This window comes from Brachycentrus maculatus, unplaced genomic scaffold, assembly GCF_059751285.1.
Source record: "Brachycentrus maculatus isolate JH-2025_06_01 unplaced genomic scaffold, ASM5975128v1 h1tg000040l, whole genome shotgun sequence".
In the NCBI taxonomy this organism is placed as follows: Eukaryota; Metazoa; Arthropoda; class Insecta; order Trichoptera; family Brachycentridae; genus Brachycentrus; species Brachycentrus maculatus.
Window position 1 is genome coordinate 372,045 of NW_028280794.1, and position 144,179 is coordinate 516,223.

Consider the following 144,179-nt stretch of genomic DNA (forward strand, 5'->3'; position numbering starts at 1 on the left):
TACTTCTTCTTAGCTCCATCCCAACTTATCGTCTTTGTAGACTTAAATACGCGGTCAATCGAAAGTCATTACCAAGTTTCATAATGACGTTGTACTTCATATTCATTAAAAAAATACATAACCAAATTGCCAAGCGGTTTTGATTTGAAACAGTGTAACGGCTTTAAAAAAATAACATATAATTTTGCAACATTTTGAGTGTATCCAAATACTTGTTCACAAATCTGGATTATCTTCAATTATACGAGTTATTTTTCACATCATATATGACATCTCATCAAAGAAGAAGAAGAATATGGAAGTCTTAGTATTTACGGGGCTGACGACCGTCATAGGCTGGTTTAAGTAATCATTTTAAACACGTGTAACATTCACCTTTTACCCATTATTGACAACCATACCACTCAAATTCTTGGAAGCTCTATATATCTGAACCAATTTTGAAACATTGTTCTAGTGATTCAAGAACTAACGATATAGAACTTCCAAGAACTTGAGTGGTGTGGTTGTCAATAATGGGTAGAATTGGTGAATGTTACACGTGTGTAAAGTGATCACTTTAACCACAGGTCGTAAATCGTGTAATGTGTAATGCCCAGACTGTCATATCCAGCCTATGACGGTCGTCAGCCCCGTGAATCCCCAGACTTCCATATTCTTCTTCATCTTTGATGAGATTTCACAAAATAATATGAATATTAATGACGTGTACTTTATCGGTGCGTATTTATACAAATCAATATCGTTTACAATAACGTCATATTTTAATGAAATAAATGTGTCTTAGTTTGTTAGACCTAGTGGCTGGTAAACAGAAAACTCATCAAAGTTATTATACGAACTGGGAAAGCTATTACCCCCCTATTTTTGTCCTTCACTCAAAGCCTTTCAAGGGCAAAACAGTTCGAAAAGGAAAGTTTCCTAATCTGATAAATGTTTTTCACTTACGAAAAATTAACTTTTTTTGCATTTTCATCAGCAAATTAATATTGAAAAGACGTAGATTTCGACATTCACTAGTAAGAATATGGTAAATTATAAAAATGAAGTTTTATAATTTTTGTCTCTTAGTTCTAGAGGTAAGTAATCAATATTGCAAAGCGTAAAGTCCGAGTTCGATCGTTATTTGATCGAATAGTTTGTATTTTTCTAGAAAATATTTATTACCATAAATCCACAACATTATTGGGTGTTTCCAAATCCTTGTTCACAAATCTGTTTTTCTCCACTTTAAATTATATGGTGAATGTTACACATGTGTAAAGTGATCACTTAACCAGCCTATTAAAGATCGTAAGCCCTGTAAATACCCAGACTTCATTATTATTCTTCATCTATGTTGAGATGTCAAAACATCATATTTTTCAAACCCTTATCCGCACCCCAATGGCGCATAGGGCACTGCATCATATAAACGCAGTGTTATCTTGATCGTTAACACATGAAAAAAAGGTACCAGTCCAGGGTAATATTGAATAAATATTAGAGGCAAAAAATAACTTATATTTATTTGACCCTCCCCCCTGGGAATCAAACACGGGACCTCCAAAACGGTAGCCGAGCGTGCTGACCATTACACTACGGAGGTGGTCAAAACCTCCATTAAATTATTGTGTGAAATGATTGCCAATGAGGTAGTTAGGCACTGCCTTAAATTATATATGGTAACGTCAAATAATGACATTGAATCTTAGAGAAACGGCGTAAAATCTACCAAACGAAGGTCTTCTATTGTTGACAAATGTTACATATACGGTTGATAACATAATACAGTGTGTACATTTGTGCACACATGTATAATTACTAAATCTGGGTGTGGTATCTCCACACCCCCCTGACAGAGCTGAATTTATAACAATTGTCAAAATTGGGGTAAGTAAATCGTAAGAGACCGGCCAATTTTCAGTCGAACGTTTTATCAGAGTGAACTAATTTAGTCAAAAGAATTACCTAATATAAATAACGTAGATTTAGTTAACCTTTCCCTTCCGGTGCTAATATAAAAACGCACGTCCCGGTGTTGGGTAGTCACTACATAATAAAAAATTAGCGATTTTAAATCGGAAAAATACGGACATTTATAGCTAATCCCCTTAATTAATTATAAATGTTATAATAATATAGATTTATTTGCTGAAAACATTTAAAAAAAACATCTGGCAACGCTCACGGAACAAGCATAGGTCCACTTTAGTTTGAAGCCCAAGAGCTACTGCCGCTAGCCGCTACCCGGAAGAAGACTGAGAACATTGAACTTTGAGCTCCTCCCACTTGTACGGTGCAAGTATGCAAGAGTGAGATGATATCGCGGTTCCCGCACACTCTTCACGCGCTGTTTATACGCGAATTTGTTTCCGATATTTACAAAATACCTCCGATATACCCGATAAATTCTTATAATTATTAATATTATTTTAATAATTATAAGAATTTATGGAATTATTCAGAGGAAGACCGAGAAAAACATGGCACGATCAAGTATGCCAAATACTTGAAAGTAGTCAGGTTAGGAGTCGTAACAATCGGCGGGTATGTATGAGGAGATGCATGAACGTGGAAGAGGCGAAGAATGTTTGCAAGGACAGAGTGGTGTGGCGCTCTATTCTCTCTGCCTACCCCTGCGGGGAAGCGGCGTGATGGTTAGTTAGTTAGTTAGTTTAATATTATTTTTGAAATCAATGCGTTAATATGTTATGGAGGAATATCTAAAATGTTAGGCTTGTATTTATTATATTTATAGAGATATTGATGGTTATTAGAAGCAATGTGTACTAGGTACAAAACACCGGGAAGGGGGGGTAAAAACCAATATTCCTTGGTCGTGAACTTATACTGCATGGATTTAACATTGGTATGTTATCAATTGTCCAGTATCTTATGAAGACATGTATTTACCTGCACAAAAGCAAAGAATTATTATAAATGAAGCAATTTGAGGGGCTATCGAATTACCGTGATTTTTGTGAAAATATTGAGGAAAAATATACGTATGCAATTTATCATAAATAAACATTTACTCGTATTTATTTTGATCATTTCACGTGGCGACAATTGACAATATGTTATTTGTACATTGACAACCACACTACTCAAACTTTTGGAACTCATACACAGATAATATCATATAAATCTCACGTCGATTCATATGTGAGTTAACTGCAATATCTTTACAACAAAAAGTTGTACCTGGTTTAGTCAAAACAACATGTCGTAAATTGGTTTGGTTAAACCAGCCTATGACAAGATTTAAACTCTATAAATACACAAACATTCACATTTTTCTCCATCTTTGTCAAGATGTTAAAAGTGTACTTTATTTACAATAATTTAAGTGGAAATAGGCCCAGTATTTTTTTAAATATTCCCGCCCAATTCACCACTGCTCAAAGCAGGGCCGGGCCAGTGGTCCTGCTGATGTGTGAGCCAATATTAGTATAACTTCAGTTATTCTCTCCTCCGTGGCGTAGACAAACACACCTTTGTTTCAACTGAAACTACAAGCGACATTGTTATACGTACAGTACAGTATTCTATACGTATCCGCACGGTATACGTCTATCACGAAGGCAAGCTGAAAAGTTACAAGGCAAACAACTGAAACGAGGCAAAAACAAACTGCCTTTGTAGATTTTAATTATTTCGGACGTTTTAACGAGCAGCATCAATTGTAAACGGTTGTGCATTCGGAGAAATGAACAATAAAAATATTAGCCCCGAGCAATTTACATAAATCATTTTGATTTCTGAAATCGTTCCTAAAAAGGTTGAATTTGTAATTAAAGCGCTTTTTATTTGAATGTCTACGTCCAAATTTTATACCATACAGATAAATGAAAACAATCCTAACTACTTTTTTTTCATTTTATGATTTTCTATTGGATTCCTAATAGAATGAGCGATTAAAGTAGCAACACAAAATAAAGACGATTTATAACAAAACGTAGAAAGGTTAGTGGAAATTTTAGTAAGTCTGTTAAAATACCAACAAATATTAAAAACTTAAAATGTATACAAAATCGAATGTAAACAATATAATTATATTATTCACCTTACATTTTGTATATTAAAAGCATTGATAATTTCGTGGTATCGTAATAAAAGTATTATTTTTTTCAAATGTCAAATCGTAATAATTTTATTTTTATGACCTGATGATGGAGTGATTTTCCAAAACCGGTAGTCACGAATAAGTGTTTATTAAAGTGGTTCTACACAAAGTAAACAATGGATGATAAGGAGAGTGTTTTAATATCCACCTTTTTGTGAGCGCTTTTTAATGTAAGGGGAGCTTTTTCAAGGTGCACGCTGCACAATATTGTGCTTTTGTTAAAATTTGTGTTTTTTTTTTAAATAACATAATTATTTATCATTTATTATTTAACAACTTGTAAAGATAATTTCTATTCATAGAAGTAAAATAAATAAAATATTTAGGTGTGATAACATTCTGAAAACTAAAAAAATATTTCTATTTTGTAATATTATATAAAAATTCTATTAATTTTAGGTAGAATTAGTAAAAAACATTTTATTTAAAATACATAGAAAATTTTTGTTTTTATTTATATTTAAAAAAATATTACAATATTCTTCTTTTATATTATATTATTATTTTGATTTTTATAGAGAAGATAATTTTTTTAACATTATCCATGCTGAATATTTATATATCGACATTATAGCTCCGATAAAGTTTCCTGTTATCTTCAAGATTAAGATAAATATTTTATATCTTTTGGAACATGCTAAGGAGAACTTTATTCCTTTTGAAAAATATTTATGAAGATTAAATTTCGGGATACAATCTCTGTAAGTAATATTTCACGTTCCTAGTCTCTGTTGAGTTTCCGAGTGAAACGAAAATTTCCGGTGCAGTCAGTTTTACCTCTCGTCTAAACCACAACACCATCCTGTACAATTATGTGTGTAAAAATTTAATTCCACATAAAACGAGCTTTAGAGAAAGCAAAGAAGATACAGGTTTTGTGGATAAGAGCACAAAAATCTGAATTCAGAGAGTGAAATGAAAATTCAGAGAGTGGCAAGATCATCACTCCTGAAAATGACGCAATGAGAAATTTTTGGACTATTTTTAGAACAAAAACCATGTAAATCTTGAGCAGTTTTTTTATTCACTCATCTCAAACATAAATGGTGCCAAAAAGTCGTATTTGAATGAAGATATCAATTAAAGGATAAATACAAATTTGAATGGTGTCGTTGTCAATCATGGGTAGAATGGTGAATGTTGCACGTGTTTAAGTAAAATGATCACCAAAATCAGCCTATGACGAGTCGTAAGCCCTGTAAATCTCCAGACACCCCAATTCTTCTTCAGCGTTGCTGAGATACAATAAAATAAATAAAATAAAATAAATATTTCAGCTGTCATCGCTCATGACATAGACTTAGTCTATCATGGTTGTCGTCTTTCGTTGATCATTTTAGTTACGTATATACGTAATATGACGTTTATATTTTAAGTAATATCTTTAGATATATATACATACATATTATGATAAGTATCCTACGTTTGCTCGTTGATATAAATATTTTTATTATTCATATTATTATTTTTTATTTTTTTTTACCAATAGATGTCTCTAGTGAAGTTCATGTGATTCAATAATAATGCTTAAAAATTGGTTCATATATATAGAACTTCCAAAAATTTGAGTATTTTTAGGTTGTCAATAATGGGTAGAATTGGTGAATGTAACACTTGTGTAAAGTTCTCACTTAAACCAGCCTATGACGGTCGTCAGCCCCGTAAATGCCCAGACTTCCTTATTCTTCTTCATCTTTGATGAGATGTCACAAAATAATATGAAAATAACTCCTGTAATTGTAAATAATCCAGATTTTGTTAACAAGTATTTGGATACTCTCAAAAAGTTGTATTATCATTATTTAAACAAATTCAGCACGGATTTCCACAAAACAAATGCTACTCGTCATAAGCACAAAAAGCAAAAATTCAGAATTTTAATATAATAGACAAACAAATAAGGGATGTGTTTGACAAAATACAGCACAAAATTTTAAATATTGATCGCTCTTTAGGTGTATAAAGTGATCATTTAAACCAGTCTATGATAGGCCGTAAGCCCTGTAAATACCCACACATATTTTTCTTCATCTATGTTGAGATATCAATATTAAAGCTTTAATATAAATAAGTGTATTTCTTAGAGTATCAGAGAAATTACATTTTTATTTAGTGTAAACAATTTTATGCGAAAGGAAAAAATCTGATTTCAAAAGCTCATCAAATGCTAAATTTATAAATAGGTTTCACTTTACGATACGACGAGAGCAATTTTCATTCGATCGTTAAACCTTTTTTACTTTCAGATTCATTTCTGAAAAAAAGGAACGGCATTTCATTTCACATAGCATTATAATTTCCGAGCAATATTGAAAATTTTATGTAACATATTATGTGTTCGCATTTAGACCGCCTGCTCTAATATTGAGTGAAGAAATATGAATATCAAACATATTCCCATATTATGATCGATATGTGATATATTTTTTCTTCTCGCCTCCATTCAATTTCATTAAATAAAAAAAATATATAAAAATAATGAATATGTATCTTATTTTTGACATCTCATCAAAGATGACGGTCGCCAGCCCCGTAAATGCCCAGACTTCCATATTCTTCTTCATCTTTGATGATATGTCAAAAATAATATGAAAATAAACTCCTATAGTTGGAGATAAACCAGATTTGTGAACAAGTATTTGGACACACTTAAAATGTTGTACTATGTATCTTTTTTCTCTGGGTCATCCGAATTAAATAAAAAATTTAAAATAAATTGAGTTGTGATAAATAATCTAGATACGAAGTTAGAGTTGCTAATTGCAGTTTCCAGTAGCCAGTTTCCAGTTACCAGTCGCCAATTGCCAATCGCCAATTAGCGGTTACCAGTTGCCAGTTGCCAGTTACCAGTTGCCAGTTGCCAGGTGCCAGTTACCAGTTACCAGTTGCCAGTTTGCTAGATGCCAGATTCCAGTTGCCAGATGCCAGTCGCCAGTTGCCAGTTAATAGTTGCTAGTCACCAGATGCCAGATGACAGTCGCCAGTTGCCAGTTAACATTTGCCATTTGTTTAATAGTGGTATGTATTCTGACGACACAGAAAATCACTGGGAATATGGTTGTCAGTTGTCAGGTGACAGTTGGTAGTTGAAAATCGCTAGTTGTCAATTGTCAGTTTCCAGTTGACAGATGCCAGTTGCCAGTTTGCAGTTGCTAGTTACCAGTTGGCAGTTGCCAGTCGCTAATTAACAGTTTTCAGTTGCCAGTCCAGATGGCAGATGACAGTCGCCAGTTGCCATTTGCTAGTTAACATTAGCCATTTGTTTTTAAAACGGTGGTATTCCGACGACCTAGAAAATGTCTCGAAATATGGTATACTGAATTTTCACATAAGCGCTCTTGAGGCAATATTTTACGAAAATGGAGCTACATAAAGTATGTAAAATAATAATTATTATTACATGAGAAAAGACTAAATTGAAAAACATGTTTAAAAAGCTCTTGAAAATCAAAAGACACGCCGGCGTGGTTTCCCACATTCCCCATCCTCTTGCTGCTGAAAAAATAGGCCCAGAAAATTCTTTAAATATTCTGAAAAACAGAACATTATGTGAAATGAAATTTTCAGCGGATTTTTTAGTTAAAATGTCCCTACGGCGTCTTGGAAAATATGGCGAATCTACAAAAAAACAATTTTGAAATATTTGGAGTTTGTTTTTCCAAACAGCTTGGATCTAACACAGCCAGATGGTAGGCTTATACGGGCAATCAGAGGCTACAAATATTGCATACATTCCAAAATCAGAAAAATGGTGTAAATACAGATTGTGAGGGCCTAAAATAACCAAGGCGTCGAAAAAAACATTTGAAACTGTAAATTTTTTAATATTTTTTATTATATTTATATTTAAAAAGAGTTTGTAATTCAAAAAGCACAGTCAAGAGGCTGAGAGTTGGTAAATACCATTGTAAGGTGTATAATTTACAGAAGTGTTCAATATATATTATCACAACATTTTTGGATATTGTACACAAATCTGGGTTTCTCCATTTTAGAGTAATTTTTTTTTGACATCTCAACATAGATGAAGATGAGTATAAAGAAGAATAAGAATTTGCTAATTAATTGGCAGTGCACAACGGAGTCCTGGTTCCAACTCTAATGTATGGAAGTGAAACATGGAGTTGGCAAAAGAAGGATGAAAGTAGACTGAATGCAGTCGAAATGCGATCTCTCAGAAGAACGTGCGACAAAACGATGTTTTATAGATGTTCGAATAGTGAGATAAGGAAGGAATGCAAAGCTGAGATAAGCATTATCGATAAAACTAAGAAACGTGTGTTGAGATGGTTAGGACATGTAGAACGAATGAGTGAGGAAATAACGGTAAAACAAATTTATGAGGTGAATGTATAATATTTCCATAGACTTACATAATAGAATTATAAGAATTAAAAGAAGAAATATTGCATAGGTTGGTAAAATTATTTCATCAATAGAGTATGCAAACACCAGAAAATTTAATACAATCATCTTACAAATAATCAACTCCAGACATCATTGTCTCCACGTTCGATAGTACTATCTAATTACACGTGAAAATGTTAGAATCACACGTGTTTATATAAATTGTTATGCAGACAGGGTATATCGCAAGGAAAAGATGAATTCAAGCCTTAGAATAACAAAAGATCGAACATTTCAAATAATATTAAATGAATCTCAACATAGATAAAGAAGAATAAAGAAGTCTGGTAATTTACCGAGCTTACAACCGTCATACGCTGGTTTAAGTGATCACTTTACACACGTGTAACATTCACCAATTTTACCCATGATTGACAACCACACTACTCAAATTCTCGGAAGGAAAATAAATACTTTGAGCGGAAACACTTTTCTAAGAATCCTGGATTATAATCACATACATGAGAAACGCCAGAAATATATAAAAAATAACTTCTATACGTAGAGATATTCAAGATTTGTGTACAAGTATTTGGACACACTTAAAATATTGTATTTTGAATCTATCATCATTTATCTTTTTTTGATCACGCAATTATTCACCAAAATTCGAATTAACATTTTCTCAACGAATAAATTGTACGGCTCAAAGAACATAACGTATTAAAAGCTGTTTTGAAGTAGAGAGGAAAAATCCTCTGTATATAATTTAAAATGCGAGGTCGACGACGATCCTTTGTGAGTTTTTTTTTTAATTTTCGGGTTTGTACTTGGCTTGTAACCTTCTTACAATACATAAAAAAATATTTAATAAAAGAAGGACATGAAAATATCAAAGAACGAATTAAATGAAAATTAAACTATCTAACTATCTACTATTACAAAATATTCAAACAAAATTAATGTGTTGAATGAAAATTGATGAGGTAGATATTATAATGAATCGTGTGTATGTTTTTCGTATGAAGTATTTTTATGACATATCGTCAGTCAAAATCTTTGTTTTCAGATATTCAACATTTCTCGAAAAATTATTTTGCTTATTATCTTCTTTTTCGACTCCATTTTGCATCTAAATGGTGTATAGGGTACTAATCGATTGTTGCGCGGTATGATCGATAATCCTGAAACTATCCGGAACATTGGTCTGTATGTTCTCGATAGTTACCTAAGACAGCGTCGGCATAGTTTGTTTACATTCCTATACACAGGACCGACCTGCCGATGGTTATGCCTGTAGGAAGAGCTACCGCTATGTTGAACAATATCTCATTGGATATTGATCTGTTCCATGTGTCTGAAGGAGTTTTCCAAAGCGGGATTCTTCTACACCTTTAGCAATAGTTCTTGCATATATTTTATTTTAATGTATACGATTTAAATGTTTTGTATTTTGTAATGTATGTAGTAATTGAAATAAATAAATTGAATTGAATTGAATTTAATGCTGTAATAAGTTGATCATCATCTGCATGTAAGCAAAGTCCTACGCCCAGACACTTAGATAATACATTTGATAGAATATATTACATGAAAATTAAAGAAAGTGGACATTATTCCCCTGTATGGGAGAAGAAAATGAAGAGAAAAGTAGGAACATTTATTTTAAAAAAAATCATGCATTATTTAATATTTTCACTAATGCTTTAATTTACTTTATCTTGAGATGAATTAAAAGTTTCCAAATTAGTGAGTTCTTCTAGATAGTAAGAGCACGTTAAGTATTACATCTGCTTCCGTAGTGTAGTTGTTAGTGTCATTGGTAGGACGTCCAGGGTTCGGTTGGAATGAAAGATCAAAATAAATAATTAAATATTCTTTTTTACAAAAATTTTAATAATACTAGTATATAACCACTCACCGAGATTTTTTAAGTCTTCCGGTTTCGAGACGTACCCGCCTCTTCGTCAGTACAATCACTACCACAGCATACAAACAATACCACCCTTCACCACCATAGCACCATTTACACACTTAAAACTACACAAAATGTTTAACACATGCGATTTTTGGTCGACCCGAAGACCAACATGCACTTAAGGTGCGTTACATGCACAAACATGCCTTACGAGCAGAGGTTAAACATGCATTCAAAGTAAAAAAGACTAATCACAAAGTAAATGCTTCAAATATTAATAATATTGAGAATTTAAATAAATATTAATTTATTATCAACCAGCAGGCCAAAACAGATCAACTTGTCTTCATGTTATTAACCATCAAGATAAAATCGCGTAGATGCATAGCAGTGTCCCGTTTACCGCTGTGATATTGACATTCTCAAGTCTATATTCCAACTAACGTTATAATATCAAAAGGACGAAAGTAAGAGATGTTGAATAGAAGTTCAGTCCACTTTTCTAGATTCTCTTGTTTATTTCATCAATCTTCCTTTATTATTGAATTCAGAACAAGAATAACGAAACAGCTTTTATGCTTGGATTTCTTGAGTGAACTTAAAGTGGCCGGCGGAGCTTTCCCTTTATAAATGGAGATCTCAATACCCTAGCCGTCTAGCGCTCGCGACTTGTATGGAGAGTGGGTGGATAGATAAGGCTTACACGCTAAGTGGAAATAATCCACAGTCATGATTTTCTATTAAGAAAAGGCTGAGTATAAAAGAAATTGCGTTATATACGAGAAATAACAACAGCAACGAATGGAGAAAAATCTACATAGATTACAGTTGCCATATTTTTCTTCGATTCCGTCGGGACATTTACAAGAAATTTAAAAAAAAATCGGCTCCCAAATCCACATTGATTTCAGGTTTTTAGAGTTTTTCAAGTATATTTTTTCTTCTTCTTCTTCTCCTTCATGATGTAGGCCTTATGTCCTGTTTTAAGAGGGATAAACCTCATGCAATATTGATTACATCTTCTCGATCCAACTTTCCGGTGGTCTGCCCGGGAATCGTCTCCCTTGGAGTTTTGTTAAATCTATGAGAATCTCAGATTTTTCCACATATCAGTATCTAAGTCGTCGAAACATCAAGATACTACTGCCAATAACGGTAAAATGTCCCACTGTACTGAGATGAATGGAAACCCTAAGAAAGATGCTTTATAACTACAAGAAAGTAGACGATCTTTTCTCGAGACGTGTTGAAAATATTAGGTACTTTTGCAAAAATAAACAAAAATATAAAACTGTGTTTTGCATCTCCATATTTTGCATAATTGTAAGTATTTGGTTACCATGCTGAGATCCTGAGTTTTCCCAGTAGAGTTCACATATTGGTTACGGTGAAGTATGTTAAAGAAATGTAATTTGACGCGGGCGATATTTGATCGCACACCAAAAGAAGGATGACAGAAAAGAATCGATAATATTTTTGTATCATAGCGACATCTATCCGCTATACCGCAAAGCAAATATGGCAGATAATTAGACGTCAAGTGTTTTGTTGTTGTTTGTAAATGAAGTTAAAAGGTAACCGAAATGCACAAAAATGTGCACATCGCTGCAATATAAAGTTTCTGAAACGCATAAATATGTGCACGCCGTAAACAATGTGTAATATGAAGAACATTACAATACGCTAAGTTTTCATTTTTTTCTTAAATATTACAGCAAAACTCGTTTTTTAACCTATGAAAGTTCCTCAAGTTATTTCGCTTTTGTAAACTTGATCTTAATTTGTTCATTTAAAAAAGTAGTTTTAAATAATTAATGATTTTTAAGGCTTTGAAATTGAAGTAAAATAAAACTTATATAAAGTAAATTAAAAAGAAATTAAAGTTTGAAAAAAATCGTTTTTATTTAAGAAACAAAAGTTTCTGTACCGTTTTTGGTAGGATAATAAGCCCGCCAACGAGTCATACCATAAATTCTGAAAATAAATTTCTGAAATATAAGTTGAATTCTGTACCTTATAATGCATAGTTTAATTTCACTTTTAATTTTTACTTCCATTTTTTTATGTGATTACTTTTAATTGTTATTACCCTTGTTTTACAACCAAATTTCTATTCTTTATATATCGCTCACTCCTTTCAAGTACGTCATAAATAAAAAAAAACTTAATTTTCCAGGAGAACGTTTTTAAAGTTTAAAAATATAATACAATGTATTAAAAATAAATATCCAGCCACTTATTGAACTTTTTACTGTGCAACAGATCTTTTAGGTAAAACTTGAAGGTTATTTTCTACATTTGAAAAATATTCAATATATTTAAAAATAATAATTAAACAATACATTTTCTTCAAAATGCAAAAATAACACTTTCTGCCCTGTAGCGGGTAAATATTAAGATAAAAATATGCCTCTTTTGCTGGGATATAGTACATTTTCTGGGCATTCCGAAAACATGCACAACTGAAAATTATCGATTTTTGATTTATGACGTTCTTGAAAGGAGTGAGCGATATGTATTTAACTTGCACCTTTATCGTCTCTGTAAGATTGTCGTATTCTCATCTAATTGATAAAAAACAAACAATTTGTATTGCATTGTATTTCATTTATTGAAATATGTTTTTCATTGTTTGTGAACCGTAAACAAATAAAATAAATTATAAAATAACAAAATATGTCGGACTGTTTTAGAAACATACAAAATGCTAAGTAATATACAACGTATGAGTATATTATTTACCTACATATTTCAGATTTTTTGTAAATTCCCATATATCGGATTTATCAAATAATCACCTAAATAAAATCTTTTTCGGTAATCTGAGCTTAATTAATATTTCATTTACTCTCCTGAATGAATGATCAATGCAATAACCGAGTATCGTTGTAAAGTATGTATAAGAATTAATCTTTAATCATTCGAGCTTCGGTGAATTCTCCGAACACCTCAAATTATTCGGATTACGGCCGAATCCGAAGCTTTTGCCTCGAGTTCAGCATTAACAAGTTGGCTTTGAAGAGCAGAGACTGAATCCATTGATCAATATTAAATTACCTTATGCCAGAATTCTGTTACTGATGTTGCATGTTTAGAATTTCACACCTGACCACGTCCGTGTCTACTTTTAATCCTTTGTTTTAATACTTTTCAACGTACATAAATTAATTAACTTTTGTAATTTAAAAGTTTGTAAAAGCGTGTTCTAACCCAAAATCAAGTTACAATATTTATTATTTCAGGCACTGGATATATATTTCATACATCGGGTGCTATTCTTCAAACCCTTAAAACTGCGTCAATAAGATACAGTGCTCTATGCACCATTGGGCGCGGTTTGAAGAAGAATTTAATCGGTTATAGCTACCATTTTTGTATTACTTATTATTTTCAATACACGCTACACCTCAGTTGAGATATATAAAATAAATAACTTGATTTATCATCCGCTTGGTGAAAAATTTTGTGTATGAAAGAATGACCCATAAAAAATTTATTCAAAATGTTTTATTTTCCAAATGAGGATATGTTTGTAACACCTACCAAGGTCTTGAACCCGCCCTATCCCAACGTCGATTGGCTAAAATAGGGTATAAACTCGCCAAACTGTCTTCCGTCTTGGAGCCTAATCTAAAGTTTATGGTTCTCTAAAGTAGGGAGACACTTATATCACTTTGAGGAAGCCGTTTTATTGCTTTCAATAACCGAAAACCCTTGCAAAGTGAATCCAGAAATACCAAATTGACAGATTGAAGAAATGAAATATCACAAACCGACGAAATTGAAAAACAAAATAGGATTCATTTATCTTAATTTATATATTTCTACAAATAAATAACACATGTATTTTTGTTCTATTATTCCAACGTCAAATACCCTTTCTTTTTAAGGATTCATGAATAGTGGTTAAAACATTGTAATTTATTAATTTTTTTATGATTCAGAAATGTACCGCAAAGTATTAGCAAAAAAACATAAAATATTAAAAAAAATCATTTTAAACCTTGAGGTAAAGTATGCAAGCTTTTAAGGGTCAGTTAAGGTAAACAATATTCAAAATACCATGAAAAAAAAACGACAAATGGCACAAAATATGATGCACAAAAGTAAACTTAACCAAGAAGAAAAAGAAGAAGATATTTATTTATTTTTATGTATGTAAAATAATTATGATAAGATTCAATACCACAAAAGAATAAAAAAAAACGTATTTCGATGGTGAAGTGACGTAAAAATATATAACGCAAAAAGATATTTAACTGCCCGTTAACAGGTTGTCTACCCTGTAAAACCTATTTCTTCAAATTTTGATAATTCATATTTTATCAAAATATTAAACAGGAAGTGGTGTTACTGAGAATAAATGAATCAGTGAATATGTTTTACTTATTATCTGGTACATGCTTTTTGAAGTTTTTTTCAAAACAGTTCAAAAAAGAGTATTGGTGCCTAACGCCCCGAGTGATTTCTTTGATGTCAAATATTATCAGCGTTTTTTTATAAAAATTCTTTGTAGATAAAGCGAAAATAAAATTTCCTCTTAAATAACGCCCACATTGTATATATTACTCTTTGATCAAAATTCTAAACAATTCAGAATAGGGTCGAACGTATTACAATCTTCCTGATTTGTTATTATTTTACTTTAGAGGGGATGTTTTAATATACAGTTATTTTTATTCTGCGAAAAATATTCACAAATTTGTTGATAAATTTCTTAACCACATATATAAATGTTAAAAGTGGTATTTAAATACGTATAAAAATTATCAAAAATTCCAAACATTTAAACTTAAGTTTTTCTTGGAAAATACCATTATTTCTTTGAATTAATATGACACGGGTTTCGATGCTTTTTGCATCATTTTTAAATGCCGTTTGCATAGAAATGGAGATCACGTCTATGCGGAATGCATTGAAACACGTGTTACATTAGATTTTAAGAAATAATGGTATTTACTAAGTAAAAAATAAATTAAAAATGGATGGATATTAGCACAAGTTGACCGCCGAACCAATAAATGAAAAAATTCCAACCCCTAACGAGATTTTCTTAGTATTTTCTCTGCAAATATATTTTGGTGAGTAACTTATCTCACATATGGTATTATCGTATACATAAATGTAAATAAAAGTAGAATTCAATCTAATAACCATGTTTAATTTTAGACATATTACCGAACAATTCAAAATGGAATTCTACCAACTGTCTGCAGTTACAATAAATAATGTAATTTTTACTGAACTTTGACAATTTTTTTACCATTTTCGCTTGCAACTTGCAAAAAAACATTTTTTGTTTAACTCGTATTTGAAAACTTCAGGATTGGTAAAGTAAGTATATATAAGTAAACTTATTTTTAATTACACATATTTTTACGGTGATATCACAACATAAGATACAAGGGTGTAAAAAAAATGTACATATTTTTAGTTCGAGTCGATATGTTATGAAAAATTATCTCAATACCTTGAAACGAAAAACACTACAAAAAATTAGTTCAATTATTCTTATATTTTGGACACCGAACCTTTTAATTATTCTTTAGATAGGTTTATCAATCTAATCGAATTATTTTTTAACATTATTTATAAGTTTTGAGCCGTTTTTTAACTTTTGTGCAGGATTACTAAAAATTCAGATGTATTTATTTAGTTATTCTGGTATAATGCTAAAAAAAAGTTTTTTAGTTAGGCAATGGAGCTAAATATATACTGTATGTACAAAAAATGGAATTATATGGAAGAAATTTATAATATTAATTTTACCATTTAACATTTTAAATTAATGACTAAAATGCGTATCATAAGAAAGATCTGTGAAAGATTCTGTGTTATGTAATACAGAAAATCGCACAGCTGTCAATAATTATACAAACTATACAAAATAATATTATATGGAAAAAATTTAAAGGGTTTTTTGTTTAACTGCTTGACATTTTAAATAAATGATTAAAATGCGTACCAAAAGAAAGACTGTAATACAAAATATGTGACAATTGTGAATAATTATGTGAAATAAAATTTAATATTGCAATGATAAAAGAAAGATTAAATTGATCATTTTATACTTTTGCTAAATTGATAATTATTTCATTGATTACTATTGTAACTATACTCTTTTCACTCGAATTGATCGAAATCTCCAATCGGCTGTATCATTTGTTCGCTACATCTGTTTTGAAATTGCTTGTAACCAGAGGTTTGCAGGCTTGATGACGTCAATGCGATAAAGTTTATATATAGTATGTCATACATACTCTAAAATATAATCAATTTAATCTAAAATTGATATTAAACATACAACTTATTCTCGAAGAGTAATTGTTACGACCCCAAAAGGAAAATTTTGGCTGATTTGCATAAGAGCCAAAAATATCAATTTGTCATTGAAAATAGGACATACGAAAACTTTAACTAAACTTTTTTTGCCAATAATTGTCCGTTCTATACAACATCTCAACTCAAGAGAAAACATCGTGCCGAGTAAAAAAAAATAAAACATGGAACATTGAGTCATTTGTCAATATTTTCCGTATCTGTCTCAATTATTTTCCAGCAACTCCATTAAAATGATTGATGAAAATTCTTGGTGCACGTGATGCAGAAAATATTGTAGACATTTTCCACAAATATACAAAATGGCGGTCTATAGAGAGGAGACATTATTCTTCTTTAATGTGTTGCCATGATGATAAATCGCTATGTCGGCTGCTTTTAAGGCCGTTCGAAAAATCGAACACTTCATGAAGGTAGGTACGCGATTGACACAAATAATTTGTCTATGTTTTCTGTGAAGATTGATGAATTATATATATGGAAAGAAAGAGATGTTTTTTAGAGGGTCAGAAATAATGATTTTTCTTTCGTTTTTCTGTATTTTGAATGAATTCCGTATTTTTAAGCTCACTATGAGGAACTGTTTTTGTCAAAGAATATTTTTTTTAAATGAGTAGAGCCCTTTATAAAATGTATATTAGATTCTTCTTAAATTATTTTACATACCAAAAGACATATCGCTCACCACTTTCAAGAACGTCATAAATCAAAAACTTGATTTTTTAGGAGAACGTTTTCAAAGTTGGAAAATAAAATAGAATGTATTAAAAATTAATATCAAGCCACTTACTGAACTTTTTACTGTGCAACAGATGTTTTTAGCTAAAACCTGAAGGTTTTTTCTTCATTTGAAAAATATTTAGTATATTTGAAAAAAATAATTAAATGATACATTTTCTTCAAAATACAAAAACAACACTTTCTGCCCTGTAGCGGGTAAATATTTAGTTAAAAATATACCGTTTTTGCTGGGATATAGTACATTTTCTGGGCATTCCAAAAACATGCACAACTGAAAATTTACGATTTTTGATATATGACGTTCTTGAAAGGAGTGAGCGATATATGACTGGACGTATGGATAGGAAGGAAGCGAGGAGTGTATGTCAGGACAGAAGAGTGTGGCGTTCCATCCTCTCTGCCTACCCCTGCTGGGAAACCGCGTGGTGGTAGTAATAGTAGGACTTTTAACTGGAGAATTCATTCCAATATTAGTTTTGTATTATATTTTTAGTAGCAGTAGTAGTAGTAGTAGACTTATGCTGTGTTGTCCTAAAATTTGTAACGATGGTTTCGACCAAGGTTGGCGGTGACCAAGAAATTTTATAAGTAGGTATGTTTTCAACTTTTCATCACCGCGTACTTCCGAGAACGCGGTGTTGAACGGATGGTGTGAATTACCTCTTATTATGGATAGCGGTCTCATGGGTGAAGTTCATTATGACAAGTTTAATTATGCAAGAAGCACTTTGCAAGCAACACGAGGCTCAGGTGAGGAGGCATGGAGTCATTGTATTTCACATCTCGTATAGTACTAATTACCTACGCTATAAATATATCCGGTTCATTAAACAAACGGTACAATATTCACATCATGATCTTTGGCTCTGTTGTGCTGTAAAATATACTGTTTTTGAAGTGAAATTCCAAGGATGCGTCACGTAAATTAGGCATATTTTGTTACACGAGAGAGAAGAACGATATAACCTAGAGAAAGGAGAAAGAAAACTATACATTCTGACGCTACATGAGTAAAAGAGAGCGACGTATGCAATATGATACAAAGCGATAGAATACGACAGTGTCGCTCATGTGCGCGTTGTCGATGTACGCGTACGACGAAATCATGGACATATTATGGTATATCTTATATTTTAGTTGTTATAAGCCTATCAGTGTTATCAATTGAAGTACCAATCAATGACAGTATTTTTTTAAATTATTCTTAAAGCCTCTTATTTAATAGACTTGTCTGCATGTAGGATAGTAAGGATAGGGAAGGTAAATGTAAAGAACACATCAAAACACCCATATCAATTGAAAATAAATCTGTCTTAAATTTATTTTACGATCGGTGGGAATCGTACCCGCTACGCCAGTGTCCCTGTCGAGTGTCTACCCAATTACACCACGGGGCCTGTTTAAATTTTTGTTGACTGTAAATGCTGCATTGAAGAAGTCTATAATTTAAGCTCTAAAACCCTTTAAAATTTTTCAGTATGTGGAAAATTTTAAACTGAAATACATTGTTTTTATCTAAAAACTTGAGGAAATAAAAGAAAAAAAACACTATCGATAATTATTCTTTTTTCGTTATTATAAAACATAAGTAACCGAAAATGCCTATATATTATAATGTTTTCAGAAAAGCTAACGTGAGATATTGCAAGGTTTCTTGAAAATACAATACTTTTGACATTACTCGTTATCTCACACAGATGACCTCAGCACGTGGCTTTTATCCTCCTGACGCCTGTGACAGAAATACTCTATTTTTTATGAGGCCATGTGATTTTTCTTTATTAACGACGTGTTTGTGTTTGCAATTTATTTTTGTTTCCTAGACAAAAACTCGAAGAATGAACCTTCCAACAGCGGAAATGAAATATGTCAAATATGAACGTCCAGCTTTTGAGTAATAAAAAGTATGATTTTCATAATGATGTTGCCAGAATCCTATAAATATTTTTCAGTTTAACTACCAACACTTATCTTACCCTTCTTAGTCCTCTGGTTAACTTTTCTTTCCTCACAGTGAAAGATTAGAACATTTTGAGTGTGTCCAAATACTTGTTCAAAAATCTGGATTATCTCCAATTATATGACTATTTTAAATATTATTTTTTGATATCTCATCAAAGATGAAGAAGAATATGGAAGTCTGAGCATATTCTTCTTTATTTTTGATGAGATGTCAAAAAATAATATGAAAAATACTCCTATAATTGGAGGAAATTCAGATTTGTGAACAAGTATTTGGATACACTCAAAATGTTGTAAGTAAATTATCTGGTCAAATTATAAGCTAAAATGATTAAAATGAAAATGATATTTTCTGGCGTTTCTGATGTGTGTGATTATAATCCAGGATTTGGACCTCACATACTAATAAAAGAGTTTCTGCTCAATAAAAGCTTATTTTCACCAATAGATGTTTCTAATAAAGCTCTAGTGATCCAAGAACAATGTTTCAAAATTGGTTCATATATATAGAACTTTCAAGAATTTGAGTAGTGTGGTTGTCAATAATGGATAGAATTGGTGAATGTTACATGTGTGTAAAGTGATCACTTAGACCAGGCTATGACGGTCGTCAGCCCCGTAAATGCCTTGACTTCCATATTCTTCTTCATCTTTGATGAAATGTCAAAAAAAATGTGAAAGATTAGTATTGGATTTGCCAAATGAATATCTAACGATGTTGAATAACTAGAAAAACCCTTGTGGATAAATATAATACGGTGTTGGTAGCTTTTTGTAAATCAATACACTACGTTGAGTGAATTCTGTGCTTTGATTTCTGATTTCCATATCTCTAAGAAGGCAGTATTTCCATGTCTGATTCAGGTCAGTTCTGATGGTGATATGAATATTTGTGCATCAAATATCTATCTTTGTAAATAAAAATGCAAATGTTCGAACGATAAATTTTCCAAAGTTATTCTGCGATTGTTTTGAAATTGCGAGACACCATTGCATTCGCATACGCGCTCTTATGACATGTGTATTTTTTATACCTGCGACGGGTAAAAATATATCTTATTTAAATGGCTTTTAAACTGGAATGGCAGCGCTTTCTGTTGAACTTAACAGAAATATACACAATTCTGAACACTGCTCATGGCAGACAACTTCTTGAGAGCTGCTATCAGAAATTTTGATATTTTCAATTGCATTATTTCATACATTTTAATCATTTTATCACTCCACAAGTATTGTCAAAATAAACATATTATATTAAAAATACATGATTCCAATTTTCTTTCTTTTAAATAGCCTGAGCTACTGTAACACTAGGTCGGATAGTGCTAGTATTAAATAAATTGGCGTGCGCTTGGCCACTACGTATATCCAAACATCTTTATTTAAGTATATTTTAAAATATTCAGAAAAAATATTGGAGTAGAAATTTTTGATCGGGAGTGCTTGAACGCTTTATTTAATATCCGATTTTGTTGGCTTCTTTGCGAAACATTGTTTACTTTGTAAAAACAATTTTTTTTATTAATTTAGCTTGTGATCCATCCCATCTTTATCCTATATTAAATTACGTGTTCTGAAAATATAGCATAATATTTACTGACGAGCTTTCCATGGCTTGTGGCTAAAATTTTGAGTAGATTTTTGAAGGATATAATGCCTTATCGTGTTCAAGTAATTCTTTAAACCATTGTGATAACATTACGTAAATTTAGTTTATTAGCCTTGAGTAGCAAATAATAATAAACGAATCCCTTAGAATCCAGTAAAAGTAGATAGTAAGGTAGCTAGATACTACTTACTATGGTAGACAGTAGAGGTAGATAGTAAGGTAAGCTACTATTTAGTAACTGGTTGTGTTTTTATATCACGCGGGTAAGTTAGGATAGGCACTGCTTTTCTGCCTATGTGGAGGCACGCCCCTGTATATATTTATAATATAACCACAAAGTGCTGTATTCGGCAGTCACTTATTGGTTATAAACATCCATTTTTTATTTAATTTTACCTGGAAAATACCACTTATTCTTAAAATCTATTGTGTCACATGGTTCGATACGTTTGACATCATTAGACAGTGTTTAATAATGATGCTGAATGCATCAAAATACATGGTATAATAGATTTTGAGAAATGGCGGTATTTGCCAAGTAAAATACAAATTTGAAATGGCTATTGAATTTCGCAGTTTTACTAAAAACAGACAAGTAAAGCTATCGTCACCCTTAAATTCCCCACCCTAATATAAGGCTTGTGCTCATAAATCTGTAAGCCGTTGAACAGGCAAGGGTTTACTAAATGAATGGGTATGAAACCAATAAAGCCTTTATTTGCTGGCACGATTCAGGTATTTTTCTAAAGATATGAAGATTAATGACCTTCACCTCAATCAGGAGTTCATTTTCACCGAAAAACATCTCGTTTTGGCGGCTGAAGTAATCACATAATGAAGTCCTCTATCAGTTAATGTATTGCACTATTGTTAGGTATGTTAAGTTAATGTAAAGAAATGGTTTTTGTTGTTCCTGTGAATGATTTATCTAATGAATTATAATTAATTATTATTATTTTACGATGTCATGGGCTACAGAGCTAAAAGTTGAAATATATATGGCAATATGTATAGAAAGTGACCAAGTGCATTTTTTACAAAAACGTGATCACTGACTATTTGATATCTTACTAGCTTAATATTGCCCTGAAAAAAATCCCAAAGGATTTTAAACTTGGAAGTATAATATATTGACTTGTTAAAAATGACAAACTGCATTGATATTTATTTTCTCGCCAAGCAAAAGTGACTTATATGGCTCTCTTGGACATTTTATGTTTTGGTAGTTAGTAGTCACTTTCTCCTGTACGACTACGATATGCTTATATTGTGATTAGTGGAAGAATATTAGTTAAAAATTGCTAGTTCTTTGACTGTAGTTAATTTTATATTTAAGCTACTGGAAGCTCTAAGTGAGTGACTGACATTATGCATAGACTAATCTAGAATGACCGCTTGCCAGCCTACTTAAGTATTCACGCAATTGCAGGATGATGTTGTCACAACTGTCAGCAACATACCCATATTCCCACAGTATAAAAAGTAAAAACAATAACCTTGTGTTTACATAATTAATAAGAAATATAATACCACATCCATTAATTTAATTGCCTGTATTGGGAATAATAATAATAATAATAAGGGAGTAGATGGATCTCACTATCTCGGTAAAATAAGGGTTCATATTTGCCTAAATTAATGTCTACGCATCTATCCGAACCCTTCATTCTGAGGTCATGCTCCAGATACCCGAGGCATGCCGTTGGGAATCGAACCGAGGGCAACAGAGCAGTAACCGATCGTCTTTTAATGACGCCAAGGTGATAACGCAATTGAGAAATTTGTTGGAATTAAAATAATAAATGTAATTAAAATAATTAATACAGTAAATTAATTAAAGTTAACAAAATATATCTTACATGATATTTTATAATTTCTAAAATCTTACGCATTCACACTTAACGAAAAACATTGCGGTACAAAATGTTTATTTATGTAAAACATATGAACATGTTTTACTGTTTGTCTCTATCATGTTCATTTTTATTGTACATATTTATCCCTGAAGATGACAATGTTCTTGTCGAAACCGGTTGGAGATGAGTACAAATAAAAAAGTGGTTAAAAACAAATTTCTAGTTTGATTTTATAAAAAAAAGGTTTTACTTTATTTTACAAAGTTGTATTAAATGTGCAACAAAATATCTGCAAAAAATAAAATAATGATTTTATCAATGATGCATACCAGCGCAATAAACATAACTTAATTTATATCGTCTATTCACACTATCTGCGGATGGATTTGCGCTCATAATAGAGAGAAACATCTCTGAAAAGAAGTGGTAATATTTAACCATACTGTATACATCGATATGAGATCAAAAGATGCCGCAAAAGTCATGCGTAAAAATAACTTACACGCAATTTACGAAAACACCACCAGTCGAGTGAATCGGTAAAATTACCTTTCCCGTAGATAGTGTGAAGATGGATATTTGGGCTGTACTCAGGTTTGAGGGGGTTCAAAGCTAGCCATTAGTTGGGAATTTATTGAAGGAGATTCTCCTTCCGTGAGATTTATGGAAATTCTGACATGAATAATGTAAAATGGACGTGCATTGTTTTCACAGGTATGCACATAATGTTAGTGTCTACTTCCACTGTTCCCGATGCACAGCGTTTACCCGTACATCACCACCCCATGACTAGCGTCCTTATTGTTTGAAGAAATTTACGTTACGTAGTAGTTTAAGGGTATACTCTCAAATATACAATTCCACACGCGACTGGCGTACTAAATTATATATTTTTAGGTTTTTAAGGTATGCGCATTTTTAGATATATATTAGAGTAAGAAAATATTTTTAGAATACGGATTGAAAAATAATTTTATATTTTTTTAACTCTTTACATAATAATAACGATAACTCGTTTCTTTTTAAAGCCGTATATTTATTTCGAATAAAAACATATTTTTTTCGGACGATGCAATACCCTATGCACCATTGGGTGCGAAAAAAGGTTAGAAAAAGAAGATTTTCTTTCAATGAAAAGTTGCTTATTGTATACAAAGTGGATTCATTAGTTATGAATAAATATTTGAAAAGATATAAAAAGGGAAAATAAAAAATAATTCACTAATTCTAAAATTGTTTTAAAGAACGGTTAATCAGTATTTATTTCAAGATGTCATTATAACAATCTCTTTTTTTTTACATCAAATTATAGATAGTAAACATTTGAGAAAAAATCACAACGAAATTAGAATGAAGTAAATACAATATTCAAATATATTTCACTAATTCTAAAATTATTTTAAAGAACCTTAAACAGGATATTTTTAAATCTGCATTTTAAAAAAATCTATAGAATTAAATGACAGGTGATGACCATTAAAAAATCACAATGAAATTAGAGTGTAGTATAAAAAAGTTTCACAAATACAATAATTCTGAAATTATTTTAAAGAACTTTCAATCAGGATATTTTTATAAATGAAATATAAAGTATTATTTTTTTGACATCTCATCAATGTGAAGAAAAATATGGAAGTCTGGGCATTTACGGGGCTTACGACCGTCATAGGCTGGTTTAAGTGATCACTTTACACACGTGTAACATTCACCAATTCTACCCATTATTGACAACCACACTACTCAAATTCTTGGAAGTTCTATATATATGAACCAATTTAGAAACCTTGTTCATGAATGACTAAAACTTCACTAGAGACATCTATTGGTGAGATGTAAAGAAGCTTTTTACTAAGCAGAAACTCTTATATTAGTATGTGAGATCCGAATCCCGGATTATAATCACACACATGAGAAACGCCAGAAAATACCATTTTCATTTTTATTATTAAGCTTATAATTTGACCAGATAATTTATTTACAACATTTTGAGTGTGTCCAAATAATAATAGTGTGTTATTTAGACACACTCAAAATGTTGGAAATATAAAGTGTTGTGTATTTTCAAAAGTGCACAATGAAATTACTTAATACAATTCACAAATATTTCACAAAATCTGAATCTATTTTCAAGAACCTTAAATCACGATATTTTAAAACGTGCAAATTTATCAAGTTCTTTTTAAAAATGAAATAACAGGTGATGTGTATTTGCAAAAGTCCACAACAAAATTAGAGAATTAAGTAAATACAAGACTTACAAATATTCCACTAATTTAAAATTATTTTCAAGAAAGTTCAATCAGGATATTTTAAAAATTAAATAAAAAGTCATGTTTTTTTGCAAAAGTCCACAAGGAAATACCCAAAACGTGCGCAAAGTAAAAAGAACGAGCAGACATTAAAATGCTAAAAAGATAAAACTAAAAGGTGAAATTGGATAATAAAGAAGCTTACCTTTCTTTTGAAGTTATGCCCAAATTAGATAAAAGCATTTAAAGAACCGTTACTGAATTATAATTTATAACCATTGAATGGATTATGCGGGAAGGTACACTGGCGGTAAGATATTCTTTCATTCTCATTATAAATAGAATCCTAAAAATGATAATTGCCACACCATAAAAAGATGAAATATGACCAAATATTTATGCGGGTACAAATAACTATAAATGTATTTATATATACATATATATATATATATATATATATATATATATATATATATATATATATATATATATATATATATATATATATATATATATATATATATATATATATATATATATATATATATATATATATATATATATATATATATATATATATATATATATATATATATATATATATATATAACGTGGTAATATTTTTCTTTTGTAAATTGGGTGTAAATAATATGTAAAGTGGGTGTATAATAATAAAATAAACAATGTGTTGCTTTATAATTAAAGAAACGACAATAAAAGTTTATTCTTAATTAATCTTTACAATAATTTTTATATCTATCTGATTCTGACAGTTAATAATATTATATTTTTTCTATCGGATCTCTTTTGTTTAATTCTGTGCGACGCATGCGACATCTGGTGGTAGAACTGTTTTATGTAGGTACTATTTGTAAGTACTTAATAAAATGTATAGGTAGGTACCTAGTTATTTTATTACACATATATATATATATATATATATATATATATATATATATATATATATATATATATATACATATGTATATATATATATATATATATATATATATATATATATATATATATTATATATATATATATATATATATATATATATATATGTATATGTATATACATATGTATATATATATATATATATACATATGTATATATATATATATATATATATATATATATATATATATATATATATATATATATATATATATATATATATATATATATACATATGTATATATATATATATATATATATATATATATATATATATATATATATATATATATATATATATATATATATATATATATATATATAAATTAGAGTGTCAGAAATGGAGACTCTAAGAAGCATATCAGGCATATCTCGAAGACAAGAGTCTTCAAGATAGAATAAGAAACGCCAGGATCAGGGAAATATGCGAGATCGAAGATGTCATCAGATGGAGAAGGCAACAATGGAGATAATGGTATGCGCATGTGAGGAGAATGCAAGTAACAAAAAAACGCTAATCATTACACTACAGGGGCTGAAAAAATAAATAATTATTAATAATTTAAAAACTAAAAAAAATAATTGTTAAATAAATGTTTCATATAAATGTTTCAAAAAATGTTACCAGTAGCTATTAGAATTTTGAGCTTTATATAATGAATAATTTAATAAGTCCAAAGTAGTAAGAATATTTGGAGAGATGCCATATATAACGAGTGACCGGAAAGGGGAAAATTATATACATATCTTTGGGGAAAAATGTTCTAAGTAAATAAAATATAGATCACAAGTCCTGTAAATACCCAGACATCCATATTATTCTTCACATATGTTGAGATATCAAAAAATATATACATATAGTTATCGTAGGTGTCCGAGCATCGCAGGACTTATAACTTGGTAATAAGACCCAGTATTCGATAAGTCGGAACTTAATTTCCTTTTAAACTCAGGTAACATTTTATAAAATAGATTTTTCTTTCGAAAAAATCATATGGATTTGAAAAAAAGAGTTATTAAAAGGTAAGGAGTTAAAAATAATAAAAATATAAAAAAAATTAATTATTCAAAAAAACAACAAAAATATCCAATACACATTCTCATTGAGAAAAACGGGCGTAGAAAGACATGTCACCCCTTCGACGGTTGACCTGCGAATGAGTTCTGTCTTTGCGAATATCCCCTTAAGACCTGGGATGCTCAGATTTCAATATTCCTTTGTATGTTTTATCTCAAGTCGAGACACCCATAATATTGATAAATTGTGAATAAATAGTATTTACTAATAAATAAAGAGTATATTAATTTATTAGCAGTGCCACCCAATTTTTATTTAGGTTTATAATTTAGTCATACATATGTATAAGTAAGACTAACTTACACAAATTGAGACAAATTTAATTGCACTATGAGCAAATGAAGTTATTTACGGGACCAAGAGTCCCTTCGTGGCAATTCTATCTCAATTCAAGCCACTTTAGAAATGTCTTGATCCGCAAAATGTGGTTTAGATCTACATAGGGGAAATACCAAGTTATAAGGGAGGAAAACTATTCTACAAATTCTAAAAACAGAAGGATATTTTAACTTACTTTGTTTCATAGTTATGCAAATGGTTATACAGTAAAATCTCTATTAGCGGTAACCTTTAAAGTTAAGAGTCTTCACAGTGACCCTATAAGGATTGAAATTTATTTTCCAGAATATAAGAAAATATACAAATGGAAATACCGGTCACGGTCATTAAAAGCTTTCACCACAAATCATTATTCTAGGCTCCAACTCTTTTTCTAACCCTTATCGACACCCAGTGGTGCATAGGTCACTGAATTGTATTGACTACCATCGTATTCCTAGTCAATTTATATATAGGTTATTTGAGCCATGTAATTTTTCCGCCTCCGTGGTGTTATAGTGAAGCTTCAGGGACCAGTTCAGAGAATATTCAATTAATATTAGAGTGTAAAATCACTTAAATGTATTTATCTAATTTAAAAAAAAACATTAATAATATATAATTCTTGACAATTATTTCGCCTTGTTAGGGCATTATCAAACTACTGTAAATATTCACGGTAGTTCGATAATGGCCTAACAGGTAAATTATTTTTAGGTCTCTTAACTAAGTAGACTATCAGTGTTTGATTTTAATATATAAAATATTAATTTTGGAATTCTACATATTAAACTCCTAATAGTAAATAAACAAAATTACTTTTGTAAATGTATTTATTTGGCGTTTTTTATTATAGTGTATAATAATTTATAGTCTCAAATCCATTGGATTCATTTTCCTTATAAACTCGCGTATCCGATTGAATGAAACGATAAATAGCAATAAAATGTTCTAGAAGACTGGCGCACCTATCCGTAACATTGTTGTATTATGCGCTACACGAACTGTTTCCGTGATGAGAGGCTCTTTCATTTCTGAAGTCTTCAGTAGCGTCGCGACGCTCACGTGCAACCGACGCCTGGCGTCTAGCGTCTGAATTAAATCCGCACTTGTTATGAATTCAATCTCTCCGTGAAATCTTTATAGAGTGATGAAGTTTGTGTAGTTGAATTGCGAAAATAATACGTGAATAAAATCGTACAATCTAATGGTAAAAAAAAAAATTAAAAAAAGTGAAAAAAACAAATTTAAGACAAGTTGATAATTTTTAAATTATGGGTATGAAGTACGTTGATGTAATGAGAAAAATCTTGGCATTTTATTTTTAAAAATGTTAGTCATTTTTTTATTTAATACCAATTACTTCTGAATCGTACATAATACTGAATTCAATTATTGTTTTCTAAATTAATTAAATTATTTTATAATTTCGAGATTTTTAAAATTACTATTACAAAAACATAAACGTTATATCTGTAATCTAGCCTAAATTTGATTTTTTCAATATTTTTTTACCATTTTTTTTGTGATACATAACGATTTAAGCACAAAAAAATCAAATCGTTTTACATCTAATTAAGAGTGAAAAATTTCTAAATCTTTGAACTAATTTTGCAAGGATTTCATATTTAATAACTGCATACTTATGTACCTAACATGATTTAACTTATTTTCTATTCTACGTAAATAACATTTTATTACTGAAATAAAAAAAAAAACAGACTTATTGGGTTCGAAACCACCTTTTAACAATTATTATACCTATTTTTAAATAATATTAATAAAATTTTCAGAAGCAATAGAATGAAATTTGAACATATTTTTTTAGAATAAAAAAAAACAAATATAAAAATATTTAAATTAATGTACAAAACAGTATTTATTTATTTATCAATATTTAAGATATCGAATATCTTTAGTTACAAAATTATTTTGTGGTTTTTAAATTGTAAGGTAATAGGAATTTTATTTTTATTTTTATAAATTATGTGTGTTTGGAAATACATAAAAATAAAATTAAAAATATGATTTTACAATACTAAGTCACGTAAGTCGAAAATTTGAATAGTTCAATAGTCAATTTAATTTCATATCGAAACGGACACCGCTCGTACTTTTTATTTTAATTGCAAAAAACAAAGAAATATAAAAAAAAAATCGTAAAAAAAATCGTAAATAACATTTATTTCAGTAAGACAATAACAAAAAAAGATATTGAACTCAAAATTGAATATTTTTCTCTTTAAAATTAATATATTCTTCGCTCTTTCGTTTTTTACTTTTCTTCAATACTTTTCAAAATGTTGGTAGAAAAGACTCTGTGTCAAAATAAAATTTCAAGGACTGAACAACATCAAATTCAATACAAGTTACATGAAAAGGAGATTTTGTAAAAATACGGATGAAAGAAAATTGTTCCGAATGCCTTCAAAGAACTCTCGTCATAAAACCGTTCTCTGGATTTCGATATCATTTTGGATTTAAAATTAATTGTTTGATATTACGATAAAGATTAAATTGCACGTCAGTATTGAAAATTCAAGATTTTAGTCTGAAAAAATATATGCATTAATGGATTCTTTTTTAAATAACGCAAATTAAGAAATGTTTCAAAAATTCGGGTTGATTAATACCGATAGCAAAATAACTTATTTATTTCGATATTTAACATTTTTTCCATATAAATACTTCACAGGGTTCAATTTATTTTTGCCATAAAGCTTAGGAAAAAAGAGTTTATATTTATCACCACGATAACGTTTATTAATTAAAACTATCAATTGAACAAACAATTTTTATTAAGCATCAAAAAGTTGTATTTATTCTGTTTCCACCAAATACTGGAATAAAGCCTTTTCTTCAACTATTATGAAATATAAAATATCAAATTGATTTAAAATTATAACATATTTTTGAAGATTAAATAAACATTATTATACATACCCTGAGAAATAATAAATACGCCTTAATTTGCTTATGGCAAATTCAGGTTAATCCTTTTATTCAAACCGTTAACTAGAATTGTTCTCCAAACCATTTACTGTGCTACATAAGGCATTTCCTTTAGAAGTCCTGAGAAAAAGTAAATGAAAAATACTTTGTGTTATGAATATTAGAAATTAAGGCTATTGGAATGATTTACGCAGTCGTTAGAAATTTGGTACAGTCAAATAAAATATTCAATGATTGGAGATTCTAGTTTTGTGGTAGAAAATTACTATATTGTTTTGAAACCTTTACATTACACCAGAGCGATTTACTAAAAAATTGCATTATTTTTCAGTGCCTTGTTTGCGATATGAACAGGTTTATTGAAAAATAATATTTTATGAACATTTTTCGTTGTTATTTTTTGACATCTCAACATAGATGCAGATGAATATGGACGTCAGGCTTAAAATCTGTCATAGGATGGTAAAATGATCACTTTACACATGTGTATTATACACAACATTTTGATTGTGTCCAAATACTTGTTCACAAAATCTGGATTATCTCCAATTACAGGAGTTACTTTCATATTATTTTTTGACATCTCATCAAAGATGAAGAAGAATATGGAAGTCTGTAAAGTGTGTAAAGTGGCCACTTAAACCAGCCGATGACAGTCGTCAGCCCCGTAAATACCCAGACTTCCATATTCTTCTTCATCTTTGATGAGATGTCAAAAAATAATATGTATTATACACCATTATACCCATGTTGACGCCATACTACACAAATTTTGGTTGTCATAAATATATGATCAATACCAAGACGTTCCATTAATGAGTTCACAACAGCCATCTATGATTATATTTAGAAAGCTATTATTTAACAGAGACCCTTTTAATAGCATGCAATACCCAAACCCGGATTAGTTAACATGCTGAAAAACGCCTGAAAACCTGATTTTCAATTTTGATGCAGTTTATGATTTGACAAGTTTTGAGACACTCAAAATGTTGTGAAAAATTTAATAATGTAATCAAATTTATGTTATTTTAATACATGCTTAAGGATAGAAAAATATAATAAAAAACGCACACAAATATTGCAAGTGCTTAGATTCACGTGAATTGGGTGTTATATACGATAAAAATATAATTGTATTTAAAATATGTTCACCTACGTAGTGAAGTAATGGGAAAAACCTGAAGCGGAGGGCTGATCACCTTTCTTTCCTATATTAGAGATCAAGATAACACTGCGTTTGTATGTTCAGTGCCCTATGCACCATTGGGGTGGAAAAAAGGGTTTAAAGAAGAAAATACGTTAATACTACTTTGAAACCTTAATATTTTTTGACAGCACAGATAATCGAAAAACACCGCTGTTCATATTAAAACATGATAGTAAAAATTGCTTTTATTCATAATTACGCATCGTCCTTAGGTCGAAAACTTTTGGAAAACACCTGGGACATTTAATAACCTTTAATGCAAAGTAATAAGTCCACTAATTTATTATTAAGGACACCACGTTTAAAACAAAATGATACATTTACATGCTGTAATAATTGTTGTTTTATTACCCACAAGTATTCTACACACATGTCATAACTCGTAACAGTTAATTTATTATTAAATAACTGTAAACACAGAATAAGTTATATTCAGCGTACCTGAGGGAAGAATGAAAATAAACCTTATATATTATATAGACACTATTAATTAACAAAATATTCAATAATTTTATTGATTGATTTGGCAGTCACTTTGTGGTAAAATCTTTACATTTTTATTTTAGTTTTGCTATATTTATACCAATATTTCTTAAAATCTATTGTGACCCCTGTTTTGATGCATTTCACATAATTTTCAAAAAATTGTGTGCCTGTGTATTTGTGTGTGTACATTTTATGTATATATCCTGTTATAACACATTTCTAGTTTATTTTATTTTTTATGTGTTTTAGACAATATATATTATATGAACGTTACAAGCTTGATTTAAATCAAAGTTTGGAACAGATAAAAAGTCTTACTTCAAAATATAGATAACATCGCAGCAATTCGATGCTGTGCTGTATGCACCATCTTAGTGAAAAGGGATCAAAGAAAATAAAATTCGTTAAAGGTAATTTTCTCTCCCCTGCATATTAAAAATTAAGTAATTGTAATAACACATTTACGTTCTTCATATCGCTCACTCCTTTCAACAACGTCATATATAAAAAATCGACAATTTTCGGTTGTGCATGTTTTCGGAATGCCCAGAAAATGTACTATATCCCAGATTAAGTTAATATTTTTAACTTAATTTTTACCTGCTACAGGGCAGAAAGTGTTGTTTTTGATTTTGAAGAAAAGTTATTGTTTAATTCTTTTTTTAAATATCCTAAATATTTTTCAAATGGAGAAAAAACCTTCAGGTTTTACCTAAAAATATTTGTTGCAAAGTAAAAAGTTCAATAAGTTGCATGATATTTACTTTTAATACATTCATTTTATTCTTAAACTTTAAAATCGATCCACTGAAAAATCAAGTTTTTTGATATATGACGTTGTTAAAAGGAGTGAGCGATATGTTATTAAAATTCAAAAATAATTTATTTTAGCTTCCTAAGTAATTATCACTAAAATACCATCGATCATCACTATTTTACTCAAATAATCTTATACGTAGTCCAAGAAAGTAAAAATAAATACTAGTTTTGAGAGTTTGGAGTTTATTTCAACGAGCAAACATTAATTTATGAGTAAATACAACTTTGAAGAAACTTTTCGACTCAAGCAAGTACAACTTGACTGTAGTACTAACATTATACATATCTTTCATAAATATACTTCTTTGACGGTCAAAAGATTTTCAAAATTTATTTATTCGAAAATAAGTAAATAACAATTTTCGATATTTATTAATTTGGCGTTTAATTTATAGAACTGAATTTTAATTTACGTATTGATGAGTATAAAATATGATTCTAAGTTATATTTTATTAAAAAAAACACATAAAATTTTTTATTTTGACAATTGTTTCGCTTAGTTATGACATTTTCAAACGAATGTGAAGACCAAATAGACTGACAGTCCTTATGTAGCTCTACAATTCTAGGTACTTAAGTGATAGTTTTAACATGTGCAGTAATAATTTATAAGACACAACAATAGTTAATGGGGGATGTAGGTACGTTAATTTATATTTATTTTCTGGGAAAGGAAGAATCTATTGACATGGCAATTTGTGAGAGAATTAATGTTTTTGAACTAAGTACAATTGTTTGTAATATTATTTTTATAAATATATTTGTAGACATAATTGTATTAAAAATTTAAACTTTATCAATACCGCATCATGCAAGCGTTTGCATTGAGAGAGATGATGTAAAACAACAGTATATTTAAATATGTTTAGCAGTGGTGAAGATATTTGGTTGGTTTGTTCATTAATAATTAAAAAATTGGAATTGTTTAAATACTTACTAATTTTTAATTGTTCAAATATTTTCATTTTTCGACCTTTGTTTTCAATATATAATGGATTAGGTTTACTTGAGAGACGAATTTTTTGGTTATTTTCATTCAAGTGATTGGTAAATTGTCATAATATTATTTTACGTGTTTTTTTAATAAAAAACAACTTAGTAGACTCAAAAATCTTTGTTTCATTTAAAAATTAATACATAAACATAAAAACGACGATATAAGAAAGGAATGTAAGGCTGAACGAGGAATAATTGAAAAGATTAGGAAGAGTTCTTTGCGGTGGTATGGACATGTGGAGCGAATGAATAACGAGAGAATGACTAAGAAAATATATGTGGCGAATGTGAGAGGGAAAACACGACGAGGACGGCTGAAAAAGACTTGGCACGATCAGACCTATCAGAACCTAAAATCTGGTGGTGTCAAAAGTCTGCGTAATCGGAGGGGAGTAATGTATGAATAGATGTATGGTTGTGAAGGAGGCGAGGAGTGTATATCATGACAGAAGAGTGCGGCGTTCCATCCTTTCTGCCTACCCCTGCTGGGAAAGGCAGCGTGATAGTAGGAGTAGTAATGCATAAACATATTTTCTTTTTATCGATATAAATTTCTCTCTTTGAACCCACACACTTCATATTACATACATATTGCATTCCATCGATCGAGTGATCCTTTGACTCCCTGTCAGGCTTTGATGTAAAATAATATAAATGTTAAGTACGTTACGTACAGTCATTTTAAGGGAAATATTTTCATTTATTATTTGCCTTAATTTTTCTGATTACGCTCTAATCATTTACGAGTATACAATAAGTTCCTTAAAAATTTTCATTTTCAATTATTTTCGTGAATCGAATTTCAAAAGAGTTCTACTTTTAGAAACCTATCATTTTTCTTTACCAAGTTATTGATATTTAGAATTCAAAGAAATTGTGAAGTAGGACGATATTTCTTTTTTTAATGTAATTCTTTTTGTTCATGAAATCTGATCCAGGATAAAAAAATACTGTACATTTTTTATGTAAATTTTAAAAATAAACCTTTGAACATAAAAGTATTAATTTTTTTTATTTATATATGTAAATACTAAGTTAAAAATAAAACATGGCTTAGAATGAACACTTAATGAATAAATAAAAATGCACTTTTGTCGGTTTACAATACATAAATCATAAATGATTTGATATTAATAAATTATTATATATTTAAAAAAATACATATTAAAATAATTTTCTTTACCTCTATTTTTTGGTCAAATTTATAATGTTCACAAAATCGTTACGATAAAGATACATTAAAATTGATTCTTAAACCTTTAACATCGTTTTAAAAAATGTCAAATCAATTGTTGGCAATCAGAGAATCAGTGTTAGCATACTAGAGCAAATCAGTATTTTTTCAGGAATATGATAATTTTTCTTAAATGTTAGTATGCAAGTCATTGTTTTATTATTTGATATTCAAACTGCAAGCAAGATTCTAAAATAAGGCCTCTACAGGTTATTACTTTAAAAAAATAGCTATGTGATTTTGTTTTCATATGGTTGACGGTATTGGTTGTATAGGAAACGTTAATATATTGGTTCTATTATTTTTTGACATCTCATCAAAGATGAAGAAGAATATGGAAGTCTGGGCATTTACGAGGCTGACGACCATCATAGGCTGGTTTAAGTGATCACTTTACACACGTGTAACATTCACCGATTCTACCCATTATTGACAACCACATTACTCAAATCCTTGGAAGTTCTATAAATATGAACCAATTTAGAAACCTTGTTCTTGAATAACTAGAACTTCACTAGAGAAATCTATTGGTGAGATGGAAAGAAGCTTTTTACTAAGCAGAAACTCTTATATTAGTATGTGAGGTCTGAATCCTGGATTATAATCACACACATGAGAAACGCCAGAAAATGCCATTTTCATTTTTATTATTTAAGCTTATAATTTGACCAGATAATTTATTTACAACATTTTGAGTGTGTCCAAATACTTGTTCACAAAATCTGGATTATCTCCAATTACAGGAGTTATTTTCATATTATTTTTGATGAGAAGTAAAAAAAAAAACTCATGTTATTGGTTCTCTTAAGTTTTTATTTAGCCTAAAAGACCAAAGCATCTGATCATCAACGAAGATACCCAATTCGGCATTTTTTTCTTAAATTACATTTTTTTTTACCACAGAGGTGTTTGGAGTTTACCAACTGACAAGTATAATTAAAATTAAGGCGTGTTTCTGTCAAAGCCGATTCTCGCTTACTCTTTGAAAAGAAACTTACAATACAATTATTCTCAATACATATTGTATCACGATATTTTGTCTTTCTTTGAGATAAAGTCAGGGGGTGAAGCTTATACAATTTGGATTAGTAAAATACTTACCTCCTTCGTTCTATTACTTCTTAATGGAGTACTAACTCGCTTAGGTACAAAACCCTTCCTAAAGTGAAATGCTAACGACCTCGGAGTTACGGGTACTTGTATAGAAAACCGCCCACGACATGTATTTTGAATTGTGATCAGGAATACTAGATAATTTAATTATTATGCCTTAGTGAGAAATAATTGGATCTCAATTTAAATTAATACATGAATATGTATATATATATATATATATATATATATATATATATATATATATATATATATATATATATATATATGTATATATATATATATATATATATATATATATATATATATATATATATATATATATATATATATATATATATACACACATGTGTGAATGTGTTTGTGTGGGATAGTATTATTCCAGGTTAAAAATAAATAAAAAACATTGCTTCTTGCTCCGATTTTTTAAAAATACAATTACAAAGGCCCAAGAAAATTACTTCAATTTTTGTATGAAAAGTTTGGTCAAGTGTATTTAGTTTTAAAACGTTAAAAAAAATATTCCTTAGGTGCTTAAAGCTTGTAAATGTTTATCGATGATTTTTGAAAGGTTAAAGTAACGTTTTAAAAATTAATTTGAGTTTTGTTTATTTATTATATAAAAAAGTATTAACAAAGAACCAAGGAAGTTTTTGTTGATCGAAAAACTGGCACAGAAACGTGCTTTTAAAAATGGGTTCACAGATTTTTTTAATGCTTTTAACTGAATGTCTTTTTTATTACTTTTAAATAAAATAATAAATTATAAAGTGGGCTTTTATGAAATGGAAGCACCAAATAATATATTTGATCAAAGTTGTATCCATTATAAAGAAAAAGTATGGTTATTTTGAAACGAAATGAATACGTGGTTAAAAATATATATTTTCATTAAAGTAAATCAACGGATATTGTTTATGAATTACAAACTGTTAATCGTATTTTTAGAGGAATTTAAAAACCATTTTTAAAGTGTTGTAAAAAAGGTTTATTAAAATAAAAATGAAAAATTATATCTTTATTGTTTCAATAAAATACATTTATATTTCTATGACTAACAATGGCGTTGTTTTAAAGCAATTTTCTGATAATATTAAAATTTATATCTTTCTACCGGAAAACACAAAGCAGATTTAAAAAAAATCTGAAATCCGTTGTATTATTTCGAGATTTGTGTATTTTTAAATTAAATAAACCTCTAATCGTTTTATGAAAAGAAGACAAATAATTTGCTAAGTCAAACAACTAATTATTAAAAGTAATTTTTAGTTGTTATTTTATTTGAATCGTCATTTTATGTTTATAGCTATCCACTCATATTACTAATTATCAAAATTTTACGACATTGCAAATTTTTTAATGTTATGAAAACCAAGTATGACATAACGGGTTTATAAGGTGGGTACTTTTAGAATGACAGACAGGTAGCGTTAATGCGTACATCATTCAAAAAAGAAGTTTAAAATGTTTCACAAGGAAAAAAATCTTTAAAATTTTTCTCATTTTAAGAAATAGGATACTTTAAATAACAATAATAAAAACTGTCCATTTTTCCCGAGGCTTTTAAAATTTAATATTTGAATTCTATGAAAAAGAGAAAATATACCAATAGAGACATTAAGAACGAAATGATTTTTTTCTCAATGTTGTACAAATAATAATTTCATTAATTGATTCGGCAGTGACTTTGTGGTATTAAAATGTTTTTTATTAACGCATTATTTATAAAAAAAACTGTTGTGACACGTGTTTTGACGCATTCAAAATCATTATTAAACACCATTTGAAGGAACTATAGTATTTCTTACTCACTGTTCCGACTGTTAAAAAAAATGGAACAGCTCCAACCTCCTCGTCATCCTTCAACGTCCTAAGGGCCCAACTCTCAAATGTAGATCTCTATAATGGTTTTAAATAGTAATGTTGAATACATTGAAACACTTGTCACAACAAAGTCATAATTTTAAATAATAAGTCATTTTGATTGGTGTAGTGGGGCCGTGACTGTATGTCATATTTTCAAGTCGGATTATGTTATTTTCAAGCGCCATTTTTATTCAATGCCAGTGCATAGCTCTGTTCGTCTATATATTTATATATACACACACACATATTTAAATAGTTAAAGGTTTTACATTTCCTTTGTTGAAAAATGTTCAAACGTGAATATATTAGGAATGGAAAGGTATTAACATCATGCAAAGTGACCAGCACCCAGTCCCATTGGGAACATCCCTTAGAATACATGAAAGGTAATTAGCAAACTTAGGCTGTTAAATATTCCTTTAAAGTTGTTTAGATAGTTACAGGAGAAATTTTAGAAGGGCTACATGAGCCAACTATTGATTTTAAATGTAACCTATTCAAATTTACTCATTTTATACTAGCTTGGATCAAGTTTCTCAGTAAGGTTTTCTATAAGCAGTTAAATACGTGTTGTGTGTTTATATATCCATTAATTTAGAAAATATCAAAATTATTACAATATATGTAATTCCGATACAATGTTTTTTCAAACATAGCATTTGGTGTCTACTATATACATAAATAGCTGACATAATTATGTATGAAGATTATTAATTATTAAATCGTTATAATGCAAAGTTGTTCTATAAAATCTCAATCACTATACCTGTGAATATAAATAGCTACATATAATTCACGTATTCACACAAGATTTTTTTTATTAATTCGAACAAATCATTGCCTGGTAAGAAATAACCCGGGTAGCAACATTAAAAATTTAAATTATTACGATTTTGTTTTTCAAATTATGCCTTAAATTTAAATGATTAAGTACCTTTTTATATTCTTTTTTCAGAACTGATTTTGACTCTCTAGAAGTTTTTTATCATCCGGTTTTATATTACCATTTCAATCTTGTTTATTTTTACTAAGTGACAAGTGATCGGAAATGAAAATTGAGTTCGAATATTGAAACTGAAGTGATAATGTGAAAAAAGTAATTTGAGTATATTGTGCGAAAAATTTACTTTTCCTAAAAAATATCACAAGATGGAAGAACTCAGTGTGGTAAGTAAAATATATTTATTGTTATAAAAAATATTAATCTAAATATTTAATTAGAATTCTGATTTTCTGCAGAATGTTATTAAATAATTTATTTTAAATACTTACTTATTTATGCAAAAATATGTTTAATTATGTGGCATGTTTATTTTTATTATTTCTCTCTAGTAATTTAAATAAGTATTTTATTTATATAACTAGCTTTTCCCGACCACGCATTGACTTGGCTCAGTCTGGTTAAATAGAAATGAAAGGAAATAGAAATCAGATATTCCTAATTTGTTTATATTTACAATGGTTGTGAGGCAATGAAAAAAATTAAATTCTAAGAAACAAAATGTAATCGAAAACATTGAAAATTTTGAGAGACAAAACCTGAGAAGCATGTTGTTCGTCATGGGCAATGTTTAGTACTGCGTGTATCGTTTAAACGTTCAACAGATGGCCGTTGCTACAAAAAAATGTAATTTTATTTGTCCATGGTAAAAACACATATCACATAAAAACCCGGGCGTATTTAAATGCAAAGTTGTATCTAAATTTCATAGCAATCAAAGAGTGTTTGAGGAGATTTGAGATTTCGAACAAACGAATATATACATTTTTATTTATAAACATTAAGTGGTAGAGAGTCTATGAGATATGACGAACACCAGGATAAGAGAAATATGTAAAATCAAAGATGCCATTAGGTGGACAATGGTATGCGCATGTGAGGAGAATGGAACCATCCAGACTCCCAAAACCAGGCAGACTACCAAAGAGAAAGATTGACAGTTGGAGAGAATTGACATCGCAGAAGGCTAATCCCTTTTATAAACAGGCCAAAAGGCCTACACTCAGAAGAAAAAGAAGAAGAATTGATACCTAGTCAAGGGATATTTTGAATTCTCTTATATGTACATAAAATTTTAAAAGGTTCTGCAACCATCTAGAACACAGTTTCCCAGATATTTTCGCCTCACAGATAACTTGTCTATTTTTACGTACACCTGCCTTCCAAATATTTACAGAATGGAGTGTCTTACTTAAAGTGATATAATGATATGTTAATATGTAATTTCTCTTGTTGAGTAACCAGCCAGGTATATTAAATAGCTATTGGGAACTAAATGCCTATGAAGGCGGGATAATGACGTATATATTTTTTAAGTATTTTTCATGAATAGTTGTAGTAGGTTGATTTAAGATTATAAGCATATTTTTGTTGTTTTAAATATTGCCAAAATGTGCGAAGGGTTAAAAAAAAACACATAAACATGTTATCACACATTTGCAGTACGTTTTTCATCCATTTTGTAATAGTTGTATGTTGTGAAATATGACAGTTATTAGTCGTAAATTTTAGACTACCTAAAGGTTAAAAGACGAATAATCAATTTGTATTTTAACATCTTAACGTCAGGGGTGTGAATAGAAATTTAAAAAAAAATTGAAATTGGTCACGTATTGGGTAAATAAGAGATAAAAAAAATATTGTATTTAATATACACGAGTTGTGCTTTAGTATTTTGTGATTAATCAAAATATTATATTCTTTCACAAGTTTTCTCTCAAAAAAGTTTTTGTTATAAAAAATTAAATATTGTTTCGCCAATATTTTAATGACAGCATTATGCAAAAACTGTTCAGTTTGTATTTTTACTCGTTGATGACAACATCTGTCATTCACGAAACTAGTCGTGTTTTTACTAAAAAATTAAAAAGTGCCGTGTACAGGTTTTTTTGTTTTTGTATTTAAATCATTAATATTGATTGCTGTTAAAAAATATACGATTCGGATTTTTGGAGATTTTGGTAAACGACATCGAATGAAAGGCTGATGTCCTGGCTAAGATATCGCTCACTCCTTTCAACAACGTTTTTAAAGTTTAAAAATATAATGAAATGTATTAAAAACAAATATCAAGCCACTTATTGAACTTTTTACTGTGCAACAGATATTTTTAGGTAAAACCTGAATGTTTTTTCTCCATTGAAAAAATAATCGGAATATTTAAAAAAAATAATTAAACCATACCTTTTCTTCAAAATGCAAAAACAACACTTTCTGCCCTGTAGCGGGTGGATATCAAGTTAAAATTTGCCGCTTTTGATGGGATATAGTACATTTTTTGGGCCTTCCGAAAACATGCACAACTGAAAATTGACGGTTTTTGATATATGACGTTGTTGAAAGGAGTGAGCGATATATATAAGAGATAGTTTCAGAATAAGAAGAGTTAGGGGATATGAAATCATCAGGAGAGGATGGAGAAGCTTTCTTCAGAATAATTATCAACGTTGGGGGGACCTGATACTGGAAGAAGAATAATAATGAAAAAAAAACATTTCACAATATTTAATAAATATTTATTCAAACGATTAGTACGGTTATCATTATCAATTTAAGCAGACACAAGTTTAAAATGAAAAATTATACTATTTTTTTTTTAAATTTAAAAGTTTAAAGAAAAAAACAAAGAGTAAACAAACCATTCGTAACCCGCAGCATCCCCATAAGAGTAAGCAGAGAGAATAGAATGCCACACCGATCTGTCTTCGCCTCTTCTACATTCATACATTTTCTCATAAATAAAAGCCAATTATTCTGAGTACTAAAAACAAGAAATTAACATATTGAAAATAAGTGATATAAAGAATTTTGAAATACTAAATGTTTAGGTTTGGAATTTGATCGTACTTTGTTAATATGGTAACTGAGCTTTTAAGTGGAGAACACATTAACACGTTAGTTATTGTAATATGTTCATTCGGTAGAATTCTGTGTGGATCAATGATGGGCTTAAAGGCTTAAGTTTTAGTGAAATTTTGTGTTTACATATTAAATGTTAAAATCAAACACTGATTTTTCAAGTCTACTAAATTATATTTTGTTGATAAAAAAACACTCAAAAACACAATTAATGACAATTGTTTCGCATTGTTATGGCATTTTCAAACTAATTAAATGGACTGATGTTTCTTCAACGGCTATGCAATTCAAAGTACTTAAGTAATAGTTTTCACATGTGCAGTAACAGTTCACGGGAGACAACATTAGTTAATGGGGTATGAAGGTACGTGTACCAGTACTTGTTTCAATTTTTTGGAAAATGAAGAATCTGTTGACATGAAATTGAGGGACAATTAATGATCAAAAAGCTTTAGACAAATGTTGATAATATTATAATAGGTTAAGTGTTATTTGACTCCAATTTTTATTGGAGTCAATAATATAAATAAAATGTGGCTAATGAGTTAATGTTACTTTTTTTATTGATTGATTTGGCGTTTAATTTGTAGAACTCCATTTTAATTCATGTTACTTATAACCCTTATCCGCACCAAATGGTGCATAGGGCACTGCATCGAATTGACACAGTGTTATATTGATCATTACTTACATGAAGGCAAGGTGATCACTCTTGCGCTTCATGAACCAGTCCAGGGTAATATTAAATAAATATTACAGTGTAAAATCACAAATATTTATTTTCACCCCCCCCTGAGAATCGAACCCGGGACCTCCAGCACGGTAGCTAAACACGCTGACTATTACACCACAGAGGCGGACAATTTAATTTATGTATTAATTTTAAATCAAATACAGATTTTTCGAGTCTTCTATGATGTATTTTATTAACAAAAACACATAAAAATTTATATTGTGACAATTGTTTCGCCTTGTTAAGGCATTATCAAACAAATGTGAAGATCAAATGGACTACGGTCTTTATGTAGCTATACAATTCTAAGTAACAGTTTTAATGAAAGACATTTTTATGAGTTTTTGTTAGTAAAATACAACATAGTTGACTCAAAAAAATCTGTGTTTGATTTAAAATTAATACAAAATTGACTTTTTCTGTTACATTGAGTGGTGTTGCTTGTTCTCAGTTTGTATCTGTTCATATTATTTTTTGACATCTCATCAAAGATGAAGAAGAATATGGAAGTCTGGACATTTACGGGGCTGACGACCGTCATAGGCTGGTTTAAGTGATCACTTTACACACGTGTAACATTCACCAATTCTACCCATTATTGACAACCACACTACTCAAATTCTTGGAAGTTCTATATATATGAACCGATTTAGAAACCTTGTTCTTGAATCACTAGAACTTCACTAGAGACATCTATTGGTGGGATGTAAAGAAGCTTTTTACTAAGCAGAAACTCTTATATTAGTAGTTGAGGTCCGAATCCTGGATTATAATCACACACATGAGAAACGCCAGAAAAAGCCATTTTCATTTTTATTATTTATTTGTGAACAAGTATTTGGACACACTCAAAATGTTGTATCTCTTCAATAGAAGGAAGAAGAACAAGAAGAATACTTCTACGAATTACCATTGAAATTGGATTTGATGTCGGTATCATATAGTTTAATGGAACTCCAACTTACAGTAGCTTCTGACTCTAGATGTAACTCGCATCCCTGCTGAATATACGAACGTAAGTTGAAATACATGGTTGCTTAAAGCGGTGAAATGGGCCACGTAAAGCTCCCGCACAAAATATGTATTGTACCCATCTTACGAATGAAAAACGTAATAATGACATTATAAATCACGTTCTCTTGAATGCCTTATGAAACGATAAACGAGGGTAAATAATTTCCCGAAAAGAAAAATAACTTGGGTTTTTTAAACATTAATTTCGTTTTTAATGGGTACAATATTTTCGTTATTAATTGACACCGCTTTAAAAATACTATTTAGGGGATTATTATAATTAATAAAGTAATTTTTCATGATTTATATGATCGGGTGTATCTTACGACTTGGTATTAATTGGCGTTTTTTAAAAAACAAGGCATAAAGTGTAAAAATACACAAGGGTGTATAAAGACTGGGCCAGATATTAGATTGTGCTGAAAAACGATGTATGTTTTCCATTTTATATCATACCCTTACCCTTTTACTCCCACCCTTACACACACACCCACCCACTTACACACATATACACTCACACACCCACCCTTTCTTCTCTTTTTGTCTCTTAATGTACCACAGCATTCATAACATATATATGTGGAATTATTCAATTGGCTTTATCATTATCAATCTAACTTTTTTTATAAATATTTTTGTGTACAAGCTGTATAATTTCCAAATATATAAAATAAAATCGATAATAAAGTGGATTTAAGATGTATCAAGTCAATTGAGATTCCCATAATATTTATCTTAGGTCCTAACCTAATGTATGGAAGCATGGAGTTAGCAAAAGAAAGATGAAAGAGACTGAATGCAGTCGGAATGCTTCTCTCGGATAAATGTGCAGCAAAACTTTGTACGACAGATGTTCGTATGGTGATATAAGGAAACAATGCAAGTTTAAAAGGCGTGTTGAGATGGTTAGGGCATGTGAATCGAATGAGCGAAGAAAGAACAATAAAACATAATTTTGAGGCGAATGTGTTTGGCAACAGAAGCAGAGAACTACCGAGGAAAAGTTGGTATGATCAAGTATTTCAAATACTTAGAAAGTGATCAGGTCAGGAGTTGAGATTTATGGAGGCGAAGATTGTTTGCAAATACAGATTGGTGTGGCATTCTCTCTGCCTACCTCTGTGGCGAAGCGACCTGATGGTTACTTAGTTGGTGAGATAGATATTATATCATTTAATTAATTTAAGCAAAAAATATGGTACAATATATATTTTTACAAACGTAAAAAATTTGACTTCTTCTTCTCATCCTGTCGCTCATTAAAAACATTATTAAAAAGGAAGCCTTTTTTACAAAAGAAAATAAAAACCCAGATTTTCTTCAATTCAAGTCAAAATACGAAATTTCATCAAATCTTTTCTTTTCAAAATAATTTATGGAGACTTTGTTAAAATTATTTATTCACAGAAATTAAAAATCTCCTTTCGAATATTTGAAAACAATTCGTTCTATCACTACCTCAAATATTTCGGAACGAAGCTGTCAAATAATTTCAAAAAATAAAAATAAATCTTTGTATAAAGTTGATTGCTTATTTTCTGACAGCAGATAATAAATAACCATATTTCTTTTTATCAATTTACGGTATGAACGCCAAAATTTAGATAACATTTTTCCTTCAAATATTTTCAGCGGATTTTTTCTACTTCAATATTCAAAATAAACGATTTTTTAAGTTTTGAATATTGAAAGCATTAACTTTGTGGATCATCTTGATATATTATTTCGAGAAATAAAAATACTTTGTGTTCTGATCCACTCACATTTTTATTTAACCAACTAGTTTCGGCAACAACCTGTTGCCCTCTTCAGGGTTACATTTATTACTTATTATTACATTTATCACTTATTATTAGGGCCGTTGTCAATTTGTACATAATATATTGCATGTATACTTTATGAAAAAAATGTTTTTTCTTTTAAAGTATATTATTGTGTCGAGAAGTACTTACCTAAACAAGGATGAACATATGAAAAACAAGGAATTATGCATTAGCCTGAAATATTTTAATTATTATTGCTTTATAGTTAAGAAGTGATAAATTCCAGATATCAATAAGGTCCGCGAAATAATTGTCAAGGTTTTACATTCGGTGTTTAGGAGTATTGGATCCAGATACTGTCCGGCTGTTGAACATATTCAGAGGGAAACAGACTAGTTCCTACTAAGTGTTTTTTATATTTAATTATTGCTCGTTTTACGTTGATAAATACTTTGAATGGAGCTTAAAACTTGCCGTAACACATAAATTCTGTAAACCTAATAAATTTTTAACTTTGACCTCATTTACAGTTAAATTATCGCGTGTACAACATAAGACTCTATGGCGTACTGCATATTCACTCGAATGCGAGACTGGTGTCGTGGGTTCAATTCCCGCCGGTGGCAAAATAATATTAAAAATGACAAATCTGAAATTTGTCTAGGTTCTAGGTGTTCGTGATATTTTTCTCTCGTGTTTCTTCTCTTCCGTTTCAATTCAGTTGAGGGTTTGTAATTTAATTGTAACAATCTATTTACGTTCAGTGTTTCCTTAAAACATGTTTAGGTAATCTGATCTCTTAAATGGGGCAGAGCAATTTATTAAGCTATACCTAGCCCTTATAACTGTAGAAAAGTAAAGTAAGAATATTTGAACGAAGTGCTGATTTAATTAAACCAGTTAATATATTGAATGTGACAGATGTCTTGCCTTGTAAGGAAATTTTCAAATTAGCATAGCATCGCATAGTACATTCATATACAGGGTGGCGCAATGGATATTGAATGTTTTTAGAGTATTTTTATGGATATACGAATGAAACGACCAAGGTCAAAGCATATTGACATCTCAACAAAGGTTTAGAAGAATATGGATGTAGTTACAGGGATCTGTCATAGGTTGGTTTAAGCGATCACTTTATACACATGTAATATTCGCCATTCTATCTTTGATTGATAATCATACTACTGATTATTATATCGTTAGATTAACATGTCCTATTGTTTTCTCACGTAAATTATTACTACAAATGTTAAAACTATTACTTAAGTACCTAGAATTGGATAGCTATATAAAGACCGTCACTCCATTTCATCTTCACATTCGTTTCAAAAAGTCATAACTAGGCAAAAAATTGTTCCAATATAAATTTTTACACGTTTTTTAACAATAAAAAACAATTAAGCAATCTCAAAAAATCTGTTAGATTTAACGATTAATACAAAACATATATTTAGTTGATAAAGCATTTTATTTAGCAGAGACCCTAATGAAGTATATGTAAGAATCTTCCCGAATTATTTTACATACTTGGAGACGACTCCAAACATGATGATAAATTTTTAATAAGCTTATAATTTGACCAGTTATACTATTTACATGTTATTGAAAAAAAAAATCATTACACATGTAATGCAGGTATTTAATGCAACATTTGCAGTCGAACATAACGGCTCATAGTTCCAGCAACATAATGATGGCTTAAACTTATTATTATAGCTTATGGTTCTAGCACTACAACGTAACTTTAGGTAACTGATTAAAAAAACACATTTTCTGGATGACTCTGACAACGCAAATTTTAATTGACCGGTATGATCATTAGATTTCGCCAGCCCTGATTTTTTCTAATGAAAATATTTTAGGGCTAGGGTTTTCGTTAATGTGCCGCAAATGCTACGAGCTTTAAAAGCCAAAATTACTCAAGAAGCAAATAAATAAACCTGGAGATGATGCCACGACTTACAGAGTATTTTCAATCAAGACTTCAACAATGTAGTAGTCATTGAAAAATATAGTAATTAAAAAAAAAAAAATTAATTAAATTTATGTTTTTTAACTTGATCGCTTAAAAGTAAATTCGTTATTATAATTCAATCTAATAATCTTCAATACCCATTACGCCATCCTATATACGTTTCTTTGTACTTTCATATGATTAAATCAACCTTTACTTTTTCGTTTAGGCTCAAATAAATATGAGATTTGAGTTATGTAATGTTTTTTTAGTGGAACTGCATTTTATATAATAAAACAACTACTTTATAATTTTTTAGACTTTTATTTTATTTCACCTGTGACCAAGTTTTGTTGTTATTTTATTATATCTTGGAAATATCACCTGTTCTATTTTAAAAATGTATACACGTGCAATCAGACCCGTTGTGACTGTAAAAGTATTTGCCAAAGAAACTTTGACGGTATAAATCCAATGCATCTCTCGAGACAATTTTTAAGTCAGAACTACGTGAATAAATCAGTCACGAACTTGTCTCAACAAAACCGTGAATCTGAAAGTTTGTTTGAAGACATCAATTTAAGAAGACAAAAAATCCAAAAACTTCGTTTTAAAACTTAAGAATTTGGATATTGACTTTTCGTATGGTATTTAGTTTATTAAGAAAAATCTTGTTGTGAGTTACTTAATTAAAAGAAAAACTCTTATTTAGAGTCGAAATTGTATGATAAACTATTTTGTTGTAAATGTTTTATGACTTAACTCAATAATTTTATTATTTTTAATAAACCTTGTACGAATACACGATAAAATAATTTTAATTAAAAGAAAAACTCTTATATAGAGTCTAAATTGTATGATAAACTATTTTGTTGCAACTGTTTTATGACTAAACTCAATAATTATAATATTTTTAATAAACCTTGTACGAATACACGATAAAATAATTTCATTAACGGAGTTCAAATGAATATCACAAAATGACGAAAATTAACAATATTATACTTATAAATAAAGTGCGCGTAAGGGTTAAAGAAAATATTTTCTATATTTTTTCTTTTAATGTTTTCTCTTCATATTTTGAGATTCAAAATAACTATTTCATAATAGATAGTGAACTCTCATTTGGATAATTTAATTTTTATTAATTAAAATTCTTAAATATTCAGGTAATAAATATTTTGTATTAGACAGACAGAATATTCTGTATAGAAATATAGAAGCCAAGGAAATAAATAATACAAGGTTTATATTGATTGGTTTTCTAAAGGGTGCAAATGTCCAGACTCTTGCATTAACTCAAAAACAGTTTCTTGTGGGTAAAATACAGTATTGATTCATGGAAAAATTTTGACCTTCAGAAAGTATTTTAGCTATTCTTTAGAAAATTAAAATAGAATTTGTTCCAAATTTGGTCACTGATATATGATCTCCTACTAGATGTTTATTTGTTGCGAAATGTGAGATATTAGCAATGAAGGCATCGTATAACATCTAAACAAACTTTGTTTTGAACGAATTCATACGTGTTAAATAGCGACAGTTTTTTTGGTAAAATTTAGTACGAGATATTTACTAAGATTATTCTTTAAGTTAACAATAATTGTTACTTGATATTGAAAGTAAATTCACTTATCTGTTTAAAAAATATGAAAAATAGCAAATTGTAATTTTCATTCGGAAACGAAATACTATTTCAACTTATGAATTATGCTTTCTTTCTGCAACATCCAAAATTGTATTATTTTGTTTGTCTTTTTAAAGAAAACTAAAGGTTTTCACCCAGAACTTTATTTAAAAAACAGTTGGTTATTCACCTATTCATGAGAATTTCTGAAGTTCTCAAAACTAGTCGTGTTACCATTAATATACTCAAAAAGCGGTTTTCAAAAATGATTTGACTTTTATATTTAATCATCATTTTATTTAACAAAGTTAATACCAAATCAATAAATAATATAATGATTTGACATTAGAATTTAAATAAGAAACAATTGTTCGTGAATTAAATTATCTTACAATACATTTCACGAGACAAAGTCCAACAGTTTGAGGTTCAGTGCATTTTCAGGTCATCTGACTGGGTGATCTTATTACAATCCAGTCCCAAAGCAGGTTGTCGCAGAAGTATGCGAAGTTTCTCAACTTCGCGAGAGATATGCAAAGTAAATTTAAGTGCATCGCAGGGCTTATTGTGTTCGGCGAAAGGCAGGAAATTCTACGGGAAGGTGCCGTATTTTTAATGAATCTTGGCAAATAATAAAGCAATCTTCACCTTAAAGCAAAGCATAAAGGAACATAATTTAAAACGTATAAAAAAGTACAAACAGTTTTTGATTTAGTTCCATTTATATTATTTCCATCAAAAAATTCAATTTTATGTCTATCTATCTGATTGAATTTACTTTGACAATTTAAAATTAAAGTGAAAAATAAAAATAAAAATGTTATACTTACTGTACCGTAAAAAATCCAGGAGTGATCAGGTCTTTAAGAACAGTGTCCGTCGATGGTTGCTTAGCATTGGAAGGGACAAGGTAGAAAGTGAATTAATTAAAATCCAGGTGTAATTACCTTATTGAAAAACCTTTAAACTGTAAATTATTTTTGTATCTCCTGTATGTTATGTTTATAATCTAATAATAAAAAAATATTATTAAAAAAAATAAAATAAAATAAAAATTGTATGTTAGTATTCGACACAGGCCATGCCTAAAAAGCCGTAATACGTATAATAAATGTATATATGAAATTAATATGTATATTTGAATGTATCTATGTATCATGAAAAATAAATAAATAAATAAAATGTTTTTATGGCTTAGTCAGGTGACATGGAAAAGAAAGAAAATAAAAAAACCCATGTCGCTCATTCCTTTCAACAACGTCATATATCAAAAATCGTAAATTTTCAGCTGTCCATGTTTTTGGAATGCTCAGAAAATATACTATATCCCAGTAAAAGCGGCATATTTTTAACTTAATACTTACCCATTTTTACCCACTTAATATTTTGTAGAAAAGGTATTGTTTGATTATTTTTTTAATAAACTTATTTATTTTCAAATCTAGAAAAAACAAAAAGACCTGTTGCACAGTAAAAAGTTCAAAAAGTGGCTTGCTATTTATTTTTAATACATTTTAAAATATTTTTAAACTTTAAAAACGATCTGAAAAATCAAGTTATTTGATATATGACGTCGTTGAAAGCAGTGAGCGATATTTCTTAAATGTTTCATTTCACAATGCACGTTAAAATTGCGGGTGTTGGTTTTACGTTATACAGATGGAGCTGCCATTGTGATAAAAAACTATTTAAAAAAATACATACCACCTGTTACATTTTTATTTACATATGCAAAAAAACCCTCACTTTAGGAAATTTAAGATTTTGAACAAACGAGTATCTATTCATATTTTTAGTAGAACATATTATTTCTTGACATCTCATCAAAGATGAAGAAGAATATGGAAGTCTGGGCATTTACGGGGCTGACGACCGTCATAGGCTGGTTTAAGTGATCACTTTACACACGTATAACATTCACCAATTCTACCCATTATTGACAACCACACTACTCAAATTCTTGGAAGTTCTATTTATATGAACCAATTTAGAAACCTTGTTCTTGAATCACTAGAACTTCACTAGAGACATCTATTGGTGAGATGTAAAGAAGCTTTTTATTAAGCAGAAACTCTTATTAGAACAGATTCTTAGCTAAGAATATAATATTGATCCCGTTTTTGGTTCGTTTATTGTTCTCAGCTGTCATAAATATCATATTTTAGAATTAATTATAAGTTATAAAAGCATTTTAATGTTCCATTTTCTATTTTTGTCAGTAACCATCAAGTTTATTATTTTAAAAGTATTCAAAATTTACAGTCCATTTCTTTCATCCTCCAATTCTGCCAAAAAATCTTTCAATATATCACGTGTCAGGATTTTCACGAAAAGCAGAGAGAACTCCAAAAGACCTCGAAGATATTAACGGTTATTCCAGAATTCCTCCTTAATTCATAAGTAATCCTTGATGAATATTTGAAGACATTCCTGGGTATATTATTAATGAAATATAAGAGCGTACTAGCGTGATTAAAATCGCTGAGGCGGCTATAAAAATGTAATAATTTATATACATAAAACGTAGCGTGAAAATTGTTTATAAACTATAAAAATAAAAACATTACTTATTGTGGCAGACAGTTGGTAGAATTCCATATTGAATTGTTGGGTTATATTTCTAAAAAAAAACACGGTTTTTGTTGGATTGAATTCTTCATTTATTTATGTTTATTTTAATACTCATTATCACACTGTCTTTGATGATGTCCTAAGAAGACGAAACGCGTCACGTATTAATATATATACGTAAATAAATGTAGAATTCAATCCAACAATCAAAGTATTTAGAAATATTTTTCAACATTTTGAGTGTGTCCAAATAATGGTTCACAAACCTGGATTTATAGCTAAAATAGTTATGAACATATTAAAGATAAATAGCTCCTATAATCGGAGATTATAAGAGCTATTTTTCATATTATTTTTTGACATCTCACCAATGTCTCTGGTGAAATTTTAGTGATTCAAGCACAATGATTTAGAATTGGATAATATGTATGGAATTTCAAGAATTTGAGTAGTGTGGTTGTCACTCATGGGTAAAATTAGTGAATGTTATGCGTATGTAAAGTTATCACTTAAAACAGCCTTTGATGGTCGTAAGCCCCGTAAATGCCCAGACTTCCATATTCTTTTTCATTTAAGTTGAGATGTCAAAAATAATATAAATAATAACTCCTATAATTGGAGATAATCAAGATTTGTGAACAAGTATTTGGACCCACTCAAAATGTTGTTAGTATAATAAAAATATTAATATAAATAATTTCTTAGTGGAAAAATTCAAATTCGTCAACAAAGATTTGGACACATTCAAAATATTAACAAATATTTAAAAAAAAAAAAATCGTATTATTTATTTTATTTCTACAGTTGATAGTATTCCTTATTTTGTGAAATCGTTTGATGAGAAATGGGTTTCGTAAAAGGTACAACCTCATATAACATGTATATTATACGAGGATTAAACCCTAGTCAAGCTCCATTAAAACGCAAATGGATATACAATAGTAAACCTCATGTTCTATTGGAAATAACAGCCATAAATTTCAATTTGGTAACATGTTAATATATGTATGTATTTGTGTTGTTACTGGGTTTACGGGATGAAATGCGATTACAGCAATAAATGTGTTATATTGTCGGCAATGTGAATACTCGAGGTAAATCTCAGGGGAGTATAAAATACTCTAAGGGTAAAATAATGTTAACACGTTGGCCGGAGGATACTGCTGAATAGATGATTGTCCGAAAGACACTAAGCCTAAAGAAAATTAGAAAAGCTTTTTTTTTAAATGAATTTTTAACTTTAATATAATTGAAAATATTACAAACATCTATTTAAAACAAAAAATAAATTATTCATTACCTCCAAGACGCAAATATTTTATGCATCCATGGAATATGCATCGATTTGATGCAGTTCATGCGCATCATGCATAGGTTTAAGAGAATGACATACGATCGAGAAGTAATTTAATATGTAGGTACCTACATATAGCAATGTACCATAATAGTAGCATACGATATGAAAGTATTTTATATTGCAGAATCATTTAATAAAATAAATAAATAATTTAGTTTACTTAATTTAGTATGTAAGCTATTTCAAGAACTAGCTTACATACTGTGACCAAATGATTCGAGTACAGGTATGTTATGTTACCCCGCGTGCCCTAGCCAATACTTCCAATTCGATTCTTCTTTAATATGTAATTTTTTTCCTCCATTTTATTTTTTAATGGAATAACTCGCAAAGCCTCTATTCTATAGGTTTGTGCAGTTAAGATAGTTAGAAAAGGGAAGTTAGATATGAAAAATACCCACACCATTATGAAATATTAATTTCTTTAAGAAATTATGAATTATGTATTGAAATATTTAAAATAATAATATAATCTTGTTGCTTCAGACGTTTTCGTTTTATATTATCGAAAATATCTTACCGAAAAATTCCTAGTGATTTTGGATTCATTATTGTTGACTTTCCTCTAATAGTTTAGCATAATGTTGATTGTGTTACCACATATAATGTTCTAGATTATATTTATGACGAAGTAAAATTAAATGATTATAAGTAAGAAGCTTTTTGTGTACTCTAATTTCATTTCTTACCTTATACTTCGTTTCTTAAATCATTAATTTTATATTTCCAAAAGGTTATAAATGTGATTGTATTTTTAATGTAAAGCGCCCTTGTGGTAGTTTTATACAAAAATAGCAGTATATAAATTAACCGAAAGAATTGATATATTTTTTATTACTATAAGCTTAGTGTTTTTATTGTCATTTTTAAAACAAATGTTAATAAAAGTATGACAGCGGTTTTCATACGGAATATTTAAATGCGGTATAATTTTTAAATCTTTTAAAATACCTATTTTTATTGTTATTTTTAAATCCATTATGACAAAAGATTTACTAATGTGGTCGTCAATCATGAGTAGAATAGTAAGTGTTGCACGTGTGTGTAAAGTGATAACTTAACCAACCTACGGTAGGTCATAATCACTGTGAAACCAAGACTTCTTTATTCTTCTTCATATTTATCGAGATGTTAAAATATGTATGTAATGTAAAAAATAATATTTTTCCGAAAAAATAAACTTGTAAACGTACTAGAAATTTATTTTTTCTCTTAAAAATGTTTTATTTCACTGTCAGTTGCAAATGTTTACTTGGAATTGGATCATTTTACAAAGGCATGTTTACGAGTTGTATTTTGTATCCAACACATAAAAAGATCTTAAAAGGTTGTCACGATAAGGTTTTGTCTTTACGATTGGTCAAAGGATTAAAATACAAGTTTGAAAAATGGGTCAAGGAAAACGCCCCTGTTACGTTTTATTAAGATGACCACAACAAACCACAAAAGGGTGTTCTGATTTGTTTTTATCTGTCAAAAGTGGAGTTACTTATTTTTATTTTGTTTGTAAACTGTTATCCGTGCAGTCGTTTTATATTATGGTTTGATTATTATTTTTTGACATCTCATCAAAGATGAAGAAGAATATGGAAGTCTGGGCATTTAAATGCTCAGACTTCCATATTCTTCTTCATCTTTGATGAGATGTCAAAAAATAATATGAAAATAACTCCTGTAATTGGAGATGATCCAGATTTTGTGAACAAGTATTTGGACACACTCAAAATGTTGTAAATGGTTTGATTATGTTAAAACATAATAAAAAATAAATAAACGAAACTGAACATACTCACATACCTCTTTTTGATCAAAATAACTTTTTGATTAACTTTTTGAAGTTGTAAAACCTATTTTTAATATCCATAAAATAATTTAAAAAAGGGTCTAAACTGAACTAAAAAAAGAGTTATTTTAAAATGGATAATGGAGGTGTGCAGATCTGAAATAATTCGCATCATTTGGTTTTATAGTGTTTGATTGCACGTCATAAATAATTTTCTTTCATATAGTTTTACAAATAAGTATTTTAAATGTGCTCTCGGTATAGAGAAATTCATTGAGGGAACATTATTGTTCATTTGAAATATCAAACATTTTATAAAGATTAAATATGTAACATTTTATACAGTTACATATTTAATCTTTATAAAATATTTAGTCCGGCTCCGTAGTGTAATGGTCAGCACGCTCGGCTACCGTTCTGGAGGTCCCGGGTTCGATTCCCAGGGGGGTCAAATAAATATTAGTGATTTTTTCACTGTAATATTTATTCAATATTACCCTGGACTGGTACCTGAAGCGGAGGGCTGATCACCTTTCCTTCATGTGTAAACGATCAAGATAACACTGCGTTTATATGACGCAGTGCCCTATGCACCATTGGGGTGCGGATAAGGGTTTTATTATTTATTATTATTAAATATATAACACACACCTAAATTTATTTTTTAATCGGCGGGAATCGAACCCACGAAGCCTGTTTCGCAGTCAAGCGTCTGTCCAACTACGCCACAGTGCTTGCCTTTACATAATAAATGGGTTGTATGAGTAAGGACATATTTTTTTTTATAATCTGAATATGAACTACGGTACGAAACGTGAATTACGACTTGACCTGTACTAAATTTTTCATCATAAAAAATCTAGTTAGATTTTTTAAGGGTTGCAGACCCTAAAAATTCTATGCCAATTTAGGATAACAAATGCTTTTCTGTAGGAATGAGCTTTATCATTTCGAAAAGTATTTTTTCGTTAGGATAAAAGATTTTTTCGTTTTTTTTCTTCTTCTACGTAATGCTTATGTTGCTTAGTTTGCTTATGTTTATGTTTATCCACTCTGATGTTTAATCACTAAATGGTACAAAGGGCACTATAACTCATAGAATTATATTTTTGTTATAACCTCAGTTTCCACGTATTCGGAGTAATAAAATAAAGATATATTTTTATTTAAAATCTAAATTTCAGTTTTGGACATGTTTTGCATGACTAAGCCCTAGATTTATTGTTTTCGTTCACCTGAAACCCCCTCGGCTGACGTCTGAAAGATCCATAAATGAAATAACACCAATTACGAAATAAAGTAAATATTTATTCATTATTACTGAAAGACGTAGACGTTTATAATATAAGATACAGTAAGGCTTAAGCTAATTGAAAATGAAAAGTAAATTTTCGCAATAATTAACAGAAGCTCCCTGCTATTGTTTTGAACTCAAACTGTTTACCCTGGATTATGATTTATCTCTTACCAAAGATGTGATTAAGATATTATATATTATATTTTGACGTCGATTCAGTATTGTGTTTGACAGGAGCCGTGGCGTAGTTGGGTAGACGCTGGACTGCGAAATTTGCGTCGTAGGTTTGATTCTTGCCGATAAATTCAAGAATATTTGTGTAATACTTTATTTATTCTTTATATTCAAAGCATTTACTTTGTGGTCAAACATTTTAATTGATATTAGTAATGTTAGTAAATAACCACTCACCGACTACTTCTGTCTACCGGTTTCGAGACGTACCCGTCTCTTCGTCAGGACATACACTACAATTTAACAATCATGCGAACAACACTACACCACACCCACTTAGTACTATTCACATACAATATCACTACACATGCAAAACATGCAGAGCGAGTTGTTAGTCCCACCATGCTTTTGGGATATTTAGTCTCCCAAAAGCATGGTGGGACTAACAACTCGCTCTGCATGTTTTGCATGTGTAGTGATATTGTATGTGAATAGTACTAAGTGGGTGTGGTGTAGTGTTGTTCGCATGATTGTTAAATTGTAGTGTATGTCCTGACGAAGAGACGGGTACGTCTCGAAACCGGTAGACAGAAGTAGTCGGTGAGTGGTTATTTACTAACATTACTAATATCAATTACTTTATTTATTCAATTAATCTAGATATTTGTAGGGTGTTTTTTAAAAAATTATATCTACCTTACCTATTTTTGCTATCCTACTTATAGAAGCTTTTAAAATAAAGGCTTTGTGGGTCATTCATTAAAAATATTTATAAATTTATTTAATTAATATGTTATGTATTGATTTGGAAATAACTTTTTGGAATAAAATGACGATTTAAATGTAGTAATAAAACACTTGTTTAAGACCACTTTTAGAGGTAATTTGTAACCACGGCTTGTTTATTTGTGAATACAATAAAAACACAAATTCTCATAAAAATATCGTTTTGAAAAATAAGTGGTTTGTTTCGAAACTGGTTGACATAATAATTAAGTTGCAAAATGTTATACAGAGATATTGAATAAAACGAAATCATTTCAAATTTATTTCAAACGCGTTCAATTTACTTTAAAATCTATCTACGGCTTATGCAATACCACTTTTTATATTCCTACTTAGGCTCTATCTTTATAAGCCTATTCCTAGTTGTGAGTAAGTTTACTCTATATGTTTAATGTTACTACAATCAAATGTAATTCTTGAATTATGATTCAAGAAAAAAACACTCGCTTAAAGCACCGAAACATTCTCTTAAAATTTTAAACTAGTATATATTCTACATGATAAGAAAATCTTAGCACATCAGTTTGAAGCGCCATCTGCTGAAATTATATGAAGAAAATAGAGTGGAAATATTTATTAAAAAAGTTTTTCTGTTGAGTTAAACCATTTGTGGGAGGAGAGGGGTTAAATTTAGAATTTGTGTACAAAGATTTCGAAATATTTCATTTTTCAAATTTTTTTAACTATTTTTGGTTTTGCTGTTTTATGACCACGTGTGTGCGGATTCTTATAAAAAAATGTAACAGACGATATACTACTTTATGATAATTATTTTCATGTCAAAAATGTCAATAGTCTTTTATAAAACACTTTAATCATTATTTTTTTTTTCTATGAGCTTATTCAATCTTCATGATTTATAGAAAGTGATATTATTTTAATTATTATTTGAAATAGAGTAGAAAGAATTACCAAAGCAATGTTTGTTAAAAACAATAAAAGGTTAAGAATAAAATTTATTATAATTTAGAGAAAACAGAAAGTAATAAATAAGATTAAGTATATTGTAAACGTTAGTAAGCTTAAAAGTGAATGAATATGTCAAAAATAAAAAAAGTGAATATTTTTATGCAGTAAACTTGGAACAAAGTAAAGCTGTGTTAAAAAATATTAAAAAAAATAAATGACAGAAAATACCCACAATAAGAAAAAAAAACGTATATTTTTATAATTAAATAAAACAGGACAAACATATGTACTTGAATATGTACAGTCTTCAGAAAAGAATTTATTTTGGACTTGGGTCAAAGTATGCTTTCTTCGCTCTAGCATTCAAATAAAACTCTTTATTTTACTATCACTTAAGGAGTTGGGTCGTCGAGTTCATTACATACAAGTGTGGAAGACATAAATACTTATTACGTTACTTAGTATCCCTTAAGGGTATACCCCCGAGAGTGGCAGATAGTTTCACAAGTAACGTACATACTCACAGCAAAAATTGTAATGTATTACAAATATATAATAGTTGACTTGAATTTGTCCCATATATATTTGTATATATAATTATATGTATAGTAGCAATTCGTTTATAATTGTAAAATATTTAATCAAAACTCTTCTGCTAAGACGGGTATTAATATTTAAAATAATTATAAATTCGTTATATAGCTCAAAGATAATAATTATTGTATATATGTAACGTATAAAATTATGACTTTTTATTGTTAATACAACTATTTGATAAAGTCTATTGTGACACGTGTTTCGATACATTCAAAACCATTACTACCCCGTATGTGAAAAACAAGGGTCGTTTGTGTAAAATTAACCTTGAAAAAATAAAAATAAAATAATTTATTGATCTGGCATTAACTTGATGACTTCAGTATGAAAATATTAATTTTTCACTTGTTGATGAGAACACGCGTATTTCTTTAAACTAGTCATGTTTAGATTAATGAAATCAAATAGTGCTCTTATACAAGTACATTATTTTTATATTTAAGAAAATTCATTCAGACGAATAAAATTTTCTAAAGGATTTAACTGAGGCTGAAATCAAAGGTATTTAATATCGTGGGTTTGCATGGAATTGTAAAACCTTCAAATATTCTTCAATAGATTTCTAAACGATTAAAAATAAAGTAGAAGCGGGTATTCGATTTTTAGGAAATCACGATTATGAAAAAAGGGCAGTTTTTAATAGTTTTAAGTATGAAAAAATAGGAGAATATATATCAGAGAAATATTTTTTATATGACCAAGTGGACCAATATGGAGTGAATAAAAAAAAAACAATTTTTTTTTAATCGAATTATGGAGCCAATAAAAACGATATTTTGATAGTAAAATATACACAATGTTTTTTTATCAATAAGAATCGAATTTTTTAAAAATAAAAACACTCGTTTTATATATATTGTAACGTAGAAAATAAATGTACTAAAAATTTGATGTCATGATTTTATAAATTTCATTTATGAAAATCAGTTTAAAATAAAATTCCTGTATCATAAACAAGTATTTTGTAACGGACAAAAATGCTTGACATTTTGTCGACCTCAAATTGGATATTTTTTTAATTCTATTTGAAGGCCTTCGTTTATTTTCAACCCTAAAAATATAAGTACAAATACGTTTTCTCGTGGTGGCAAATCGAAACTAATCAAAACAACCCTCTCCGGCCAAACATCGCAAGCAAACAGGGTGTGGTTTTATTTGTCAATAATAAATATCTCGATAACATTTTTATTGGACTCCCGGGAATTGGAGTTTCGAAAAGTCAATGTCGCATTAAAACTGTTTACTTCTGGGATTAAAAGTAAATTATCTGTAATATTTCCAATAAATCCCAAGGTATTGGCTCGCGAATTTGAGGGGGTAGAAACTCGACTCCGTTTATGTAAAACGTTCGGAAAATACCATAACAAAATAAATTGATAATATTATTTTTTGACATCTCATCAAAGATGAAGAAGAATATGGAATTCTGGGCATTTACGGGGCTGACGACCGTCATAGGCTGGTTTAAGTGATCACTTTACACACGTGTAAATTTGTAAAGTTGTGACAAACTCAAAATGTTGTAAATCTTCATTTTTCTTATCTCTATACATTTGAAAAGAAAATCATACAGTTGATATTAGTAAAAGAGCTCAGAGTAAAAAAATGATGATATTTGGAAAGGAAATGGAGGAAGAATGCTGGTAAGTTTTATATATCATACGAAAAAAAATTAGCATTAATGTCTACGGTACACGGAGTTGATTCAATAATGTATTTTTTAAAAAATTAGTTTTTTTTACCAAAAGCGATTTCACAAAAAGAAAACCAAAGGAATCATGTAAAAAAATCCTACGTCATGATACCCTTAATGTTAGTTGATCCTACCGAGAATCTGACTGAGGCCTCATATGGGATATCACAAACAAATATAATCTCAATACAATTTTAATATCTCAAACGGTTATCCCTGACCAAGCCTATGACGGTCGTAAGCCCTGTAAATACCCAGACTTCCATATTCTTGTTCATCTATGTAGAGATGTTAAAAATATAAAAATGATTCCTAAGCGGAGATAATCCAGATTTGTAAGCAAGTATATGGACACATTCAAAATGTTGAAAATACTCATAATACTTCGGAGGCAAAAAAGTTTCACTGTAAAAATGTAATTAAGATACGTAAAATATATTTCGTCCGCCTCCGTAGTGTAATGGTCAGCACGCTCGGCTACCGTTCTGGAGGTCCCGGGTTCGATTCCCAAGGGGGGTAAAATAAATATAAGTGATTTTTTCACTGTCATATTTATTCAATATTACCCTGGACTGGTACCTGAAGCGGAAGGCTGATCACCTTTCCTTCATGTGTAAACCATCAAGATAACACTGCGTTTATATGACGCAGTGCCCTATGCACCATTGGGGTGCGGATAAGGGTTTTATTATTATTATTATTAAAATATATGAATGATGCTAGGAGTGTATGCCAGGACAGAAAAGTGTAGCGTTCCATCCTCTCTGCTTACTTCTGCAAAAAATAGTAGTAAAATATATGAAATGAATACAGTTATCCATGAGATGACCAATTTTTAATTACATCAATTATTCCTTCTTTGGGGTGTTTTATTAAAAACGATTATAAAACACATTTAATAAGTTTTTGATGAAATTGTATAATTTAATCAAATGAAAATTTCGATTAAAATATCACAACAGTTCCCGTCTGCCAGGTAAATTAAATTTCGTTTAAAATGTGTAATTATAAAAGAGTGAGAAAAGTGTTTCAAGTCTGGAGTGGGTAGTAGGAAAAAAATGGTTGAACCGTCAGCGTAAGTGGAACTGAGTGATCAGCAGAATGACTCTTGAGCTTTCTGCGAGAAGCTTTTTGGATTCGTACCTTTAATCAACGGCCCTCGAGCACGTAATGGGACAAGCACTTTCAGCACTAAGAACTAAAATCCCCTTTTACGTTCAGTTCGTAATTATGTATAATTATACCTGAACGATCTTTCTGTTAAGTACTTTTGATTATTTTGCTTACCTAGCGCTTATTATATTTCAATATTCACGTATATTATTAGATCGATAAACAGAAACATTTATTTCATTAATTGATTCGGCAGTCACTTTGTGGTAAAATATATCCTTTCTGAATTTAAGTTTTACTTTTTAAATACCACTATTGCTTAAAAATGGTTTTTGAAAATGATATTTGCCAAGTAAAACTTCAATTGAAATAGTGTCTGCTTTGTAAAAGATCCAAAAAAATAACTACGCGTGTTTGATTTGGTATAAAGACCAAAGGGTTATTATACAAAAATATGCGTTATTTTTAGAGGTATTGTTTTTAAACTGGCAACATTGTTTCTACAGACTGTTAATTTGACAGTTGACAGTTGATTTGTATTGAGTAAGTTTTGCCATTTCACCATGAGTATAATGAATGACCATTATTTGCGTATCTATTGTGACACGTGTTTCTATGCATTCCGCATCATTGCGGTGTTCAAAAATAATGCGGAATGTCAATGTTAAAAATGTAATATTAAAAATGACCCAAACTGTAAGTAGTTATTAATGAATCGCATTATAAACGATAAAATTAAAGTAATTAAAAACATTTTTGATTTAGGTTTTATTTGGTAATTACCACAATTTCTTAAAATCCATTGCGACACGTGTTTCGATGCATTCCGTATCATTTTCAAACACCGTATACTACAATGTGACTGCCGATCAATTAATGAAATTAAGCAAAAACATTTAAAATAACGTTTTGGTGGATCAGCTTTTAATTTACGTAGACAAGAATGATACTTTTTCCAATTAGCAAACGTAAAAAGCGATTTAGACAATTCAGATGCAAACGTCTAAAGTTTTAAGCAATTCAAGAAAAATGCATTATTCTGAATACGACCAAAAGGTTTTATTTTACCTTGCGTTCGCGTTTGTCGGTTATGACTTTCTGTTTGGCACCGAATTTGACCCTCGTAACATACAGTCTAATTGACGGAACTGCCAATAGCACGATTATGTACGAGGGGATGATAAGGATTGATGCAATCAATTAATTAAGGGAAGAACATATCCATCTGCTAAACCAGTGGTTTTTAACCGTGTTGGAGGTACCGAACCACACCAGCTTCATATGCGCGTTCAACCCTTAATTGGAAAAATAAAATATGATTTTTTTCAAATTCAAAACATAGGTTTATATTAATACATTTCTAAAAAACCCTTATCCACACCCCAATGGTGCATAGGGCACTGCGTCATATAAACGTAGAGTTATCTTGATCGTTTACACATGAAGGAAAGGTGATCAGCCCTCCTCTTCAGGTAGCAGTCCAGGATAATAATATTAAATAAATATTACAGTGAAAAAATCACTTATATTTATTTTACCCCCCCTGGGAATCGAACCTGAGACCTCCAGAACGGTAGCCGAGCGTGCTGACCATTACACTACGGAGGCGGATATCGCCCAATATTTATACATAGGTGCACAAAATGAATAAAACTATTAAAAACAAAGAACAAAACCATTATAGCATGACTTTGACATAAAAACAAAAACAAAATAGTAAATATTTACTGCAAATCAGTGTGACTTATGCTTTTGCATTTCAGAGACCAGTTCAGAAATGCGCAGCTTTACCTTAATACAATTCGACTATTGGGTAGCAGTGTTGCCAAAAAATCTTCCCTTTTTTTATGTGATTCCCCGTATTAGTAAAAAGTAATTTTTTTATGACTTATTTAAAGTCCCATTCCAGTAAAAAGTGAGTAGTACATGCATTGTTTTAGCGTTTGAATTCTTGTTTATTTTTATTGCTAGATTGATATATTCCATTCAAATGATATACTGGATCTATTGGATAAATGAGAATATCTTGCGTCATATCATTTTTCACAATATCGTACAATAAGTCAAGTGCGTTTTGACCTCCGCTGAAGCCGGGAGACTGACTCACCGAACCCCTGGGGTTCGATCAAACCTAGGTTAAGAACCACTGTGATAAACGTGTCTACGAACTTCTAGAACCCAGTGGAAAATATACCCATACCAGACATAGGGAATGTTTAAAATATTGGTTTAAATTACAACTCAATTGACAGGGTAGTAATAATATAATAACAGCATTCCTGACGAATTGGTTGACGTGTGTCTTAAACTTCAACCGACTATAACTGCTATAGGTAACATGATCGTACCAGCTCGCAACCAGCGCATTAAATTTGGCAAGCGTGCCTTTGATTTTGCAGGACAGGTGGCACGAAAAGCTCTTCCACTAGTGGTTACAAACAGTGAGAGTTAGATGATCTTCAGAAAAAAAACATTTGTTTGGTAAATCATTTCCACTATCTCCATTTCTTCAATTCAAAACACAGAGAAAAACCCTTAAGGGAAGTAATTTACAAAAATGGCGCTATGTAAATTATCAAAAATTACTACTATTATTATAACATTTTGAAGATACGTAACATATGCTATACATACAAATTTCAATATTTGGTACAATATGGATGTACAACAATGGGGATGTGGCTATCCAGGTCGTAAGCCCGTGAATGGTCAAACTTCCATATTCCCTTCGTAAGAAAATATGTTTTGTCTCTGTTGAGATTTCGAATATATCTTAATATGTATTTGGCACTTAGTTTTTATATCTAGTGTCAATTCAAAGTATTATTTTTACTTATTTTTAAACATAAAAAAATCTAGCCTCGAATAAATTTAATTAAATAAAAAAACTGATTTTCTTCAAACCAAAGGCCAAAATATTCGCACAACTCCGTCCTAAATAAAAAAAAAACAAAACTTTTTTACATTAATATAATAATAAAACCCTTATCCGCACCCCAATGGTGCATAGGGCACTGCGTCATATAAACGCAGTGTTATCTTGATCGTTTACACATGAAGGAAAGGTGATCAGCCCTCCGCTTCAAGTACCAGTCCAGGGTAATTTTGAATAAATGTTACAGTGAAAAAATCACTCATATTTATTCTTACCCCCCCTGGGAATCGAACCCGGGTCCTCTAGAACGGTAGCCGAGCGTGCTGACCATTACACTACGGAGGCGGACATTAGTTTTAAAAAATCAAGAAAGGGAAGCCATTTCATAACGCTAGTAACGTAATAATTATAATACTTTAATAATATGTTTAAAAAATACATTGAAACAAAGAATATAGGACAATGAACTTTATTTTACGTTTACGATACTAAGCATAACTTTTGGAAGGACAAATTAATTCATTATTTTGGGTTATCAAAAGATGATTGAACTTAGCCTTAGCCTCGACCGTTCTTGTTTGAAAGTAGCAGTTCAATTATTAATTAAATACTTTCAAGTTATATCGGTAACGGAAGTTACAATACAAGTTTCTTTTCACAAAATCTCAAGTTCATTTCTTAAGATTTTGATCTTTCCTCCCTCAGCCTTTGTGATATCTTCACCTTTCTTTTAGCAAGAATAGCCGCACAAGAGTCTAGGTATCTGCGCCGATCCTTACCTTCGAATGCCACATCTGCCCAAACATAAGAATACTTATACTTATTTTTATCTAGATATTTCTTAGAATTGATAGAAATATTACTATATTCATCCATGCATTTCTCTCTCGAAGCTCTAATTTCCTCTTGAGATTTAACATATGGAACTACCTCTGGCATCGGAATAACTTCAGGAAATAGTATAGCAACCGATTCTTCGAACACTTTTTGTCGATTATTTAGTCCGTCCATCATTTTCATCATTTTAGCTTGTTTTTGATACTCAATATCTCTCAGAGGTTTCTCGTGAAAAAGTAATTGAGCTTTATTCAACTTTTTCCTTATTTGTATTGATATCTCAACTCCTTCCCATTGGAGTTTTTTCCATTTCATTTCGGCACTTATGACTTTAGATTTAAGTTTCTCAGCTACTTCCATTTCAATTTTTTTACGTTCTTCTTCCATTTTTATAGCAAGTTTTGCTTTCAAATCTCTCTCTTTAAATTTATCTTCATTTTTCTTTCTTATTTTATTAAGTATTTCTTCATTTTGCTTTTCCCACTTATCATTCCATTTTTGGTATAAATCTATGACACTACGTTCTCTCTCAAACAATTTTTCAGTAAGTTGAATATCATTTTCACCTAATTCTGCCAGAGATCGGGGTACCTTAAGCAATTTGAAGAAAGCTATAGAATTAGCGATTCCCATGTAATTCTGATATTCTGATATTTTGTGAGTATAAATCCCAGTTAGGAAGTCTCCAGACACAGTTTGTGTACGAACAGGTAAATCACTTCTCTCCAAAAAGTCCCAGATATCAATGGTACCAATGTAAGTTATGCTAAATATTTGACTCGGAATATTGTTAGACCATGTTGCGCTTGTTAAATAATAATTCATTTTTTTCCAAATAAACGGTTTCTCTTGAGAATCTCCAGTCCAAATGGCAATAGTTGTGCCACCTACTGTAGCCACGATATCTTTGTAAAATGGGTTCCTTATACAACAGGTGATTGGACCTCCATGAATTCGAGCTCTTGATAAATTTGTAGCCATCTCAGTACCTATGCTTCCTTCGGCTCCAGATTCTACCCCTTTCCATGTTATTTTGAGATAGTCTCCATACATTGAAGCGGCACATAGAACCGGTTGCATGGATGCATCTATCTCCTCTCGATTTAACTCTTCTTCATAAAGTTTGGACGCATTGGACTTAGAGTTCGTTTTTATTTGATTAATTATTGGATACTGAAATGATAAACAAAGTAGAGGATCTAGTTTTTTGGTTGCGGGGTTAGATGCAACAATTTTATAAAGTGGTTTAAGGATACCATCTAACATTTTCAAAGGCGACGTCTCCAGTATTAAGTTATCGGGTCGTTTGGGAACACGTTTAGATTCCTTAATAAGTTTTTCTGGTATATTATCTGTTGAAGACATTTTAATATTCCATATCAAAATTATTCCATCCTCAGATATTGTAATGAACTGCATTGATTTTTCATCTTTTTCGGAAAGGAGTTTTAATTTTCCTTTATTTGTGATTTCAAAATGTGACGATAGCCATTTGATATTTGTGACGGATGCTGAATGATTGTACAGCAAATTTGAAGCAGTCGTAGTTCTCACAACAGATTTATCGTGAATTTTTTTCATCCAGCCCATTTGAGAGTTCATGGCGATTCTATTGCTCTCTTGATATTCTGTCAATAATTCAATTTCTTCAGTATCTTCAAGACGGCCTTCCAAATCCCATATAATTATTTGTCCATTAACACAACCTCCTACGAGAATATTTTCTTGAAATGGGCAGAAAGAAAGAGATATTACTTCTCTATTGCTTTGAAGATACAATTTAGGGGTCAAAGTGTCAGCAATACTCCAGACGACAACAGGATTTTCTCCAAAAACAGCCCTATTAACCGCGTCTGTTGAATCCGATGGATACTTTATTATGCAAGGTGTACAATCCGAGTATGCCAAAGCTACCAGTTTATTGTAAAAAGGATGCCAAGCCACATCTGCGACAAATTTGTTTTTCGCTTTAAAGTCGGTAAAAACCATTACTTCTTTAAGCTCCATAGTCCTGGTCTTACTCAATTTTCCCCCATCTTTTATTAAATTTGGATAGTCGAGATTGTAAAAATCAATCTTTTCATTGAATTTTAGGATTCGTTCGACAGATGGAGATTTAGTAGTAATAAATGTGTTCAATCTTTGTAAAACTAATTCTTTTTCTTTCTCAGCTTGCCTAGTTGCTAAGTCTTTAGGTTTATTGTCATCCTCATCATCTTTCTGGTTACCTTCTTCAGGCGCTTCGCTAGATTGACCCTCAAGATTACATTGCGTCCAAACATTTTGAGGAAATCTCGGAACAGTTTGAGCTGATGAACAATTTTTTTCTGGATTGGCTTGGATAGCGATGTCAACTCGTTTTTTAAAAACGTTGAAAAATTTAGTTTTCTGCGGAACCAACTCGATATATCCATCTCTGGCAGCATCCGCTTTTCTCGCGACAAAGAAATCTGGTTGATTAGCAACAGGGTACCTCGATTTTACTTCGACTCTTATTAGAGGTCTGCTGTTTTTAGGGATACTTTCATCTACTTCTATTTCACTGCCAAGAGATGTCCAGGGACGACATTCTTTTGTAATGGATTGTTCGAGAATAGCATACTGTTTCTGCAAACATGCTTCGGACAGCTCCTCGCAGTGCGATTTAGATTCTGGAGTGAAACAGACGTAAAATTCATCTTCGTCGTTTGTTTCATCGAGAATATATCCAATCAATATGTCATCCTCTTCGTAGGATGCGATTTGATTTTTATATTGACTGAATGCAGATTCATCTCCTAGCACTTGAATGTTATCATAGAGCAACTCCTTATTTATTTTCTTCCATGGAAATTCTCCAGTGACATCTACTCCTACCAAAACACCTAATGCAGTTTGAGTAAACTCATTTAAGGTGAGCTTGATGACACCTGGTACTTCATAATCTGGGAAAGTTTTGGGTTTTTCAACTTCCCCATCGGGCACATCAGTTTCACCTTCTTGTACTGAAATATAAATATTAAAAACGAATAAATTGAAGTATGCAATCCCACTTGATTCTTTGAAAGCAAAAAGAAAAAATATGATATTTAAAAATTAAGGATTATTAAGTATTTCATTGCAAGTCATAAACATCTTTCTTTTCATATAATTTAATAAATAACTTCACTGGGTTTTCGCATTATGAAGGAAGGCGCATTATGGTGAATTGGAATTTATTATTTTCAAAACGATGTATGATAGATGTGTGAATAGTGAAATAAAGAAGGAATGCAAAGCTGAGATAAGCATTGTCGATAAAATTAAGAAAGGTGTGTTGAGATGGTTTGGACATGTAGAACGGATGAGTGAGGAAAGAACGGTAAAACAAATTTATGAGGCAAATGTGAGTGGAAAAAGGAGCAGAGGAAGACCGAGAAAATATGGCACGATCAGGTCGTAACAATCGGCGGGTGTGTGTGTGGAGATGCATGAACTTAGAAAAGGCGAAGAATGTTTGAAGACAGAGTGGTGTGGCGTTCTATTCTCTCTGCCTACCCATGCGGGGAAGCGGCGTGATGGTTAGTTAGTTAGTTAGTTAGTTAGGAATTGATTATATCATTTGTGCTTTACCGTTTTTTCCTCGCTCATTCGTTTCACATATCCAAACCATCTCAACACACCTTTCTTAATCGATAATGCTTATTATCTACGTCTTGCATTTTTTCCATATTTTACACTATTATTCGAACACCTATCATACACAGTATTTTGCTGCATATACGTCTGAAACTTCCACTGCAATTGGTGTACTTTCATCCTTCTTTTGCCAACTCTATGCTTCACTTCCATTAATTTTAAATATGTGTCGCCTACTTTCAAAATCCGCCAGATGCAATTTTATAAGATTTAAAAATAAATACTCTATCGGAGTGCCAATTCGGCTGTCCAAACTCAAAACACAGTAATGGACATTTTTTTAGTAGTACGTTTTTTTGCAAGTAGATTCTACTTACTCCAAAAATGAAAAAAAAAGTACTACAAAAAATTGTCCCTTACTGTGTTTTAAGTTTGGACAGCCGAATTGTGGGTTTTATTGTTTAAAATATTTATATACTTGAAAACCCTGCTAAAAATACTTAAAAACAGCGTTGTATTTCTAATTCCGCTATATTTATGGAACTTGCCTTCTGACCCATATCGGCCAATCAGAGAGCGGGGATAGGTCAAAAATTAAGATGACATCATGATCGGTTTGTGTCTCGTGTTTTTTTTTAAACACTGAAAAATATCTACGAAAATGTAAAAATTCTCAATTTCATAATATTTTATCTAAAGAAAGGCAAATCTTTTAAACATTAATGTTACCCGGAAAATGTTGCATTTTTTGGAAAATTGACTTACATGGATCTGGTGAATTTTGAAAGTAGGCGACACGTTTAGTCAATACAGTCGATAAAGACAATGATAATTTTATAATTATGAGCAAAGTCTACTGAACGTCTGAGTTTTGGCAGACATTTAATTCGAATTTAGTGATTATATTGAAACATATCTTACGTTGAACTAAAGTTTCTCCTTGCAGACTATCAATATGACTCTCGACGGGATTTAAGTCCTCCGAATCCATAATTAGGATTTAACTTTATGTCAACACAGCCAACTAAAGTGATCACCAAACACTTTACAACTGTTCCGAATCGTTAGGCCAGTTACATCACAGTTCCCAAGAGTTTGGTCGATAACATGGCGAAAGCGTCATGGTGAAGCGACAACACAAATCTATAACCGACACACACACATGTTTACGAAGCTTTAATTCATGTAAAAGACTTGATATACTTTAATATTTTTTTCCGTATATTGATATTATCTTTTTTAATCACAAAACAACATTTTTAGTAAACTTGACAGTTGTATTTTGTTTTATACAATTTACCTTGTTATTTCAAATTTAAATTTTTATTTGAAAATAAGAATTTAAAATATCAAACCTAGATGATAGGTACTTGCATATTACTAGTAGTAGTGTGGTTGTCAATAATACTTAGAATTGGTGAATGTTACACGCGTGTCAAGTGATCACTTAAACCAGCCTATGACGGTCGTCAGCCCCGTAAATGCCCAGACTTCCATATTCTTCTTCATCTTTGGTGAGATGTCAAAAATACTATCAAGATATTTTTATTAATCCAATACATCTAGTATATTATTTGATAAGAATATATCAATCTAGCTATAAAAATTAAACAAGAACTCAAACGCTAAAACAATGCACGTACTACTCATTTTACTGGAATGGGACTTAAGTCATAAAAAATATACTTGATCTATTTTCTTAACGTGTCGTCATTGCGAAATTTGATTTTGAAAAATTGTAAAAAAATAATATACATAAAACTAATTATACTTTTTATTTTATTACAAGCCTCCACTCGTTTACGAGTCATTAAATTACTAAACATAAATATAAAAAAGAAATTTATTATTAGATTAAAACCAATATTTTTAGCTTTTCCACTTTTTTATTTGACCAGCGACCGGGTTTCGTCGTTACCGACATCATCAGACTGGTGTCGGTAACGACGAAACCCGGTCGCTGGTCAAATAAAAAAGTGGAAAAGCTAAAAATATTGGTTTTAATCTAATAATAAATTAAAAATGCAATTCCATCACGAAGTGTCAGTGGATAATATAAATCTATTAAAAAAGAAATAATTATTTTTAGTCCAGTTTAAATAAGCAGTTGATGTTATATATTCAGTAAGCCATATTTTGTTACCAATTACACTGCATTATATAAATAAAATAAAAATACTAATGTATGACAAATATTCAAATTGTAAAATAAAACGAGAATGCAAGGCTTAGATAAGCACTTTCGATAAAATAAAGAAAGATATGTCGAGATGGTTTGAGTATGTGAATGAGTGAAGTAAGAACAGTAAAATAAAATTATGAGTTGATTTAGTTAGAGTACGATACTACTAATTTTGATCATCTTTTGTATTTGAACCCGGATCATCCAGCATTGTAGCCAAAAGCGCCTACCAGTATGGAGGCCTAAAAACATACACATAATTGCATATATGCAGTGGCTTGCACAGAGTTTTTAATCAGAGTAGGGTTGGGTGAGGATAAGGCATAGTAGGCACTGGTCGTGTTTCTATGTGGAACGAGAGTAATCGAATAATTTCGTAATAAATAATACAGAATGCACGCCTCTACATAAATGTTTATTTTATACGTATATGCATATATGTATAACGTGGTAATATTTTTCTTTATAAATTGGGTGTAAATAATATGTAAAGTGGGTGTATAATAATAAAATAAACAATGTGTTGCTTTGTAATTAAAGAAACGACAATAAAAGTTTATTCTCAATTAATCTTTACAATAATTTTTATATCTATCTGATTCTGACAGTTAACAATATTATCGGAAGTCTTTTGTTTTATTCTGAGCGACGCATGCGACATCTGGTGGTAGAACTGTTTTATGTAGGTACTATTTGTAAGTACTTAATAAAATGTATAGGTAGGTACCTAGTTATTTTATTACATATGTATATGCATACACAATGAATATGTATAAACCATAAACTTCAGAAAATAAATGAAATTCACAAATTTCCACCGATTTTCTGAAGAAGAATCATTTCTAATACATAATTCTCAAAACAAAATAACGATTGTTAGTGAGATCAGTATAAAGACATATTGAAATTGTAAAAATAAAGTGAAATTGATTTCAAGTATGGTATTTTGATACTTAATTTAGCCGGAAAATGTTCATTTATTATTATGGTTCATTGTTGGAATTCCAAACAATAATCGATCGGAATTTTCCGAGAATCTCCGTTAGTAAAATATCGGAGAATGGTGACGGTATGATATTAATAACCCGAAATGAATAGTTCTGAGTAATAATACAAATGACTACGTTTACGATTATTTGTACGTTCGATGTTAGTTATATAAAGATATATTGCTTGGGATAAAAAGCCTATGTGTGTGTTAAAATTTAAAATTTAAAAGCAATCGGTGAATAATTTTACGGAATATTTGAGATTTTTAGCAAACCAACATTCACATTTTCATCTATATATATTTTTTAAGAATTTGAATATTAAAAATATGATTGAATTTTATTACGTATGTTACCCAGATTTTCTTTCCATCCAATTAAAAAAAAAATAGGTATATTGTTAAATGTGTAACTAACAATTTTTCATATTATTTTTTGACATCTCATCAAAGATGAAGAAGAATATGGAAGTCTGGGCATTTACGGGGCTTACGACCGTCATAGGCTGGTTTAAGTGATCACTTTACACACGTGTAACATTCACCAATTCTACCCATTATTGACAACCACACTACTCAAATTCTTGAAAGTTCTATATATATGAACCAATTTAGAAACCTTGTTCATGAATCACTAGAACTTCACTAGAGACATCTATTGGTGAGATGTAAAGAAGCTTTTTATTAAGCAGAAACTCTTATATTAGTATGTGAGATCCGAATCCTGGATTATAATCACACACATGAGAAACGCCAGAAAATACCATTTTCATTTTTATTATTAAGCTTATAATTTGACCAGATAATTTATTTACAACATTTTGAGTGTGTCCAAATACTTGTTCACAAAATCTGGATTATCTCCAATTACAGGAGTTATTTTCATATTATTAAAAAATAATAATAATTATAATAATAATAATATGAAAATAACTCCTGTAATTGGAGATAATCCAGATTTTGTGAACAAGTATTTGGACACACTCAAAATGTTGTAAACAATTTTTCATATAATTTTTTTGACATCTCATTAAAGATGCAGAAGAATATGGATTATCTCCGCTTAGGAATCATTTTTACATTTTTGACATCTCTAAATAGATGAACAAGAATATGGAAGTCTGGGCATTTACGGAGTTTACGACCGTCATAGTGTAACATTCACCAATTCTACCCATGATTGACTATGAAATGACTCCTATAATTGGAGATAATTCAGATTTGGAAACAAGTATTTGGACACGCTCAGAATGTTGTAACAATTTTTGTTTGCAGAATCCCTCCCACACTCAATGCGGGTGATCAATTACATAGTTTGCTAAACTTATCACTGAATTTTATGTGTAATTTCCGTTTATTATTTCAGGTAGGGCTGAGCCAGCGCAAGGAGTCAACAGTCCGGCTAACTACCACTGACTTATCACCTTTGCGGCCTAATGACGACTTAGACCTCCGACTACCCTTCAATACTTATCCTTTTGCTCTTGTACTGAGATTAAGAGTTTTACAGGTATTTTTAACACCCTTTACTATTTATTTTATTTTCTATTTATTTTGTGGTAAAACATGATAAAATTTAAAAGAAAACACTTGTTTTTTACCACTTGAGTAATATATATATTGTATATACAATATATATATATATATATATATATATATATATATATATATATATATATATATACATATATATATATATATATATATATATATATATATATATATATATATATATATATATATATATATATATATATATATATATATATATATATAAACATATATATATATATATATATATATATATATATATATATATATATATATATATATATATATATATATATACATATACATATATATATATATATATATATATATATATATATATATATATATATATATATATATATATACATAGATATATATATATATATATATATATATATATATATATATATATATATATATATATATATATATATATATATCATATTTAAAAGTTTGATATTGTTTTTAGCCATTATCCATACATTTTATAAAGGGTCCGCCAAATAACTTTTTTTTTTTGAAAATGCTATAAAAAACATCGAGTGTAGCTTCGGTTGTGTGGCACGTAGCGCCGTCCTGTTGAAACCAAATGTTGCCAATATCCTCCTCTTCAATTTTTGTGAACAAAAATCCGTTCAACATGGCCCGATAACGATCGCCATTGACTGTAACGGCCACTCCTTGCTCATTTTCAAAGAAAAATGGCCCAATTATGCCTCTGGACCAAAATCCGCACCAAACAGTGACTCGTTTTGGGTGTACCGGCTTTTCAATGTATGCGTGCGGGTTTTCTGTGCCCCAAATACGACAATTTTGCTTGTTTACATACCCGCCAAGATCAAAATGAGCTTCATCCGAAAAGATGATTTTTTTGGCAAAATCGGCATCTTCTGTAAGTCGATCGCAGGCCCACTCAGCGAAGCGAAAACGCATTGGATGGTCAGTTGGCTTCAACTCCTGAACCAATTGGACTTTGTATGGCGTCATACCAAGGTCTTTATGCAAAATTCGTCTCAATGATGTCTCCGAAATGTTCAATTGTTGAGAACGACGGTGAATTGATGTTGATGGCGCTTCACGCACACTTTCTGCCACAACATCGATATTCTCGGGTGTACGCACTGTTTTTGGCTTTTCACGCTTTGGTTTATCGATGAGGATGCCAGTTTCTTTCACTTTTTTCACAAGATAACGAACATACGGAGCTGACGGTGCTTCTCTTCTTCCAAAAACCGTACGCAATTTTCGCACACATTCTGCAACATTACCATGATTTTCAAAGTAATGTCGCAATATTTCCCAGCGTTGTTCAAGCGTATACACAACCATATTCGCTCAGCGGAAGGATAAAACTAATTATCTGTCAAATCAGACATGAGCTAAATGTTACCATTCACGAAATAAACACTAGTTGAAAAAAAAAACTTTAGATGGCGGACCCTATATATCATTATGTAGAAATCCCTATAGTTTTCCAACTTTGTAATAAAGTTGGGACTTGTTTTCTCAACTTTGAAACGTAGACCATGCCACTCATTTCGTCGCACGTACGAAAGTAGAAGCAACAAAGTGGATACTTACTTCACCTGCTTAAAGTAAAATAAATGAGTACTTAAACGCTTTTAAAACATAACTTGAGACTTAATAGTTTATCTAGATTGACTTACTTAATGTCCCTTAAAATATTAAAATAACATACTTGTAAAGACTGCTTTTGAGATAATTAATGTAAACACGACTAGTTTTGAGTACATCTGTGGTTCTCGAAATAAGTTATGTTTCCATTAATTAATTGAAATATTATACGACAGTTTTTTTATGCTCAAGATATTACGTTATCCCACAAGTTAACGCTAAATCAATAGTTAAGCCTACTACAAAAGCACAAAAGAATTTATTTTTATTTTTGGTACACATTATATAATAAATGTTTGCACTCTTTTGTATTTTTTAAGTAATTTTGAGTAGGTAGGTACTTCAAAAATAAATCCAAATCAAGAATTATTATACATTATTTCAGATAAATTTTAAAGGATTATTTTACCAAATTCGAATTTTGTCTATACAGTATCGTATTGCGTTACATCATGGTTAATTATAAGATATTCAGTTGCTCCAAGTAGAGAAGGTCATAGAGTTACGTGTGTTTGATTCACAGACTCGATTTCGGCAAGAACGTTTGCGTATTAAATTCTCAGGATAATTAAGTCCTTAGCTTTCAAAACCAATCAGATATAAAACAACCAGTCGATTAATATATAATATTTACGTGTATAAACCGTTCGAAAAAATTCCAAGTTGACTGTGATCGTTCCGTTTTTTTTCTATCTGCACTACATAGTGCTTAGGCCATTGCATAGGAATAACACTGTACTGAATTAAAAGGTAAAACGATAAAGGCAATGTATTAAATTCTATTTCATTTTATTTTTGCTTTAATTTATATAATTTTATTTTTCTTTATATTTTATTTGCTACATTCGCTTATCGATTAACAGTATCTTACTATGTATGTTCTTGACCAATTCATTGGTTTTAGTTAGTTTCTATTAATTCTGTTAAAAGTAGTATATCAAACAATCCCTTCAGTTAGCAACCTGATCCCACCACGAAACAATATATATTTATTATTAATTAAAAATTACGTTGTTTAAACTGCCCTGTATTTTTTTTTGCTTATTCATATTTAGTTATTAGTATTTTCATGCAAGATATATTTATTTCCTTCCCGGTGTTTTTTTTTCTCGTGAATTGTGTTTTTTTTCATGTGTTTTTGTAATTTCGTTCCTACTTAGAATACGAATTTTTTTATAAAAAAAAATATAGCTGACATAGTATTTCGTTGAAAAAACATACTATTTTAATTTGGAAAACGATCTTGTTTTTCATATTATTTTTTGACATCTCATCAAAGATGAAGAAGAATATGGAAGTTTGGGCATTTACGGGGCTGACGACTGTCAAAGGCTGGTTTAAGCGATCACTTTACACACGTTTAACATTCACCAATTCTACCCATTATTGACAATCATACTACTCAAATTCTTGGAAGTTCTATATATATATATATAAACAAATTTTAAAACATTGTACTTGAATCACTAGAACTTCATTAGAGACATCTTGATTTATTTTTTAGATCTTGTTTTATTTAAGCACCTCGATCCACATAATTTTAATGTGATTTTTAATTTTGCTGAGTAAGATTATCTCATGGTCCAAACATTCCCGAATCTCATCTGAGTTCAATGCGGACTGTATCCTTTCTACAAAATATCCCAACCGTGACCGGCGGATTGCACAGGACGCCCTGTGAGGGCGCGGAAGGTGCATCGCTAATACTCGTGACGTCTTATGGCGTCTTATGGCGACAAACAAATGGCGAACGTTTTAAAAGCTCAGATGAAAACATACTTTTTGAACATTTATACTCACATCATTAAAATCGTAAGAAAGTGGTTTAAATGTTGAATACATTTAAAATTTTCCTACATTTAAGAAAATACTTTATTTCCAAGTAAAATCTTCTAAGGAAACGAATAAAAAGTTTAATTTTATTACTTGAAATTGTATGACTCCTTTCAAACTCTGAGGGCTTGCTTTAGATCTGTTTGATAAAGTTAAATCCAAAGTTTTGAAAAACACAAATTAAAACTGAATACTTTTCAGGAATAAATACAACCCTCCCACAAATTCATTCAGGACTTTCATAGAGAATTTAATTCCATAGAGAATTTAAGCGATCCTGGAATAATTTTAACCCCCTAAGAACAAAAAAAAAATTCCAACACTTACTGACTTTTTTTTGAATTTAGTTTTCCGATTACTCATTCTTATTAAAACATTTTCGTGAGCGAAAATAAACATCATTCTTCATGAATCTTTTTTTTACGTTATTTGTTATTTCAGCATTCACTTGAAGTATGACATGATTAAATAACAAATAAAACATTTATTTTCAACCACTTGTGTATTATATTTTATTTTGACTAGTTTTGGAAATTACAGATGCTCCTGGTAAATATATATATATATATATATATATATATATATATATATATATATATATATATATATATATATATATATATATATATATATATATATATATATATATATATATATATATATATATATATATATATATATATATATATATATATATATATATATATATATATATATATATATATATATATATATATATATATATATATATATATATATATATATATATATATATATATATATATATATATATATATATATATATATATATATATATATATATATATATATATATATATATATATATATATATATATATATATATATATATATATATATATATATATATATATATATATATATATAAATATATAAATATATATATATATATATATATATATATATATATATATATATATATATATATATATATATATGTATATATATATATATATATATATATATATATAAATATATATATATATATATATATATATATATATATATATATATATATATATAAATATATATATGTGTATATAAATATATATAAATATACATATATATATACACCTCTGTAGCTTTCGAAAGTAGTCAAAAGTAGTAAAAAAACAAGTGTTTTATTTATAAATTTAACCTATTTTCAATACTCTTATTTTATTGTATATACTTACAAGTACTATTAACTGAACAATTCCCAGATAATATCACACCAACCTTTTACAGTTAATATATTTAAAATAAAATCCTTAAACAATTTATTGCAAATATAATATTTGAAAATTAATAAACTATTTTTACGTAGGTAACTTTCAATTGCAATACAAGAATGACAAATGACAATTTTGATGATATCGTTACCACATATTACCCACGTACAATAAAAACAACATTTAAATTATACAAATCATAAATACAAAAAGTGGTTGTAGTAAAAGGAAAAGGTTGTCGTAAAACAAAATAAAAAAACTAAAGCCTTTCCAACACAAATAATAACAAACAGCATAAATACTCATCTTTCAACGTCCCAAGAACACAACTCTCAGATATATTCACAATTTTACAAATATTTGATAATGACATTGGCTAGATTGAAACCCGTGTAACATAAAATTCATTACTTTAAAGTAGTATTTACGTAGTATAAATTAAATATGAAACATATTGAAATACTGATATAATATTGTATTGTATTATGAAATATTGGTAATTATTTCTGTTGAAACTTTTTCTTGCTGGGGAACTTTTTGTTTCGATATTTTTTCTCATACCGTTTTCCCACTTAATGTTAAGATGGGATTGATTGATGGCTTAAAGTAGTACTTTTCTGAAATAAAAATAAAGCAGAGAAATAAGTAAAGAGAGGATTATCAACCCCCCATCATCGCCTAAGTACTTTAATGTTATTTTTATATTAGGTTACATAATGACACTTTTTTGTCTGAAAATTATTATATCAGAGATACAAGCCTATAAATAACAGCGAAAATGAACGTTTAAATTAAATATAAATATATTTTCTTACGACTTCCCATGTATATAATAATTTGTGCAATAATGTCTGATGAAGTAGATATTTTCATTAATTAATTCGGCGGTCATTTTGTGGTAAAACCTATACATTTTTAATTAAATTTTTACTTAGTAAATACCAATATTGCTTAAAATCTATTGTGACATAAACACGGTGTTCGAAATGCGTGTCACAGTAGATTTTAAGAAATAGTGGTATTTCTTAAGTAAAAATTTAATTAAAAATTGAGTCGACATTATTGAATTATCAGAGCTTCATGTTAATGGATTACTCTGAAGATAAATCTTCAAATAAATTTAATTATTTCTTCTAACGACTATCTATGTATATAATAATTAATTAATAAAGCATTTAAATTGTGGGAACTCATGTTTTTTACAAAAATGTTAGTAATATTACTATATAACCACTCATTTTAAAAAAAAATTCTTCACCGGTTTCGAGACGTACCCATCTCTTTATCAGGACAATGACTTCAATAGTTAAAAATAAATACTAAACGTCACTAGTATAGCACTATTTACATACTTGCAACTTTACAAAATGTTGATCACATGCGATTTTGGTCCACTGTAAGATTTTGGTCAAATTAAAAGTATGTTAATAGTGCTATGGTAGTGACGTGTAGTATTGTTTGTATAATTGTTTGCATGCTTTTGAAATGATTGTCCTGACGAAGAGACGGGTACGTCTCGAAACCGGTAGATAAAAATCTCGTTGAGTGGTTTTATAGTAACATCACTAACATTTTTTTAAATTTTCATTATAATGATTCTTCTTGCTGATAGCAGAGAAGACCTGCAGGCGTTGGTGACAAAAGTGTATAATGTGTGCAAGGAAGGCGATTTATTGATGAATGTTAACAAATCCAAGATTATGGTTTTTGAAAGAGAAGAATGCAGATCTGAATGCGAAATATTGGTAAACGGAGAGATTTTGGAACATGTAGATGACTTCGTGTATTTGGGTAGTATGTTTTCTAGGGATGGAAAGATTGATAAAGACATAGAAAGGAGAGTGAATGCTGGGAACAAAGTGAATGGTGCACTGAAATCAGTTAAAGCAAATAAAGACCTTTCAGCGGAAGCTAAACTGGCAGTGCACAACGGAGTCCTGGTTCCAACTCTAATGTATGGAAGTGAAACATGGAGTTGGCAAACAAAGGATGAAAGTAGACTAAATGCAGTCGAAATGCGATCTCTCAGAAGAATGTGCGACAAAACGATGTATGATAGATGTGCGAATAGTGAAATAAGGAAGGAATGCAAAGCTGAGATAAGCATTATCGATAAAATTAAGAAAGGTGTGTTGAGATGGTTTGGACATGTAGAACGAATGAGTGAGGAAAGAACGGTAAAACAAATTTATGAGGGGAATGGGAAAAGAAGCAGAGGCAGACCGAGAAAAATATGGCACGATCAGGTATGCCAAATACTTGAAAGTGGTCAGGTTAGGAGTCGTAACAATCGGCGGATATGTATGAGGAGATGCATGAACGTGGAAGAGGCGAAGAATGTTTGCAAGGACAGAGTGGTGTGGCGCTCTATTCTCTCTGCCTACCCCTGCGGGGAAGCTGCGTGATGGTTAGTTAGTTAGTTAGTTATTATAATGCCACTCGATGATGAAATAAATATACAATAAGAATTTAAGTACATTAAGATAAACATGTTCCGAATGAGTTTCGAGTCAAATTTCGTTTTAAAAGGTTTTCAATAGAAAACGATAAACGTGAACAAGCTTTTGCTGATAGACCCACTGCATATTGTATTTAATTTTATTTTCTGTTAAAAGGAATAACTCGTTACCTTTTGTGAGGCTTGTCAGCAGACAGGAATATAATGGGAAGGATTTATTCAAAATTTGTATGTAATCCGAAATCCAAACCGTTAAGAAGAATCGGTTTGGAAATTTTCTCCAGAAACTTCTAAAAGCGAGATCTCTTGTGATTTCCTTCACAATAACTTCGGATGTAGAATGCTTTGTATTAAACAACTTTCGTCTTTCAATGGTAAAGTTAAACCCTCCAACAAATAAATCTCGAAAGTTGAACTTCTTTACAAAACTTCAACAATAAAAATATAATTAGTGTTTGCGATTACCCAAAATTTAGAATGACAGGTTATTTTTAAAGGGAGCTTCAATAAGTTATTTTTACATAGTTTGATATCTCAACATGGATGAAGAAGAATATGGATGTATGGGTATTAACAGGGCCAGCCAAAGGCTGGATAAGTGATCACTTTACACAAGTGTAACAGGTGTTAGGTTGACAACCTAACTATGAATTTTTTCAATCTTCTACATATATCTTAAACCAACTCTAGATAACTGTTGTGAACTCATATGCATTGAGTCATGAGATTAATGCTATATATAAGAGTTTCTAAAATTTTATAAGTGTGGTTATCAATCATGGGTAGAATGGTGAATGTGTAAAGTGATCAATTAATCAACCTATGACTGGTGATGTGATATGTAAATTCCAAGACATCTATATTTTTCTTCATCTGTGTGAGATGTAAAAATATAAAAATTACTCCTTAGTGGGGAAACCCAGATTTGTAAACAAATATTTGGAAAAACTTAAAATGTTTTTTCAGGATATTTTTTTAAGTGAAATCCATCCTTTTGGTGTCATATTCTTTTGAAAGGAAATTTTAATAATATTGATACTCATATTATGTTCGAGTAAATTTTTAAGGCGATCAATCCAAAAAATTCTCGTATATAAAACAGCCCACTAGGGAACCGATCCCGTGATCTCATGAATAATATACTAATCACTCAACTACGGTTTAGGGAAAAACGGAAAAATGGGAGAATCGGGGTGAAAATCTTTAAAAAATTATTTCCTCCGTGCTGGGATAAAGTACATTTTCTGGGCATTCCGAAAACATGCACAATTGAAATTTGTCGATTTTTTTTATAAATGACGTTGTTGAAAGGAGTAAGCGATGTGTGTATTTGCTAAAATATGAATAATAATACAAAACTGAATTTTATGCCTAAAAGAGAATATTAATATAATTTACACAATTGCAACAAATTAACCTAGCTACAGGGACTAAGAGTCCTGTTCTCCACGTTGGCTGAACAGGAATCAAGGTATGTTGATTCCTTTGCTTAGAGTTTGGTATTGAATTCTGTGTACGGTTTCGCTTGACCTCTTTAAAAACACTGCCCAACAAATTACAGCTTTTATTTGGTAACTGGCATGAAAATACCTAATCTTTATGCACTTTGCGTAGCTGAATTCAAAAACGAAAGCAAAAAAAGTAGCACGTTACATTTTTTAGTTACGGATATTTTTAAGTCTGATATTGACTAAAGTTTATCTGATTATTTATGTACAAATACATTTAAACATAATTCTATGCTATCGTAATTAATATTAATAAGTTAATATTTTTCCACATCTACTCCATAATTATCAATACTTTTTTTGAATACCTTAGACCATCCACTGAAACATGTCTAGATACCAACCACTATTACGGTTTCAACGTATGGGGTCCCTACAAACAATATTATCGACGCCCCCTACGTACTCTATCTGCAAATCTGTTACTTTACAGGAGAGAGCTTAGAATAATTTTTCAACGTATTTTTTATTTATTAATTAAAGGTTTTATCTGAAATTCTAAACTAATATTATACATTCAAAAACACGATAAAATAATGTATTTAATCGTTTTAAAATTTTATGCTTTGTCAAAATTAAGTAGTTAGCGTTTTAGGAGTTCAGTTCAATTCGAAAATACGATGTAGATAGCGTCTTATACGCCTGAAAACTAGACGTAATTTATTTTATTCATTTTTTATTTAATAATATTTGTAGATAACGGTCAGTTGATAACGTACACCAAATATCGCAAAATTGACCAAATTGTAGTTAGAGCACTTTACGTAGGGCACGTCGATATGACTGTAACATCAAAACTTGACGTGATACAAGCTTGTCCCCATATTTGAATAAGAACGATTAACTTAGTTCAAATCAGTCATCGAAATTTCAGTTACAAAATCATTGTTGGCCAGTGTAATTGGACTCTTGAAAAAAAACTTTTATTCAAAGAACCATACCGTTCCGTAACCACTTGACCAATACTTTATTTTTATTTTTGATTATTTATTTTCTCTAAAAATACATTCCATGCGCCCTATATATATTTCAGGGTCCCTTTGATCTCTGACCTACATAGATTGAAAGCTTCGCGAAACCAATGTTACCACTTTGTTTATTATAGACGATGAGCACAGAGAAACCTTCATAAATGTTGATCAAGTGTCCGTTGGGGTTGATTCTGACAGAATTGTGTGTTACATTCCTTTATCTACCCTTCTAGATATTGGGTTGTTTAGGGTTGTCAGATACTTGATAGATACTCACGCTTGTTACGACGAGTATAACTGTGGAACATGGGCTATTAATAATTTAGAAGTTGTAATAAAATACAAGGAAAGAAAATATGTGCAATACTTATTTCATAAATACAGATTTACCGAATTGAGATTATCAACGATTATTTTGTTTACTTTATATCCTGGTGGTTCATAACTGCACTTTATCTCTCTATTACATATATGTATTTCTCGTACTCTTTATGTATATATATTACTTACTTACTTATAACCCTTATCAGCACCCAATGGTGCATAGGGTACTGCATCGAATTGACGCAGTGTTATCTTGATCATTACTTACACGAAGGCGAGGTGATCACTCTTGCGCTTCAAGAACCAATCCAGGGTAATATTAAATAAATATTACATTGTAAAATAACTAATATTTTTTTTAGCCCCCTGGGAATCGAACCCGGGACCTCCAGCACGGTAGCTAATCACGCTGACCATTATATATATATATATATATATATATATATATATATATATATATATATATATATATATATATATATATATATATATATATATATATATATATATATATATATATATATATATATATATATATATATATATATATATATATATATATATATATATATATATATATATATATATATATATATATATATATATATATATATATATATATATATATATATATATATATATATATATATATATATATATATATATATGTATGCTGTGTTGTATGCACCATAAGTAAATGGAGAATAGGCGCCAAAGAAAAAAATCCTTAAATTTTTCTCCTTTTATATGTATATCCTTAACTTAAAGTGTTCTTATAATTAGTTTATATTTATTATTAGCTTTCGAAGCAAATATTTAATAATTACTGATATTTTGGTTTTAGCGTGACTAACCCCCAAGCAAATTAAAGTATCTTTTTACATTACACACTAGAAAACACAAAACCTAAGAACCCTTTTCACCATCTTCCCAAATGATTTGGTGTATCCGAATCTCATTCTGTTCGATGGAGTATCAAAAGGATCATTTTATTGAATCTACAGTTCAGAATCAATACTTCGATGTGAGGTATTGGACTTGTCAAATTGGTAAAGTGTATCCAACAATTCAAGTGTAATAACATTTTGTGTTTTTATCGGATATTTATTTGTTTTGTTGTTGTTGTTGTTGTTGTTATTAAAGATATGGAAACAAGAGTGAATGCTGGGAACAGAGTAAATGGTGCTCTGAAATCGGTTATAGCAAATAAAAACCTATCGGCGAAGGCTAAACTGGCAGTATACAACGGAGCCTGGTTCCAACCCTTATATATGGAAGCGAAGGATGGAGTTGGCAAAAGAAGGATAAAAGCAGACTGAATGCAGTCGAAATGGTGATCCCTCAGATGAATGTGCGGCAAAACGATGTATGTTAGATGTTCGAATGGTGAAATAAGGAAATAATGCAACGCTGAGAAAAGCATTTTCGATTAAATTAAGAAAGGTGTGTTGAAATGGTTTGACCATGTGAATTGATGCATGTGACTGTGGCAAATGTAGTTGGAAAAAGAAGCAGAGAAAAACCGAGGAAAACTTCGCACAGTCAGGTAGTATCAGGTGGTTTGGCGTTCTATTCCCTCTGCCCACTCCTGCGGAGAAGCGGCGTGTTGGTTAGTAAGTAGGAAGTTAGTTTTGTTTGTTGTCTTTAAATTTGGAAGAATGAGCTACAAATATATTATATTTAGCATATGTAGGTTCATATTTTTTATAGAGTTTGATCAGTGATGTACAAATAATCCGAAAAATCAGCTCTGGTTAAAAAAATCAGTCTAGCATTTTTAGAGCCCACAAATTCCTCCAACAATGCTGTCAATCTGAGCATGACATAAAAGTAAATGAGTTTTCTTTTCTAAACCTTACATATTCAATAATAGTAAAACGAAATGATTTTTAAGGAATCCTTTTCGTTGAAAATAAAAAATAATTCAATATTTTTTGATGTACAGCTTTCCTAAAGTAATTAATTTTAAAAAATATTGAAAATGGGTATTGAAAACTGAAATGGAACATTAAAAAGTTTGTGAAGGATGACATTAAAAGGTTTAACAAGCAAAAATCTTTTTGATATAATATAATTGAAAAAAGATACCCTTGTACGTAAGTACAATAATAAGTGGGTTGAAATTAATCATTAAGGATTAAATATATTTTTAGAGGGATTATTTGTAATGATTATAACATTATTTATATACAGGATAATTTTAATACATTTATTCCGATTTATATAAAAGTACGAGTTAAAGAGAATGTAGTTGTTCGTTTTTTTAATATTATTTTTTTAAAGTAAACTGTATTCATTTATTAAAAAAAAAATTAAACATTTTTTTGCAGAGACCAAGCTACCTTGTATATCTGATCGGTGAAGTTCTTTTTACATATATATATATATTTTATATTTTTACCTAATAATTTTATAGAATTAACTCTTGATCATTTTTATTATACCTTTAATGCTTTAGTTTATATGTTATTTAACCCGTAGATAGAAGCATCTGTAGCTTCCAAAATAAATCGTTACAATATAATACTCAAACAGTAAAAAACCAGTGCTTTATTTATATTTTAATCTTGTATCTATTGTTACCATAATACCGAGTTTACTGATTGATACTTATTTGAATAAGATGTATTTTTTCATGAAGACTATTTAGTATTTTTGTTTATAAAATATATATTTATAAAATTGCAGTTGAAATGATATAAATTGCTGTTACATAGCATTCTAGATAAATTTCGAGAATAAAGTCTTGAACATGAAAACTATTTTAAATCATTATCCAAAGAACAAACTGACTTATGCAAAAGGTTTCAGGTTTATCTACTTACTAGGATTGCTCCTAATATAAAGGATTCATCCTCAGGGATAGTTATACTAATAATCTTATCATCGAGGGTAACAATGTCTCTTCTCAACTTAGAACTTAGAAATACAATTAAAACTTTCAGCAGAGTCTAATTCTTTGTTCAGTGGCTTATTACAGTTTCTGTACGATGCCAATTATTAAATTTTCAGCTTTCCTTCACTGTTTGATGGATTTGATGCTTTATTAGTTCTATCATCTTATCACAGTCTTCCAAAAAGAAAGTTTACATCATTTGACGTTAAAATTGAATGTTAGGGTAATGCTATAAGATATCTAATTTCTTTGCAGGATTCCATACTACTAGCCAGCTAGTTTGAATGGGGTGATTGAAATATTCTTTATATATTATAATAGAACGTCGTCGAAAAATGTCTTTGTAAGGATAATGCTTTTTTTTCAGATCGTATGCGGTATATCTGCATTGGTGATGGGGAGTGTGGCCTTTATTGAAGAGAGAAGGGAATCGAATCTTGGCCTTGGTATTCCAGCAGGAGGAGCTACTGTTTTAGCTGCAGGTGACTTTGATATTTATTATTATTAATGCTTGGTTTATAGAATTGTTAAAAATTTTAAAGGATTTTCATAGACTTCAATATATATTTTTTTCGATATTTTTTTAATAAAAATATATATATGTCCCAATAAACTGCTATTGAAGCAGTGTATCTTTAGGTTCATAAGTTAATCAAACAGTTGGAAAGTCTAAACAAAGAAAAAAAACTTACACTCTATGTCACTGCATACGTACATCAACACTAGTACCTATATACATACATATACCTACTAACATGCATTTACCATATGAAAGTTAACGAGAAAGATAAGAAATAGAAATAATGTAACAAAAAATATTAAAATAAAAATATCCTCTCTCCCAACCAATTTCGAAACAAATCATTCATTGTGTATGTTTGATTATGTTGCGTATGTTTGTTATGTTCCTTGGTAACATATTATGTTTCTGCCAAGATACAATCTAACGTTTCGATTTTTTTTAAACTACCATTTAGTATTTATTATAACAATTCTTTTTCTACTCACCCTACACTACACTGCATGACTACGTTGTAATATTTTTAAGAATTTCGACGACATTTTGAAATTACAGAAGATATATTTTTTTAATAGACTGTATGACAATGATAAGTGTTTCCCTATTGTCCATAATCTCAGTCATAAAAAAAATATTAAAAAAAAAACATTCACCCCCTCTTCGTTCTATAACGTCCCAACATCCCAACTCTAAAATTTAGACAAACCTTCTCATACGGTATTTGGTATTAATCCTGAATGCTTCAATGTCACATAAGATTGAAAAAACCATGTTTACCATTTTTGTTTTTCACGGATTTAAAAAGAATAAAAAAAAATTGGAAAAGTTGTAAACAAGTTTTTCCGCCTTATAAAAAAATCTAAATAATGCAAAAGGTGAAAAAAAAGTAAACATATAGTATATTAAGAACATTGAGAAAAAGGAAACATTTTACACATCTACCAATATCTGAATGATTTTTTGCTCGTTAGATTTTGTGATCACCTGTCTATAAAAATATTCGTAGTTTTCGAAGCGAATAAAATAAAACTCAATTAGTGGTCTAATACAATTTATACAATTAGGTTTAATTTTTCATAATACATTTTCAACAATTAACAGTTAATATCATGTTATTTTGCAAATAAATGAATCAATCATTTTTAAAGCTTAGATCTAAGCTTGTCTTAAGCATTCAAATTAGAATGCGTTCAGCCACGCTCGGGGCTAGTCGGATTCTTGGAGATTTTTTTGTTTTTTAGAATACATATGAAAAAAATATTTCAATAAATATTTGTTGACTCTTTGCCTTTCAATAACTCTTTTCTTTTCAAAACCATGTAACTATTTTCAAGAAAAACTAAATTTTACATGCAAAAACGTTGTTTTAAGAAAAAAAACATTTAGGTTAAAAGTTACCTCGATTGAGAGATAATAAAGTTGCGACTTAACGAATACTAAGCCTTTATGTAATTAATGATATAAATGTATTGTTTTAGCTGCCTCCATACATACGTGGCGCGGCGGTAGGGGCGGCAGGACCGGGGGTAGCGGGGGGCGGTGGGGCGCAGCCCTGCGCTCGGTAGGCCCCGCCCCCTTGGCGGCCCTCTGGGCTGCCGCCTGCGCCTGCCACGTGGCTCTGCTGATTCAGAGCCTGAGGACCATCGTCCAGAGAGCGGCCAGGTAATGTGGTATCGGTAATGCGTGTAAAGAAAACGATGAAAGGAAACGGCATTTCTAGACATGCAGTTGTGACCATATCGCTCGCTCCTTTCAACAACGTCATACATAAAAAAACTAGATTTTTCAGGAGATCATTTTTAATGTTTAAAAATATAATAAAATGTATTAAAAATAAAAATCAAGCCACTTATTGAACTTTTTACTGTGCAACAGATCTTTTTAGGTAAAACCTGAATGTTTTTTCTCCATTTGAAAAATATTATGTTAATTTACAATAATAATTTAACAATACTTTTTCTTCAAAATGCAAAAAACAGCAGTAAATATTAAGTGAAAAATATGCCGCTTTTGCTCGAATATAGTACATTTTTTGGGCATTCCGAAAACATGAACTAAAAATTGTCGATTTTTTATTTATGTCGTTGTCAAAACGAGTGAGCGATATGTATTAGGCACCCCCTACAGAATTGGTTTATGTCTTTAAATACTGCGATTCTAGGAATTCTTGCAATTATTTTGGGTAATTTAGTATTATGATTAAAATAGCTGGAGAGCAACGTTTCAAATACTAAACTGACCATTGAAAATAGTAAATAAAGTATAAATCTATTACACCATTCGGATTTTTCGACACCTAGACGTCCTGTATCTCGCGAGGTTTCGAACACATGTTTTGTCAATCATGCGTAGGATAAAAAATGTTGCACGTGTGTAAAAAGACGTTTTAAAGATTGTTTTTTGAGTGATTTTAAGTACAAATTTTTTAAAAATTAATTTCAAAATAGTTATCAATTTATATTCCTTAATCAAAGTAACATTACAAATAAAACTATGGTACTATAAATACTTAAAAAATAATTTGAAAAGTGTAAGTAACTTGACACTGACAAAAATACTCTTAAAGGGTGAAAAACCATAAAAACAGAAGATGAACTGAACTGTGTTGTCCAATATGAATAAAAAATCAATTGAATTCAATCAAAAAGCTTTGTAAATAAATCAAAACAATATATATATATATATATATATATATATATATATATATATATATATATATATATATATATATATATATATATATATATATATATATATATAAATATATAATATATATATATATATATATATATATATGTATATATATATACATATATATATATATATATATATATATATATATATATATATATATATATATATATATATATATAAATTAATTTGTTTATCTACACATATTTCTTTATCCTTACATATAAATTGCTTCATTAGGGAAAAATATGCCTTACTACACTTCAGTATCTAATATTATATATTTCATTTATAGTATTACCAAAGTACAGGATGATACGATGGGTTATTGATGATTTTTGGAGGGTCGTTATGGATATACAGTCATACGATAATAAAGCTTTTGTTGTTGAAAACAATGTCTTATAAATGACCACTCTACAAATTGTTGTAGTTGTGATTTTCATGAAATTCTCTGTAAAACCGTAGTGGCATCTTCTAGTTTATACATAGGTTTGATTTCTTAGCAATGTTGGTTTTTAAAGCTTTCAACGTTTGAGTCGACTGTAAGAAAAGCAGTGAGAATCACTGGCTTGAAATATTTTGTATATAATGCAATTTAGTACCCGTAAAAAATGCGGCCAACGAACCTAGCTTTAAAAACCAATATAACTCAAGAAATCAAAGCGAAAAAAACAGGGGATGCTGCTTCTAGTTACAGAGAAATCTCAATCACGACTAAAACGATGTTTAAAAAAATCATATTTTCCATTTGAAAGACATCATTTACCAAAAAAAAAATTATATGTATTACATGTAAATTCATATTATATTTTTTGACCATTGTCGTTTAGTATATCCATAAAAACACCTTTAAAACCATCAATACCCATTGTGCCATCCTGGATTTAAACTTGAAACACAATTCATTTCGATTTCCTGTCCAAATAAAACAAAATCATTACGCATATGTTATTGGAAAAAGGAGCAAAGAAAGACCGAAAAAAAACTTGGCATGATCAGGTATATCAAATACTTGAAAACGATCAAGTAAGGAGTCGAAATAATCGGTGGGTATGTATGAGGAGATGCATTTATGTAGAACAGACGAATAATGTTTTCAAGATAGAGAGTGGTAAAGCATTTTATTCTATGGGGAAAGAGCGTGAGGGTTGGATGGTAAATTAGCAAGGGTTAGCCAAAGTAGAGGTCACACATGAATATGTGTAATTGTAGTTTTAGTGTTCTGACACTTTCGAGTACGCACGGGTCAAGCTCGTGTGTTTCAAATTCGACTCTTACGTATCATTATTTCCGCTCGTAAAACTAAATATTCAGATGTGGTTAGTTAAGCACCTGATCCTCCTAAAACGAGGTCCAAGCTGGCTATGAATAAAAAATCACCCGACCCATATTAAATATTAAGCATTCAATAAAAGTCCATCCGAATCGCTAAAAATTTTCCTCTTGCTCCGACCGTTGAAAGGTTTATTGGAACTCATTGGACTGTTTAATATTTAATGGAATTTGGCCAACCCTAATAAAGGTGGTCCGAGAAAAATGCGATCAAGGTAAGACATCAATTTATCACAAAAATATTGTCCCTTAAAATATTCACAAGCATTTTATTTATTGTTTCGCCATTAACTTTGTGGTAAGACATATTACAATGTTTAAAGAAAACACTTCATTTTTTACCACTTGAGTTTTATTATAGACTACATGTTTCAGAAGTTAAACTTCCATCATTCAGGTCTGTATAATAGTTATTATATAGACCTGAATGATGGCAGTTTAACTTCTGAAACATGTAGTCTATAATAAAACTCAAGTGGTAAAAAACGAAGTGTTTTCTTTAATCATTCACAAGCATTCATAAATATTTATTTATTGACCAAATGTGTCAAAATATTTATTAAAAAATCTGAGTTTCACCACCTTGGAGTTACATATATTGGCATCTCAATAATGCATGGTTTAAGTGATCAATTAAAAGGGGATATTCATAGTAAAAGAGCTTCATAAAATATTAATAGGGCTTCATAGAAAATCATATTTTCAGGCGTCTCCCAGTAACGAAGTGAAACGATTCGGGATGGATCGTGTGCATATGGTATTTACAATAAGATTCTCTGCTAAATAAAAAGCTTTCTCAAATTAACCGTTTATATCTCACACTTAGGAATCATTTACTTTTATTTTGAAATTACAACATAGATGAAGAAAAATATGGAAGTCTGGGTATTTATATGGCTTACTACCCTTAGAAATTTCGACGAACTCAAAATATCTTGAACGAACGGGTCTAATTGTAATCTTAATAAACATTGAAAATCATGTTTTTAGGCGTCTCTATGTACGTAAAATAATTAGGAAAGAATCATACTTATATTGTGTAAGGGTCTCTACCAAATAAAAAGATAACTTAACTCAACTATTGATGCTGCCGAAAACTCTTGCAAAAGAACGTGAGTTTTCGTGAAATAAATATTTTGTAATTTCCAATTTCTATTTTTATTTTTTTATTTCTATTTTTGGTATTTTTGCTTTACCTTAATGGGTAAATGACACAGTCTAATTCGCCAACATCACTCCTTCGTCTGTCACTCTCTGTCACCTCATTTCTGCGTATGACATTTGAGATAGCTTGATATCCCGGTGCTTTCTGAAAAATTGGTTGATAATTTAATCCGATGTTTATTCTGATAATATTTGCATTCTAGGCGCCTCCCAGTGGTGGAAATTGATATCTATATATTTTTTCGTATTTAATGAAATTTTAATTCAATTAATCGGTCCAAGACTATTATATCATTAATTAAGTACACAAATAAATATTGAGTATAAGTCCCTCTGTAAGCACAAAATCGAGGTCTCTTTTTTTAAGAGGTACAGCGTAACTATTTTGCGATGTGTTTTAAGTAGAAACGTCAAGTAAATTAATTAAATTGTTGTATTTTAAGCGATTAAATTAATTAATAAAATCAAAAAAGTATTAAACCCTGATTAAATGGTTTAAATACACATTATTTTGTTTTATATTATTTTTATAAACAATTCCACCCATGACGAATCAACCATTTTCTAAATGATTCGAATTCTGGATGTAAAATGAATAATTTTTTACATGATATGAACTTTTCATATTTTGAATGGGATTTTTTGGGGAGAATTTGCTTGGTGTATTGAAATGGCGTATTGAAATCTGTTGTAACAAATAAAAGCCCAACTGCGGATGCAAAGCTCGCATTTCACATAGTGTACCTGGTACCAACTCTAATGTATAAAAGTAATTTTAGTGTTTTTTGAAAAAGATGAAAGAACACTGAATGACGTAAAAATGTGATCATTCAGACACATGTGCAAGAAAACGATGTGTGATAGATGTTCATTAAAACTAAAATAAGAAATAAATTGTACGACTGAGATAAATATTATCGATAAAAGTAAGAATGGTCTGTTGAGATGGCTCTGATATGTGGAACAAATGAATAAAAGAACGGTAAAATTAACATATTAGTCAAATGTAGTTGGAAATAGAAGCAGATAAAAACCGAGGAAACTTGCCATGATCACGTATTTCAAACGCTTCAAGTGGTCAAGTCAAAAGTCAGAGTAATCGGCATGCATGTCTGAGGAGATGCATGAATGTTGAAGAGGTGAAAATAGTTATGTGGCGTTCAATTCTATCCGCCTACCCCTGCGAGGAAGCGGCTTGATAGTTAATCAGTTAGTTATACTATGAAACGCCTTAAAATTTTTGTTATTATTTTAGGTTTTATCAACAATATTTTAAATATGTTTAATTATTTGTCCACAAATACTGAATTTCATACTTAAACCAGCCATCGACAGGTCGTGTGCTCTATGAATTACTTGATTGTATATTCCCATCTCAAAATTTTAGAGGAATAGTTTTTATTTTTATGGTGTGTCGGAAAATAAAAAAAAGTTAAAAATTCATACAATAGTTCCTAAAGGCAAGTAGACCCATTTTGTAGAAACATTGTATAAAGAAAAAAAACATTAATATCAATTCATGAATGGAATGATTATCCCAAATATAAATACATTTTTTTTGGGGATGTATTTCAATCTTCAATTCAATCACTGAGCCCCTGTAGGATTTACATATACCTACTTTTTGGTAAATACGTCACAAACAGATGTGTTCAGAATTTTTATTCAGTTTACATTATCAAAAGATTTTCTGGCCTATTTTGTGAAAAATAGGCGAACTTCTTGAGAAATTGAATTTTTATACAACGGATAATAAATTGCGTTTTTATCTCGTTCCAAAATTATTTGTCCGAAGATGTCATTTTGTCAAGTGGTATAAAACAAGTGTTTTCTTTAATCATTGTCATTTGAACATAATTTATCGAAATAAATTACATAAATGCAATGAGTAAACGTTTGATAAAAAAATAATTTATATGGATGTTTTATGTTTTTATCAAATATTTTTTTGGAAAGAACACTTATTTTCGTTTTAAATCAAATTTAAATAACTTTATACTAAAATGATAGGGCGCAAATAAGGGCGAACTTTATACAACTTGTTTTACAGGAATAATTGTGGTATTTTTTGCAAGAAACAATATAATGGAAGATTGCCAGTCAAATATACCTACTATAATGATAAAAGATGATTTTTTACAAAAACAACTCTCTAGAGATCGATAAATAAACTATCATCAATGAACTTTATAACGAAATTAATCACTTATTTTTTATAGTTTTCAAAATCACTTTTATTTGAATTTTAACTCAATTTTAAATATTTTCCTTATGCTTAGAAATAAAGTACATAGTTATAAAACCGTCCGCTTCTGACCTAATAATCTAATACTTACCTAATTTACTACACCCTTATCCCGCTTACTTACCTAACTATAAATGATTCTTTGTTTCAAGTTTAGAACCTATACATACCTAGAGAAGACAAAGTAGGTGTAAAAACCGATTGAAAAAATATTTAGTTTTATTATTTTTTAAAACATTTTATTCCCTTATTTCTAAGGTTTTTTTTAAATAATTTAAGAACTTTTTAATAATATCAGCCTCATTAAATGCCATCACACATATCGCTCACCCCTTTCAACAACATCATATATCAAAAAGCTTAATTTTTCAGGAAATCATTTTTTATGTTTAAAAATATAATAAAATGAACGAAAAATAAATATCAAGTCCCTTATTGAACTTTTTACTGTGCAACAGATCTTTTTATGCAAAACCTGAATGGTTTTTCTGCATTTGAAAAATAACCCGTTTATTTTAAAAAATAATTAAACAATACCTTTTCTTCAAAATGCAAAACAACACTTTCTGAGCCGTAGGGGGTAAATATTAAGTTAAAAATATGCCGCTTTTACTGGGATATAGTACATTATCTGGGCATTCCGAAAACAACTGAAAATTTACGATTTTTTTTTTATATATGACGTTGTTGAATGTTTTCGGACAATAAGTCGAGATGATTACTTTTCCCCACTTGTATTATATTTAATTAAATAAAGCATTCGCTTAGGTCTGAATAAAATAAAGAAAAATATAACGAACATGGTTTTCCTCATTTTCTCATACTTATTAAGAATTTGATTCGTTTAGTTCTCGGGTATAATATAAAAGAATTCAATTTCAAAAGGAAGGAGGGTCACGTATGCGTATACGCCCGCTAGTTTTCTTGTTAATAAAATTCTACGGGTCATAACTAGGACCATAATAATCTAATAGAATATTAGATATTCGTATAAGGTATAAAACACCCTTTTGCGTCAGCAAAAAGGTAGGTGCTATAACTGCTTATAAGGATGGACTCAAAGTACGAAATAGATATAGCACAGTCGAATTTCATATTATTAATTAATTTAGCGTTAACTTTGTAGAATAACATGATGATTAAAATACGATATAAAGGATGAAGCACTTGTGTGAGACCACTTACAAAAAATGTTAACCTGTCCGAGTATGGCCGTCCATGTACGACCATACCAAACTTTCCTCAAAGGAATATGGCTGTATATATACGGCTGCGTAATAATTGTTGTAATTAATAAGTCCGGTAGCTTTTACTTCTAAAATGGCACTTGTACTGCCATCTATAGTTGTATTTAAACAATATTTTCTTTATTAAAAGAAAAATATTTAATAATGTAAATATTTTTTTGTTCAAGAAAATATATTGCTTATAGCATCAATTATGATATAAAATTATAAAAAAAGTTTAAAAAAACTCTTTCCAGGACAGGTTAATAATATACAACTAGTTTCGAGAACACAATATGTTCTCAAAACTAGTCTTGTTTGCATTAATTAACTCTAAAAAGTGGTATTATACAAGTATTTTATTTTGATATTAAGGTTATATGATACAGGAAACAGAAATTAAGTATATGATGAAGAAAAGAGAATGCAAGCAATGGCCGCCTACCTGCCTGCGTACCTGCACACATACTACTCTGTGTCACTTTTACATATCGTGAATGTGTATGAGTCCCTGTATGTATAAAATACACCTCAACTCTGTAAATTATGGCCCTTACAAAATTGAATACAAATGATTCTTAAAAGGTTTTGTTCAAAACTTATTTAAAATTAATGTTTATTCAATGGTCCTCGATTTTTATAAAAACGATTCGCTTCTATTATGATAAATTTTGTTTCAAATTCTTTAAATTTCTCTTTAGGTTTCACTATATTTTTAATTTAAATTTAAATTTCCGTAAGTTCAATAAACCTGCGGCCATGGGATAAATAATATTGAATTTACAAGATAACCACGGTTTATCTCAAATGGCCGCTAAAATAATTTAAATAAATTGAATTAAGAAATTCACCGATTCAAAGTAAGCCAAGGGATGCCTCGGGATTTAATTACATTTCCTAGCCCCAGCGATTAACTCGTAAATTAAATAAATAATTTTGAAATTTCTGCTGTCAAAATATACATTTTACATCGGGGAAATTTGCAACCATCCGATCCAGAAAGTGATCGGATGCGCAAGGGGCTGGACGTGTCTACACATTTTTTTTTCAAAGAATATATTCTGGTTTTGATTTTTTAAGAATAAATATTGATAAAATATTTTCACAATTATTTTTAACTATTTACGTTTTAATAACTCTTTTTTTCAAAACCATAGATTTATTTCGAAGAAAAACTTATTTTCTTAATACAAAAACGGTGTTTAAAAAAAAATCAATTATGTTAAATGTTGCCTGGGTTTGAAGAAAATTAAGTTACGGGTTATTGATTGCTACTGGACCTTAAGAGTTTTCACGTTTATCTATAAAACTAAACATGTTAATCCGAAAACCGATTACTGTAAAATTTCGGCACAACGTTGCATTTGAATATGTGCGTGTTTTTATTATACTCGTACCTAGATGTTTTCAACTTCAAAAAATTATCAAAATCAAGGCTGAGTTAACTATTCAAAACATTAAAAAAGCTGTTTTAATATGGTTTGAAAAGAACTGTAAAACAAATTCTTGTTTCGAATGTATTTGGAAATAAAAGCAGTTAAAGACTATGATAACTTTAAATGATCAAGTACGTATTTTGAAATTATCAGATCAGGAGTCGGAATAATCGGCGGGTAAGTATGAGGAGAGCATGAATGTGGATGAAGGTGAGATTGTTTGAAAAAATAGAGTGGTGTGGCGATCTATTCTCTCTGCCTACACCTGCGGGGAATTGGCGTGATGGGTAATTAAGATACCTTGAGATAACTACAAATATTAAAAATATACACGAATATACAGTAAAATTTAAAGCGCTTATGGGGAAAAAATGTACTATTAGAGCTTCATATGTATGAAAATAATAGAATAATATTATAAAAAAAGTCAATCAGTTAATGCAGAAAGGTATGACTACCTTCTTATTTTTTTTCTCAATGTATTTTCCACAAAAATACCTTTAATGATGAAACGTAATTTAATTTACCCAAACAACTGCTGCTTTTTAGTTAAATGTTCAATTCACTAAATACATAATTGATTGATTTTGTTCAGTAAATTAATTTTACATTGTTATACCATCGGAGAATTTTATTGTAATTAATTCTCCCTTGAAAGTGAATAATGATGACAGTTGAAATATTCATTTAATAATAATGATAATAAAAGCACTTTATTTTAACTGCTTTGTTAAGGTATAGTGACCCCTTGAGTGTGCATAATATCGTTATGGGAGTAAACTAAACCCATTAGGGTCCATTATGGCAAAGCGAGTGGATTTTTAATAGATATGTTTACCTTTCGAATGTCAAAATAACGAAAGTACACTTTGAAAATGTATTTTGTGAGAAATATTTTTGTATTATTTGAGCTTACATTTTTACCTTTTCCATTAAGCTTTTCATGTGTTGTATGGACAAAAAAACATTCAATTTGTATAACGCCGCAAAAATGGTAATGAAATTCAATATTTGAAATAAACAACGTAGCAATATTATGGGAATGAAAGCGTAATAAAAGAGTACTTTTTTATATGTTCATTTAGTATGATTTAAAATTAAATCCTTGGAAAATGTAAACCAATCGTATTGTGATTATAATAAAAACACAAATTTATCATTTACTACGCATGCGGAAATATAAACCAGACGAAATAATATTTACATTGCAAAAAGAGATTATAATAAGCTGTTGTTCAATTCAGTATCCGCAGTCAGTATTAAAAATTGAATGCATAAAATGATACAACAATGATGTTAAATTAATATTGTGTATTTTGGTCGCAAATTGTAGTAAAACAGAGTTTTTCAGATATTATGTAATATGAAAGTAAATTTCTTTACTAAATCATTTAATTGAATAAATACATAATTATTCAATAAACTGCATATTCTATTTGTTTGGTGAACGTTTTTTTGTATAATATATTAAAAGCATGGTTAATTCCAATGGAATGGTGATACAGCACTATCCTTTTCGTTAAATGATTTACATCTTTGGTAAAAAAGCAAAACTCGAGCTTTTATAAAAAAGTGTTAAAACAATCATAATTGTAATTCATTAATTTAAATAAAAACTGAGTTAAACTCTCAAATTACATAGTATATTCCGTTTTTGATGAAAGTTGGCAGAATAAATATTAATATTGGAAGACTTCTCGATTGATTGGCAATATAACTTTCAACAATATTTACTCCTGGCTGAAAAATTAAATGAATGTTGAAAAGTGTTATTAAAAATAAAATGTTTTCATTATTAATAATAAAAATTCAATTTTATTTAACATACAACACCAATTCATGATTTTTAAATAAAGGATACAAAGCTTTGCACCGGTCTTGTTCTATTATTTGGAGAGCTTTCCTCTTGTAATTATTCCCTTGTGTTCTGAACAGCGCTGGAAAGCCTCCCGGAAACGTTTCCTATGTAATATCACCTGAGCTTTCACCCTGAAACTCGGTCAGAATTTCAGTTTTGCCGTTCGGGCAAAACTTCAGATTTATCGAATGTGAAAAATGTCAAGTTTTTGAAGTCGTAATTCCATCAGACTGGGTCGTAATGTTAAAAGGCTTTTAGTTAGAAGGAAAAAAATTGGTGAAAAAAATAATATAGTTAACTTAATATATTCGTATCACGTTGTTGATAAAAAAAAAACTTTCTTGGTGGGTTCATTCTCTATTTTCAATACAACCAAAGGATTTTCACACAAATATCGAATTACATAAATTTTTTGTCACATTATTCTTCTTTTCGAATGTATTTCATAAAAGTAATATTGGGAATGTTATATGTATTATTAATTAAACCAATTACGAAAAATATTATTTAAAAATATTTTTAAGCGTACTAGCTAATGTATATTTAGCACATTAAAAGCAGTGGTATGGTAATATAACACCCCTTTTATCATTTTTCGTTATTTTCATATAGTACCACTTAAAATAAGTAGTATTTTAAGTGGTATTACACAACGTTAGCGATGAATGAAAAGGTAGTGTTATATTGACTGACATGTGTTTAATATAATAATTATGACGCTACCGTCTATAGTATTAATGTATTATATAACTAACAAACATTTTAATTTACTATCACGGTGCTTCCCCATAAGAGTAGGCAGATAGTATAGAATGCCGCACTACTCTGTCTTTATAAACATTCTTCGGTTATTCCACATTCATGGATCTCTTCATATACATACCAGGCGATTATTTTGACTTCTAACCTGACCACATGCAAGTATTTGAAATACTTGATTATACCAAGTTATTCTCGGTCATAAATATAACTATTTCTATGAATTTTCGAGAAATAATCTTCTGACATCCTATGAACAGTTATTAAGCTTTCAGAAAAAAAATTAAATCTTTGATGCATAAAATAAAGTATAAATCTTGGGAAAACATTAAATTTTACCATTTACTCATCACTTTGTTGTGGCTGAAAGTTTCACCATTACTGAAGATATTGAATAAAAATAATGTAATGATAAATAAAATTTGTATTTCAAAAGCATAACCAGTTGAATTTTTACAATTATTTATTATTTTTTAATTTCTTTATTTTTCATTCAAACTAAATACATTTAAGAAAATACAAAAATCAAATATTTTTTTTTAACAAATAAAATCAACAACACAAATAATATAAGAGTTTCTGATTAGTAAAAAGCTTCTTTACATCTTACCAATAGATGTCTCTAGTGAAGTTCTAGTGATTCAAGAACAAGGTTTCTAAATTGGTTCATATATATAGAACTTCCAAGAATTTGAGTAGTGTGGTTGTCAATAATGGGTAGAATTGGTGAATGTTACACGTGTGTAAAGTGATCACTTAAACCAGCCTATGACGGTCGTCAGCCCCGTAAATGCCCAGACTTCCATATTCTTCTTCATCTTTGATGAGATGTCAATAAACAAATATAAAAAAAAAATAATAATAATACAAATAATACAAATAATGAATATATGCCCCAAGGGATTGTTATCAATATTTATTACAGATATCATAGAGACAAACAAGAATTTGGAAGTCATTACGTATTAATTAGGTATTAATATGTCCTATTTGACCTAATTATAAGATTATCGGCTACTAAAAGCTAATAAATTATCTATTTGTAATCATTAATTAAAATATTATAATTAATCATAACTTTCACCATTCTTTTCATGTTTTTGAATATTCTTATGACATAAAGTCGCAAAAAAAGACTTGAACTACAAACAAAACTGGGAGATGGGTTCCATTATTTTTAACTTCAAATCAATATGATAGAATGTACCAAAGATCGCATAAAAAAGATTGTAAAAAATAATAAAAATAAAAACACAATGTATGTGGTCATGTAAAAAGTATCTGCGGTTTTTTGCCACTAGATGATGTTAACGCCCATATATCAAGCAAAACTTACCTGATTGTTTCAAATGAACATGTGCTTAAAAGGAGACATGGTAGTCTTAGTAGCAAATTGTTTTCCAATTCATTCCTTTTGTAAAAAGTTATATTGATTTGAAAATTAATCAAATATCTGAAGAATGCGCTTAGTGATCCTTTTTTACTATTAAAAGGTAAAAACGTTGAAAAAATTGCCGAAAATTTTATGAAGTGTACGGTGAGAATGCTTTGAGTAAATGAAGGACCCAGGAGTTGTTTGCTTTTACAAACTTCGGGTACAGTTAATGTCTCATTCTCTAGTTTATTCAGTATATGTCGATAAGTGTTCTTATTATAATATGTTTTAAAGTGGAAATGATGCCACGATCTAGTGGCTGAATTAAGCATATCGTGTTGGGTAGAAGAAACACTATTTTCACATTAAATTTTTTATGCGAATTTGCATAATAACAGACTTGGACTACTCACAAAAATAGGGGATTGGTTCCTTTACATTTGAAAATCGCATAACTTCCAAATCGCATAAAAAAGATGAGCAAAAAAAACAGACCCAAGTGTATATATACATACAAATATTTATGTTCGCCACCGTACCACGCTCGGATACCGTACTGGAGGTCCCGGGATTGATTCCCAGGGGGCGTCAAATTCCATATTAACTCCATACTACCCTTGACTGATACCTGAAGTTCTAATCACCTTTCCTTCATGCGTTAATGATCAAGATAACACTGCGTTTATGTAATACAGTGCCCTATGAACCATTGGGTGCGGATAAGGGTTAGAAGAAGATATGTTTAGACACAAATTACTTTAATATATTTTAGTTTCCATTTTGATTAACTGACTTCTTCAAATAAAGCAAAATTATTCGATATTTTATACCATTATTTTCGTATACTAAAACATACTTGGAACATAATTACCAACTTAGTTCATCGTCAAATAACGTTAAAAATAAAGTTTTTATATTATTTTACATAATTATAAAAAATTCAGTGTAATTTTAAATATGATAAACATTAAAAAAACTTGCTTAGTAACATTTACTGAGCGAATATATGACTTATTTATTTCAGAAACATAGAATACTAAGTTTAAACGCTAAGTTTTTTTGTACTTAACAATTATGATACGTTAGTTTATTTCACACTAATGACAAAAAATATGTGAAAAAATCTAGTTTTTCCCACATTATTTTTTTCCTTTGCGATGTGAAACCTCCATAATTGGATTATACATAGGTCCAGAAGGGTTTCGTCCAAGATACTATAGGCTCTACTGATGATTTGTAAATTGTTCTTCTCTTTACACAGTGGCGATTTTTTTCTAATATCCTAAAAGGCAGAGAGAATAGAACATCTCACCGCTGTCTTTGAAAAAAAATTACCTTTTCTACATTTATGCATCTTCTCATCACGCTCGCCGACTATTCCGACTCCCGACCAGATTTTTTTTTTAATTTTTCACTTGTACCATATAATAAAAGTAAAACTTTAATGTAAATGTGTGACTGAATTTTTGAACATGTGGTTTACAAATAATAATTGTAACTTACCATATAAAACTGTTTTTGTGTATTTTTTACGATGACTTTTTATGATTTTTACGGAGACGTTTGGTATATTTTAGTGCGATAATTGAAAAAAATGTATTTGAAAAACAAAAAGGATATATTTCTTTACATATACTTTAAAAATACATTTAAAAATCCAAAATTTCATTAATGACATCAATAAATGTATATCTTTTAATCATCTTCCTACCTCAAAGGAGACTATGTACCGTTTATTTATTTATTTCATATTGTGGCAAAAAAACGTTTTAAATTATTAAAATATGTGGAATATTACATTATATCCATCCCAGTTTGCCCATACAAGGGACGAAAAAATTCACCTGCCTCCGATCATAAATTTCATAAACCCATCTATAAAGAAAGTTGCCGACAGGCAAAATCAGAGGGGTATTTCATAACGGATATTGGAAATCTTCCCGAGATTCGTAACATTTCCCGTAACATCCCGAACCTGGGCTCCATTTATCTTAATATGTGGTCCCATTCTATCATCCCCAGAACCTCCTACTTAGGAATATACTCGTATGCCGATAGAATATAAACTGTTCATAAAATCACTGTTTCCGGATTGGTTTTAATTTACAAACTATGAAGAAAGGCCCGTTAAATATCACTACATTCTAATTTATGTTTATAAATAATCAAGATTCAATCATTTAAGTATATAAATATAATTTCATCCTTGAATTTTTTTTGCTGATCTTTGTGGCACATTTTATAAGCTTTACGAAAAAAAAACTCAAACTTTTTTTCAAAAACTTTTATTTTTGTAATTTTTTCCCCAACCAGTTTCGATTAGCACCTGGTCATCTCCAGAGATGGATATTTACTTCGTGTAAGTAAATGTATGTAAGTATAAATATATAAATAAATATATATATATATATATATATATATATATATATATATATATATATATATATATATATATATATATATATATATATATATATATATATATATATATATATATATATATATATATATATATATATATATATATATATATATATATATATATATATATATATATATATATATATATATATATCCAAACCTGAAGATGATAAGGTGCCTGTCGAAACCGCTAGGAAAAAGTACCAAAAGTGAAAGTGAATATGAAAATATATCATTTTAATAAACGTTCGTTTAAAAGATCTCATTTTGACTGCATTCTACTAGACAAATTTCACCCTTCTTTTGCCAACTCCATGCTTAATTGTAATATATTACGGTTGGTAACGGGACCCTGTTGTGAACTATCAGTTGAGCTTTAATTTTCAAACGCCTGAAGCCTGAAGCGCAGGACTGATCACCATTCTTTTTACGATTAAGATAACACTGTGTCTATACGATGCATAAACTAATTTGCCATTGGGTATAGAAAAAAGTAAAAAATAGGAGAACAAGTACAAACCGTATAAAGATGCCTACGTATTGGAACATTTTTTAAATAAAAAAAGAGAGAGATAAAAGAAGTACCCAATTAAAATCGTTTTTATTTTATTTTTGAAGTAAAAACATATTGTTTGTTTTATTAAAGGTAAAAAAAGATTAAAAAAAAATTATTCTTTGATCGATAGCATTTTATAGTTTTCATGGATGAAATTTCAGCTGGTTATAAATATGATATTGATATTTGAAAAATCTATAAAATACGGCGCTGTCTTGTAAAATTACTCTTATAACGGGATGGTTAGTGCTAATAAACTCGATAACTCGATGGGATGTATTAATTAAGTTTTTAATATTGCGCTTGAAAGCACGTCTATCAAAAAGGACAATCGACATAAAATATAATTATAAAAATATATATCATGTAATAAAAACAACAAATCAAATTAACAGAGTATATGAAATTACCATAAATGTGAATTGACAAATATAGCCTACATTAAAGATTTAGGTAACAAATAGACAACAACTTGAAAAAGGATTTGAAAACTGAAAAATACTACAAAAAAAACTTGCACCTTGAAAACCATATGTAACATCACACAAAGAAAAAAAATAATAACAAAATACTTCGCTTTTTGTCTAAAGTATGGAATTATTCTACAGTATGGAATTATTGGTTGGGGTGATATGAGTAATGCGTTATTCAATAGTGTCATTGTTGCCCTTAAATCAATAATGAAAATAAAGCCTAATGTTCCGAAACAGACTCCAAAGAGGAAATATTCAATAAATAACAACTATGACATTCAAACAACTATTGGCTGAAATAATCCTTACAAATGCATTTTAGAATACGATATTCGCCTTTGTTTAGGATATCTCGACATAGGTGAAGAAGAATATGGGAGTCTGGGTATTGACGGGGCTCAAGACCTCTCATAGGCTGGTTTAATTGATCACTTTATACACGTGTAGCATTTACCATTCTACTCATGATTGACAATCATACCACGCAAATTTCAGAAGTTTTATACATACATGTATTCTTCCGTCGACACCTTCGTTTATATTTAAAAAAATATTTATGAAAGAAGAAATGCGGAAAAGTATTTAGACTCACTCAAAATGTTGTAAATGAACATCAAGTATAGTTTAATAAATATTTTTTTCGAATTCTCTAAGCATTTAATAGATAATGATCACAAATTCAACAACAAATCGTAGAGATACTAAAAATAATTAAAACGATAAGTAAAACACTGCAACATTTTGAAACAATATAAATTCATAAGAGTTAAATGATAGTAAACCCATTATTAACAAAATGACAATAATTAAAGCATCCTCCCTATTGTCTATGTTTTCACTGAAAAGAAAAAGAAAAAATAAGTATAAGAAACAGCTTTTATGTATTAATTTTAAATCAAACACAGATTTTTTGAGTCTACTAAGCTGTATTTTATTAACAAAAAACACATAAAAAATTATATTGTGACAATTGTTTCGCCTTGTTAGGGCATTATCAAACGAATGTGAAGATCAAATGGACTACGGTCCTTATGTAGCTATACAATTCTAGGCGAAACAATTGTCACAATATATTTTTTTTGTGTTTTTTGTTAATAAAATACAACTTAGTAGACTCAAAAAATCTGTGTTTGATTTAAAATTAATACATAAATTAAAATGGAGTTCTACAAATTAAATGCCAAGTCAATAAATAAAAAAGAAACAGCTCCTACTCCCCTCTTCTATCCTCAACGTCCCAAGGCCCGACTCTAAAATTTAGAATTTACTTCACATACGGTGTTCGAAAATCATGGGCAATGCATCAAAATACGTGTCACAAGAGATTTTAAGAAAAAGTGGTATTTACCAAGTAATAATTTAAAATAAAAAAATATATGTTGTGAACTAATGTATCGTTTCATTTCAGTTCAATATCAGACGACGAGTCGAACGGCAAAGACGCCGATGACTTTCAGCGTCCCTCGCCGCGCGACCTCACCGTCCTGGCGTGCGTGCAGATCGTGCTGACGTGCACGACGCTGGCGTGCCAGGCCGCCCTGCTGAACATCGACTGGAGGGCGGCAACCGCCTGACATACGGCTGAGAACCCCGGGACCTCAGGCCAGCCGGAGTCCCGCTCGATCCCAGGAGTGCATAACTTGGAGACGGACAGACCGAGTAGGGTGGCGTGGGTCGTATAGTCCAAAGGAAAGGGGTACTGGAAAATCGACTAGACGAATTCCGGAACGAAGATTTATATATACATATAAATATATATAATAGATCCTGGAAGCAGGGTTGACATCTTTAAGCAGAACAGAAGCATTTCAATGTTTTAAGTACTTTCTTAAATCAAGTGAATTGTTTTATCATTTACGCTGTTCAATTAGACAAGTGAACCTATTTTTCAAAAATAATTCAAAGCGCTACGATAGCGTATTTTGTGTACGTTAAATAAGTGTTTTTATTTCAATCAACTTGTGAAATGGAAATGACTAGGAGGCTAAATAAATATATGAATATCATTTATAAAAAATAAAAACTAATAATCAAATTAAATATAGAAATTCCAACTACAGGTTTTTACTTAAAAAATATGTAAAAATGTCACGTACATAAGTATATATTACTATATAATATTATAAAATAAAAAATAAATACAACTGATTTTTTCACTATAATATTTATTCAATATTACCCTGGACTGGTACCTGAAGCGGAGGGCTGATCACCTTTTCTTCATATGTTAACGATCAAAATAACACTGCGTTAAATTGATGCAGCGTCCTATGCACAATCGGATGCAGATGAGGGTTTAAAGAAGAAATAAAGTAATCTAGAAACTCAAACTATTTTACTAATTATGGTTTGAATGTCATACATCTATGATATCAAATAATTTCATAGGACAAAATTGTATAAATATTTAAAATTACCATCCCTATTTCACCTTCATTGTAATTTATTAAAATTATGAAGTAACCCAGATATAAAGTCTGAATAAATAATCCTATAGAGACGTTTTTAAAACAGTAATAATTTGATTACATTAAAAAATATATACATATTTATACTATCACTCAGTGTCCACAAATACAATGCAGATAAAATTAAAACATACGGCCTTAAACGGAAATATGGAAGACCTAATCTGTATGAATTTACGAAGAGAAAATGTTTTGAGATTTTTTTATATTCCTGTTAAATTCATACCTAACTGTATTTATAATAATTGTGATATTTCGTTTTACTGAACACGATGAACAAACTTTATAAAATAAAACTTCTTTGTTTTAACCACTTTTTATTTTTCATAGGGAAGGCTTTATTATTAAATTGTGAGGTTATATATTTCGGGATCGCTTAGTGTAATAAACAACTTTTAAGAAAATATATATTATATTACGACACACTTTTATATATTTCAATGTAATTTTTTGTACATGTTAGCTTTATTGGCCGTACTCACCGATATCATTTCTTGAATGTTTTTTGCAGATATTTTGTGGCACATTTTATCTCTTCTCCGTCTTATTCCTCTTTGCCGAGGGTCATGACCCTTGCAGAAGCAATGACTCTTCTCCAGTTATCCTTTGGCACATTTTATAAACTTTATAAAAAAAAACTTTGTTTTAACCACTTTCGAATCCCAAAGAGAGTTTATATAAGTGCAAGTTATTTTTAATCGAAATATTTATTAAGTAACGCAATATTAACGTTTAATGGTTACAAGCTTTGTGGTAAAGTAAACATATTGAATGGTTCTTAATTTACATAAATCATTATGAACTCCATCAAAGACGTAACCACATCTTAATATTTGAAGTGTTGATCTCACGATTTGAGTTAGGTCATTTGTGTTCAATTAAACATCGAATTCCCTTGAAAGTCGTAAATTACGAAGTTCCAGTTTAGTGAATCGAAGTAGTACCTCAATCAACGTATTCCCCATTCATGTCAAGCCATAACGTGTGTCGTGTTTTCTGCTAATTAAAGACTAAGAGGTTTCTGGTTTCGATGTCTCTTGTATAAAAACATGCAGAAAAGTTTTTGTATTGACTGTTTCAACCTTAAATATGATCAAAGCCTTAAAAAAATGTATTTATATATATAAATATATATATATATATATATATATATATATATATATATATATATATATATATATATATATATATATATATATATATATATATATATATATATATATATATATATATATATATATATATATATATATATATATATATATATATATATATATATATATATATATATATATATATATATATATATAACGGGGTTCCACTTGTACGTGAAGCCAACAATAAGAATTACACTTGTCTATATTATATATTGATTACACTTCTCTGGCTACGTAGCTTAGAATGCTTACCCTCCTTGCTTGAAGTAATATAAGCGATTATTCACCCTTATTTTTCTTCCATATTCATTCTAGAACTTAAAGCGCAGGGCGGATTATCTTTCTTCAAGTTATAATCGATCATGATAGCAATTAATCGATGTGATCTATGTACCAATGAGTACGAGTATGGGTAGAAGTTTTGCGTATTGTGAATAATGTATGGATACATGGAAGAACAGAACGAACTTTAGAAGTAGGAAGAAATATAGTCTCGTGACTGGGGAACATTAGGATCTGAGTAAGTCTCTTGGGGTGAAATAACTGTCACTAACACAATGTCACGCTGGATACCCATGCCTGAAATGGGCATACAAACATATAAAAGTGACATACTTGTAAAAGAATCTATCACGTCATAAGTCATTACTAAAAACGTATTAATAAATCAATTATTCCATTTTATATACATACAACCTCCGAAAATATGGAAAGACAGCTGGGAGTCGACATCCCAAGAGCGACATGCGGAGGCACAAACAGATCCCTAGGATCTACATAAAGAAGAAGAAAAAGACAACGTAACTGTAGCCACAATCATTATTTTTTTAAAGTAAATCTTCTATACCAATCAATGTTCTTTGTATTTCTAGTCGGTACAGTATTAGTTTGTGGTAAAAGCAGATTAAATCGTTAATGAAAATGATTTCTGGTTTCTAGATAATTGATTTAGCCCTCGAAGTGTTGTTAAAATATTAACGGGGAGTAGTAAAGCGGTAAATCAGATCATTTAGTCATTTTCGATCGGAAGAAGTGAGTTATAACTGGATATACTCATTATAATTGAATCGTGTTTAATCTTTCATCTACAGGATGGTATTGTATTTTATTTGAATAAAATATAACTCTGTTTGCACAAAGCGTAACGTACGTACTAACATATAGAGGAAAGGTATTATGTAGGAGAGGGATTCTAATGTATGTATATACTCTTATGTAAAATTAAGTTTTCTTATATAACGGGTGAAAGCTTTTAATATGAAGGAGGAATAATATAATATTAACATTTTAATATTAAATTGACATTAACACTTTGACTGCCAGTGTCAGCCACCGGTGGCCGACACAAGGAATTTAAATCGCGTCTCGACAGCCCCCGGAGGCTGACACTTAGTTCCTTATATTGACTTTATATGACAATATAAGGTACAAAGTGCCAGCCTCCGGTGGCCGACGAGACGTAATCAAAATGCTTTGTATTGTTTATTGATTCGGCATTAACTTTGCGGAATGACATAAATGTGTAGTGAAAAAAATGTGTAGTACTGGCTGTCAATGTGTTAAGCTGTTTTTTGCATTTAATAATGATAAAACATCAAATAACAATTTTCGGCCAGACAGATTATATCGTATAATCCTAATCTCCTGGTATTTTTTTTTTCACAATTTATGGGCCTCAATTTTTTTTTCTGTAAACCACCGATGTTTTTTAATGAAAATATTATTTTTTAGTATCGCTTAAAAGAAAATTATTTTATGCATTATTCGAACAACGTTTCTTGAAAGTTTTATTGACATTAAAAAAAAAAAATTCTTTTAACGTAGTTATAAATTTTCTGAAGCACCCTTTTCTTCAATATTCTGAAGAATTTCAGAAAGCCATTTATAAAAGTATATAAGGATCTAAGATGTTATTTGTGAAAATATGGACATAAATATCCGATAAACCACAATTTTAAAACTTTTTTCCTCTGTCAATGGTAAAATAAGCTAGACGTGTTAAAATCATATTATGAATATCATTTACAAAATAATGTATTTTTTGAAAACCAAACTATAATAATACATACTGTTTTGTATTTTAAAAGTGTCGTTAACAGAAATTTGGTAAAAAGTCATTAATTTTTCGGATAATGTTTCACAATTTATCTAAAAATCCTTTGATAAAATCCATAACTACAACGTTGGAGAAGTAATTGGTTTCCATAAGAATATTAGTTTTTAGTCATTTAATATTTCTCATAAAATATGATAGTTTGCGCAAAAGATATTAGAAAGTAACAGCGTCAGTAAATGTCGATAAATAAAAATCCTATAACCAGAATGATTGAACTTTAGAGTTCATTAAGTGAAAATCTAACATGAGAACAAATATTTTTTTTGAGAATATGTAAAATTGATATTGTACATAAACAGTATGATGGTATGGGTAGGTAGTTTTTTTTTAAACAACCCTAATATTAAGTTTTAAATTTAAATAGCAAACCAATGTCGATTCAGAATATTTTTAGAAATTTATTTAACCATTAATTCTTTCCTTACTTATGATATTTATAAAAAAGACAAATAAAATGTTTACAAACATATTGTTAGAATTCCATTAAACAGATTTCGCTAACTAATTACCATAAAAAGAAAACAGTTTTTTTTTAATACTTTTTCTTTTTTTACCCTTATCTACTACTAATGGCGCAAAGGGCTCTGCATCGTATTGACGAAGTTTTATCTTGATCAATACAAGAAGGAAATATTATCAATCCTGCGCATCAGGTACCAGTCCAGGATAATATTTAAAAAAAATTACGTGAAAATCACTTTTATATTTTTATTTTGAACCCCACTAGAAATCGCACCCGGCATACTGACACTACAAAGACGATTAACTATTTGAATAATAAAATAATTTTGAAGATTGATTAGGTTAAATAATATTTACACAAGAAGTAATAAAAATTACTGATTTTCATTAGTTTACTAATGATCTCGTTTGCTATTTTTTTATTTTAAAAATATTAATAGTTTTTTAATACCTGTTTATTAAACACATACGAGTTTTTAAAAATTTGATGGAGGATTCATACGATAATCATACAGTACTTATTAAGAATCAATACAGTACTGCTTGCGATGCTTTTTAATAAACTGCTTTTCTTAAAAAAAAAACACACATATTTTACGAAAATATAAATCGATAACCAATATTAATGAAATACAGCTGATACACATCAAGAAAAGTTATATTGCAATGTGTAATCAACGGCTTGAAAAACAAAAAGATTACTAACCAATTTCAAATGCGTCTTCTAGAAAACCACCAACACTTTGATTTTGTGTGTGTATTTAAAAAAAATCTTAGTAACCAAATATTTAATTATTTCTAATAAGTGTGTATATTTTTTTCTTTATGTAAGCCTTGATTATGGATAAGCAACTATGTAAAACATAATCATCATTAATGTTGTAAAATGATCTTAAAACATGAAATCGAAAAAAAATGTGCAATGAAAAAGACATTTTACTTCTGCAGCTCAGTTTTAATAGTTTTTCTTAGAATTGTATATAATATGAATAACGATTTTAAATAAAATAAGAGTTATAACATGTATATATAATGGCAATTACCATATCCTGTAAGAATTCAGTATTTTTTTTTAAACTTAAAAGTTTGTTTTATGGTGTTTTTTTAGTGGGCAATCTTTGCCCATTAAAAAAAAACCCATAAATTTAACGGATTGCTTTCAAAATCATCTGAAAAGTAAAAAACAACCCTTTTGTTATAAATGTTCATCTAAATAAATAACTTAAGAATGTTTCATTGACTGATTTGGCATTTACTTTGTGGAATAAGACCACTTTCGAGTTTATCAATGAAAGCACGACTAGTTACCAGGAACTACTGATGTTCTCATCAACAAGTGAATATACAAACTAGTATTTATTAGTCATAATCCAATTACACCGTTGGATCATGAGCCCTGGAATAAACATTTTTTTATACATTGATGAAACTGTTTACCGAATATAAACCGAACACATTAATTATCCAATCTATATAATGTGCACAAAAATTGGTCAATTATCATTGTTTGTTGATGCGAATAGTTATAACGAATGTACAATAATGTATTGTGTAAATAATGTAAAATATAATTTAATTACATATAACATTTGTATTATATTTATCTTTTACTTATAAAAATAGTATATGTCGTTAACAAAGCGTAATTGAGTAGTTCTTTAAAACAAATTTAATAAGGAGAACGCGGAAAAAAGGGTCATAAGCACTTTTTAAATTGGAATTTTGTTGGACCGTTACGATGCTTAGTTACGTTAAAAATTGGCTCAACATAAAAAAGAAATGTTGATTATAATAAATTAGAATTCATAAAAATTCATATCCTTTATCCAGATTATACTAATAATATTTATGTCGTTCATGTAAATATAAAAAAAAAATTATCAGGTTTAATTTTATTTTATTTTTTTTGCTGAATTTAGAACCGTGTATTGTAATTCTATTTAAAATAACAAAAAAAACTATACAGTTTTTTGTTACTTTTATTTGATTTGACCGGTGACGAGGTCTCGTAGTCGGCAACGACGAAACTCGATCACTGTTCAAATAAAATACATGTGTAGTTTCTTATTTTATTTTATGTAAAATGCAGTTCCACCAAGATATGGTGTGTCAGTACAAAACTTATAGTAAACGTAATTTGTACCATGCATTGTAAGGTTTTTATAAAAATAAAAATAAATTACGTCATATGCAAACGATGATTTTTTTGATAAATAATTATATGGCGTTTTTCTGTATCTGCATCGTTTGCAGAATAAAATGTTTTTGCTAAGAACCGTCAATTTCATTCATTCAATAAGGATCACTTCAAAAAATAATATACTTGACATATCTTTATATCTTCATGTACCATATAAAGGTATGATATTTTATTTGTACACATTTCTTTTATATAATATTTCCATATAAATACCAAGTGTTAGTTAATGTATGCTGTATAATACTTGCTGATTCATGTAAATACTATATTATCAAATTGTAAACTATTGTTGTGTATATTTTCTATAATAAACCACTGAAATTTATATAAAGTTTTTTTTACTTATTAACATCCTTAAAACACCGATTTGAAAATCATTACCGTACACACATACACACACACACACACACATATATATATATATATATATATATATATATATATATATATATATATATATATATATATATATATATATATATATATATATATATATATATATATATATATATATATATATATACACATCGTTGTCGTACAGAAGAAAGTGACCAACTAACAAAACGTAAAATGTTCAGGAGGGCCATTTAAGTCGCGGTTAGTCATTTTTAACATGTCAATATATCCAAGTTTAAAATCATAACTTCCAAGTTAAAAATCACTTTGGAATTTTTTCACGGCAATATTAAGCTACTAAGACATCAAATAGTCAATTATCACGTTTTTGTAAAAAATGCACTTGGTCACTTTCTCCTGTATCACTACGATATATAAAAATAAAATACGTTTTTTGTGTACATACTAGGTGGCATGGGATTAAAACTTTTGTATAAAATTCACGTTTTTCAGAAAATTCAGGTAATGTTTTGTTCTGCTAAGGATACACCAAATAATTCAATTCTCCGGCTGATTTACAGTCAGGTTGACTTTTTTTACGTTCGTTACGATTGTTGTATCCGCTTCTAAACATTATTCGCTTGTACTACGCTTGTTTAATACCGTAATTCCATTTTTTAATATTCTCTTTCTCATACATCTCCGCATAAATCAGTTATGAAATTTAAAATCGTTGTTTTCTATCCCGAACAAAGTACTTGCTTTGAAAGTTTTATTGAATTTCACAAGTTTTATAGGAATAAATGCGGTTCAAATTTTTGTCCCACCCCAAATAAAAACTTTTATAATCAAAATCATACTAATTGACATTTCCTTGTAAAAGTTTTTAAATCCTCTCACTCCCGATATCGTTTTGACGTTGATCGGCAAATCTTTTGATTAAATATTCCTATAATATATTCTATCTAGCATAATGGATTTCATCAGTCAGTATTTTTAAATGTGGTTGATATCCATGATCAATTAAATTACCAGATATTCAACACAAAAATATTATTTCATGATATAATATTTATTAACTTAAATTTTCTTAATTAGTACTAAAAATAAAAAAAAAATGAACTATGCATTTGAATATTTAAAGATTTAGCATTAGTGTGTAATAATACGGCTTGTTCCGAGAAATAAAGAATTTTTTTTTTGACATCTCAACATGGATGAAGAAAAATATGGAAGTCTGAGCATTTCCAGGGCTTACGACCATCATAGGCTGGTCAAAAAATGATGTTTAAATAAGTATATAACTACTCATATATATCACAGCATGCAAACAATTGTTTCCATGCTGTGATATATATGAGACAAAGAGACGGGTACGTCTCGAAACCGGTATACATAAAAATCTCAGTGAGTGGTAATAAACTAATATTACTAACATTTTTGTAAAAAAATAAATAAGTAAAAATGACTAACCGCAAAGTAAATACTTTAAATATTAATAATATTAAGAATAAAGTAAAAAATAACTCCTAATTGGTGACAATTTGGACACATTTAAAATGTTGTATCGTATATAGATATTCTCATCAACAGGTTTAAAATATATATATTTTCATCTGTTGATGGGAGAATTGTAGTTCTGAAAACTAGTGTTAATGTGAACAAATCAATAAATGGTTTTATACAAGTGTTTTATTTTTAAATTTTGATAACTATGTATTTCTCCTTAAATTTACCTTGAAATATATATTATCTTTTTTTCTTATCTTACGTGTCTTATATTTAAAAAAATAATTATATACCAAGTAATTCCAACGAAAATTTCAGAATTTTATCGAAACCAATACTTATGAAAGCTAATACAACACACGCTTGCTAGTACTTATGTAATAGGATTGTGGGTAGCAAAACAAATAGGTGAGATGCTCTCAGGCAACATGAGACCAAATTAAACATTGTAGTTAGTTTATTTTACTACCTTTAAATAAAGTGTTTCGAGTTCTTCCTAACTAGCAAAATAATTGAAAGGATTCGTATCACAATTCGGATTTCTAACGAGTTTGTGGCTTTTTAAACATCTATAGTTCTCAAATTCGAAATTGTATGTTAAAGATAATAACCAAATATTATAACCAGCATAACCAAGTTTCTTACAATTTAACAATCAAACCCCTATGGGTTCACCCTTGCATTTTTAAATGCAAAGTTCCAGGATCGTTTATGTACATAATTCCAAGTTTAGAAATTAATTCAAATCCAAACCACACAAACATCGGATCACAAGTCAAGCTCGAAACAGAATAACAATTTTAGGTTTAGGGGTGTATTCTGTTAGTTGTACAAATATATATTTTTGTGTTTCATCTGGCCATACTTAGATAATGTGTTCTACAATATTTTTCAATAAAACGTGACTTCATTTGCCAGCTTATCGAAAATTACTTACAAAGAAGGAAGAAATTTATCGAAATCTACATATTTTAAGGAATTTAATAATTTATTACATAACTTGAAAACACCAACATAGGAGTTACTTACTTAATTTCTTAAGCCTTCTTCTTGTGTCCAGTATTGAACCAAGGCCTTCCTCTTAGAATTCTACAGTTTTTTGTTGGACGTGATTCTTTTCCAGTTCATGCCTGCCACTTTTTTTAATCTCTTCAGACAATCTTAATGGCCTACCCACGTTTCTGCGAGCTGTTCTAGGCATCCAGTCAGGGCCCCATTTTCTTCCATCTATCGATTGATTTCTGCTTATTATTTTAACAATAAAAAGGTCTCAACATATGTGACTGTAATGTTGGAAAATGTAGGCAGGTCTTTGAGATTGATGACAAAAATAAAGTAATATTACTGCTGAAATTGAAAAAGGAAGTTGTAAGGGTATATTTTGGGACACCATTATTAATTTATCAAAAGAGAAAAAATATAGAAAGCAAGAAGTACAGAAAGATCTTACGGAAGTTACAAAAATCATTTAAAAGAAATGAAAGACATCACGTTATTTTTATAAAAAAAAATAAATTGCCTAAGCATAGTTTGGTGAAAGTCATTGTTTCTATTTGGAGTTTGGTATTAAGTTGATACTTAATTGGGATGTTTTGTAGAATATTTACAAGTAGGGATGGCGAAATGCTACTTGTTCACAAATGTAAGTACTAGATTTTTTAAATTACGACTATGACAAAATTAAGTTATAAGAATACCTCGGATCTCAAACACAACACAACACTAAATGGTGGATAAACATTCTAATTATCAGAATAGTCACAAATACTTCAGTTTGTTTTGGAAATTAACCTCTGAATACTCACTAATTCTCTTAGGGAAGTACGTAATTTTCAAGCCAAATAAATATATGTTGATATATATACAGCATATCGGGTATGTCCAATTCCTTGTTCACAAGTATAGGTTTTTCCACATTGGAGTTATTTAACATTTTGACATCAATACATAGATGAAGAAGAATACAAAAGTCGGGGTATTTATGACCTGTCATAAGCTAGGTAAGTGACTAATTTATACACGTATTACATTCACCATTCTACACATAATTGATAATCAAGCTACTCAAATTTTCATAATAAAACATTGATTTTGGAAGCTAATCAGCAGATAGGATGGTAAAGATAGCATAGGTAAATATGAAAAATACAACAAAAATACTTACAAATATTCATACTTATTTTTTCATCTTTCCAACTACCCCACGACGCCTATCTATTTGGAATAAGACAACATATTTACAATGCCAAAATTAAACGAATTAGTTTGTGACATATTAAGCTCCCTTAACGAGTAAAACAACAATATCACCCATTCATCACAATGAAGAGGGTTATTTTTATTAGATAAAATCAGTAAAGGAAAATCTAGGGATTCACAAAATTCCTCTTACTCATATATATGAAGTTATTGGAAATCGTTTAAGAAAACATTTTGGCCATGAAAGAATTTCACTTAAACGCACGTGGTTTTTCCTACATATTTATTTTGCAAAATGTTTCAATGGAGGTAAGATTTCAAATCGTACAAGTTAACGTAAGGTATAAGGTAACGTGTCCTAGAATGTTAATATTTTTCTATACTCTAAAATTCCAAATTTCACTATTAATCGAGAAAAAATAATTAACATGAATCGTGCTGCTGAAAAAGGATCACGTACTAGGTGGATTTTCCATTAAACGAAGATTTTCAGCTATAAGACTGCACTTCTGCACTTGTAAATATTACACCTGCATAAAGTGATCACTTAAACCAGCGTAAGCCTCATATTTACTTAGGTTTTAATATTCTTATTCATCTATGTTGAGATGCAAAAACATAAATTTTAATCAAATAATAAAAAAAAATATCCAAACTTCGATGATTAACATCATCTTTGTTAAGATTCCAACAAAACCTTGATTTTGGTATTTGAAACAATTCATGAATTATTTTCATAAGAAATTCTACCTGCTTTTGTTGTGGTTTAGAACTATGAATCATGTTTAGACGGAAGTGTATCTCCCTGCTTTAGACGTGGGAAATTTCAAAGCTTATGATATTATTTAAACTTGTATGCATATCTGACGTAGAACAATATTACTTGTAGGAAATTGCATTCTAGCTTAATTTTGCTCGAGGAACTTTGAACCACTTGGCAAACGGGCAAACCCAAGACCATTAGTGGAGCAGACTGCAAATACTAAAATTAAACACACATACTTTTAAAACCAATAAATAATATTATAGTCCTGGTATAAATGTAGACTGAATGCTGTCGATTTTTTAAAGGAATGTAGATCTTAGTGCAAAATAGTAGTAAATGAGAAAATTTTGGAATAGATAAATGATTTCGTATATTTCGGCAGTATATTTTCTAGGAATGAAAATAATGATAAAATTACATTAAGAAGAGTAAATACTGAAATCAGTAATAGTGATTGAAATCTAAACTGGCCGGAGTCATTGTTCCAATCCTAATATTATATATGGATGTGAAACACGGCGTTGCAAAAAGAAAAATGAAATTAAACTGAATGCAGTCGAAACGCTATCTTTCAGACAATAATTATTATAATTACATATTACTATTAAAGGTGTATATTAGATGTTCGAGTGGTGAAATAGGGAAAGAATGCAAGGCTGAGATAAGCATCATTGATAAAATTAATAAAGGTGTGTTGAGATGGTTTGGCATGTAAATCGGAAGAGTGAAGAAAGAACAGTTGAACAAATTTATTACGAGAATATAGTTGGAAATTGACGCAGAGAAACTCCGAAGAAAACTTTGCATGATCAACCACTTCGAATACTTGAAAGTGGTCAGGTCAGGAGATGAAATATCGGCGGGTATGTTACGAGAAGGCGCATGTACTCGTATATAAGAGGCGAAGATTGTTTGCAAAGACAGAGCCGTGTGGCATTGTAGTCATTCTGCCTACCTTTTAGTGTAGCAGCGTGTTAGTTACTTAGTTAAATAATAATAATAAAATAATAATAAAACCCTTATCTGCACCCCAATGGTGCATAGGGCACTGCGTAATACAAACGCAGTGTAATCTTGATCATTACACATGAAGGAAAGGTGATCAGCCCTCCGCTTCAGATACCAGTCCAGGATAATATTGAATAAATAGTACAGTGAAAAAAACACTAATATTTATTTTACCCCCCCCTGGGAATCGAACCCGGGACCTCCAGAACGGTAGCCGAGCGTGCTGACCATTACACTACGGAGATGGATAGTTAAATAAGCGTGTTTAAATACATTTCATCAATGTGTGCAAAAATTTCAGACATTTAAGAATAATTGAAGTAAATAAGTCTGGAATAATTCATTAAAATTTACAAAAATCTGATTCTTAAATGTGGCATTATACTTTTTAAAAAAATATATAATTTGTAAGTGAAGCACTAAGTTTGTGATTTTTCATTTTATAATTAAAACGTAACTTTGTTTTAAAATCACTCAAATTTATAGTAATTTTAAAACAAAGATACATTTTGATTATAGAAACATTTATTTTGAATTTTGAAATTACGAGAATATGCGTAGTTTGAATCAATTGATGGTTCCGATATATTTATACCTTTTTTACCAGTGATCGAATTATACTACGAATGTATTTTTTGTGTTCATATATACCTACCGCAAAAACCCTCATACGGAAACAGTATATTTCGAGAAATAAAAAAAATATTTTATGGAAAAAAGGGCCGTGAAGCTATTTTCCCGCCATTCAGTCAATACAAATCGAAAAAGTTTGGCGTATACCGATAAATTTATTGTTCCGTAGAACTCACATCACAAATACGGAATTCGACATAGGAATCCGCTGTATCAATTCATTTAACGAATTCCGAAAACAAAACAAAAAAAACTTTTGAAATTTCAGGGCAATTCCTAGGTACCTACGTATTCACTCGTAAGAATGTACATATACTCGTATATTTAGGGGAAAATATGTTAGGGGTGTAAAGCGTTGTAAAAATAACCTTTTTTGATTTAAATATTTTTTATTTAAAAGACTTGTGTAAGACCACTTTTGTGCAAAAAAAAACATTTTGAAATTCCGTAAATAAAACAAACAAACAAAACATTTAAATTTCAGGGCATATCGTAAAAACCTATGCTTAAATTTGTTAGATTGTAGATATATATTTATGACAAAATACATATGTTGAGGATATAAAGAGTAACAAAAAAACTAGCAAATGTTTATTTTAATTTAAAAATAAAACACTCCTTTACGACCACCTTTGTGGAAAAAACTTTTTACATTTCAGGACATTTCGTGGTCACTTACTATAAACGTAAGAATATACAAATATATTATAGGCAAAATAGGTTTGAAATAAGAAGGGTTATAACAAAAAAATGTATTAAAATGAATATAAAAATAAAATATGGGAATTTGTAATTTTTTTAAATATCAGGATAGAATGACTAAGAAAATATATGTGGCGAATGCGAGAGGGAAAACAGAACGAGGACGACCGAAAAAGACTTGGCACGATCAGATCAATCAGAACCTAAAATCTGGCGGTGTCAAAAGTCTGCGTAATCGGAGGGCATGTATGACTAGATGTATGGATGTGAAGGAGGCGAGGAGTGTATGTCAGGACAGAAGAGTGTAGCGTTCCATCCTCTCTGCCTACCCCTGCGGGGAAACGGAGTGATGGTAGTAGTAGTAGTAGTACATATTCTTAAGAAAAAACGCATATATTAGGGAAAAAATAGGTTAAGGATAATATAATATAATGGCTTACAACAAACGAACATTTATTTATTTGATATAAAAATAAACCACAAAAACTATGTATACACAAATGTATATTTAAATTCATGGATGCTACAGAAAGATAATATGATTTGAGGGCATGACCTTGATGACGTTGTAAATGATAGAAGGACCTACAACGAGGACGAGAAGAACTGACCCCAACAGTCTACAAAGACGATAAGTTGGGTTAGAGCCAGGAAGAAGAAGAAGATATACAGTATATAGTACAGTACATGGACAGTACTGTGGTAATATGAATTTCCAACCTAGTTTACTCGACTTTTTAAAATAATCTGTTCCCGAAAATAAAATTGATGGTTTTCTGTTGAAAACACAAAATCTTGATTAGCATTTTGTGTTGTGTGAAAGGAATGATTGAAGAGCCCACATACTGAATGCTATTCACTCTCTCGAGGCTGAAGGATTAATTTTCTGCGACGTTAAACTCATTAGTGAAACCCTTCGCAGAAAATCACAAATTTGACGGTTTAATTAAGATATTCATCTCACATGAGACGACGAATCACGAATGACAATTTATTTTAGTAAACATCACTCTAATGCCTTCTTTAGAGGTCAGTCTATAACGACATTTAATCTGGGCTACCACTATTCTAACAAATTTAAACTTACCTTGACCCAGACCTTCTCATTCAAATGAACATAAAACAAAGTTTGTTTATTTTAGTGTAACTTAAAACGAGACCCAAATTATAACAAATTCATTTATACATATAAAAGTGTAACGACTAGAACAATTTCACATTTATAATTGCAGTTGATAATGTCAAATATTTAGCAATCGTCAAAGATTCGAATATATAAGGGGATAGTAACATTGACAATTTAACAAAAAAAGTGAAAAAGCTTGTCTTGGTGTTAACACATTTAGAAACATTCTGAGAATATATTTCTCATTTTGTCAGAGATAAGAATAATATTGTGTAATTGCTTATGGGTGGGTATATTTTTAAAACGCCTTTTTACTGTAATGGCAGCACCATCTGTTAAACTTAACTGAAATACACGCAATACTAAATATTGCCTGTGACAGGCAGCGTGATTTTTGACAGCTCCTAAAATATTTGCGTATGAAAGATTAGAAATGAGTGCATTCCCTTTTTTATAAGCTTTATAAAATTAAATAACTTTGTTTTAACCACCAAAAAATGGTTGAAACAAAGTTATTTAATTTTATAAAGTTTATAAAATGTGCCACAAAGTATTTGCGGTAAACTTTCAAGAAAAGCTTTCTTGAATCTTTCTCTTTTGTTTATTCTTTATTTTACCAGACATAGCTACACGTGAATGGTTGCAGCTATATATTTGATTATAATATTTATAAACATATAAATATTATAACTAAAGACATTTTCTTACATAGGCACAAAATGACACTCTTTAGAATGAGGATCTGTTAATGTTCCTCAATAGTCCGGCCACTCTTGATGAGTTTTCTCATCACAAGAGCAAAGGCGGAAAAGTTCCTTAATAGCTTAAGTTCGGTTCCTTAATAAATTGGTCGAAGATAATCCCTTCTATACCCTACACAGAAGAAAACCAGGTAGAACCAATCCTTTTGATTGAAATAAAAGCCTTTCACATCTTGTACTTTATGAAATAAAATGATGAATTATATTTAAAAATGAAATACTTGTATATGACAACTTTTGAGTTTGTTAATGTTAACACGACTAGTTTTGAGAACTATGGATAATTTCACAAAAAATATGATCCGTTTTTTTTTTATTTTCATTCCGTGGTTATTTAAATATAAAAATGGATTACATGTGAGACCTTTTGCACACTTTTTGGTCAAATTAATGTTAATACGACTAATGCCTATTTTCACCTGTTGACCAGAAAACATATGTCATTCTCTAAACTAGTCGTGTTTACATCTTTAATCTCAAAAGTGGTCTTATACAAAAATTTAATTTAATTATTATTATTTTTTAATTACTGTGTTATTCCACAAAGTTAATGCTAAATCAATCAATAACATATAATGTGGTAATTTTTTAGAAGAAAATAATTATTTATTTTTATTTATTTTTATTATAAAAAAGAGAAATATTTGTGATTTTATTATTTACAAAAATACTTAAATTTCGTACTATTTCTGTGAGACAAAGTGGCTTATTACAAATAGATATCAAATTGTGGCAGAGTAGGTTAAACCCAGAAACTCTGAGTGAGCGATATGTGTATGTATTTTAATTGAGTAATTTTGTTCTTAATTCCTGGATATATGCAGTACACGTTGTCCTCTACATATGTCTTTGATATAGATTTTTCAATTCGAGTCACTCGGCCTCTCTTATTAACTATCTAGGAAGGTTTTTTGCCTTCAGCGCGTAACACCACGACGCGTGACATCCTTCTGAATAATGACAGACACGCGGGATAGAGCTTCATCACTCATTCTCATCACATGTACCACTCACGTAATGCATGAGATTTTGATAAACTTTATCTGGAGTTAATATGTATAAACTTCATATGCCCAAAGTTTCTTAGTATCAAAAACTACTAGGATTCTCCTGATCAAACATGATAAGAAAATAAAATATTTACGAAAAAAACGTTTTGGAGATTTTAATCATTCAACGAAGGGATAATTTATTAATAAATATATAGGAATATTAAGGAATAAAATACAAATTAAAAGGATGTACTTTGATATAAATGTTTTATTATTTTTTGATTTGGTATTAACTCTGTTGATTAACAAGTTGATTATTAAATATTAAACACGTATATTTTACTACTTATTGAGTTTAATTTAATTTTCACGACTTGTTTCGAAAACTACAGATGTTTTATCGACACGTGATTACAAATTGATGTAATCACTTGTCACGAAAACATTCTTTGTTTTCGAAACTAGTCGAGTAAATAAAACTCAATAAGTGGTATAGTGTTTCGTTTATTGAGTAAATACTTTTGATCAAAATATTTATTTTAAGTTTTTGCGAAAAAATATTAAGAAAGGTGTGTTCAGATAGTTTGGGTTGTGAATCGAATGAAGTGAAGGATTGGGTGAAAAAATAACAGTTTAACAAAGGCGAAAAATCAGCAATCGCCAAGGCACTCGGTATTGCACACCTGTACTCTTGTAAGCTTGTATAACACACAAGACACTTAAAATTCGTAAATAATCCATTTAGAAAGTTATCAATTTCCAACCAACATTTACTTATAAAAGAATATTGAATAAAGCCTCTATTCTGTATGTAGGATGTAGTAAGGATGGGGAAAATAGATGTGAAAAATACATCACAAACACCAAAGCCAATTGTAATAAAAATTTGTTCGATATTATCTAGTTCTTTTCGTGATTTGCAGGAATCGAACCTGCGACGCCAGTTTCGCAGGCAAGCGTCTACCCAACTAAGCCACGGTGACTTATTCTCAAGTTACCGTATTAGAGTATTATTAATCACTGTAAGTGCTTAATACCTCTGTTCTTAATTCTCTTCTCCATTCTAAATGCCTCTTTTTAATGTACCGTACCGATAGAAAGTTTAATAATACTGAGTTCTCCTCGCGGTTCATTGAGAATATTAAAATAGTCGAAGTTATGGAGGAAAGTTTATTAATTAAAGTTCATGAGTACGCCCAAGGAATTTGTATCATGATTGATAACGTCTTGAAGCGAACCCTGATCCAACTCCGATGTCAAAAGATTATCGCCAGCAGGAATATGACAGGAAATGAAAAAAGTTCCGTTCCACAAATTGGGATAAGTCATTCCACTGTGCTGGAATAATTGATCGAACTTTGCGGAATTTTATAGGTGATTAGCGAAACTCTGCCCCTAGTTTTATGATCAAAACTACGGATATTGTATGAATTAGTGCCAAATTACTGTGAACGACAGAAAGCGTTTAAGCGCTGATTACGGCGTTCGATTATATCGTGTTTCGTTATGCTACGAAAAGCTTAGATCATTTAGAACAGGATTAATGGTCAATTATTATAAATTATGGGTGATTTTATGAACGCTTTTTTTCGGAGTCTGAATATAACTGCATAGAAAATTCAGGTATGAGATTCGTATAGAATTAGTTAATGAAAAATGAAGATCTTTAAATGTCAAAAAGTTATTGTACTTCTTCTAACCTTTATCAGCACCCAACAGTTTCAAGTTCATTTATTGTTAATTACTATTTCGGTTATTTTTCAAACCCTTATGTACACCCAATGGTGCATAGGGCACTACATTACATAAACGCAGTGTTATCTTGATCTTTAACACATGAAAGAAAGGTGATCAGCCCTCCGCTTCAGGTACCAGTCCAGGATAATATAGAATTAATATTTGAGTGAAAAATCGATTATATTTATAACCCCCCCCGCTGGGAATCGAACCTGGGACCTCCAGTCCGGTGACCGACCGTGCTGACTATTACACTACGGAGGCGGACATTCCATTTTTGTTCACTCCTTAGGAAATAAATGTTTCAGAATAAATGTGGTGAGTATTAATATTCTTAAGTAAATAACAACAGTGTACATATGTATTTGATTAATAAAACATTTTATTTGTGTTCAATAATATCTTTATATACTTAAACAAAGCTATCCCTTATTCGATATTGGAATATTGTTGTTAATCTAAGCTTTATCGTTAGACAAACATCCCATGAAAGTCAATTTCATTATAAGATTATTAGTTTCATTTCCAATAAAGGTTGTTCGCGCGAAACGTAATTCTACGTTTGTAGGGAATGTTACTGAACGAACATTCTGGAATGCATATAAGCGTAAACTTTTCACTTAAATCAGATATAACAACAAAAATAAGAAATAAAATTATTAATATTAAACGAATACGGATTATATTATTTTTAAAACAAGGATAAAAGTTGACTGAATGAAAATTGTCATGACAGAAAATGCGTGAATCGTCAATTTCAAGTTCGTAAAGTTAAAGCGAAGTAAAGAGTTGGCAAAACGAAGATGAAAATAGACTGAATGTAGTCGAAATGCTCTTCGACAAATCACTCACTTATTTCAAAAACGTCATATATTAAAAAATCGACAATTTTTAGTTACGTTCATATTTCCGTAATGCTTAGAAAATGTACTATATCCCAGCAAAAGCGGTATTAATTATATATTTTAAATTTAATATTTACCCGCTACAGGGCAGAAAGTGTTGTTTTTGCATTTTGAAGAAAAGGTATTGTTTAATATTTTTTTTAAATAAAGTAATTATTTTTCAAATGGAGAAAAACCTTCAGGTTTTACCTTAGAAGATCTGTTGCACAGTAAAAAGTTTAATTAGTGCCATGATATTTATTTTTAATACGTTTTATTATATTTCTAAACTTTAAAAACGATCTCTTGAAAAATCAAGTTTTTTGATATACTTATGACGTTGTTGAAAGGAGTGAGCGAAATGTGCGGCAAAAAGAAGTATGAAAGATTTTTAAATGATGATTTAAGAAAATAATGCAAGGGTGCGATAAACAATATCGATAAAATTAAGAAAGATAGTTGAGACGGTTTGGGCATGTGAAATGAATGAGTTAAGAAAGTACAATAAAACGAATTTAAGAGTCAAATATAATTAGAAATAGAAGCAGAGGAAGACAGAAAAACTCGGCATGATTAAGTGTTTCAAATACTTGGAAGCGGTCAGGTCAGGAGTTGAAATAATCGGCGGATATGTATGAGGAGATGCATGAATGCGGAAGAGTGAAGATTGTTTCCAAAAACAGACTGGTGTGGTTTTCTATTCTCTATGCCTGCGCATGCAGTAAGTGGGGTGATGGTTAGTTAGATTATATTATTGCTTTTGCATCAACTGTCATACGATGAAGTCACCAGGTCTTAGTATGCGATTTGGCATTTTGAAAATAGTAAAATCTAAAAATCAGGTTATGACGATGTTTTATTTTCTACTATTAGAACCTTTTATTTAATTTTTAAAAAATATATTTGTGTTTTATTATTTACACAAAAATTTCAATTTCATACTATTTCTGTGAGCCTGAGCGGCTTATTATTAGATATAGGTATCAAATTGTGGTAGAGTGGGTTCGAACCGAGAAACTCTGACATAAGAGTCCGCGACACTAACCATGGGACCACAACCTGAGACATATGTGATAAAAATGTATATCTACACGAAATTTTAAATTACAAATTACCATTGTGTTTGGACGATACGTCGATATTTCAAATCCGAACTAAATTGAAGCTATTAATTAGAATTTTCGAAAACTTCACCTCATCAGTGTGTTTAAACTGTCGTAAACATGACCTTTTACCATATACTCATGAGCATGATTAATTTAGAAATGTGGTTCTAAAACTTTTTTAGCGACGACCACATTGAAAATCTAAATATTTTACGGAAGCCTTAATCAAACAAACCTAGTTAAATGTTTATTATTTTAAATTATTATACTTCTAAAATTAAAATGATCCAAAAAGGTACATTATACACTACTGATCTCTTAAACAGTACAAAAATAACGCTCAATATGTTTGATCTTTCCATTTTTTCCCTTTCTCTCGTCCCTCTTCCAGGTGTTTTCATAAATTTAAAAAGTAGGTACTTATTTTGTGTAACTTTTTTACGTGAATAACTTAATTGATGTTACTATTTTGTGAAATTACCAAATAAAAAAGGCAATCAAAGATTATGAAAAATAATAATACAATGCATAAAATAATACTGTAAATTTATGAAAATGTTTTCTTCTGATAAAACTAAAAGAATTTGTACTATTTTTTAATATTTTATTTTGTTTGCTATGTTTATCTAAGCATTATTGTATATGTTTTATGCTGCTTATTGTGATGGATACCTCGAAGAGGCCTTGATCTTTGAGCACACTATGAGAACCGCTGGAAAGGTAATTTTGATCATAAAAATTATCATGAAAAAATAACTAAAGTTTTGATAAAAACAGAGAAATATATGTGTTTTTATTGTTTACACAGATATTTTAATTTAATACTATTTCTGTGAGCCTAAGCGGCTCATTATTATATATAGGTATCAAATTGTGGTAAAGTGGGTTCGAACCGAGATACTCTGACTTAAGAGTCCGCGACACTAACCAAGGGAACACAACCCGACACAAATTGTATGTATTTCTTCAATGTTAAAGACGGCATGCAGAAAAATAATATGTGAAAACAATACATATTATTGTTTTCTCATATTTTGTAACCTGTACATCACATCACATACAACCTGTGTGAACGTCAAAATTTTATTGGATGTATTAATTGACGGAATTTTGGGAAGGTCTTTTATAAAATTATTATGTTAACGTGAACATAGTTTCAAGTTGAAAGACAGTAACAGGAGTGAAGAGCTTATGTAAGTTCCATAAATCATCGCTTCAAGTAACAATAACCCCAGAAATTATGGCTTTTTGAGTGTTGGAGTTCTCTAACTAAATTATTCTGTTTTGTAGGGTAAGTCTGAAGAGATTTGTGTTGAACAGATAAAGGTAGTTTATTGGTTTTTTTTCTGATATATATTATTGCAGTGAGTTATTCGTTTAGCCTTTATTTGATATTTTAATGATAAATTATTGGATTACGGTATACGGATTAGGTATTATTTGTACCTCGATTTTTAAATTTATTTCTCAAATACTGAATGTGTATGTTGATTAAGTCCCTAAAGTAATCAATTTTGATACATTTTTGTTGAAATTCATTTTTTAAAGGTCAAAACATTACTCTAGATACTTAAAGATTCTTGTGATATGGCAAGATCAAACAAATCAATTATTGATCTAAAAAACTTGACCAAAAATTAAGGGGATATTCGCTAACACAGAATCCATCCCACCGGAGACCACCGGGGAGGTCATATGTGTACTTACTCCCGATTTTTTTAAAGAATGTTTATTGTTTTTTTTTATTGTTATTTAGAATAAATGGATGTAGAAAAAATATTTTAATATTTGTTTAACTAATTAAAGAAAAAACTTTGTTTTTTACCACTTGAGTTTTTATTAAAGACTACATGTTTCAGAAGTTAAACTTCCATCATTCAGGTCTGTATGAGTTATTATACAGACCTGAATGATGGAAGTTTAACTTCTGAAACATGTAGTCTTTAATAAAAACTCAAGTGGTAAAAAACAAAGTGTTTTCTTTAATTATTATAACATGTCTTACCACAAAGTTAATGCCGAAACAATAAATAAAATATTTGTTTAACTCATTACATTTAACTTATTACATTTCAATAACTCTTTTTTTTCAAAACTACATAATTATTTACAAAAAAAAAATTCAATGCGAGAACGGTATTTTAAGACAAAAATCAATTACATAAAATTTTAGCTGGATTTAAAGAAAATTAAGTTACTGTTCAACAAATACTGGACCTTAATTAAATATTGACCTTTTTAACAAATATGTACCTATCATAAAATATCATAATGAAATAAAGTCGTTAAAATAAAGTTTAATTTTTGCAAATCTAAGGTAGGATTCTATACGATTTCAACAACAAAGTGTAGAAAACTATAGGTTTCATTCGATTTGATAAAAATACTTTATTCTTCTTTTTTTATAACTTGCATGTAACCGCTTTCGAAGGCGAATTTTCTTTCACCTTCAAGTGTGCCAAAATTTTGTTCACAGTTCTAGATTTCGCCACTTTGAATATTTTTTATTGATATCTCAACAAAGATGAAGAAGTCCATTTGAGGTAGCCATATGGAGGTCTGGGCATTAACAGGGCTTTTAATCGATCAATGTAATTGACAACCTCTTTATAATTAATTTATTTATTGAGTTCCTTATATTCCTTAATTTTTATTAAGATGACGTCAATTACATGTTAGATTTCGACTACACATATGTGTTCGTATATTATTTTAACATTTACTACGACTATATGCGTCATAAAAATCAGATTTAACTAAAGGTTATTCATTCTTTTTTCTTTAATTTTCGTGTATATTGATTCACGGTGACATGAAAGATAGTTCAGAAACACCATGTATTTAATACAATTACATCATTTGTTAAGCGCACAGTTTATAAATAGACTCAATCAATCATAACGCTGAAGTGAATACTTAATAATCAATTTTGAATTCATACAAACTTTGGAACGAAGCAATCCTTATAATCAATCATAAATTGATCCGGTTGATGCCATTGTTTTCTGTTTTCAACAATGTAACATTTTCAATGTACACAATTAATACTCAACGCTTTATTTTTTCATACATTCTGGTGAACGAAATTCAGATAAAAGCCAACAATATTTAATTCATTTGCATTTTAGCGATTTTACATTTTTGCATATTTTTAAACAATGAATTGTAATTTTATCTGTAGTCATTGTTTGAATCCTAAATAAGTAATACGGCGAATATAATATGTGAGTTTTTTTTTAACAAAGCTCTCGTTAGAATAATTTATATGACTTTTATTCCTTTGTCTTTTTATTCAAATAATTACAATCCAAAAGTTCTGAAAATCTGGGAGGGGTCCGAATATCTTATTTTACAATAAAATTGTCAAAAGAATATCATGGATTCAATTTCGAATATTGTACTGTTATACGAGTATCAGTCTATATTCTTCACAGCAAAATTATGTGTTTGCCATATCGCCCACTCCTTTCAAGAACGTCATACATCAAAATACTTTATTTTTCAGGAGAACAAGAGATTCAATTTCGAATATTGTACTGTTATACGAGTATCAGTCTATATTCTTCACAGCAAAATTATGTGTTTGGGCGATATGCCCACTCCTTTCAAGAACGTCATAAATCAAAACACATGATTTTTCAGGAGAACGCGTTTAAAGTTTAAAAATATAATACAATGTATTAAAAATAAATATCAAGTCACTTACTGAACTTTCTACTGTGCAACAGGTCTTTTTAGGTAAAATTTGAAGTTTTTTTCTCCATTGGAAAAATATTTAGTATATTTTAAAAAATAATTAAACAATACCTTTTCTTCAAAATGCAAAAACAACACTTCCTGCCCTGTAGCGGGTAAATATTAAGTTAAAAATATGCTTCCTTTGCTGGGATATAGTACATTTTCTGGGCATTTCGAAAACATGTACAACTGAAAATTGATGATTTTTGATTTACGACGTTCTTGAAAGGAGTGAGCGATATGTATAAATGTACAGAAATTGTTTTATGTGTGTGTGTGTGTGTGTGTGTGTGTGTGTGTGTGTGTGTGTGCGTATATGCGTTTGCGCGTGTGTTTGTTTATAGTCGTTTATATGGGTATGTGATAATAAGATGCATTTGTGTATATAAGTTAATTCATTTTCATAAATTTATGTTAAATTATATTTTTTATTTTATATATTCTATATAATTCTTACAGGTTAAATAAAATGTTATATAATACCTATGAACTACCTAAAATTCTACCTTTATACTACCTAAAACGGTATAAACTAAAATATTTTAATGTAAGAGTCAAAGGACATAATTGAAAAATACATGTAACTTTATGGTAAAAGTAATTTGAATAACTAAATTAAATTTCCATGTCTACCCATCCTAAATATTTCTGGAGGCTGTTTCTAGATTGACAATATTTCAGTATATTATTTAAGGTAAAATGCTGACGTCGAAAAGCACCATTTTTTTAGTAATCTGACAGCTGTCAGTTTCAAGGAGATACCATTTTAGAGGTTTTCTTTTTGTGCCATTGATATCGGTATATACGAGTTTAAACAAAAATGAATTTATTATATTACGTAATCTAAATAATCATCTCAAAAAGAAAATTATTTATTTAAAACTGAATGCCCCTGCCATGACATTATATGAATTTCATATTATTTAATGGCTGGGGTTGGTAGAGAGGATGTAACGCCATCCTTATCTATCCTAACGTACACATATATACATACACAATCTAGTGATTAAAAAAAATTATATACACCATCAGTCTTAAGGAATCATAACTTGATATGAAACATATACTATCCTTCCCTTTTTTATGAATAAATATTGAAGTCTGACCATCTCTGGGCTTATAACCTGGCATTTGGCTAGCTTAAGCGATCGCTTTATACACTTGTGTAACGTTCATTCGTTTGTCCATTAACATCCATATTACATTAATTCTTGAAACCTGTATATATATATATATATATATATATATATATATATATATATATATATATATATATATATATATATATATATATATATATATATATATATATATATATATATATATTATGGTCTTTCCGCATACAGGTAAGGTTTTCCACACTTTCGTGTAATACGTCCGATTGTTTTGCCATCAGTTGTGGGATTAGTGAAGTATTTATTAAGATTATCTTTCTACATATCAAATTAAGACACCTTTAAAATTGATATCTTATCCTTAGGTTGAATAATCCAGTGTTCGATATAATAAATAAAATATTTATAACAAGTTGGTAAATATATTATTTTCATATATTAACTAATGGTGTATAAATTATCAGCCCTGTTCACTATGTTATACTACTCCCTAAGGGTGGATTTAAATAAGGCTATAAATATCAATGTGGGTTCGCTTTTGTCTTTTGTAGAGAATGACTTTTCTATTGGTTATACCAACCAATATATCGAAGTGCGGTGATCACAATACAAAGCGTCGTATCTATTCTTGCTTTTTTGGTTTTTGATTTATTCATAAAAACTTAAAGAAACACATTAATTTTATTAAATTTTCATTTCTTGAATTCACATAAACTTTTCTGAATTGCACTTAAAACTTTAAATTATGTTTATCATAATACTTTATTCAATTCTCCGGAATTTATTTATTTATGGCAACTTTCTAGAATAACAAAACACGTAAAATGTGTAAATATTCTTAAATAAGTATAATTTAACGGTTGGCTTTTATTTTGTGAATTGCTTAGATAGCGAATTAAAAATAGAAACTCTTGAAATAATTTCACTCCATAGCGCACAAACAAGAGATACTTTACATATGTTCTGATTGCGGTCGCTTAGATAAATGCACTCACTACAAAATAGAAGAATCCGACGTTATTGACTGATTTAGTACATTTTGTAAAATGATCAGTTAAATCAGCTAATGAGTGATCATAAGTATTGTAAAAAATCAAACATAATATATATTATAAGTCACAACAGCTTTTGTCAAAATGTCAAAAAAATACTAAAACTAAAATACTAAATATCACTTGAAAATTTATAAACATATGAAGATATGTTGAATATACAAAAAAAAAAATGCCTAGAACACCATATTTTGACTGTGTACCATATTTGGCGTTAATTTTGAAGCATAACATGATTACGCAAATAAAAATATATAATATTTGCCATATTTTTTTTATCAATGAAATGATGACAAACACATAAATCAAATAATTAAAATGCCTCATTTTAATTATATAGTGATTTGGTATTAACTTTGTAGTATAACGTGGTTTTTATATATTAAAATTTAACGCTTTTATAAGATCACTTTAAATCAAATTGATGATGAAAAATGATTAAAGTAAAATATTTCATTTTAATTATACACAAACACACTGTTCTGGCATCAACTTTTTAGCAAAATGTGATTATTTAAATATAAATTATAACACATTTTTGTTAAACATTTTTCATCAAAAGTTGTCTAATACAAACGTTTAAAAAAATATATTTTTATATTAATACTTCATTTTTAGTATTATTTTTGTGATACGGCATATTGGTGACTGAATTTTTTTTTACGTCGGAAACATTACACTGTACTCCACGACCGTATTTCACACGAAGTTTATTGGCTGTTAAACAAATGGTTATCCGGTGACTTTCAACCCTGTTGAATTGTGTACAACAGCGTTTATGCTATTACTATCGGCACACCTATTTATTTTCTAATAGATCGTGGTACACCATATGTTGTTAAAACCCATTAAATGATGTTTAAAACCGTATTTACTTTAATATAGTGTCCACAAATGTCACCACAAGTAACAAATAGTACATTATTCTTCTTTCAACCCTTATCCACATTCAATGGTTCATACGACGAAAAAAATCGCAATAGTTCGTAAAGTAATGATAAAATGATCCAACATTTACAGATTTTTTTTGGTTTTGACGTCTTTACAAAAACTTATTCATTGAAAAAATATAAAAGCTCACTTTTTTATATCTTCCTCATATTATGATCATATCTATTGAATATCTTTAGCGAATCATTAAAAATGTCCTTGGGGAACATTATAAGAATAAAATTGTATTAACAAATTCTTAAGAATATTTATGAAAACTTGGCTCTTTTGTTGACGGCTTAAAATATTATCGAAATAACAAGTATTCTTTCGATTTTCCAATTTCTTCGACAGGGTCAAAATAAGCAAATACTGATATATCAACAAAAAAGTTAAGGGATTTTTTTTTTACAAATAATGCCAACAAAATACTTTACGCTCCATAACTCGTGATACCGTTCTATCTTGATTTAAACTCTTCCTTTCCCGTTTTTTTATAAATTCTAGGAGATACACACATTCATCAAAAAGGTTTATTGTCAAAACTTTGCTATAAGAGCTACTTAGAGCTTCACGAAAGTTTTTTTTTGCAAACTGAAATATTGATAATAGTTTTTAAAAATACCTTAATAAATAAATAATTCTTTCCCAATTCTTACTTAAAACAATTCTTATACAATAAATAAATTTCATTATAATTTGTTGTTATTTGAAATCAGATAACGTGTTGACTATTCAATAACTTATTTATGTTAGTCTCAAAACTATTGTCATAGCCATCGGTTTCATAAAGTAATGCAAGCAAAGTAATATAGAAAATTATACTCTCTGCCTACCCCAGCGGAGAAATGGCATGATAGTAAGTTAGTAAATAAGAATGCTTTTAGTCTTTAACACCCGAATCAATTACTAAAATACGATACATTTAAAGCTTAAGTATTTTACAATTCTCTATGGAATTCGTCAAGATCCATTTAACGACTTATACCTAATAATTGTCACAGAGCTTTTATAAGTGAAAAGAAGCAAAAAATATTTGATGTGATTTACAAAAGAAAATTACATCACGTCTGCAAATCATTCCACGCTTAATTTAATCCGAGTATTTCTTTATTCGTGGGAGGGGAAAAAATGGAAACTACAGCAATGCCTAGCGTGAGAAAATAAACAATATTTTTAACATGAGATTAAATAAATATTTCACGATACAGTCAAACAGAATCATTATTAAGTTCTTGATAAGTGCTTGCTGGTTGTCCACTTGATTTAATTTTATATTTTTCCTATTATGTTTTGTATTTTTGTATAAATATACGATACTAATTGAGTTGGTATTAACATCGTGAAAAAACATGATGGTTTAAATATAAAGAAAAATCACTTACCATAAAACCACTTTGGAGTCTACAATATATGCACGAGATGTTTTGAGAACATTTGTAGTTCTTGAAACTAGTTATTATTACATTTTTTTGACATCTCTACATGGCTGAAGAAGAATATGGAAGTCTGGGCATTTACAGGGCTTAAAACCGTCATAGGCTGGTTTACCAACTCTAGCAACGATCGACTACCACATACTCAAAATCTTGAACCATCTAGATATATTGATCAAACTCGTAACACAGTATGAGCGAGTTCACAATAGCCATCCATGGTGGGATGAGAAAAGCTTATATAAAGCTGAGATTTCTTCCATTTGTATGTGAGGTCCGAATTCTAGCTAATACTCACAACTTGAGAAACGCTTGAAAACATAATTTTCAATTTTATTTAGATTTATAATTTGACCAGTTAATTTATTTACAACATTTTGAGTGTCCAAATACACTTGTTCACAAATCTGGATTATCTCCAATTATGGTTTATTTTTTACATTAATTTTTTAACATCACAACATAGATGAAGAAGAATATGAAAATCTGGGCATTTACAGAGCTTACGACAGTCGTAGGGACTCTAAGAAACTGTCTAGCTGACCATCTAACCATGGATAGAATAGGTATTATACATCGTCCAGAATTCGAAGCCATAGAGAAGTGCAGGTCTTACAATTGTTAGTTTGGTAGCATTTTTGGGCCACAAAAACTTTAAATATTCTTATACATCGACCATTTTTACGGGCATAGCCAGGTAAAATCTTTTAGAAATATAAAACGCCATGTTAAATACAAAGTATCTCGTTAAATCTACAGTTCTCCTCGGGTTTTAGCTTGCCGCACTTTTCGTCAGGAGTTTAAAGAGAAGCAATAATACGTATTTTACATTCTTGGTTTTCTCCGCGATACAACGACAGAGCTTGCTTTTCCATAAGTAGATATATAAATTATTCACATTCTACTCGACGACTGAAACTGGTGAATACGATATACCGTCATTTGTTTGAAACAGAATATTTACCGTAAAATGTGTTAAACCTTGAACTCGATATTTTTAAGAAAACTCATACAAGGAAGATACTTTATCCCAAGATTTTTTATTGATATCTAAATGAAGATGGAATAGAATATATAAGTTCAGGAATTTACAGAACTTACTGCCTGTCAGTCGATAGCGAGATCTCGGGCTTCGATTTCAGGCAGCAAATTATCTTTAAAACGGTGTTTGAAAATGATGCTGATGCATCAAAATGAGTGTCACAATAGATTTTAAGCATAAGTGGTATATATACCATGTAAAACTTATTTTTTGACATGTTAACATAGATGAAGAAGAATATAAAGTCTGGGCATTTACGGGGCTTTCGACCGTCATAGGCTGATTTAAATAAGTGATCACTTTACACACGTGTAACATTCACCAATTCTACCCATGATTGACAATCACACTATTCAAATTCTTGGAATTTCTAATTTTATGGTTCCATTTTCACACAAAGTGCCTGAATCACTAGAGTTTCACTAGAGACATCTATTGGTGATATGAAAGAACAAGTATTTGGACACACTCAAAATATTATAAGAAAAACTTAAATTAAAAAAGCAAATAGTCTTTTATCAGGACGCAACAGCAGGAACCATTCACAGTAACGTTATTGTCAGCATCGTTTTTGAAGAAAATGAACCGGTGATTCTACAGGCCCATAAACCACACCAAACCGTTTTTTAATGTAAATGAAATTGATGTTCAGTCGCTTTGGGTTGCTTAACATCTTAAATGCGGCAATTTCGCTTATTGACGACCCGTATAATATAGTATATACTAACTTGTTATTATTAACATACCTGTACCACTGACAGTGATAGGAACTTTAAAAGCATTGGTAATTTTTTTTTATCTTTGAGCCAGAAATGGGCCTCATCACTAGAGAAAACTTTAGTCAAAAACAGCAGATCTAGAAATTTTACAATTTGTAAACGTTGATGCTATATTATTCGTCCCATGATGAAATGTCAATCTATACTGAACAAAATAACGATGACAGTTCAAAAAGATCACGCTTGAAAAAGATTGAATAAAATGACAAAATTATCCACTCTGTTAATATATACATTGTCGTAATGGTGTTATGATTTATATTAAAAAAGCTTAATTAATTCTGTGATATGGTAATAAAACACTGCTTATCATTCATCGTTCACTTTGAGTAATACAACAACAAGAGTATTTGAATGGTATTATATATGGAGATGAATGATAAGGAGAGTGTTGTAATGTTATTATTTTGTTGAAAATACCATTTGAAAGCTTAAAAGTTCATGTTAAATTTTTCACATGATGCAGACAGTATTTTTTTATCTTAATGCGTTATGTGCCGACTGTTTGTGACATTGTGACAATTTATATTCCACAGAGACGCGATATTAGGGTGAAGAGGAAATTTAAAAACGTAACATGGACCGCGGCGCAAAGAATAACAATTCTTCTTTCCTCAAACCAGGAACAAATATTATGTATATTGTATAATAACCTAGTAATTAAAAGGTTATAAGTAAATTGGACACACTTTTACTGTTAGAAAAATACTCTAGCAACATTTATGCATTACATATGCAATAAACATATCGCTCACTCCTTTCAAGAACGTCATAAATCAAAAAACTTGATTTTTCAGGAGAAGGTTTTTAAAGTTTAAAAGTATAATACAATGTATTATAAGGTTTTTTCTCCGTTTGAAAAATATTTAGTAAATTTAAAAAAATAATAATACAATACCATTTCTTCAAAATGCTAAAATAACGCTTTCTGCCCTGTAGCGGGTAAATATTAAGTTAAAAATATGCCTCTTTTGCTGGGACATAGTACATTTTGTGGGCATTCTGAAAACATGCACAACTGAAAATTGACAATTTTTGATTTATGACGTTCTTGAAAGGAGTGAGCGATATGATTTTAATATTTTCTTTTTATTACGTATATTCTTCTTCTTCTTCTTCTTCTTACCCTTATCCACACCCAATGGCGCAAAAGGGACTGCATCGTATTAAAACAGCTCTGATCGTTACTTACATGTAGGCAAGGTCACTCCTGCGCTTCAGGGACCAGTCCAGGGTAATATTAAACAAATATAATAAATTTTTACATAATGTTTTACTTTGTAAATACTACTATTTCTTAAAATCTACTGATACGTGTTTCGATGCATTCCACATCATTTTCAAACAATGCATCGAAACACGTGTAACAGTAGATTTTAAGAAATTGTGGTATTTACAATGTAAAACATTAATAAAAAATGGATAGATTTTTACCACAAAGTGACTGCTGAATCAATTAATCAAATATTAGAGTGTGAATCGCTAATATTTATTCCCCCCCCCCCTTGGAATCGAACCTTGAACCTCCAGCACGGTAACTAAACACGCTAATCATAACACCACACAACACGCAAATACGACATTGGCAAATGAAGCGATCTATTTCACATTAACCACCTCCATTATACATTTATGAATACCTCTTTTATATTCACGTATTAATTTTTAAATCATACACAGATTTTTTGAGTCTACTAAGTTGTATTTTACTAACAAAAACACATATAAAATTAATATTGTGACAATTGTTTCGCCTAGTTATGGCATTTTCAAACGAATGTGAAGATCAAATGGACTGATGGTCCTTATGTAGCCATACAACTCTAAGCTCTTTTAAACGTAGTTTTTTTTAATAACTTTATAGACAATATGAAGAGCAAGTCTTATTTTTAAAAATCTCTAAGAGCAATATTTTTATATAATTTATATTTGAAGCACTAACTTTGTGATTTTCCATTTTATAATTAAAATGTTACTTTGTTTTAAAATCACTAAAAATCACTAAAAATGTATTTTAGCTTAATTATAATGTCTACCGGTTTCGAAGCTAACCGCTTCTTTTTCAAGATTAATCAGTCTTGATAAATAAGTGGTTAGCTTCGAAACCGGTAGACATTATAATTTAATTACAATAAAATATTTAAAGTGATTTTAAAACAAAATTACATTTTAAATATAGCAATATTTTTGTTATTTAGGTTATGAATTATCGGAAAACAATTCAGATGGAATTCTATGGAATCAAAATGATACAATTTGATAAATATCGAAAGCCACGGCTTCCGCAAAACCTTTATAATTATATTTCCTTGTAGTCTGAAATCTAATTCCAATAAAACCTTCATTATGGACGATTGAATTTCATACTTTAGACGAAGACCTAACAATTGCTTTTTCGGTTCAAGGGACATGATTAAATAAGGCAATTCGATACCCCAACAATAAGAAATGACTTGGCTTGTAAATCGATGACTTTTAATGAAAGTGGGCTGGGTTCAGTAGGAAGTATAAACGGACTGATCAGACAATCTTCATTAATTTTCTTCAACTCTTCTTTGTCTTCTCATTTAAAAGGACCACGTTTATTGTCCTGCAAATCTTCAAAGGATTCAAAACCCTGCCGTTAAGATATTGCATTTTTATTTTATCTGAAAAGAACATTTACTTACAAATCATATTAAACCATATTTGTGAAGACACTCAATATGTTGAGCGATATATGTGGAGATCCTCACCAAAACGTTACATTTCCGTTATAAATGATTTTAAGTAATCAGGAATTCCAGCTTGTAAAATTGTTATGTTTTGGTGCGTTGAATGAATCCAGATAAAAATTTATATTTGAAGCACTAACTTTGTGATTTCCCATTTTAAAATTAAAATGTAACTTTGTTTTAAAATCATAACAAATTTATAGTGATTTTAAAACAAATTTACATTTTGATTTCATATTAGTTTAACACAAGATTAGTCACGTTTTGTCGCAACTTTACTGAAGATTTCGATAGAATGCAGTAAAAACAGATTTGCATTAAAGGATTTTTTGTGCAATATTGAAACGTAAATTTTTGTAGTGGACCTCCACATATATTGTTTATTAATGTGATTGAATAAAAATTTAAAAAAATTGAACGAGTAAACGAATGGTAGATTTTTTTAAATGGTAAAAAGTATGTAGGTACTCGCAATAATAACAAATTATGCTTATCACATTAATCTGAAATCGTGTTTGATATCAAATAAATTCATCATAGTTGAGATGAAATAATCTCTGGGAATAAGCATCTGTAATGCCAAAATTGTTTTCTTTGTCTTGCTTCCATGTTGATAACGTTTTGCGAAATATTTACTTTGTGGTTTTACGGATTAATGCTAAATTTTGCTGAACAAGAATGAATATTTAATATGCTGTAATAATTATTCATCTTTCTTCCAAACCTTGAAGTTAAGGGAGCAAGCCTCAGAAGTTCATATGGTAATATTAAATGAACCTTTGTACATATTTTGCAGATTAAGAAACTTATTAAAAGGGTAAGTTAGAAGTAAAATTATATCACATACAAAACTATACCGGATAAATTACAAGTTTTAAAAAAATTAAATAGTCCTTTCATTATCTGTGGTTTAAGTTTGATCAATATATCTAGAAATTTTAAAAATTTGAGTAATGTGGTGTTAACCATAGGAAGAATGGTGAATGTTACATGTATTTAAAACGATCACATATACTAGTCTAAAGCAAGGCGTGATTCTTATAAATACTAAGTCTTCCATTTTCTTCTTCATTTATGTGGAGATGTCAATATCAATAACTCCTTTGTGGACAATCCCATATTTGAGAACAAAGATTTGGGCACACTTAAAATATTGTGATCGAAATAACTGGTCAAATTGTAAAACTCAAAATATTATCAAAACAAGATTTTTCAGGTTCAAATTTCAAGATATCAGTTCTTCTTTGAAGGCTGATAAATGTAAATCTTTGAATCTAAAGTGGGTAACAATGTTAATATCTAAATTATCGGTTATATTAGTGAAATCATTTTATATTTTTTCGAGAAATAAAAATACTTTGTGTTCTGATCCACTCACATTTTTATTAACCAACTAGTTTCGGCAACAACCTGTTGCCCTCTTCAGGGTTACATTTATTACTAAATGTAACCCTGAAGAGGGCAACAGGTTGTTGCCGAAACTAGTTGGTTAATAAAAATGTGAGTGGATCAGAACACAAAGTATTTTTATTTCTCGAAATAATATATCAATATGATCCACAAAGTTAATGCTTTCAATATTCAAAACACAAATTATTTTACTCGTTCTGACCTAAGAGTTGCTTACCCAATTCCAACATTTCAGCGTGGATATCTACATTTCATCCTAGCCTGTAAAATATGCATCAGAACTCTAAGTTCCTTTGTTTGTAAATGTCAGCGCTCGGATATCATCTAATATCTCACTTTCTCGGGTGTGAATATTTTATACGAAATCGACAGCTTGAAAATCATGAGAGTGCGGGGAAACTCGAAATCGTTTATAAAGATATCTTTTTAGCCGTGAATATAAAATAATTAAGTTAAGGAAGCAATGACATTTAATATTTATACCGTTTCAATAAAAAATGACGTATCTACTATCAGATAAATTAATATGCAGTCAACCTTGTATCAGGTCTATTTTTTAAATATTGGAGGTCCTGGGTAGAGCAATGCATTGGAACTATAAATATGAATTCATTATATGGAATGAGAAAATGATAATCTACCCGTAAAATAAAATAATAATGATTGGCTAACAATAAATTTGTTAAGCGTACATTTCAACAATATTTGTTGAAAAGTCGTTCTATCGTGAAAAAAAGACTCTTCTACTTTCTGATAAATTTACATGCAGTCATTTTTGTATCAGGTCCATTTTAAAATATTGGTGGCCATCAGCAAAACAATACATTGAAACTCTCTGCATGAATGTGAAATGAGAATTAACAGTCTTTTTGAAAAAGCTGGTAAAGTTGAGTAGTCTGGGTAGGTGCTCTCATTTTTCACTCATGTTTTACTTAGTATATACCACTATTTCTTAAAAGCCACTGTGACACGTGTTTCGATGCATTCCGCATCATTATGTGTTTGAAAACAATGCGGAATGCCTTGAAACACGTGTCACAGTAGATTTTGAGAAATATTGCTATTTACTAAGTAAACCTCAAATTTCAAATAATTTACATTCATTGTATTGTATTCATTGCATTTTATATTTCAGCTGTGCCGTAACATGTTTTAAAGAATTTAAATTTATATTCTTTGTTTAAGTGACTTAAACCTTTTATGTTCTAATTAGGGTCCAATTACTTTAAAATGCTTTAAAAAAAATTAAATTCAAAGTGTTTAAGAAGAAAACTTTTGAGACACCTTTCAGACATAAATTCATGAGATTAAGTGAAATAAAGAATATTATGAAAAAAAAGTGAAATAAATAAAGAAGAAGGAAGAGAATAAGTTTTTTTTGAACTTGTAAATTATTTTTTCTTCTTAAATTTGAATAAATCCAACTCTATTTTTGCTTCTGACACAACCATTCAAACTATTATACATCTTCTTCTTCTTCTTCTTCTTATTGTAGGCCTTACGGCCTGTTTTTAAGAGGGATTAGCCTCCTGCGACGTCGATTCCCAGCTATCGGCCCATCTCTTTGGTGGTCTGCCCGGGAGTCGTCTACCATGGGGTTGGCCGTACAATGCGATGTGGGGGAGTCTGGATGGTTCCATTCTCCTCACATGCGCATACCATTGTATACTATTATACACTATTATACATAAACTGACTATTTATTTTTGTCCTCAAAACGCGACATCTACCAATTTTTGCGTAATAGCATGTATATTCAAGATAACACGTATTTTTATAGTTTTTATGTATTAATAAAAAGAAAAGGAATGTTGATAAAGAAAATAAGAGGAATAAATAGTTTAAAAAAGAAAAAAAAATGTTGTTTTTTACAACGGTTTTACAACGGCTATCTAAAACGGTACCGTTCAAAACGCGATGTATCACTTTAATTTTACAGCATCCCTGTCTGAGTTTTGAATGTTAGAGTGACCGCTTTCATGAAATCATCCATACTTAAGTGGTCTTATCGCGATAAAATATTTGCGACGGGGGAAGAGCTTGAACCCTGTGCATAAATTTTGGCTTTTGTTTTCATAACATCCAATTTAACGAATTAGGTGACTATAAAACTGCATGTACTTAAATGATTTTTATTTAAATAAATATTTCAAAATGTATTCTTTGTTTTAAATTTCTGACACTACAATTATAATATAATGAATAAAATACCATTAAATTATTTTTAGTAAACTTTAAATTTTACCCTAATGGAAAAAAATTAAGTACAGATATAGTTTTTTTTTCTTTTACTGATTAAATGTTCCCATTAGGGTTGACGAAAAAGAATTTTAGGTAATTTAATGAAGATTAAAAACTGTTTTTAATATTTTTGTTTTTATGAACAAGTAGTAAAATAAAGCTTTTCATTATGATTCTTAATTTCTTCTTTAGCGGAATAAAACGGAAAAATTTAAAAGATTTCTCATGTTCAGTAAGGAAAAATCCTTCTTTGTTTATTATATTTAAGGCTAAGTAAATTTGAAGAAAAATTCATTACGATAAAAAGCTTTTTAATGAAAATCATTTATGTGCATATAATATTATGAAATGCAATATTTAATTAAATTTGATTTTATGTTTTACCCCATTTTTTAGTACCCAAGTAAAGGGTAGTTTTTACCCAGGTAAAAAATGTATTTTAATATATATTTGAATTTTTAGGTCCTTCATAGCCATTCATATAATTGCTTTTGTTATGAGAGTGGGCCTTGGAATAACATGAAATTTATTCACAACTACACAAAATCCTCTAAGTAAATAAATCCCAAAGGAAGTAAAGTGAAGAAGCTAGCAGAAGAGAACATTTACAGAAAAAAATCAAATCTACCAGTTTTGTCAAAAAATATTTTCAATTATGCTTTCTGCAAAGTACGAAACACTTAAATACAAAAACCTCATCATTCATACCGATAAACAAAACTTTAAATTTTTAATCTTATCTTATTAAAATCACCATGAAATGTATTCCAAATTAATTCTCATTTATTTTCAGCCATATATTCTAATCTGCAGACAGACTTTAAAACTTGTAATGTACAATTGACTTAAGTGTCTAGTCAGATTAAATTTTAAAGAAAGTTTTCTTTTGTCATTCAAATGTTGAAAGGTATTTGAGTAATTTATAAAATCTGTACATTTCATATTATACGATTTCATCAGTATTTTTTATATTGAAAAAAAATATGTCAAGAGGATTCAAATATTATATAACAATAAAATACTTGTATAAGACCACTTCTTGTGCTTATTAATGTAAATATGACTAGTTTCAAATGTTTTCATCAACGGGTGAAAATACAAACTTTCAACCTTATTTGTTGATGAAACATCTGTAATTCTCGAATCTAGTCATGTTAACATTTATAAAAAAAATTGTTAAAAACTTTTAAAATACTGTAAAACT

General features: G+C 29.6%; 2 protein-coding genes across 2 annotated transcripts; one reads left to right on the forward strand and one right to left on the reverse strand.

Annotated features, from left to right (window-relative positions):
- Positions 1 to 39,263: 39,263 nt before the first annotated feature.
- Positions 39,264 to 106,140, forward strand: LOC148312430 (uncharacterized). Its single transcript, XM_088277259.1, has 5 exons — positions 39,264 to 39,326; positions 73,238 to 73,381; positions 86,665 to 86,779; positions 88,296 to 88,479; positions 105,765 to 106,140. The coding sequence occupies exons 1-5, from the start codon at positions 39,309 to 39,311 to the stop codon at positions 105,928 to 105,930; spliced, it is 627 nt and encodes a 208-aa protein (XP_088133385.1). The 5' UTR covers positions 39,264 to 39,308; the 3' UTR covers positions 105,931 to 106,140.
- On the reverse strand, positions 64,727 to 69,976 carry LOC148312431 (dynein axonemal intermediate chain 3-like). Its single transcript, XM_088277286.1, has 2 exons — positions 69,623 to 69,976; positions 64,727 to 68,088 (listed from the first exon to the last, which is right to left on the reverse strand). The coding sequence occupies exons 1-2, from the start codon at positions 69,690 to 69,692 to the stop codon at positions 64,946 to 64,948; spliced, it is 3,213 nt and encodes a 1,070-aa protein (XP_088133412.1). The 5' UTR covers positions 69,693 to 69,976; the 3' UTR covers positions 64,727 to 64,945.
- Positions 106,141 to 144,179: the final 38,039 nt, after the last annotated feature.

What these genes read in the sequence shown, in the direction of transcription:
- LOC148312430 (XM_088277259.1), top strand. An exon ending in TGAGATTAAGAGTTTTACAG is followed by an intron (nt 73,382 to 86,664) that starts GTATTTTTAACA and finishes CTTTTTTTTCAG; the next exon opens with ATCGTATGCGGTATATCTGC. An exon ending in AGCTACTGTTTTAGCTGCAG is followed by an intron (nt 86,780 to 88,295) that starts GTGACTTTGATA and finishes GTATTGTTTTAG; the next exon opens with CTGCCTCCATACATACGTGG.
- LOC148312431 (XM_088277286.1), bottom strand. Translation starts at nt 69,692, where the DNA reads ATGGATTCGGAGGACTTAAATCCCGTCGAGAGTCATATTGATAGTCTG. An exon ending in AGGAGAAACTTTAGTTCAAC is followed by an intron (nt 68,089 to 69,622) that starts GTAAGATATGTT and finishes TTTATATTTCAG; the next exon opens with TACAAGAAGGTGAAACTGAT.